The sequence below is a fragment of the Caretta caretta genome, chromosome 9, assembly GCF_965140235.1.
Source record: "Caretta caretta isolate rCarCar2 chromosome 9, rCarCar1.hap1, whole genome shotgun sequence".
NCBI lineage: Eukaryota > Metazoa > Chordata > Testudines > Cheloniidae > Caretta > Caretta caretta.
The window spans coordinates 3,259,771-3,394,944 of record NC_134214.1 but is presented as its reverse complement, the minus strand read 5'-3'; the positions used below and the strand labels follow the sequence as shown (position 1 = coordinate 3,394,944).

At 48.4% G+C, this 135,174-nt stretch overlaps 2 protein-coding genes across 3 annotated transcripts in view; one reads left to right on the top strand and one right to left on the bottom strand.

Moving 5' to 3' along the window:
- UTS2B (urotensin 2B) overlaps positions 1-4,294 on the bottom strand; it is a 10,358-nt gene extending 6,064 nt beyond the window's left edge. The window contains exons 1-2 of the mRNA XM_048864313.2: positions 3,837-4,294; positions 1,492-1,593 (exon numbers count right to left, since the gene is read on the bottom strand). Coding sequence (XP_048720270.1) covers positions 1,492-1,593; positions 3,837-3,939 — 205 coding nt within the window. The 5' untranslated portion in view covers positions 3,940-4,294. The remainder of the gene's footprint in view (positions 1-1,491; positions 1,594-3,836) is intronic.
- A 13,429-nt stretch (positions 4,295-17,723) lies between these two features.
- On the top strand, positions 17,724-83,111 carry CCDC50 (coiled-coil domain containing 50). Of its 2 annotated transcripts, XM_048863526.2 has the most exons (11): positions 17,768-18,221; positions 50,911-50,973; positions 51,565-51,694; positions 57,131-57,221; positions 63,398-63,515; positions 72,179-72,294; positions 73,006-73,050; positions 73,893-73,997; positions 74,594-74,673; positions 76,011-76,120; positions 77,295-83,111. In XM_048863526.2, exons 1-11 carry the CDS (start codon positions 18,173-18,175, stop codon positions 77,312-77,314), a joined length of 927 nt encoding a protein of 308 aa, XP_048719483.1. In that variant the 5' UTR covers positions 17,768-18,172; the 3' UTR covers positions 77,315-83,111. The 2 variants fall into 2 exon arrangements, with proteins under 2 accessions (XP_048719481.1, XP_048719483.1); XM_048863524.2 differs by lacking the exons at positions 72,179-72,294; positions 73,006-73,050; positions 73,893-73,997; ... (1 more) ...; positions 76,011-76,120; positions 77,295-83,111 and adding an exon at positions 68,414-72,149 and having other exon boundaries at positions 17,724-18,221.
- The last annotated feature ends 52,063 nt before the right edge of the window (positions 83,112-135,174 follow it).

Here is a 135,174-nt window from a genome sequence, read left to right as displayed (position 1 = left end):
ATTGGAACAGACGGTCTCGGGGGAGAAAAAAGGCTAATTTACTGATGACACTTTGCCTGGGTGGAAAGCCTCTGCCTATGCTTCCCTCGGAGATTAATTGTTGGCAGTTGCCCGGCATAAAATGAAGTCTGCCACTAGGAGTAATAAATACACTGACCCATAACCCTGCTCATTTTTGAATGCATCCCATTTGTAAGCTGAATTCCTTCATTAGCAGAAGAACTTAATCGGTTTGCTTTGCAGGATCATTCAGCCATTCAGAACTACGTCTGCCTCACTGAGTTTAGCAGAGGTAAGGTTGGAGACCATTGCAGTCCTTGGGGCATGTTGTCCCTGCTTATCCCTGTGCTTTCCTGTTTTCATCTGAATTGTCACTGTGTAGAGAACACAGCACAGTCCTGCTCTGAAGACCTACGCTGCCGGTGAGAACCCATCCATTGACTTCAATGGGCTTTGGACGGGGCCCTCAGTGAGCAAATGTTATCTCATAAGTTTGAATGATGCTCCCTCCTTTTATGCCATGAGAAGTCTCACGATACCCTGCCGCATTCTGGGGTTGGGATCCTGCCGAAATCGACAGGAAGGCCTGGAGCCCTTAGAATTACGCTCTCTGGTTTTTGGTCACGTCAGATCTCGCGGGTGGGATAACGCCCCACGTGATAGCTCAGTGCCTCCAGTCCCTGCCAAACCAGAACTGCAAAGGGACGGATCAGCAAGAAAAATCCCATTGGCTGAACTTTTCCCAACTTTAACAATGTCAGGTTCTGATAGGCATTCCCCCTGGTTCTTAGCTCATCCAGAGAAACCTTACTAAGCGTGGACTCCGGCTGAGCCCGATCACCTCTTTGCTCTCTGTAAAGCAACTACCCTGGATATAAATGATGATCAACTATTTGTGTGAGCTCCTGGTGAAGATCTTGCCGAAGTTTTAACATTCCAGCCAGACCCTGAGCTGCATCCGAGGGCTGCTAGTTGCGGCATGGGGGAGGGGCTGTCAAAAGTGGCTTCCCTCCCCTCGACCCGGGGCTTGCTCTGAGCGGGACCAATCTGCTGGCACAGGACAGAACTCTTTCTAGCAGCCAGGGATCGCTGGGGTGCAGGGACACTTCCGTCAGGCTTCCTGGTCACTAGCCATGCCACTTGTGCTTGCTACGGGGGCGTGGGGGGCTGTAGAAGCGTCTACGGCAATTCAGAGCCACCTGAGAATCCCCCTGTGCTGCAGGAGCCTCCGGGGGCCAGCTAAGATGGCTTCAGGTCAGACTTGCAATGGAAAAACAGCATCAAGTAACCCCAGTGTACCAGACGGTCTGATCCACTGCATGTAGGTGCCAATCCTACGGGGTGCTGAGTAGGCTCCACTCCCATAGCAAGCCTTGGTAATTCGGGTGCTCAGCCCTGAAGGATCAGGCCCTTAGTATTCAAATAAACAAAGCTCCCTCCAGGGAGCTGGGAGATGGGATTGATGAGCGTGTCGCCCGCCCCCTCACTTACTGCTGTCCGCTGGTTGCCTCCAGCCAAGGTTTTGGTTAAGCAGCAGAGTCATCAGCGCATCTTGGTGGTTGGTGTCTCCTCTCTCCAGAAACCCTGGGCTTTCTGCAGCACATAAAACACCTCTCTCAGGCTGGGATGCCGGGACGAATGGGTTCCCCAGCACAAGACAGGAGGGAAAGAAATCGCTGCTGCATAATGGCAGGTTGGGAGGGATGGGGGGCAGGGAGAGGGAGATGTACTGGGGGGGGGTGTCTCCCATGGGTGGGTGGGGGTTGCAATCCTCACCCCCAGCCCCAGCAGAGCTGCTTCATGGCTGCTACTGCTTCTAACAGGTCCTGGTCAACGTGGTCCCTCCCTGTTACGCGGAGGGGAGTCAGACAGTGGCATTGCCCAGTCCGTCACCACTCACTGGGGACTCCCTCCCCCCTGGCCTCCCCCAGCTGTCCCCCCAGAATCGCACTGGAGCTGGGGAGAAGCTGGGACTCCATCCAGCCTGTCTCCCCGAGACCAATACAGGGGTGATCCCTGGCGCACACTTACTGGAGTTCCCTCCAGCCTAGACGTAAGAGCCCCACCTCTGTGCTTGAGATACACACAGCACAGGTGACAAAAAGCCTTTGTGTTCGCCCAGTCTAGGGCCAGCCACGGGGCAGCCTGGCCTCAGAGCTACTCCTGGCCGCCCATGGGGCCAGGGACTGTTCCAGGTGCCAGGCAGGGCCAGCCGGTATGGATGTCCAAGACATACCTTCATTTTCCTCGGAAAGCCTCCTGGGCTGACTCTAGGCCACCGGGGGATTCCCTGTGCACAAGGGGAATCCTCCCAGAGCCTGTTAAATCAACTGCCTGCTGCCAGAAAGGGGACAAGGCCCTCTGTGAAACCCCCAGGCAGAGCGTTTTCTGTATTGCTCCCTTAGCGAGGGTGGGGAGTCGCTGCTCCCTGGAAAGATTCTCTCCAAACCCCACGGATCCACCAATATCTGATCACTGGACAGTCACCATAGACCAGGGCCGTATGCACCGAGACCCTGTAGTACTGCAGAGACCAGGACCTCCCAGCGCGGCCCAGCGGGTCTCGTTTATAGCCTGAAGCGAGGAGTCGGGCGCACAGTCAGCGTTAACTTTTGCGAGGCAAGCAGTGGGGACAATGCATGGAGCGTGCCCAGGCTCCAAACCCATTTCAGATCCCAAAGCTATGGAGGGGCTCATGTAGAGACCACAGATAGGCAAAAATGGTGCCAGAGGAACAGCACTCTTCTCTTCCTGATCCTCCAGGCTCCCGTTCCCTCCGCACATGGAGATGAGGGGCAATCATTTTACCAAAGTGGCTTCACCCTTATCTAACCGTGATGGTCTTAAAGCAAAACATACACACAGGGGCCAACCCATTATTATTATAGCTGATCTCATGGAGCCTAGTGGAGGCTTAGGAGGTGTGGGACGTCTGTTTAGACACAGCTGCATAAATCTGGGGGAGCTGAGGAGCTGTGTCTACTCTGATGATCATAAATGCTGGCCAAATTCGTCCCTGGCATGGTACCTTGACCGGTGTCACTGGGCCTGATCCTCATCTCAGTTGCAAGCTGGAATTAACCCCCTGAAATTTAGCGGAGTCACAAGGGGGATGTGTTTATCATGGTGAGTTTAAAGAGGATTTGGGTTATGATGATTTTGAGGCATGTTGGAGTTTGCTTTAGAAAAAAAATACAGATGCACAATCAAAATAAAAGGCATTATTACAAAACCAACCAGGCAGTAGAGGAGGAAAAATCAATTTAAAAGCAATGTTATTTTCCAGTTGATATTTGGCTGCTCGTTTCCCCCTCACAGGCTCTGTAACAAAGAAGATGAACGACACCATTTCCCTGCAGAATAAGTGCAAGCCAAGACGCACTTAAGTTACTAAAAAAAGAACAGGTGAAAAAGAAGCCACCTTGGCTAAAACGTCTAGTGCTGACGCCTAGGACCTGGCAGGTCTTGTACGTTCTGTGTCAGGACCATCACTGGGTAATGTCAGGGCATTTTTTTCCCTAAGAGATTTTCTTTATGAATAGCAAGAGACATTCTCATCAGATGCATCCCTTCCGATCTGACACGATCACTGTTCAATGTGATGTATTATACAGCCAGAAACGGACATAGGGATCATTATAGGTCACACAAATAGAATGAGGCCTCTCAGTCGCTCACATGTGTAGTAGAGTGAGGTAGCAATGGGTTACCTTATGTCCTTCCCAAGTGAAAATCAATGCTGTAGGGTTGTGTCAAGCAGAAAGGAAAATCCCCCAACCAACCAACCAGCAGAGATAAGTACCTACCTGCGTCATCTAGGCTGAGTTTCAGCTTACCTTGTAGTGCAAGAGGTTTTCCATGTGCAGACGGTATCGACAGCATTATGGAGAAAACAGTTAGGACCCCAAGGCAGTGCTGGACCGAACAGATTTTGTCCATGTTCCCGCCACCCAAAAGAACTCTTCCTTCACGCTCGATGGAGGACTTCAGTGCAACCCGGCTCCAGAGGAGCTCACTTTTAAAAGCCAGTGAATGTGCAAGGATTACAAATGGTCTTTGGAGGAGGGGGAGAAAAAAAATCTTCTGAAATATAATTCAACCTGTCAATATGATTCACTCCTTGGATAATGGACAGATCAACCCAGGAACAGACGTCATAAGGAACACGGTCAATATGTCTCTTATCTGACCAATCCAATGAATGTTCCCTCTCACACACACACGCGCGCATCCATATACAGGTTCTGTGACTCTATTACAGAAATGTATTCCGTGAGCTGGCTCGAAGGGAGCTTTGCAATTTATTATTGTACTCTCCCGCGCCTGTGCTAATTAACCTGAGATGTAGAAAGTGCCAGAATGGTGGAGGGGAAGACAGGGCTGTTCATTTAATTTAACTGATTGCTGGCACTCAGGTGCATTGCTCCATCACAATAACTTTGTTGAGCATTGGCTTTATCATCAACTGACAAAACGCTGCATTTGATTGCAGGGTAGAGTTTAGGCTGGGGGTAACATTTGACATCAGATATGAAATTCAACTAAGAGGAGCCAGATCCCTTCAGTTTTGTCCATTCGGGAGAAGGAAGGGTGTTTGGATGATCCATTTTGTTGGGCAAATGCCTATATTTTATTAAGATAAAATGTGGTATGATGCACTGTGCAACCTTTCAGTGTCTGTTTTAGGGGTCTGGCTCCATCTTGTTTGGCTTGTATGTATTGCCTTCCAAGCTCTCTCAGTGACCTGTTAGTAATTTTCTACTACAACTTTATGATACCAAGAAAGATGCTGCAAGAACAACCGTCCCGGTAAAACTCTGTTCTCAGCCCCTGCTACGTCCGCCGAGTGACGCTGCAAAGATGAGCTGCAGAACTGAGTCACTCACAGCCTGCGCTCGCAACAAGCTGATGTGGACGCACAGTGCCACTGACTCACCTGATCTTCTTGGCTGCCGCACACTGTCCCGAATTGCCCATCTCACTCCGCCTCATGCTGCCTGCAATTAGCATTCACTGGAAGGCAATATTGACTTGGAGTTGGGATTTCTGGGTTTTGTTTCCCAGCTCTGCCAACGACTTGTTACGTGACCTTGAACAAGTCACTTGTGATGCCCCAGCTTACCCAGCTATACAACGAGGACTAAACCAATTAAAGCTGGTGAAGCCCTTTGAGATCTTTAAGTGCAAGGTGCTATTTAAGTGCAGAAAATGACAGCGGTTGCTCATGAGAATGAGTGACAAATAGCACTGGCTTCTGCTAGACATATAGGCCTGACCCCACAAGATGCTCTTTTGCAAGGTGCCAGTGGGCTTCAGCTCCCACTGAAGTCAGTGGAAGTTGCATTGACAATGTTCAATGCGTCCTTGCAGAATTGGGACAATAGCACACGAAGGTCGTGTAGTGCACATTCCCCTCTTGATCTTGATGTGCTGCACCCCTGCTTGCTATACCACTGCCCAGGCTCACCTGAGCAGACGTGGGCAATCGTGCTGGATTGCACTGAAGTTCTGTGATGGGAAGGGCACGACTATAGCTGGGATGACAGCATCTTTATTTTCAGCTGTGTCCTGTCCCAATGCAATCGGTCTTCCAGGGCATGTGCAAACCATTATCCTCTAGCCAAATGAGGTGCAACACGGAGGGGAAGGATAGCTCAGTGGTTTGAGCATTGGCCTGCTAAACCCAGGGTTGTGAGTTCAGCCCTTGAGGGGACCATTTAGGGATCTGGGGCAAAAATTGGGGATTGGTTTGGGGGTTGGACTAGATGACCTCCTGAGGTCCCTTCCAACCCTATGATTCTCTGGCTTTGACAGGACTATAAAGCTAGAGGGAAAATAAATCTGTCTTTTGGGGTGCTAACAGAAGGTAGTGACTAGGCTGATTCCCAGGACCAGAGAAGCTGAAAGTTATCCTGCAACTCAATTATGATATGAGTGTGTTTAGCATCTTATTAACTGGCCACCTGGAGGCCTAGATTTCAAACAAGGACAATGTCAATTACAGCTGGTTAAATTTATTTTATTTTATTTTGGTCAAAAAGTAATGTAAATGAAAATGACTTCTGGTCAAAATGGAGATACTTCATTTTTGATGAAATTTTCTGAGTTTGTTTAAATGAAAATTACCAAAAGCTGAAAAAAATGTAGGTTTTCAATTTGGAGTTTTCAATAACAAACAAACAAAGAAAAACAACCTGCACAAACCTGAAAAATTCCTGCAAGAAAATTTTTCAAAACTTCCTGCAAAATATTGGTATTTTCCCACTAGCTCTAATTCTGAGCTTTCAGAGACCAAACAAACCAGGACTTCCTCCATCATCAGAAGTTAGTGCACCAGCTGAGTATGATATCTATCCCCTCACTGCCTCTGAAGCTATTATTCCATTCAGACATGAGAAATCCCACATTATCCTGGGAGCACGTCCCCTGATAACACACAAGTTAGCATATGTCACCAGTTTGCCCAAGATCAGTTTAATATATAACAAGTGATTCTCAGGCTGAAATAGTACCACCTTAAGCAGGAACTCACTGTGGATGTTACAACCTTATCAATTATAGTTCAGACTCAAACCACCCTTTTAGAGGGAAGGGTCAGCTACAGAAACACTTGCGGCAACTGGTTTCCTGGCCCCCTCTCCAGCTTGTCTCCAGACCTGGGGTAGAACTGAGTCTTGTGTTGATATCAATGGTGGCTGCTGCTCTCCTGGTGATAGGTCTGAGTAAGGTGTCTCTGCTGAATCCATTTGTCAGCAGCCCTTGGTACCAATGAGGCTTTGCTGACGTTTTGTAGTATCTTGTAGAAGGATGCTGGAAAAGCTCCTCGCTGGGGTTTGCTTTTTCATTGCAGAGAATTCCAGGGAGGTAGCACTGGGCTGCTACGACTGTTTAGTTGCCCAAAGTGTCCTCGCATCTATGGTGCCACCTCTCCAACATTGGGCATGTGGGGTCTGGTGCTGCAGTGTGATCACAGTACGGAGCATGATCATTCTGCCGGGCTCGGATCCTACAATGTCAGGTGTCTGGCCAAATGAAGGACCTGGGTGAAGGTGAATGGGCAGCCAGATATGATGAGACAGATATGAGACTGGCTGGTAAGGAATGAGGAGGTATCTAGAGGAGTGGGAGGGATCTGTACATGCCAGCCTGTTACCAAAGGTCCTATTGGGTTCATTGCTGCTGTGGGATTATGGGATGGCAGTGACTGGCCTTAATGAGAGGTTTCCCTGAATGAGGGCTGAATAAAAGGGACTCTGTGTTTGGCTCATTCATCCAGCTGGGAGAAGCTTTGTCAAGTTGCAAAATGTTGACAAAAAAATGTCATTGACATTTCAATTAAATGGAAACAAATTTGGATGAAATATTTGCGATATTTTTCTTGTTTTCAAAATCAGCTTCAGTCATCAATAATGTCTTGCACGTCATCTGTTGAAGGACTGCCTCCTGTACTTGCAGGCAGCTGGCGCCTAACATAAGAGTTCGCCAACTTTAATCTTCATGGTCCTAATCTGTCATGGCCACTTCTCATGGGCACAAGCTTGTGAAGCTGTTGCTAGCACAGCATAATGTATCTGGGGTCAAAAGGGAAATGAACAACAATGGACAAAACCCACCAGTCCATATTGTTGGGAATATGCAGACCAGGGGCAAGCTGGCTGGATGCCACTAACCTCAGAGGAGCTGCTTCCACATGCACCAGCTCTGTGTATGGACACAGGAGGTTAAGCTCCTCAGTGTAATCCCACCTCCATGTCTTTATGCGTTCGGCTCGTCTCTCTCCGCCCCTTGTGCAGACCCTCTTGGTTCTTGTGTGATAAACCATTCAGTCATGATAAGTGCCATCAATGGAGCTTTGCCATTATCTTCAGCGGAGCCAGAATTTCACCCTGTAGCTACCGGCTGCAGGATTGAGTCTCCAAGTAGCCTAACCTCGGATTCATCCCAAAGCAGCATTCGCACCTTTGGGACAAGCATCAGTCAAAGAGAATTCAACACATTCCTCAGATAACTGCTAAGACATGCCACCAGCCTTGGACTGATGAGAGGGAGAGAACGTGGAGGGGCCGCTTCACACAGCAGAGGTGGGGTTTGGAGAGAGAAATCCTGTCTTCACTGGCACTCGGGAGGCTCTGAAACGCTTCAAAGCTCTGCGTGGGTTCCAGGTGAGCCGGAGCGGCGTGGGCTGGGCTTGCTCCGGCTCCTGTGTTCTCCACTGAGCCGCCGCACGCTGGATCCTGGTGAAAACACCCTGCTGAATGTGCACCTCCCGAAAGAGTCTTCCCGTCCGGGACATGTCATCGCTGCCTCCCCCAGGCCATAGCTAATGACAGTGGTCGGCTGGCGTCACTGGCCAGGGGAGAAGGACGCTTCAGAGAGACATTGGCCTCATGCCCACATTGGCCTCATGCCCACAGTTCCTCTGTTCATAGAGGCGGGGGTGGGGGTATGGGGAACGGTGCCCCGGAGCAGGGCCACTGTCAGCTTCACTCATTCTTTCCACTGGACAGGGTCGTTCATGCAGCTTTCTCCTCCCGTAGGGCCAGACTGCCCCCTCTGGACCCCAGTACTCCTCCTTCTCCCCGCTCAACCGCTCAGGTCCTTCCTCCCCCCACTCACTCCAGTGCACCCTCCCCTTCCCCCCTGGACTCCTCTTCCCACGTGCCTCGCTCCATGCAGGCGTCTCCCCCAGTCCTCCTTCCCCAACTCCCTTTCCTCCAGACGGGTTCCCTCCTCCCTGCTTGGCCTGGCTCCTCCCACCATGCCAGGACTTTGCCCTCTCCCTGCCCAGGCTGCCTCCCCACCCCACCCCACCCAGCCCCACGTCCTCACCCGTAGCTATCCAGTCAGAGTCAAAGGGGAAACGATGGAAAATCCCCTTCCCCCTCCCAGCTGGACAAAGTGTCTCCTCCTTTCACACACATTCACCCCCCGCAGGCACGGTGTCCCCCGCCCCGTGGAAGGGGGCGAGTCTCTGAGTGAGGGAATGAATGGACCATGCCTATAGAACACCCCTCCGCACACACACGCTCCCTCCTGGGAGCAGCCCTCAGTGGGGCAGGAGCTGTAGTTATTAGATAATTAGACTTTCTGTTCCCCGGGGGCCGGTTAAAGCCAGTCAATATTTATGAAGCTTTTAATCTGACTGATGCAATTTGTTCCTCCACTACGTGCTTGTTGCTCAGCCCAAAATGACTATAAAATTAGACACTCTGGGTTAACTGTCTCCTGGCAAGCTCTGCTAAGAGAGGTGGAGGGGAGGGGTCCAGGCTGCCCACACGCTGTGGGTCTTGTTCACCGAGGTAACTAACAACAACTAACACTGAGGGAAGGACCTGCCGGCTCCGCACAGGGGTGAGGCATACTGGAGAGGAGCAATGCCTAGTGGTTAGCACAAAGGAGTGGGACTGAGAGGAGCTGGGTTCTCATCCTTGCTTTCTCCCTGACTTGCTGTGCATTCTTGGGCAAGCTACTTAACCTCTGCCTCTGCTTATAATGGTCATAGTGATGCACACCTATGCCCTGGAGGGTAATTACCGTTGATTAAGTGCTTTTAGATCCTCAGCTGCAGGAGACAATACAATGATACAAACGCACTGGAATTTCAAGAAGGCCACCCTGGTTACAGGCAGAGCAGCTGTGCCAGCTACCCCATCAATGTCCTGGAGGCATCTCCTCTATGGGGCAGAAGGGGCATGGGCATCTCTATTGAGACTGACAACAGGGAGACAGGTGTGCCGCTCCCTCCCACTATGACCTAGGCGGTAACACCCCCACCCCAGCCCATTTCACAGGGCGCTGAACACAGCATTCCCCAGTCATGACTCAGAATGACCAACGTGGGGTCTAGGTAGCACTTCCATGAACCCCATCACGGGGCTCTGAAAAGGGGCCATCTTCTGCTCTCGTTTACACCAGTGTAAATCTGGATTGATTCTGCTAAAGTCAGTGAAACTATTTTCTACTGTCAGGCTGATACCCACTTGGATCAATCTCCGTTGTGACAAGACTCCTATCTGCCCTGGGCCCAACCCCAGTCCGTGGAGCAGCTGCCGTATCCGACCTCTGAATACAGCCGATTAGACCAGCAGGATGCCATGGAAGTCACGGGAGTGACACCAGATGTAACAAACGTGCATGCTGCTGGCACCAGAGACAGCATCACTACAAATCAGACCCCAGGAACATCCCCGCCACAAACGTAGGCACCAGCTGCTTGAGCAATGGGCGATCTCCCCTAAGCGATGGTAGCTGTAGGCCTCATCATCCTTTCTGTGGGCCAGCCCCCATGGGGCAGCGTCACCCGCTCTGCCATGCATATGAAGCCAGTAGGTCACACAGTGCTAAACCCAGCCGTGGATCTTCCAAGGAGTTTTCCATAGGGCAAGCTAAAACGGAGGCCAAGGGAAATAAAGGCATTTTAGGATCCTCATGGGCTTTCTAGCCCTCAGGATGTTGCTGGTTTCAGAGCACAGTGTCCTCCTAAAGGCATCCTTTAGTTTTAAATCCTTTTCATCTAAAAATGCATGCCTCTCACTCTCTCTTGCTCTCGCTCTCCCACTCCTATTCCTCTCCCCACCCATCGCTCTGACCGTCGGGATTATTGAGAGTTTTTAGCTGATTGGCTGAACATTATAGCATCAGCGTCTGCTCCGAATGGACACTGAATAAACCGATTCTGGAGGCAAATCTGGGTCGCTCCCCTGTGTAAACGCTGCACGCTGCTTTCCCACTGTGCCCTCTGCACTTCAGCTCCGTCAGCCCTTGGTGCTTCTTGTCGTCTGACAACGCTCTTCTGTTTGGGCTTTTATGCCACACCTATCGGGCATCCAAGCACCCCTCCCTTTGGCCCGTTCGCCGTGGGGAAGCTGTGTCTGTATCCCACGGCAGGGACGAGGTTTCCAGACTGCCCAACGTGATTTCTACTCCCCAGGTGTCGGGGCCAGCCCGGGGCAGGGAGGGCAACAGAGGGGTTCAGGACCTCAGTGCCTTCACAGACCCTGCAGCCTGTTGATGGTAATAGATATTTGTGTCCCTTAAAAGTGTGCCTGGCCCACGTTATATCTGGGGGGCGCTACCTCTAACTCCGTCCTGGAGCTCAAAGGATCGTCAGCCTCAGCCTTCAACCTCAAGGCCACAGCTACAGCATCACAAACCCTGCTGCCTGAGCTCCCCCATCCCCGGCTCTGAACAGATACTGCAGCAGGGGCTGCCAGTCAGCCCTCCACTTTGTGAGGGGAGGTTTCTCTCCCCAGTCAGCCTCACGCTGGAATCTCCCGCACATTGGGGACAGGATTTGGGCCTCCCCTGGGACCTGGAAAGTGCCCCGCAGCGTTCAGGTTCTCAGCCCAACCTGCTCTCCGGCTTGAATATCTTTGTTGATCGGTGGAGACGGGCCAGGCTGAACGAGCAGAAAAGAAAGGGCTGCAGGTGAAATGCAAACCTGAGTGAAAAGTCTCAGGCTGTATGACTGGGTTCCACTTGATCATTAATGACAATAGCCGTGAACAGAGAGAGGCCCAAACCAAAACCCGGATCTGAGCACCCTGAACTTTGGAAATGTGGATCTGGATCCAATGCCGAATGTGACAAAGGGCCACCGCTTCCCTCATGGGATCAACGGGTCTCCTAGCTGGAGCTGGGTCTGTATTCTGAACTCACCGGTCCACGGACATAGCACTTCTCAAGCTGAATTCACAGCACTTTACAAACTGGTATAAGTGGCGTGGGTGTCAGGGATGGGCCTTTTCCTGTTCCCATGAAAAAACACCACATTTGAGAAAGTTGACTGAAAAAGCCTCCAGAAACATCTCAGTTCACCCATGCTCAGTCGAGACTTCCTAGAATGGGGCAACTGAATTCTCCACGATTTCGTGCACTGAACATGGTCCAGCCCAGGGCTGCAGGAGCTGAGCAGAAGCTGCAATTGTTCCTCCCCTGTGCTGTGGGTCATTCTGGTGCTAAGGCACCAGAACTGAGAGCAGGGAGACTGTCTCTCCTGTGCCCTCAAGGCTCCCTTTGAGGGGGAAGCATGGCTGGACTGCAGTGGGAACAAGAGCTAGACCTGTAGGGGGGGCTGGGGGAGAAGGAGTAGATTCAGTCTAGGAGCCTGGGAGAGGAGACTGGGCCTGGCTGAGCAATCAGCCCGGAGGGGAGACCGAGGTGAGGAACCTGAGGAGGGAGACTGGGAGTCAAGGTGGGGAGAATACTGACTCTCTCGTGGGGATCCTGGAGGGAGACACTGGGACTAGTGGAGCAAGCAGCCTGGTCCTGGGTGGAGGAGGACTGGGAGGAAGAGCTGTGATTGAGGGAAGAGAGAGGACTGGGACAGGAACAAACTAGAAGGGCCAGGGCCCGGAGTCAGGGGTAGGAAGATGTGTTCCTCGTTTTCTGAGTGCCTGACTTCAGATCCTGGGTTCTGATGTGCAGAAGTGCTGAGCGCTCACAGCTGCACCTGAAGTCAATGGGAGCTGGGAGCTGTGCTTTGGAGTGCTAGATCAAGGTGAGTACTCTGAAAAATCAGGCCCTAATCTCACATTAGTCGCCCAAAATTAGTGGACATGCTTGACCTTTATCTCTTTGAGCCTCAGTTCTGCCCTGGAAAGTGGGGCTAATCACACCCATTTATCTCACAGGGCTGTTGTGAGATAATTAACTAATGATTGTGGAGCATTCAGCTCCTATAGCAGTGAGCACCATAGAAAAGCCAAATTAGTCGTTCTCTATGTAGAACAGGGTTTGAAGAGTGAGCAGTAAATAAGGCCTCGGTTCATACATTGAACCGTGAGGATAAAACCATTTATTGAATAGCTGCTCATTATGTGAGCATCATCCATCCAGTGCACTGAATGAGGCAGGGTCCTGTGGAAAAATAGTATGTGACCATATAATTAAAGACTATCATAATGCTTATGCAAAAGAGGGCTGAGTTCGGGTTGCATGGGCAACCTTCATTTTGGCATTTCCTCACTTGTAAATGTTTGACTTTGCAACCTTAATAATGTTCTTTGAATACAGTGTGTGTGTGTGTGTGTGTGAGAGAGAGAGAGAGAGAGAGAGAGAGAGAGCGTACTAGACATGGAAAAGGGAAACAGGGCTTCTTAAATCCGGGGAAAATTTTTGCAGGCACAAAACTTTGAGTTTGTGTCAACTGGAATTTTTGTATGTGCAAAAACTTGGGCACCCAAACCTGGGATCTAGAGACTACTGTGGACAAAACTGCCCATTCGCCACCACTGCAAAGCAGTCACTTCTGGGTGGTGGTGGTGTAGGCATGGGGTAGGGGGAACATATCTGCCAGCCATACTGCGCAGTGGGAGATGGGTCTAGGAGGAGAAGTGAAAATAACTTTCTCAGCTGAAAATACCAGTGGGATTTTAAGAGGGTTGAATAATTATTCAGGCTGGAATATGGTGAGAGCCCCTCCATAAATTGAATTGACCCCATTGCCTGGTGTCCAGTGCACTGATTTCAGCCCCGTTGAACTTTCTTTAAATGTATCTACAGTTTATTAAAATTTTGTCCAGAACCAGGCAGTGTTTGCAACAGTCTGGGTGCAAACTGTGGACCCCTCTCCACCACCTACTATCACAAAATTCTGTTCTCTACAGGTTCCAATACTGTGACATCTAAAGTCCAGATCCTGAAGGATATTTAGGCTCCTAACTTCTGCTGGGCCTAAGTGCCTTCTAGGTGCATTAAATGATGCGGCTAACATCCATCTGTGACACAGAGGCCCATTGGTGCTGATGGGCAAAGGGTTCATTGTTCTTTACAAGCAAGTTCTGTTTGAGACCGGGCAAACTCAATACCCCTAATATACCACGTTCATATATTTATCTGCAAAGGGTAGTATGTGAGGCCTCTACTGAAAGCTTGTAACTTATCAATACTCATAATCATTGTGAGATAAGTGTGCGGGTAATGTTTTCAATAGTCACAAATTATGCCTTATGGCCTTGGAGTAAGTCACCAGGGATGCATCTGTCTCATGATGAGCCATCCAAGTGGGAGGGAGTTGTCACCCCTCCCTGGTCAGCCGGTGATGTAATGCAAGGTTCAATTGTCTTGCCCCATCCCAGAACAGTCAATGGAAAACTGTCAAAAACAGTTGCAAACAATCAAAACCACTTGGAGGTAAAAAGGAGCATTACAGGAGACGGGGATCTCCCTGCCAGTGGATGAAGACAAAAGATGGGTTCAGTACATCACAGGGTGGAGAAAGACTCTCTGCACCCATTCACTGAGGTGACATCTTGTTCTGCGGGTGTTTTGTGAAAGACAGATCCTGATTCCTGGGAATCCAGCCAGCTCTGTAACAGACTGAACTCGGCGGGAGGGTGGGAGATCTGCCTTATAAGATAGGAAAGGTTGCTGCTGATAAGTGTGGGCCATAGTTCACATTTTTTATGATTTCATTTTGTATTGTAACCATTTGTTTCCATCCCTCCGGGGAGTAACTGCAGCGCTCCACCCAGAAGCAACCAAGGCCAGGTCTACACTACGGACATACGGGTAGAACTATGTCGCTCAGGGGTCTGGATTTTCCACACTCCTGAGCGATGTACTTATACCGACCTAACCTAACCTCCCGTGTAGACAGGGCTATGCTGGCAGGAGGACTACGTCCATCGACACAGCTCCTGCCTCTCAGGGAGGTGGATTAACTACGCTGGCGGGAGAAGCTCTCCCATCAGCTCAGGAGCGTCTTGGCTAGAGGACTGCAGTAGTGCTGTACACGAAGACAAACCCTAATACTGAACAGGGGACCAGCGCTTCCACTATTTCGCTTGTAAGGCGCTTTGGGATCCTGCAGGACGAAAAGCACGACAGAGCCATAAGTTGTTATTACAATGCTGCTGGCAGTCTGTAGCAAACTCTGAACATCAACCTGTTTCCTTGGTACTATTCAATTCATCCCCACCTGGAGGCCCTCTGAGGTCATGTTCTCTTCATTATCTCTTAGATTTCCTGCGCATTCCAGATGATTAGTTCCCTTTTCCTTTCTCAGAGGTCTTATCTAAATATATATTTCAGCATCCAGCGCAAAGAAGGAGGACACTGATGGAGCAGTTGCAAAGGAAATGCTTTGTTTTGCCTGCCGGATGCAGCCTGAGAGCATATTATTTCCCGCTGTCTTTTGCAGTGCCTTGTGTCACCATATCGGGTCTCTGGGGGTCTCCGCAGATATTATATCCTTGCTACAGCAAGACTTGTGGGATCCAGGCTGTTGGGAGTGGATGTAAAGAGTGCACCAAGGAAGCTAGGCCCAGTGCATAAATTATATGGGTTCTGCCCACCCCAGAACTATGCTACATATCTTTGAGCTCCATCTACCGGCACTTTATCGATTACTTATTTACATATATACAGGCACAGAGCACTCTTGTAACAGGCCTAAGTCACTTCAGGGCCCAGTGGCACCAATATGGCAGCTGCTGACAACAGTTAAGTTAGCTTTTGATTCTTTCATGTTTGATGGTTTGATATTGGTATTTTGGGCCCTAATCCAGCAACTGGCTGGCCCCTTGGCCTCATGTGGCCCTAGGAAATCAGTGAAGACTATGGCAGGAGAGTGTCTCCATGGAACAAGTGGCAGAACTGTGGACTTAAAACAGTGCTGTCCTTTTTGACATGAGCAGCTGGTCAAAGTTCAGGGCCTGCGGGTGTTCCAGTTGGCTGCAGGAACTGATGGAGTCTGGTGTGCTCTTTGGTGCAATCTTGCTATTGACAAGGAACGGACTGAATTCTGCTTCTCTGAACACAGAAGGAACCAAGAACAACAAGAGCAGTTTCTTAGCTTATAGCCCTCAAGCTTCTTTAGCTACCATCACACCCCAAAGCTCTCTCTCTAGCTTCTTCGAGGGTCACACTGTGCTTACAGGCTCCGGCTTGGTTGTCTTGCCTCTCCCTCTCCCTCTGGTCTTGTCTGGTCTGATCTTAGGCTTGGTCTGCGCTAGCAATTCATGTCGGTATAACGCCGTCATTCGGGTGTGTGGAAAATCCATGCCCCTGAGCGACACAGTTATACCGACCTACCTCCCAGCGTGGAAATGACTAAGGCTTCTCCCGCCAACAAGGCTGCTGCCTCTCGGGGCAGGGGATTACCAACGGCAACAGAAGCTCCCCCGTCAGCGTAGGTAGTGTCTTCACTGAAGCACGACAGCTGCACCATCGCTGCCTTTTAAGTGTAGACAAGCCCTGAGTCCTTGTGGGATCTCTCCTCCCACACACACACACCCAAACCAGCGCGTAGGTAAATGCTCCTGGATGGGTTCGCAGAGAGGCTGCACTAGCTATATGCAAGCTAGGAAGCTGCCTAGGGCCATAGATTTCACGGCAGCTGGTTTGGGCCACAGATTTGAATGGCATTGTGACCCAGTGCTCCAGGTGACAATTCCATTCACTCAACTTTGGCCTAGTTCTCTGTCTGTCATGGCAGATGAGCGGTTGAGCCAAACCGGGGTGGCGTGGCACCTCAGTGAACCGGATCACATTGCCACTTACTTAAATTTGGCCCAGCTGCTTCTCTGTCATCATAGATGGGCGGCCAGGCCCAATTTGAATGGTGGGTGTGTCGGGGGGGGCGGGGCGGTACACTGAAGTATTGTCTAGGATGGCAGATTGTCTTGAGTGGCCTCTGGGTTCACACACCCTTTGTTTTAGGTGGGAGCTTATGCTCACAGTTATGTTAACTGAAGGCTGAGTTCACACCTTTCAGTCTCAATGGGGTTTTAACTCACCCCATAACAAGCTCATAACAATAGCAACAACCTAAGCACCATGTTTGCAGGTATCCAGTTGTGGAACATTATGCAATTATGCAAAATTATGTCAGACAGTTATTTAATGACAATAGATGCTGAGATTCAAAAAGTTAAAGCTTTATAAACTGGTAAAAGCAAATTGACAACATCAGGATGTCAAAATATACAAGGTATATATAACTATCCTTAACCTAACAAATCACACCTGGTTTTACCATTCATTCACTAGTCCATTTGTAACAAGCATTATTTCAAAAGTCTAAGTCACTGGATTTTGACTCTAATAAGTTCTCAAGTAGCATTTTGCTTCCTTTGCCTATCTGTACATTTTGATTCTAATCAATGGAAATGTTTTGTCATCAGTTTGTGTGTGTGTGTGTACGGTGAAACTGATGACAAACCCACGTTTACTGATAAAAATCCAAGCTTAAATATAAACTTCAAGCTCTTTGCATTAGTGGCTGTACAAATGCAAAAAAAAAAAAAAACCCTTCAATTTTCTAGTTGTGCTGTGGTTCTGAATTAACTACATTACATTTAGACAGGATGGGGACAAAAACACACTCAGACTGGGGTTGGTCCTGCTTTGGGAAGGGGGCTGGACTAGATGACCTCCTGAGGTCTCTTCCAGCCCTCATCTCCTGTGATTCTATGAAATGGTGGCAGCGTTTGGATCCACATCAGAGCTTTGTTGCCGCTTGTGTTCCTTATGTCTCCGGTTGACCTTTCTGGTCGCTTGCCCCTCCCGTCTTTCCTCCCAGCTTTGTTCAAAATAATAATAATAATAATAATAAAAAAATAAGAAAACTAATCTAAAGCTGCAAACCCAGAAATCCAGCCCATTCTGGTGCCGGCCGATTGCAAACCAGACGTGACCGTGGGGGTGTCATTTCCAGCCCCCTCTCTACCCAAAGGCTCATGTATAGGATCAAATATCCAGGCTCCCCCCCACAGTCCTGGTCTGCGCCGCCGGGCAAGCGGGCCGCGGAGGGAGCCGCGTGCTGCTCTCCTGGGGGGTATAACTCGGACGGGCGAAGGGAACCTGCCGCGCCGCGCTGCTTTCTGTCCCGTTTCTCTCTCCGTACAGAACGCTCCGTGTCCGGCTCCCGGCTCCGGTTACGGGGGAGCGCGGGCCGGAGGGGGGGTGTTAATCGCCCCGCGGCGGTTGGGGCGGTTGGGCTGGAGGAGGGGGAGGGGGAGCTGCGCGGCTGTGCTTTGCCTCCCCTCCCCCCTCCCCCACCCCTCCCGCCGGGGCCGAGCGCGGCAGCCCCAGCCAGAGCTGCGCGGGATCGATCCCCGCGGCCTGCCGCTCCCCGCGCCGGGCGGAGCGCCCCGCTCCCGGGCCCCGCTCCCGGGCCCCGCCGCCGCCGGAGCCGGAGCCGGAGCCGGAGGAGGGGAGAGCTCCCAACATGGCTGAGATCGGCATCGACCAGTCCAAGCTGCCGGGCGTCAAGGAAGGTAAGGCCGCCCCCCCCCCCCGAGCCGAGCCGAGCCGAGCCGAGCCGGCAGGCGGGGTGGGGGGTTCTCCCCGCCTCGGGGAGCGAGCCAGGGGTCAGCCGCAGGTTTGATCCCCCCCCACCCCACCCGCTGTGCGGGGCTCGGACGTCCCTGGGAAGTGGTGGAGTTTCTGTGTGTGTGTGTACACAAACTACACACACATTTCGGGGGGGGGGTGTGTGTACACACAAACTACACACACATTTCGGGGGGTGTGTGTGTGTGTGTACACAAACTACACACACATTTCGGGGTGTGTGTGTGTGTGTGTACACAAACTACACACACATTTCGGGGGGTGTGTGTGTGTGTGTACACAAACTACACACACATTTCGGGGGGTGTGTGTGTGTGTGTACACAAACTACACACACATTTCGGGGGGTGTGTGTGTGTGTGTACACAAACTACACACACATTTCGGGGTGTGTGTGTGTGTGTACACAAACTACACACACATTTCGGGGGGGGGTGTGTGTGTGTACACAAACTACACACACATTTCGGGGGGGGGGTGTGTGTGTGTACACAAACTACACACACATTTCGGGGGGGGGGGGTGTGTGTGTACACAAACTACACACACATTTCGGGGGGGGGGGTGTGTGTGTACACAAACTACACACACATTTCGGGGGGGGGTGTGTGTGTACACAAACTACACACACATTTCGGGGGTGTGTGTGTGTGTGTACACAAACTACACACACATTTCGGGGGGGGGTGTGTGTGTGTGTACACAAACTACACACACATTTCGGGGGGGGGTGTGTGTGTGTGTGTACACAAACTACACACACATTTCGGGGGGTGTGTGTGTGTGTGTGTACACAAACTACACACACATTTCGGGGGTGTGTGTGTGTGTGTACACAAACTACACACACATTTCGGGGGGTGTGTGTGTGTGTGTGTACACAAACTACACACACATTTCGGGGGGGGGGGTGTGACTATTTCTGCGGGCGAAAAGAGGAGCGGCCAGGGATGAATGGGGAGAGAGAGTGTGTGTGTGGGTCAGTGTGTGTCTTGTGCTGTTGTGAAATGTGACTCCCCCCCTTCTTGTGCTGGCGGCCCCTGAACCAAGCTGCACACCCCGCCTGTGATGGAAACCACTTCGCCCAGCCTCCCGGCGCCGATCCGGGGGGGCGGCTGGCCATGAACGCCTCCCCCCGGTTTGGTTCAGGGTGCCTGTGGCTGGCGAACAGAAACCCAGCCCCAGCTCCCCCCGTCCGTGGGATCCGATGTGGCTTTGCGGAACCCCTTTGGGCTACCAGGACTGGGGGGGGGGGGTCACAAGCTGGTGAAGATCGGACGCTCCAGAGATGGAGGGAGCCCGTGGGGAGATCCGGCTTTTTGTTCAGAGCCCTTTTTACCTGTGTTGGTTTAAACTTAGGTCGGATGTTTTTTGTTTGTTTGTTTGTTTTTACCGGCCCTAAAACGGGGATGGGACTCGGCAGAGGCAAACCAGGCGCTGCTTTCAGCTTCCTCGGGATCTGCGGGTCACTTCCAATTCCGCTGGCCTGAACGTGCGCCTGGCCGCAGACCGGACCAGCCGCGCTTCTCCGGAGCGGCCCCGGATTAATTAGTGTCCCTGTGGAAGGGGGGTGTGTGGAGAGAGGGCAGCGGGGGGCTTCAGCACACCCGTAAGCATGGCAGACAATAAGCCTGGCTATGCAGTAGCTGGGAGCCCGTTCATGCTATTGATATGCAAATCTGCTCTTCACAGCCCTTGCCCCCAGCAAGTTAAGGGCCCAGCCTTGGGAACAGGGGAAAGGCAGAACTGTGGAGGGCGAAGAGGTTAATTCTTCCTCTTTTGGGGCAAAGCACGTTGTCAAATGAATGGTGCCCAGGATCTAGTTAAAACACGCTGTGGTCCCATGCATGCTGTGAGATTTAACCACGTTTTAAGGGTGCCCCGTGTGTCACGGTTCAAAGACGTGGGTCAGTCCTGCCCCTGCTGCAAGGCCAAATGTGTTTTTGCCTGTGTCTGGACTAGCCATGTGGTAACCCAGTCCTCTAGCATCACAGATCTTATCTGTGCCCAGCTGCAGCGGTTAGCTCACGAAAGCTAATGCTCAAATAAATTTGTTAGTCTCTAAGGTGCCACAAGTACTCCTTTCCTTTTAACTAGACTGCAGTGTAGCTGGGATTTTACCTCTCAGGGCTTTCTTGGGTTTGCATTGTTCTAGAAGCAAAACAACCACATTTTTTGTTTTTTTGTTGAAAATTAGTTTAACTCTTACTCAGAGTGAGTGTGATCTAGTAACTTTAGCAAAGGCCTGGGAACTGGGAGCTCTGGGTTCAGTGCCCAGCTCAGACAGTCAGTGACTCAGTTTCTCCAGCTGGAAAGCAGGGATAACAATACCTGCCTACTTCAAAAGGGTGCTGTTGGGCATTATTAAAAATGCTCTGAGGTCTTCAGATGAAAAGTACTGTTTACGGGGAAGATATTGTTCCTGCTTACAACAGAGCAAATCTTTAGTAACGTCACCAGTCGAAGGAGTTACTCTGGATTTACACCAGTGTTACTGAAAGTGGTGAATGTTGTAATTACTGTCTACATCCATTCAAAACATCTTAGACATGTTTCCAAGTCTGTAGCCAATAGTATTTGTTTCATAGTTAATACAAAATAGCAAGCATACACTTGAAGATCCAGTTTAGTCTTAAAAACTTGAGTAGATGGAGGGGAAACAGGCCAAACCCTAAGAATTTTGTGTTAAAGCTTCTGTTTATTGCCAATAGAGAATGGTAGCATTCAGGGTGAAATCTTGGCCCACTTAAGTTAATGGCAAAACTCCCACTGATTTCAGTAGAGCCAATATTTCACCCTTAGTGCCAAATAACAATTTGATTATGGAGTGTTACAACATGGCTAAAATGTGCAGGGTAGGTGGAGCCTTTGTGTTCTGTAAAAAGAAAAGGAGTACTTGTGGCACCTTAGAGACTAACCAATTTATATGAGCATAAGCTTTTGTGAGCTACAGCTCACTTCATCGGATGCAAAAAATACCTCCCCCCACCCCACTCTCCTGCTGGTAATAGCTTATCTAAAGTGATCACTCTCTTTACAATGTGTATGATAATCAAGGTGGGCCATTTCCAGCACAGATCCACCAATTTTTTCATGCTTTGTGTGTATAAAAAGATCTTCTACACTTTCCACAGTATGCATCCGATGAAGTGAGCTGTAGCTCACGAAAGCTTATGCTCAAATAAATTGGTTAGTCTCTAAGGTGCCACAAGTCCTCCTTTTCTATTTGCGAATACAGACTACAGAACACAGGTTTCAGAGTAACAGCCGTGTTAAAGTCTCAGTCAAATACCTTTAATTTACTGGGAACATAATTCATCAGGTTTTATTCTGATGGAAAGCGCTGAACCCCAGTTGCGCTCTGTTTAGAATAGATTGCTTCATTACTGACCTCGCTGTTTCTAGCATCTGCTTATGATACCAGACAAAGGGAAGAAACAGAACAGCTTCCATAACCAGGGAAATATTTGTTCCAGAGGCAGAAAATCACTGTCCGTCCTTTTGGAGAAATGTCCACTCTGTTTATTTTGGACACAGGTCAGTGTGGTGATTCATTAACGGTTTGGAAGACCATTTTGCTACTCTGTTTGCTTTGGTTTCTTTATTTCTTAACTCTCCCCCAGATGAGAACTATCTCTGAGGGTCTAGTCATTGTGACAATAAGATGCCCTGGTACTGCTTGGAAGAATAAGGGTATCGTCACTGTTTTAGTGCTGCGGTCATATAAAATCTCTTCTAAGCTAAAAAATGTTAAGCTGATTCTGTCCTCGGATGGATAATCTAGCTAGATGCTGCAGGAAGTGGTGCTGGTTATTCAAATCTGCAGATGACTTCTTACTAAAGCCAGGTCACTTTTGCCGACACTTAAAAAGAGTAAATGGGATGATCTGGGTAATTAGAGGCTTGTCTGTCTGACATTGATCCTGGGCAAGATAAGGGAGTGGCTTACATAGGGCAGAATTAAAGGAGGGTAATATAATTAATACCAATCAACATGGGTTTATGGAAAATAGGAAGCAAGTTTGACAGGGTCTACTTTTTTTTTAAATGAGACCACAAATTTGGTTGATGAAGGTTATAGCATTGGTGAAATATACTTAGACTTCTGCAAGGCATTTTGACTTGGTACCCCACAACATTTTGATTGATAAAACTAATTTGGCACACACTAAATGAATGAAAAGTTCTCTCAAAATACAATTGTAAATGGGGAATTATCATCGAGTGGGTGTGTTTCTACTGGGGTCCCGCAAGGATCTGTTCATGGCATTCATCAGTGACCTGAAGGAAAACAAAATCAGCACTGATAAAGTTTGCAAATGACACAAAAATTGGATGAGTGGCAAATAACAAAGAGGACAAGTCACTGATAGACTGATCTGGATTGCTCGGTAAGCTGGATGCAAGCAAACAATATGTATTTTAACACAGCTAAATGTAAATGTGTGCTTTTGGGAACAAAAAATGTAGGCCACGCTTACAGGATGGGTGATGCTTTCTGAAAAAGATTTGGGAGTTCTGGGTAATCAGTTGAACATGAGTTCCCAGTGTGATGTTGTGGCCAAAAGGGCTAATGTGAACCTGGGATATGTAAACTGGGGAATCTTGAGTAGGAGTCGCTGGAATACTGTGTCCAGTTCTTGTGCCCACAATTCAAGAAGGATGTTCTAAATCAGAGAGGGTTCAGAGAAAAGCCATGAGACTGATTTAAAAAATGAGAAACCATGCCTTATAGCGACAGACTGCGACCAAGTCACCCTTAACCTTCTCTTTGTTAAGCTAAATAGATTGAGCTCCTCGTGTCTAGCAGTACATAGATGGGGGAACAAATATTTAGTAACAGGTTCTTTGATCTAGCAGACAGAGGTATAACAAGATCCAATGGCTTGAAGTTGAAGGTAGGATACAAGGTGTACGGTTTGAACAGCGATGGTAACTAACCACTAGAACAGTTCAAGGGTCATGGTGGATTCTCCATCACTGGCAATTTTAAAATCAAGATTGGATGTTTTTTCTACAAGATTTGCTCTGGGAATAACTTTGGGGGTGCTCTCTGGCCTCTGCTCTGCAGGAGGTCAGACTAGGTCAGGGGTGGGCAAACTTTTTGACCCGAGGGCCACATCGGGGTTCCAAAACTGTATGGAGGGCCAGGTAGGGAAGGCTGTGCCTCCCCAAACAGCCTAGCCCCCACCCTGTCCCACTTCCCGCCTCCTGACTGCCCCCCTCAGAGCCCCCGACCCATCCAACCCCCCCTGCTCCTTGTCTCCTGACAGGCCACCCGGGACCCCACCCCCCATCCAACCAGCCCCTGTTCCCTGTCCCCTGACTGCCTCCTGGAACTCCCTGTCCCTTATCCAAGCGCCTCCCCCCTCCCCCTTACCATGCCACTCAGAGCACAAGGACTGGCATAAACGCCTCCCGGCCAGAGCCAGCCACGCCACTGTGCTGCCCGGCAGGAGCTTGCGGCCCCGCCGCCCAGAGCGCTGGCAGCACGGCGAGCTGAGGCTGTTGGGGAGGGGGGGACAGCAGGGGAGGGGCTGGGGGCTAGCCTCCCCGGCCAGGAGCTCAAGGACTTGGCAGGACGGTCCCGCAGCCCGTATTTCGCCCACCTCTGAACTAGATTATGACTGAGGTCCCTTCTGGTCTTAGAATCTGTGAATCAGTAGTAATATCAGTTCAGGGTTTGATTTTTTTTTTTCATTGATATTAAAAGCCGTAACAGCCCTAAATGCAGCTATACCAGCAAAATCACTTTTGTGGCGGTATAACTTATTTCTTTTGGGGAGCTGGTATAGGCTACACCAGAATGCTTTTGTCGGTAGAAGCTGCCTCTACCTAGCTATCCTGGCAAGCCTCTTCCAGTGTAGACTAGGCCTCAGTGCTTCAGCCCGGTATTAGAAGCCACTTTGTTGTTGGAGTTGCCATCTTTTAGACGAGATGCAAAGTGCAGTTTCTGACCATTGTGGTCACTAAAGAAACCATAATAATATTTATCCAAAGTAGTCATGTTAGATGTGGTGCCTGGCCAAGTTTCGTCTTGAGCTATTTCTTGCCTGGGTTCATATTTGCTGTTTTAAGAGGAAACAGTCTTTTTCCTTCCCAGCCCTGAGCTGCTGGGCAATGTTACTGTGCGCTGTTTGACCGCTGTCAGTTTCCATCCCAGAGGTGCTGCACCGTGGCAGTGAAAAGATCCATATGCATACTTCATGAGGCCTTTTTGACAACCTCTGGGACAAAAGCACGCTGGAGATAGACAATTATTCCTAATCAGTTACTTATGAAACTGACTTGTGATGCAAGTAGTTGCATGCCAGACTGATCCCCATCCCCTAGCATAATACCAGAGGTTAAAGCAAGGGAATTGTGTGTAGGGAAAAACACATTTCCCTGGCTTAAGTAACCAGCCCTTCTCCACAGCTCCCCACCTTGTTTCAATCTGCTTTAGCCACTTCATATCAACTCATGGATGCAGTACACACGTGTATCCTAAGGGGCGCAGGTGGGCTGGAGCCAGGGTGTCACTGGCAGGATCCAAACTGTTATCTCTTAGGGCACGTCTACATTGTAGTGTAAGCCCTGGGTTTGAGCTCAGGCTCAAGCTTAACCCTCCTTCTGCCTACACACAAATCCAGTTAAGTCAGGGATTGGTCCAAGGACCCAGGACCCTACAGGAATGGAGAGTCTGACCCTGAGTCAGTCTGGGATCTATGGTTCAAGCAGTGTAGATGCTGCCTTGTTGGATTTGTGCTCTAGGAGTCTGCCAAAAGTATCGCATGGGCTGACTTTGTTTGTCCTCTGGACAGCCAAGCTAGGTGGTTGCACCATGAACAGAGGGCTAGAATGACCACATTTTGGGAGGGCGCTAGGAAGTCTGGGATATGGGTGGTTGGACTTAGCAAATGCAATGCAGATGCTGGGACCCAGGGTTCAGGAATTCCTGCCCTGGGGTTGCAGATGAGTGTAGATGCTCAAGCCCTAGGCTAACAAACCCAGGGTCTGCTAACTCGAGTTCCCCTAACCCTTGGCTTACTTTGCAGCGTAGACAGACCCACAGGGATCCCCCAGAGCTGCAAAGATGCCACCTCTCTTTCCAGGATAGTCGAGTCCCTGTGGTCCATTTGGTTGCTGCTGCCTCTGCCAGGCTGCGAGTTGTGCCACTGGCTTTGTGACGCAGACACCTGCCGTCTGGGACAGAGACCCAGGCCGCTGACCAGGCAGCAAGGAGAACGCAGCATAGATTCCAAGGCCAGAAGGCACCACTGTGATCCTCTGGTCTGACCTCCTGTACAACGCAGGCCACAGAACTGCCCCGGAATAACGCCTAGAGCAGATCTTTTGAAAAAACCTCCCTGCTTGATTTAAAATGTTCATGCGCTGCCTTATGATGCCAAGTGGATCTGAACCGGTGAACAGCTCTGGAGCCTACTTCCAATCCCCTGTGCCAGCTCTGGTCATTTGTTTCCCCCTCCTGTTTCCAACAGGTACCTGCCCTCTGACATAAACCACCCTTGCTGGGCCCCAGGCTTGTCGCCAGCTGTGTCCCCTAATTTGGAACTGGGTTAAGCTGTCCTGGGTCAAGTGCTATTTAGTAGCAGTGTAGCACATGTGTGCTCTGCCGCTAAGCCCCCAGTGTAGACAAGGCCTGACTGTTTCAGTGCGGCTCTTCAGGGCGGGTGGCCATGACAATGGCTGCATTACAAATTCCGCTCTCATTGAAGACTCTCATTTGACTTTTTTTTACAAACACTGAGCTGTAGTTTCAAAAGCTGCTCTTTGTGCCGATGCCAGCTTGACTGGCTTCTCCACACGTGTCCCTGGCAGGCACAGCTGCTGCCGTGGGGGAACAGGAAGGGCTTGTATGGCTATGTTCTGTCTTGGCCAGGGTTTTCTCGGTGCAGGCAGGCTGCCTGGCTCCCGGCGCAAAGCTCTTTTATATGATTGAATAGAAGTTTGTTCTGAGCATCAGCCCCGTCTTCCCCTTTCTCCTCCCCCTCCACCGCCTGCCCTCTGACCGCTGCAGCTTCCCCGACCTTCACGGAGACCCTCGCTAGTAGATCCGCATAGCTGCTGACTTTGAAGGTGGCAGATGCCGGGTCACGGAGCAGAGGTTCTGTGTTTCTCAGTCTCTCTTGGAATCTGCCCAGATTTACTGATGCTATTGGCTTATGTCAGGCTTTTCAGTGACTGTCTGTGGCAGAGGTGCTCAGACAACGGCCCGTGGGCCACATCCGGCCTGCGGGACCCTCCTGCCCAGCCCCTGAGCTCCTGACCTGGGAGGCTCGCCCCGGCCCCTCTCCCACTCTCCCCGCTCCCCTGCAGCCTCAGCTCACTGTGCCGCCGCGCAATGCTCTGGGTGGCGGGGCTGCGAGCTCCTGACCCGGTGCTCTGTGCCGCGCGGCGGCGTGGCTGGCTCCAGCCGGGCGGCGTGGCTGGCTCCAGCCGGGCGGCGTGGCTGGCTCCAGCCGGGCGGCGTGGCTGGCTCCAGCCGGGCGGCGTGGCTGGCTCCAGCCGGGCGGCGTGGCTGGCTCCAGCCGGGCGGCGTGGCTGGCTCCAGCCGGGCGGCGTGGCTGGCTCCAGCCGGGCGGCGTGGCTGGCTCCAGCCGGGCGGCGTGGCTGGCTCCAGCCGGGCGGCGTGGCTGGCTCCAGCCGGGCGGCGTGGCTGGCTCCAGCCGGGCGGCGTGGCTGGCTCCAGCCGGGCGGCGTGGCTGGCTCCAGCCGGGCGGCGTGGCTGGCTCCAGCCGGGCGGCGTGGCTGGCTCCAGCCGGGCGGCGTGGCTGGCTCCAGCCGGGCGGCGTGGCTGGCTCCAGCCGGGCGGCGTGGCTGGCTCCAGCCGGGCGGCGTGGCTGGCTCCAGCCGGGCGGCGTGGCTGGCTCCAGCCGGGCGGCGTGGCTGGCTCCAGCCGGGCGGCGTGGCTGGCTCCAGCCGGGCGGCGTGGCTGGCTCCAGCCGGGCGGCGTGGCTGGCTCCAGCCGGGCGGCGTGGCTGGCTCCAGCCGGGCGGCGTGGCTGGCTCCAGCCGGGCGGCGTGGCTGGCTCCAGCCGGGCGGCGTGGCTGGCTCCAGCCGGGCGGCGTGGCTGGCTCCAGCCGGGCGGCGTGGCTGGCTCCAGCCGGGCGGCGTGGCTGGCTCCAGCCGGGCGGCGTGGCTGGCTCCAGCCGGGCGGCGTGGCTGGCTCCAGCCGGGCGGCGTGGCTGGCTCCAGCCGGGCGGCGTGGCTGGCTCCAGCCGGGCGGCGTGGCTGGCTCCAGCCGGGCGGCGTGGCTGGCTCCAGCCGGGCGGCGTGGCTGGCTCCAGCCGGGCGGCGTGGCTGGCTCCAGCCGGGCGGCGTGGCTGGCTCCAGCCGGGCGGCGTGGCTGGCTCCAGCCGGGCGGCGTGGCTGGCTCCAGCCGGGCGGCGTGGCTGGCTCCAGCCGGGCGGCGTGGCTGGCTCCAGCCGGGCGGCGTGGCTGGCTCCAGCCGGGCGGCGTGGCTGGCTCCAGCCGGGCGGCGTGGCTGGCTCCAGCCGGGCGGCGTGGCTGGCTCCAGCCGGGCGGCGTGGCTGGCTCCAGCCGGGCGGCGTGGCTGGCTCCAGCCGGGCGGCGTGGCTGGCTCCAGCCGGGCGGCGTGGCTGGCTCCAGCCGGGCGGCGTGGCTGGCTCCAGCCGGGCGGCGTGGCTGGCTGTCCCGGTGCTCTGGCCACTGGTGCTCCAGGCAGTGCGGTAAGGGAGATGCGGGGAGGGTGGATAGAAGGCAGGGGAGTTTGGGGGATGAGCAGGGGTCGGGGGCATGGATGGGGTCAGGGCGGTCAGCGGGCGGGGAACAGGGGGGTTGAATGGGGGCAGTGTCGGGGGGGGCAGTCAGGAAGGAGAGGAGGAGTTGGATGGGGCGGCGGGGTGCAGTCAGGGGCAGGGGTTCCGGGGGCAGTCAGGAGACAGGGAGAAGGGGTGGTTGGATGGGGCAGGGGTCCCGGGCTGGGAGGGCAGTCAGGAGTGAGAGGCGGGGTTGGATGGGGTGGAGGGGGGCAGTCAGGGGCGAGGGTTCTGGGGGCGGCCAGGGGACAGGGAGGTGTGGATGGGGCAGGGGTCGGGGGGGGGGGGGGCGTTAGAGGACAGGGAAAAGGGGTGTTGGGTGGGCAGGAGTCCGGGAGGGGCCATCAGGGGTGAGAAGCGGGTGGGGGGTTGGTTAGGGGGCGGGGGCCAGGCCACACCACACCTGGCTGTTTGGGGAGGCACAGCCTCCCCTAACCGGCCCACCATACAATTTCAGAAACCCAGTGTGGCCCTCATGCCAGAAAGTTTGCCCACCCCTGGCCTATGGCCTGTGTTGTGTGTCTGCAGGTAAATGGGGGTAGAGGGAAAACAACTTGGTGTCTTTCAGGACTGGAAATAGGTTCAGAATTTTAGATTATTGGTATGGGAGCGGGGAATCTCCTTAGGATTTCTCAGAGGTTCAGTATGGAAACCCAAACACCTTGCTCATTAAGGTTTCACTTTGGTCTCTCTGAAGCCAGAGCAAGCAGGCTTTGGCCTGTCAGTTTTAGTGTCATCAGGACAGCAGTTGTTCAAGCGGTTGAAGATCTGCAAGGTCATTGCTAAAGCACCTGCTGCTGGGGTCCGGGTGACTGACTTCTAGCGTTCGCTGTGCAGGGTCGTGGTTTTCTGCTTCGTGGCTTCTTCTTGGAAATCACTCTAGGCCGGCGCTTGGGGACTGGATGGCTCGGGGGGATATGTTCTGGGTTATATAGGGCCTTCCATATCCGGGGCACTGTTTCACATCGGACCCTGGTGAACAGTAATTGGTTTTCTGAAGTGCACAGATTCCGTAGGGGCTTGGCTGGGACTCATCACGCCTGTGACTAGAGCTGTGGGGAAGTTGCCGTGTGAAGCCGTTCATGTGCGTTGCTGGCCTGGGTGTGAGATTTGCATGAGCCTTGTAGAGGGTTTGGTCTGGGCTAGAAACAACTGGTTCCTTACTCCAAAAACTTTTCCCTGAGCAAACAGGCTCGAGTGTCTTCTCCCATCCCCCCTTTTCACATCTGACAGTGCTACGGATTGTCTGTAGCTAGCCAGGGACATTGCGCAAGGAAGAACAGTGTTTGGCTGAGGGCTGTCTGTACGCTCACCCCTGGCTCCAATGTTTTCTGCAGGCAGCAGCCAGTTGATTCCTTTGCTTCTGCATGGTATAATAGGGGTAAGCCCCATCGTTTTCAGTTTAAACTGATTTCTACCCAAAAAATCCCAGGTTTTACAAAACGTTTTATTTGTTTTTTTTCTAATTTTCACCCTACGTTTGTATCATTCAAATATATAAAAATAACTTGTTTTATTGTGAAAATACAATACGTTGCATGAGAGAGCTGTATTACGATAATACATTAGTCTGTGTGTATAGGCAAAGCTGCCTGTTGAGTAAGGCTAGGTATTAGTCTAGACTCAGGATACACACAATAAACAAACAGGGATGCACACAAACTCTAAAGGGTGTGCACCTCTGAAGCTACTGATGAATCTCCCGCCCACCACGTACACATTTCGACCTGTTAGCAGATAACGATTTAAAGATCTGACATACTAAAATGGGAAGAAAAAAATTTAAAATAATAAAAACAGGAGAAAAGGACGAAGTTGAGTGTATGCGCTGCAAATGGTGTGGCCCAGGTATCAAATGTTAATATTTATAGCCTAATACTTCTAAGTCTACAGTAAACTGTTTATTCAAATAAAAGTTTTCATTTGTGATTTAGGGATATATTGTTTTCTTAAACTCAGAGGTGGCGTTGTGTTTTTGAATTCTGTTTTAGTTCTGCAGCAAACCACATTGAATTCCATTCATCAAAGCATTAATCTAATCATTACTTCCCCCCCATCCTTCCCTCCACCAAAATAACCCAGATATTTTCCTAGACAAATTATTAATAGTTTTTTCCCACTGATTTCCATCTATTTTTGTTGTTTCAGGAATAAACACGGTAAATTCCTGGGAAAAATAAAATAAAATAATAACCAAATCGAAGGGCCCTAAGTATGAGGTATGTGAGGCCTCAGGTTCAGGGAAGCAGTCTCTCTCCTGCCCTGATCCTGAAAGGAGAGCAGGGAAGACTCAGGTGCCCCCTCTCCTCCTGGACTGTAATAGGCTACTTCAGGAAAAGCAGGGCCATGGGGCCTGCAGGGAGGCGGGCGACCGTGATACTTTTCAGTTTAGGAGGAAATGGCCCTGTTTTGCAAGGGTTTGCCTCTTGTTGTCTCGGAGACTTCTGAGTTGAGCCTGTTTGTTCAGAGAAAAGTATCTGGCATAAGGAACAAGGTGTTTCTAGCCCAGGTCAAATCCTCTGCAAGGCTCACGTGACTCTCACACCCAGGCCAGCAACGCTCCGATGAACCGCTTCACGCAGCATCTTCCCCACAGCGCTAGTCCCCAGCGCGTGAACTTGACAATCCATTTGCCAGACAGCTGGTCAGTTTCACACCAGCCTACTTGCTTCCTCATCTAGATTTAGCTCAAGCTCAAAACATGAAAGCCTCTGGGGGAAGGGAGGCGGCTCTTATGCTTAAAACATTGAACTAGTACCTAGGAGATTTGGGTTCAGAGACTCCCTGTGTGCCCTTGGATAGATCGTGCAGACTCTTTGTGCCAGGTCCATGTCTGTCATCCCTTTTATCTGGCGTGTCTGTTTGGATCATAATAGAGAGTCACCATGTGTTTGTGTGGTGCCTCGCACAATGGGGCCCCGATACGGCTATTATGGTTGTAATAACTTACATTCTGATCCCAGTGTCTGCGCCCCCGATGCACTGTCTGACCTCACGGATCTCTCTGTGAATCAGTTACTCTGCCTTTTAAAAAAGAAAAGGAGTACTTGTGGCACCTTAGAGACTAACCAATTTATTTGAGCATGAGCTTTCGTGAGCTACAGCTCACTTCATCAGATGTATACCGTGGAAACTGCAGCAAACTTTATATACACACAGAGAATATGAAACAATACCTCCTCCCACCCCACTGTCCAGACATGAAGGTCGCTATCTTACAACAAAAAAACTTCAAATCCAGACTCCAGCGAGAAACTGCTGAATTGGAATTCATTTGCAAATTGGATACTATTAATTTAGGCTTAAATAGAGACAGGGAGTGGCTAAGTCATTATGCAAGGTAGCCTGTTTCCTCTTGTTTCCCCCCCCCCCGATGTTCTGGTTTAACTTGGATTTAAACTTGGAGAGTGGTCAGTTTAGATGAGCTATTACCAGCAGGAGAGTGAGTTTGTGTGTGTATGGGGGTGGGGGGGAAGTGAGAAAACCTGGATCTATGCAGGAAATAGCCCGACTTGATTATGTAAAGAGTTGTCACTTTGGATGGGCTAGCACCAGCAGGAGAGTGAATTTGTGTGGGGGGGTGGAGGGTGAGAAAACCTGGATTTGTGCTGGAAATGGCCCACCTGTTGATCACTTTAGATAAGCTATTACCAGCAGGACAGTGGGGTGGGAGGAGGTATTGTTTCATATTCTCTGTGTGTATATAAAGTCTGCTGCAGTTTCCACGGTATACATCTGATGAAGTGAGCTGTAGCTCACGAAAGCTCATGCTCAAATAAATTGGTTAGTCTCTAAGGTGCCACAAGTACTCCTTTTCTTTTTGCGAATACAGACTAACACGGCTGTTCCTCTGAAATCTGCCTTTTAAATGCACCGTGCCTCACATGGTATTGTGGGGATTAACTAGTTAGTGTTTGTAATGAGCTTTGAGATCTCTGAAGGCAGGTATTGAAGGAGCCTGATCCAAAGACTCTCAGCAGTGTTCCACTGACCTCAGTGAACTTTGCATCGGGCCCTGATGATGATTTCATTTGTGTGCTAACCCACGGTGCAACCAATTAACCCAACAACTCTTTGCCGTCCAAATAAAATAGTCTAACTTGAACTTTTTTGGCTTGAGCTGGTGATGGTGGTAGATTTAGTCTGTGCACTGCTGACAGCTTTCCCTGTGGTCACCACTATGTGGGATAAAGCTGAAAGTGTGGTAGGAGTGAGTCACTTTCCATTAACTTCCGTTTTACAGGCTGTTTCGAAAACCGTGTGTGGTAAAGTGTGGAGCCCACATGTGCGTGGGTGCAATGTTTATCTCCTTCTTCCCCTGCACCAAGCAACCTCTTTGAACCAAACTAATATTCTCGGGGGACGGATTGACTTATGAGAAACTGTTGAGACATAATTATGTGGAGTTCAGCTAAGTGATGACTAAGGGGGAAGGGGACATAAGTCTACAGATATTTGAAGCATATTAGCACCACTGAGAGATGGGAATTACTCAGTGTGCTACAACAGGCCAGAACAAGAGTTAATGAGAGACAATTAAGAAAAGAAGCATTTGGTCTGAATATTAAGAAGTTTCTTGACAGTGAGATGTGGTCTCCTGCAGAATCCACTCCTAAAGGACATGATGGATGTTGCTTTCACAGCTAGACTGGACGAGACACTAGAGCGTGTCCCCATCGGAAATGCTCCTAGAGAGATGGGCTGAGATGGCCACATGTGACATGCGTGACTCCTAGAAAGTGCTCCACGGGTTCTGCGGCAGCCTCTCCCACCGCTTTGAATGGAAACCTCTCTTCTATGCTCCTCAGTTTTCCCCTTAACCTTTCACTAGAGTGTGGCTCTTTCTCCTCACAATACAATAATGCTATAGCCTCTCCCATCGTAGAAAACCCACACACCCTTGACCCCTCTTGCTCTCCACCTATTGCCCCATCTTCCTTTTATCTCCAAGCTGACTGGACATGCTGTTTAGTCATTGTCTGGAGTTTCTCTCCTCCAGTTCCATCCTAGACCTTCTGTAGTCTGGCTGCTGCCCCTTGCACTCAGCTGAAGCCACTCTTGCCAAAGCCTCGAATGATATCTTCCCAGCCACATCTCAGGACCAGCACTCCATGCTCATCCTCCTTGACCTGTCAGCTGCATTCAACATCACCAGCTGAGCTCTTCTTCTTGTAATCTTGTCTGAGCTTCTGTGACTCTTTCCTCTCCTGGTTCTCCTCCTACCTCTCCCTTTGCTCCTGCGGCATGTCCTTTGGGGATCTTACCCGTCCCCTCTCCAGATTTCTGTGCGGGTTCCTTAGAGCTCTGTCCTTGGTCCCCTTCTCTTCTCTTGCTACATCTTATCTCTGGGTAATCTCATCTGCAAACACACATTCAACTACCATCTCTGTGCTGACGACTCCCAGAACTACCCCTGTCAAGGTTCCTCCCCCACTCTGAACTCTAGGGTACAGATGTGGGGACCTGCATGAAAAACCTCCTAAGCTTATCTTTACCAGCTTAGGTCAAAACTTCCCCAAGGTATAAAATATTACACCCGTTATCCTTGGAATGGCCGCTACCACCACCAAACTAATACTGGTTACTGGGGAAGAGCTGTTTGGACGCGTCTTTCCCCCCAAAATACTTCCCAAAACCTTGCACCCCACTTCCTGGACAAGGTTTGGTAAAAAGCCTCACCAATTTGCATAGGTGACCACAGACCCAAACCCTTGGATCTGAGAACAATGAAAAAAGCATTCAGTTTTTTACAAGAAGACTTTTAATAAAAAATAGAAGTAAATAGAAATAAAGAAATCCCCCCTGTAAAATCAGGATGGTAGATATCTTACAGGGTAATTAGATTCAAAAACATAGAGAACCCCTCTAGGCAAAACCTTAAGTTACAAAAAAGATACACAGACAGAAATAGTTATTCTATTCAGCACAATTCTTTTCTCAGCCATTTAAAGAAATCATAATCTAACACATACCTAGCTAGATTACTTACTAAAAGTTCTAAGACTCCATTCCTGTTCTGTCCCTGGCAAGAACCAGCATACCGACAGACACAGACCCTTTGTTTCTCTCCCTCCTCCCAGCTTTTGAAAGTATCTTGTCTCCTCATTGGTCATTTTGGTCAGGTGCCAGCGAGGTTACCTTTAGCTTCTTAACCCTTTACAGGTGAGAGGAGCTTTCCCCTGGCCAGGAGGGATTTCAAAGGGGTTTACCCTTCCCTTTATATTTATGACACGCCCCCCAAATCTCAGCTAGGGTGAAACACTGGCTGGGATTTCTTCCTGGAGCTCTAGGAAAACAGAGTTAATAAGACACATGCATCTCTAAATATACTACCAAGTACATAAAGACTAACAATATTTTCCACATCTCAAGGACGATTTTAACCAGTTGATTCTGGGAAACTTTCACGGGAGAGTGCATCAGCCACTTTGTTAGAAGCTCCTGAGATGTGTTGGATGTCGAAATCAAAATCTTGGAGAGCTAAACTCCACCGAAGAAGTTTTTTGTTAGTTTCTTTGACGGTGTGAAACCACTTTAGTGCAGCATGGTCGGTTCGCAGGTGGAAACGCCGTCCCCAAACATATGGGCGTAGCTTTTCCAGAGCGTAGACAATGGCATAACATTCTTTTTCAGTGACTGACCAGTTGCTTTCCCTCTCAGACAGTTATTTGCTGAGAAACACTACAGGGTGGAATTCTTGATCAGGTCCTTTCTGCATTAAAACTGCTCCCACACTACGCTCGGATGCATCTGTGGTTACTAGGAACGGTTTGTCAAAGTCTGGGGCCCTTAGTACAGGGTCAGACATGAGTGTCGCTTTAAGCTTGTTAAAGGCCTTCTGACACTTTCCGGTCCACTGAACAGCATTTGGCTGTTTCTTTTTGGTTAGGTCTGTCAGTGGGGCAGCGATTTGGCTGTAGTGCGGTACAAATCGTCTGTAATAACCAGCCAAGCCTAAGAAGGATTGAACCTGTTTCTTTGACTTTGGGACAGGCCACTTTTGGATAGCATCCACTTTGGCCTGTAGGGGGCTGATAGTTCCTTGACCCACCTGGTGTCCAAGGTAAGTCACTCTGTTTAGGCCTATTTGACACTTCTTAGCCTTAACAGTTAGTCCTGCCTCCCTTATGCGCTCAAGGACTTTTTGTAGATGTTCCAGGTGGTCTGCCCAGGAATCCGAAAATATGGCCACATCGTCAAGGTAGGCGACTGCATATTCTCCTAATCCCGCTAGGAGACCATCTACAAGTCTTTGGAAAGTGGCGGGTGCATTTCGCAGCCCAAAAGGGAGTACATTAAATTCATACAGCCCGAGATGTGTGATGAAGGCTGACCTTTCCTTGGCAAATTCATCTAGCGGTACCTGCCAGTACCCCTTGGTTAAGTCCAAGGTAGAGATGAACTGGGCCCGTCCCAGTTTCTCTAATAGTTCATCTGTGCGTGGCATTGGATAGTTGTCTGGGCGAGTTACAGCATTTAGCTTACGGTAGTCCACGCAAAAACGTATTTCCCCATCTGGTTTGGGAACTAGAACCACTGGAGATGCCCATGCACTTTCAGAGGGGCGGATTACACCCATCTGTAACATATCCTGGATCTCCCGTTCTATAGCAGTTTTAGCTTGAGGAGACACCCGGTAAGGTTGGACCCTAATTGGGTGAGCATTACCTGTGTCAATGGAGTGGTATGCCCGCTTAGTCAGTCCTGGGTTGCTGAGAACGTTGGCGCGTAGCTAGTGCACAGCTCCTGGATCTGCTGTCGCTGCATACGCCCAAGGGTCATGGAGAGGTTCACCTCTTCCACACCACCAGCACATTTCCCTTCGTAGTAAACACCTTCAGGCCACTCAGCGTCGTCTCCTCCCTGGGCTGTAAACTGACAAACCTTTAATTCTCTGGAATAAAAGGGCTTTAGAGAATTAATATGGTACACCTTAGGCTTTCGGTTGGAGGTGGGGAATGCTATGAGATAATTAACAGCTCCCAGGCGCTCCTGGACCGTGAATGGCCCTTCCCACGATGCTTCCATTTTATGGGCCTGGAGCGCCTTTAAGACCATGACCTGGTCTCCTACTTTGAAGGAACGCTCTCTGGCATGTTTATCATACCAGGCTTTTTGCTCTTTTTGAGCATCCTGTAAGTTTTCTCTAGCAAGGGCTAAAGAGGTTCGGAGGGTGTTTTGTAGGTTGGTTACAAAGTCCAGAATGTTAGTTCCTGGAGAAGGTGTAAATCCCTCCCATTGCTGCTTCACCAACTGCAATGGCCCCTTAACCTCACGGCCATATACAAGTTCAAATGGGGAAAACCCTAAACTGGGATGTGGTACAGCTCTGTAGGCAAAGAGCAACTGCTGCAATACTAGGTCCCAATCATTGGAGTGCTCATTTACGAATTTACGTATCATGGCCCCCAAAGTTCCATTAAACTTCTCCACCATGCCATTTGTTTGATGGTGGTAAGGAGTGGCAACCAAGTGATTTACCCCATGAGCTTCCCAAAGGTTTTTCATAGTTCCTGCATCTGTGAGGATGTCGGAGGGCCAACCTACCCTGGCAAAAATGTCTGCTAGTGCCTGACACACACTTTTAGCCCTGGTGTTGCTTAGAGCTACTGCTTCCGGCCATCGGGTGGCAAAATCCATGAAAGTCAGTATGTACTGCTTTCCTCTGGGTGTCTTTTTCGGAAAAGGACCCAGAATATCCACAGCTACTCGCTGAAATGGAACTTCAATGATGGGGAGTGGCTGGAGAGGGGCTTTGACCTGGTCTTGGGGTTTTCCCACTCTTTGGCACACCTCACAAGACTGGACATAGGTAGAAACATCCTTGCCCATTCCCTCCCAGTGGAATGATCCCCCCAAACGGTCTTTGGTCCTGTTCACCCCAGCATGGCCACTAGGGTGATCGTGGGCTAAGCTCAAGAGCTTGGCCTGGTATTTAGTTGGAACTACCAACTGTTTCTGAGGATGCCAGTCTTCCTGGTGTCCACCAGAAAGAGTTTCCTTGTATAAAAGTCCTCTTTCTATAACAAACCTGGATCGATTAGAAGAGCTGAGAGGCGGTGGGTTGCTCCGTGCCGCCGTCCAAGCTCTCTGGAGGCTTTCATCTGCTTCCTGTTCGGTCTGGAACTGTTCCCTTGATGCTGGGGACATCAGTTCCTCAGTATCATCACCTGCCTTGTAGGTGGGGAACTTTCTGGGATGGGAAGTGGTACCTGGAGAAGGATTGCTAGGGTTTGTTGGTATATTCTGCTGGGCCTTTATCCTCTCCATCTCCTCCACATGCTTCCTCTCTTTTTCCTTCTCCTCCTCCACATGCTTCCTCTCTTTTTCCCTCTCCTCCTCCACATGCTTCCTTGCCTCCATTTCCCTCTTGTGGGCAGCCTCTTGGTGTTGTTCTGCCTCCCTTTCTTGTTCCTTCTTCAGCTGCATGAGTTCTATCTGTCTTTCATGTTCCCTTTGTCTTTCCTCAGCCTGAAATTTGGCTAATTCGAGCTGTAGTCGAGCCGCGGATTTTGCCATTCTAACCTCTCTGTTTTTACTAACTTTACACCCGAGGTTTAGAAATAAACAAACAAAACTTGGCTGTAAAATTTTGCTGTGCTGGAATAGAATACCTATTCTCTGATAGTGATTGTCAGCCTACAGAAAAAGACAATTCCCTTGTCTCTGCTCTGGGCCCAAATTAAAGCAAAAAACCTCCAACTACTTGGAAACCTGCTTACCCAGCCCAAAGGAAAAAAAAAAATTTCTTTTCAAATCTGTGCTCCTTGTAAAACAAAACAAAAAAAAATCAAAATCCTAAAAAAAACCCTGCCACTTTTGTCTCCAGGCAAATGGGTAGAGCACACCCCCCCTATTTACTTTTAGGAAGAAAAGAAAAAAAAAACCTCTGGGTTGGAAGACTGTGAATTTCCCTGCAGGAGTTAAGTACCCTGCCTCCAGGCAAAGAAAACCTGCAATTCACAAGATAATCCCCTTTTGTCTCTGCTTGGCCACAAAGCAGAGAGAAACCAAGCTGCTTTCAGTTTCAAAGCTGCTTTCTGGACTTTCTTTCCAAAGGAAAAAAAATTTCCTTTTTAAAATCTGTATTTCTAGTTCAAAAAATCTCAACTGGATCTCAAATGATTTCAGGTTAATCTCACCACTGTGCCACCATGTCAAGGTTCCTCCCCCACTCTGAACTCTAGGGTACAGATGTGGGGACCTGCATGAAAAACCTCCTAAGCTTATCTTTACCAGCTTAGGTCAAAACTTCCCCAAGGTATAAAATATTACACCCGTTATCCTTGGAATGGCCGCTACCACCACCAAACTAATACTGGTTACTGGGGAAGAGCTGTTTGGACGCGTCTTTCCCCCCAAAATACTTCCCAAAACCTTGCACCCCACTTCCTGGACAAGGTTTGGTAAAAAGCCTCACCAATTTGCATAGGTGACCACAGACCCAAACCCTTGGATCTGAGAACAATGAAAAAAGCATTCAGTTTTTTACAAGAAGACTTTTAATAAAAAATAGAAGTAAATAGAAATAAAGAAATCCCCCCTGTAAAATCAGGATGGTAGATATCTTACAGGGTAATTAGATTCAAAAACATAGAGAACCCCTCTAGGCAAAACCTTAAGTTACAAAAAAGATACACAGACAGAAATAGTTATTCTATTCAGCACAATTCTTTTCTCAGCCATTTAAAGAAATCATAATCTAACACATACCTAGCTAGATTACTTACTAAAAGTTCTAAGACTCCATTCCTGTTCTGTCCCTGGCAAGAACCAGCATACCGACAGACACAGACCCTTTGTTTCTCTCCCTCCTCCCAGCTTTTGAAAGTATCTTGTCTCCTCATTGGTCATTTTGGTCAGGTGCCAGCGAGGTTACCTTTAGCTTCTTAACCCTTTACAGGTGAGAGGAGCTTTCCCCTGGCCAGGAGGGATTTCAAAGGGGTTTACCCTTCCCTTTATATTTATGACAACCCCTCTACTCCAGACCCGTCTCCTTCTGTCCAAAGTAAAATCTTTGCTTGTATCTCTGACACCTCTTCCTTGTGAATGTCTAGCCGTCAGCTCAAGCTCGAAGTGGCTGAACCAGAGCTCCTAATTCTCCCTCTGCCCCAAGCCCTGCCTGCTACGTCCTTTCTCCAACCATGTAGACAATAGCACCATTCTGCCTGTCACTCTGTCCCGGAACCTGGGTGTCATCTTCGACTCTGACCTCACGCTAGGTCCTCACTCCAGGGTATGTCTAAATCTTGCCAATTCTGTTTGCATAATATCTCGAACATATGGGCTTATGTGTACATCCACACATCTAAAACTCTTGTCCATACTCGCTAGAGCGGGGTCTGTATAATCTGTAATGACGTTACTGAAGTCAGTGAAGAAGCTCTATAATCTTTCCCAGAGGAGCATAGAGAGCTCTCTCGTTCATTCAATCCTGTCCTCCTTATATTTTTTTCTAAGTTTTACCTCTAAGGATTGAGCCAGTGGTGACATGTTGGGAGAGCTGACACTTCATGTTATCCAGCGAACTCTTTACCATCCCCCTTTCCATCTGTCTGTGCATCTCTCTCCTGAGTGGCCATGTGAGCCCCTTCACCAGGCTGCATGGGCGAGGGCTTAAAAATGCTGGCGAAGCATCCAAGATGCATGACCCTGTCTCTTCAGAGCGCTGCCAAGCGTTGCACTGGAGCCTGACAGGCCTGCAGATTAGAAGAGAAAGCAGCAATTTGAGTGAGGAATTTATTTTTGGATGTAGCAGAAATGAGAAGCGCAGCCCGTCGGGGAAGTCCAGCATGTCCCTTGCGTGGCACAACGTCACTTGGAAATGCTGAAGAGAAAGCGAGTTAATGTAGGAAAGCAAATGCACCAGAGTACAACATATTCAGAGGAAGTAAATGCCCCAAAGAGTGCAAATACTGAGTGAGATATTAGCTCTGTGGCTGTCAAACCTTCAGGCATGCAGCTGTTCCTAGTGCTCTGGGTAAGATATACTGGGGTGCATACAGAAGTGCCCTGATTCTCTTTGTGAAGGGCCTGATTCTGCACTCACAGGTTAAATGAAAGCCTAAAGGTAGGCAGTGGGCACCAAGTCGTACAGAGCTAATCCACTGAAGACACAAAATGCTGCTTAATCATCTCCATGTGACATTTTTGGGGGACCGTTTTGTGCACGTGATGAGCCGCAGGCTATTTGGCGTTCAGCATCCTCAACTCCTGTTGCTTTCCTTCGGAACTGAGTGGGGGCTCTTGGATTTCCTAGGACTGGGGTCAGTACACGCGGTGCCCAATTCACTCCTCCCTGCTCCTCACGTAGACTGCAAAGGGGATGTAAAATGTTACCAATTCTGATCGGCACTGGGGTGCTGGGCAACGATAACCTGGACTCCTCGGAGAACGTCTCTGTGCTCTGCTGTATCACTGATCGGTTTAGTATAATGCTTGGGGGGCCTGATCCTGAGTCACTGACGTGAATGGGGGTTTGGTCATTGAGTTTCGTGTGGGCTGGATCAGGCCCTGGTGAGAATATTAAAAAAATCCAACCTTGCAAAAGGCCTGCTGCAGTTAGTGATGGGGGCAGGTTTCTTCCGGTATAAGCCAAAACGATGACTCCTCAAAACCTTTCTCCTGGGTGGGCTGGCTGGGGTCTCCCACCCTACCATGCAGGAGGTACCAGTGTTTCCTGAGTAATTATAATCTTGTTCCTGTATCCTCCTTCGCCACCCACCTGCGTTCTTCCCGGCCCCTCCCCCCCGCATTGCATTTTGGGTGAAGTTATGTTGTAAGCTCTTAGGGGTTGGAACCATTTCCCATTTGTGCTAAGAGGCACTCTTCAGGATTTTCAAGAGGGTCTAGTGACTTTTTGGCAGCCCAATTTGACTGCCCTTAAGGGGGACTGATTTTTCAGCCAGCACTGAGCACCTAGCCTGGAAAATCTGGCTCCTTTTAAGTGCCTCAGATTGGGCATCCCAAAACAGAAGTACCCCAAGTCACTAGTCATTTTCAAAAACCTGAGCAGCTCGGGTCTTTAAATTCTGTGGCCCAGGGCCAGAAGGGAAAGAGGAGAAAGTATTAAAGTCTTATTTCAAAGCCATTCTCCCCTCCCCTCCCCTTCCCTCCCCACCCACCCCACTCCTCCTTCCAGGAACCGGTTTTTCTGACTCCAGAGGATAAAAAAGGCTGATCTCTCTTTCCAGGATCCAAGCGTTGTTATTCCAGAGAACCCTAGGGATTGTCAGTCTCCTGTTTTGACCATGGAAAAACTCATCTCCTTGAGCTTTGGGTGTGTGCAACAGACGCGCACTGAGCTGTGGGAAGTTTTGTAAGACTTGGTGTGCAGGTCACATTGACAGAAGTGAGTGTTCACAAGCAGGCTCAGAGAGAGCATTTCACAGAGGGAGGAGGGCTGGTGGGTTTAAAAAGAAATACTGTTACTCTGATGCTTTGACTTCAAAATATGCATTTTGTGTCCAGTCTGGTGCTGGTGAAAGGTGCCGGACTGACACTGGCCTAGGAAGAGCATGATCCTGGCCACTTAACCCTGACCTGAAGACACTAACTCTAGGGCAGAGAACATAATTCATGCTCCGTAGCCCAGTCCACGTCTGCTGAGACTGGCAGTAAGGAGGCCAGTCTCTGCAGAGGTACTTTTCCTAATGGACGTTTGTCCACTAGGCACTGGGCTGAGACTGGGGTGGCCAGGTGTCTGGTGTTCAACCGGGAAGTCTGGTCAAAAAGGGGACCTGACAGTGTCTGGTCAGATCTATTGACCGGACACCCAAAGTCCGCTGACTGCAGGTGCGGGAGGCAGGCAGGGAGGTGCTGAGTCATCACCCGCGCCAGCCCCTGCCCAGCCAGGACCACCTCTTACCTGCATCGGCAGCTGCCGCTCCTAACCCTGGCTCTGCAGGCAAGTCCCTCCTGACCCATGTAGGGCAGGGGGAGTGGGGGAAAGCCGTGAGCGAAGGAGGGAGAGGGAAAGAGGAGCGAACGGGGGCAGGACCTCAGGGGGAAGGGGCAGGGCAGGAGCAGGACCAGGACCTGGGGGGAAGGGGCAGGGCAGGGGCAGGTCCTCAGGGGAAAGGGCAGGGCAGGGGCTGGCCCTCAGGGGAAAGGGGCAGGAGAAAGGGAGGTTCCGACACTCCCGCTGGGGTGTCTGGTTTTTAGATATTACAAAACTGACAACCCTAACTGAGACCCTAAACTCAGTTTGCCCCGGGGCCAGCAAACAGCCTCAGATGGCCACGCTGCTCAGTTACCATTAACATGGGCTGCATTTGAGACTGTGGCTTAGAAGCAAAAGGCTCCAAGGACTGATGTCCTCCACTTGAGCCGCCCAACCCTGTTTTCCACACTTTACCTGGCTCCTGCCAAAGCCGAATTCCTCTCTCGGCAGCAGTTTCCTGATTTCACGCCCCTGCATGGACTGCGTGAAACAAAAAAAGGTCTTAACGTCATCTGTAGAACCCAAGTTCAAGCTGTCTAGGGTTGTTATGGGCAACATAAAGAGGTGCTTGTTCGTACCATGCATGAGCGTGCCAGCCCCAGGATCTTATCTTTGCAACAGGGGAGAGAGGGAGGGAGGATGTGAGATCAGTGCAAGTGCCTTGCAGAGCGGTTTCACTCATTATTTGGGGGTGAATGTTTCCTCTGGAAACTGCCTTCTGGCTCTTTCTCGGTTATCTCCAATCCGGTGTCGCCTGAGTCACATTTACCTCCGTGATTCAAGGAAGTATTTTGCAGCCTTCAGAGAAGTCACCCAAATTGGAAAAGAGACTTTCAGGAGAGTTTTTTAACAACTCAGCGTCTTTCCAAATCCGTTGGGCTGGAGCTGAATGCACCTGCCGCTTTCAGCCTAACTTGTCAACAATTTGACAGTTCTGGGTTTTTTTTAGCTGACTAAACTGCTTTGTCTTGTCCCTTCTCTACTCCCTGCTCAGGCTTTGAGATTCTAGAAATGCAGATGTTCCCCACCAAGTGTGACTCTGACTTGCTAGCAGCTCCCATGTTTTGTAAACAGAGTTTGTTTTGTGAATGGAACAGCTGATGGAAAATAGTAGGAAAAAGAGAGCTAGATTTTGGTACATACAAAAAGAAATCATAGAATCTTAGAATATCAGGGTTGGAAGGGACCTCAGGAGGTCATCTAGTCCAACCCCCTGCTCAAAGCAGGACCAATCCCCAATTAAATCATCCCAGCCAGGGCTTTGTCAAGCCTGACCTTAAAAACTTCTAAGGAAGGAGATTCTACCACCTCCCTAGGTAATGCATTCCAGTGTTTCACCACCCTCCTAGTGAAAAACTTTTTCCTAATATCCAACCTAAACCTCCCCCACTGCAACTTGAGACCATTACGCCTTGTCCTGTCCTCTTCTACCACTGAGAATGGTCTAGAACCATCCTCTCTGGAACCACCTCTCAGGTAGTTGAAAGCAGCTATCAAATCCCCCCTCATTCTTCTCTTCTGCAGACTAAACAATCCCAGTTCCCTCAGCCTCTCCGCATAAGTCATGTGTTCCAGACCCCTAACCATTTTTATTGCCCTTCGCTGGACTCTCTCCAATTTATCCACATCCTTCTTGTAGTGTGGGGCCCAAAACTGGACACAGTACTCCAGATGAGGCCTCACCAATGTCGAATAGAGGGGAATGATCACGTCCCTCGATCTGCTCGCTATGCCCCTACTTATACATCTCAAAATGCCATTGGCCTTCTTGGCAACAAGGGCACACCGTTGACTCGTATCCAGCTTCTCGTCCACTGTCACCCCTAGGTCCTTTTCCGCAGAACTGCTGCCTAGCCATTCGGTCCCTAGTCTGTAGCTGTGCATTGGGTTCTTCCGTCCTAAGTGAAGGACCCTGCACTTATCCTTATTGAACCTCATCAGATTTCTTTTGGCCCAATCCTCCACTTTGTCTAGGTCCCTCTGTATCCTATCCCTGCCCTCCAGCGTATCTACCACTCCTCCCAGTTTAGTATCATCCGCAGATTTGCTGAGAGTGCAATCCACACCATCCTCCAGATCATTTATGAAGAAATGTCTGGGAGGGAGGCTGATCAATTCCTTGGCTGTAGAAATGGGCATTAACTGGGAACACAGCAGAAAGGCCACGTAAGCTACTGGACTCGATCAGATGGACGTAGGTGTAGGGTTTGAGACTTCATGGCATTTGTGTGGCATGTGAAACTCTGTGTAACAACACAGGGAGCTGATCTTGTTGTCAGTGTATTGGACCTGTTAAGGCAGCTGCCATTTGGTGCAGCATGGTACAGAGGGGACAAACGCACACTGTGCTCTCCCCTGTACTTTACTTTTGCTCTTTCTTTGTTGTGTTTATATAAATAAATAATCAGTAGACCTAAATTTGCCTCTGCCCCCTGCTGACTCTGTGGTTATCTCACTTTCTCTGCTGCAAACTAGCATTGGAAATGCTGACTTAAGATGATGAGGTAATAGGGAAAGCTAAGAAAGCTGAAGTGTCGTTTAAATTAGTATGTATTTCATGCCTTTGGTTTGTCTCTGCCCTTTGGCAGGTTGAGATCTCAGCAGTGACCCCAGGGACTCTGTAATAAACCACAGAGGCTGTGCAATGCTGTGCAGTTTCCTGAGGGTCTCAGCATTTTGGGTTTCATTCACTCCGCTACAGCAGACCTGTACATGGGGCCTAGGTGGCAATCAGTCCATTGTGTGACCCCTGCAGCAGGGCGGATTCATCCTGAACGCCATTGCTTTGCTTTGTCCTTTGTGGAGGTGGCATCCAGCTGCCTGTTCCAGCAGCGTCTCTGGAGGCCTCTCCCATGAAGGCACTTCCTGCAGCTGTGGGAGCTAGAAAGAGCGTCTGGGATTCCTAGACTGACAGCTCTGCCCCTCCCAGCTGGGTGGGAAGTGTTTAGCATGGCCTAGCCCCTTGCTGTTGCAAGGCCGGCTTATTTGGAGGAGAGTAAACCTGTTGTCCGACAAAGCATAACGCAAACTTGCCCGTTAGAGCATCTCTGTTTGTGTCCCTGCTGCTTCTACGACTGTCTGATAGCCCCCAGTGTGGGCCTACAGAGGTGAAGTCCAGTTAATTTGTGATATGGAATGTGCATTAATCTGTTTTCTTTCTTAATGCATGTAACTTAAGGACATGGAATTTCTTTGGTTTAGGTTTGTTTGCGGAGATGGAAGGGTGAGCTTCTCCATTACTCTTTGGGCCATGCCGTCTCTCAGCTAGAACTCTGTGCCCAGCAAATCCCATGTAACTAGAGGGTATTGCATATAGATTTAATTGTGCAGGCTGAGGTTGGGGAGCTTAATTTCAAAGGGCCAGGCATGGACTGAGAATGGTACAGGGAACTAGTCACTTGTATTTGCCCCCAAAACATGACGCATGCCCATAGCGAAGGCTGTGCGGGTTTTCTTGAGCTTGTTGGCCGTTGCTGTCATATTGACTTCTTTCCAGTATCACAGGGCCAAATCCTGGCAGGTGCTGTGCACCTGCAATTGTTCCTAGCTTCAGCGGGAGTCACAGCTGTTTGGTGTCTGGCCCATCGGAAGTACTTGCCCTTCTGTCTTACTTTCAGTGTCGTTCTCAGAACAACGGGACCTTGGCCATAAAGCACACAGCTGAGTTACAGCGGCCTCCAACCCAGGCTGGTGTCTGATGATGGCAAAAGGCTTCCTCAGGCAGCTTTAGCAGCCCGGAGGGAGAGCTGTACTTGAGCGGTCAGAGAGCGGATTTAGAAGAGCAGATGAGCACGTTGCATCTATGGCCAAGTGGATTCTTCAGCGCTGCAAGCATGAGTCCAAATGCTTGCTTGAGCAAATACAAGGCTAGCCTCTGTCGCTCTCCTCCTGGGATACCTGGCTTACTGAGTAAAGCTGTGGTCGGTGACCAGCTCCTAACACTTTGGAGGTACTCCAAGAGATGCAGAGAGCTGCAGTGCATCTCCTCAGCAACAAAGGGAAAACACGCCAATATTACAGCACTGTTGCCAGCCCCAAATGTTCAAAAATCAGGAGTCAGGCTCACCTCAAATCGTGAGATTACAGTATGTAGTAATAGTAGATTTGATGTTCTTGTTATTTGCCTTCTGCTTTTTGATCCTTTAGGGTGCACTGGGGTCACATTTTGAAGCTTTCTCCACAGCCACCAGGGCTAGAAACTTACTTGTTCTTTAAGAAACAAGGCTGAAATCCTCACGTATCCACTTGGCTCCAGGAGCTGGGGCTTTAAGGAAAATACTAATTATCATGAGAGTTGGCAACACTGCTTACGGCGATGAGTGTGGTATAAGGATCTATAGAGAATAGGACTAAAGACTTGTGCCTGTTGTTTAATGGTTCTGTCTCTCCATTTACCCAATTGTGTAATGGATAGACTAGAGTTATGTGGCTTATTTCTCTAGTGTTTGTGAAGTGCTTGGAAATCCTCTGATAGATGGTTCACTGCTGCAGTAAGTGCAAAGCAGGATTGCTGCTTTGCAAAGATTTGTGTGAATTTAGTGTATATTTAGTGCATATGAAAATGAGGGACTGAGTTGACAGATTTATGCAGGGTTCGCTTCCTCCTCTCACACACAGCCCCTGCTATTCCAGTCCTGGGCCTCCCATGCGCATCCGTTGCTAGTCGAGATTGTACTGTGTTTTTTGCAGTCAGCTGGCCAAATGGGAAGCTAGAGAAAGATTTTGTTTGTTTATACATGACTTGTTTCCTATGAGCAGTTAACATTAGTCAGTGGTTTGTATCATCTTCCTTAATTTTGTTATTGCTATAGAAAAAACCATAAGAGAACCATCCAGAGTGGTATACGCTGAAAGTGAGTCACAGTGGGATCTTACTGCTGTAACCCTCGTCCTCTTCTCCATCTGACTCTCACTCTTATTCAGGGCCTGATCCAAAGCCCACTCTGTATTTGATGTTTGTTATTACTACTTCAAGCCAGGGGTGCGGAAGCACCCCTAGTTCTAGCTCCCCGGCTGGATTTGTCTTACAGATGAAGTGAGCTGTAGCTCACGGAAGCTCATGCTCAAATAAATTGGTTAGTCTCTAAGGTGCCACAAGTCCTCCTGTTCTTTTTGCGAATACAGACTAACACGGCTGTTACTCTGAAATCTTACAGATGAAACATCCAGCCACACTATTCCTGTCCCCTTGTGGTATTAGGTGTGTACCACTTCCTCTTCAAAACTATTCTGAACTGTTGGTATGCTCCGTGAAGCAGCGGCCACTTCTACCCGGGAAATGACAGCATTTCAGTGTCGGGCGAAGTGGTTCATACATATAAGTTCAGAAAGTTTGCTGTGATTATTGTTGCGTGAATAATTGACTTTTTTCAGTTCAGGGGATGAAATGAAAAATAATTCGGTTAAACCAAAACTGATTTTTCTGGGGGGGCTATCTCACCCTTTTGAGTCTAACAAAATGCTTTGTTCAACCCAAAATGACGCGCTTCCCCCCCCATTTTTACATTTTCTGTTAGCTCAATTTAAAGGATGCAAAATACCCTAAGTTTCAAAATGAAAATCAAAACTTTTCATCTCTAAATGGCTGAAACAAACCATTTTAATATTTTTTGTTCTTTTTTTCATCTGAAACTTTCTCATAAATTTGGATAGAATTCTTCAGTTTCAGTGCCCTGAAAAATGCATCTTATGGAAAATTTACTATTCACTGAAATTTTTTTACCCAGCTATAGTTATGATTCCTTGGAATGGTAGCACTCTATAAACATAAGAGATTCCTCTTTTGTGTCTTATTGTCCATCACATTGGCCTGTCAGAAAAATCAAAGTACTATAATTCTCTAGTCTTGATTTTGCAAGCTGTCCTGTGTGGAACTCCCCCTAAACTGGATAGATACCCAGTGCATGGAAGACCTGCAGGATTGGGCCCATGTTTTGCATGGTTGGGGGTACAAGTCATAGTTTATTTTCAAAAAGAAAAGGAGGACTTGTGGCACCTTAGAGACTAACCAATTTATTTGAGCGTAAGCTTTCGTGAGCTACAGCTCACTTCATCGGATGCATTTTCCACTGAATGCATCCGATGAAGTGAGCTGTAGCTCACGAAAGCTTACGCTCAAATAAATTGGTTAGTCTCTAAGGTGCCACAAGTCCTCCTTTTCTTTTTGCGGATACAGACTAACACAGCTGCTACTCTGAAACCAGTTTATTTTCAGTTCATACAGATGTTGGCACATACATACTATGGAGAGACTGAAGTGTGTGTGTGTGTGTGTGTGAGAGAGAGAGAGAGAAAGAGAGTGTGTTACTACTCTGCTGGCTATCATAACAAGTTAAAAATAAACCGTAGTGTTTTCCCATGGTGTGGAAATAGCATCCCTTTGAAATTCGAAGTGTGAAGGTGTCAGGCATTTCCAGAGCTGTGACATGCAAAACATGTTCCTCCCAGACTGGAGCCAGAGGGAGGCCGGAGTGAACCTCTTCCTGTCTAATTTGTCTCCAGGCCATTCTCAATTTCTTTTTTAAGAATTTATACTGATAGCTCCCTTATTCTTATGCTAAGGACCTGATTCTGCACTTACTGAAAGTTTTGCTGTTGTTTTCCATGGGAGCCCACACTTGTAGTAGGCCTGATCCTTCAGGGTGCTGAGTACTGCTGGTTGGAAAATGGGTTATTTTTTTTCCTACTGAAATCTTAAAAAGCCCTCCCCACTCTCTCGCCCCCCCCCCCCCAATGTTTTCTGTCAATTTTTTCCACAGAAAATGTTGACTTTTTGTAAGCAAACCAACAAACGTCCTCACAGTTTTGGGTGAAAACTAAAAGGTTACCATGGAAAATCTTGTTTTATTGGAAACCCAGTTTTCCGATGAAAGACTGTTTTGATGGACAACATTCGACTAGCCCTGGGGCTGAGCCCCCGGTGAGCTTTGCTTTCTCCTGATGCCAGCCTCGCTGCTCCCTTCACATCCTTCGTCTGCTCTCAGCTCTGCACCTTCTTCGGTACTCCTGGCTCCCTGGGGAAATGGCACCCTGGGCGAACTTGTATTTTGGCGCTCCTAGCCCCTGTGTGCTCCTCCAGCTCCCCGCATCCCCAACCCTTCATCCCTAACCCCTGCACCCCTAGGGGGGCATGGAGAAACTTTGGGGTGGGGGGGTGAGCAGTAAGTGTGCGTCACTGCTTGCCTCCCCCTCCCCCATGTTCCTCGGCTGGGAGGGAGCCGGGAGAAATCTGGCTGCTGCCCTGCCAGCCAGGAGCAGTTTCTGATTCAACGCTGGCAGCGTGCACCTCTACGCTGCTGCACCCCCCCTCCCCCTAGATTACCGGTGCCCTGGGCAGTCACCCAGGTGGCCCACCCCTAAGGCCGGCCCTGCCTGGCTCCAACCCTTTCAGTATAAATCCGCCATATCATGTAGGTGCACATGTGGTCTGAGATGTCTGTGCAATGGAAATGAGTGTGCAAAGGGGATTAGATACTCCGATTATGGGGATTCTTGCCCACGGGCAGAGGGATCAGCTGGGTGCTACAATAGGAAAGGTCTACTGACACTGCGTGTGCATGAAGAGCATATTCTTGCTGACTTGGAGAGGGCTGTTTATTATTACTGCCCTCCTCTGGGGCACTGAGTGAAAATAATCCATTAATGCCACAAGGTTGGACCCCACCCAGCCAGTTCCAAGGAGTCACCACCGATGGACACTAGCCTGACCTAACTCCTTGTTCATTTGAAAGGCAATCACGCACATGCCACACACAGGAGAGCTGAAATGCAGCTTCCGTAAGAGAGAGGCTTAAACAAAAACGAAAATGTACTTGTATTTTCATTCTAGTTTTCAAATCAAATCATTTGACGCTATCCCAAAAAAGCAAAAAAAAAGTCCCAAGGACTTGAGTTGGGGGGAATTGAGAAAAAATTCTTACCCTGGACCAAGTCCCACCCTACTCAGCTTGGTCGGACTCCCCAGTTCAGGGTGCCCAGGGTGGCAAAGCAGGGAGGGTCCCGAGTAATAGAATCCTAGAATCTCAGGCTTGGAAGGGACCTCAGGAGGTCATCTAGTCCCACCCCCTGCTCAAAGCGGGACCAACCCCTAGCTAAATCAAGTCCATATTGCTAACCCCAAATGTTCAGAAACCAGAAATCAGGCTGACAAAAATCATGAGATTGGCTTTAAAAATCACAAGATGGTGTAAAAATAATAGATTTGGTGTTTGTTGGCCTCCTGCTTTTTGAGCCTTTCGGGTGCACGAGGGTCACGTTCTGAAGCTTTTTTTTTCTAGCCCTTGTTTCTGTAAGAAACCAGGCTGAAATCACCACCTACCCACTTGACTCCAAGAGCTGGGGCTTTAAAGAAAACACTAATTATCATGAGACTCGTGGCAAAACCCTCTCGTGATTGTATGGCAAGTCTTGTGTGTTCATGGTTTGTCGTAAGCCTTTGGACGCTGAAGTCAGGTGAGCAGAACACTCGGCTTTTAGCACATGGTTGCAGAGAACAAGTTTGCACGTGACCCCCAAAAGGTGCAAAAGCCAGAGGACAATACAAAGAGCATGATGAATCTCACTTTTTTTGCATCTGTCTCGTGGGTCTCGAATGCTTGGAACCGGCTGTGTTGAAAGCATGGGCAGGGCAGGATGTCATAAGAAACATGAGCAGAGATGCAGGCACTGTGGAATGGCTCGGGGCTGAAGGTGAGGACAAGGGAAGGAAGTGCATGCTAAAACTACTCACTTAGGGGGAAAGGAAAAAGCTCACCCTAGAGCCCAGCAGAAGGTCGGGTGGGGAGGGGGGAGATTGTGTCTGATTTATTTGCAACTGTTTGTCTTCCCCATGCTCCTGGACCCTTTGTGTTCCTGGGATTGACCCTCTGCCCCTCTCCTCCCCCCACACAGTGTGCCGAGACTTCGCCGTGCTGGAGGATCACACCCTCGCGCACAGCCTGCAGGAGCAGGAGAGTAAGTGTCTGGTGTCTGTCCCTTGCGCTCGGTTTGCATTGAGTCTGTCCCAGCAGGGTCCAAAGTGCAGAGACAGGGGAGCAAAGAAGGCAGAATTGTCGCTGGAGCAACGGTGGGTTTTCTATATGGGATTTAAATGTTTTGCTCTTGGATTCTGTCCCCTTACGATGTCAGTGTTGCTAGCAAAACCTCTGCTTTTAATTGGAATCAGATTTTTCTTCCCAATTTAATTGTTCAGATTATTCTTCCTACCTTTCACAGTGGCTGCACACTGTTAAACAGCTGCTGTGCTACACCCCAGCGATGGCTGCATTTGAGTGGTGGGTGAAGTGATCTCTTTGGGCCTAAATCTCTTTGAGGTGGTTTTGGTAAAACGTTACACTGGTGGTGTGTTTTTGTTTTTAATATATTGGCCCAGGTTTTCAAAAGTGCCTAATGATTTCAGAAGCCTCAAGTTTTAGGTGCCCAGCCTGAGGCACCTTAAAGGTGCTGCCTGGCATTTCCCTGACGCAAAGCGCACCCTCTTTGAAGCCCGCCTGCCCATTTATGTACCTATATTGATTCTGACGTTCCTCTTCCATTTCTTTCCAGTTGAACATCACTTGGCAACAAACGTTCAGCGCAACCGCCTGGTGCAACATGACCTGCAAGTGGCCAAGCAGCTGCAGGAAGAGGAGGATCTGAAAGCAAGAGCCCAAATCCAGAAGCGCTACAAAGACATGTGAGTGGGGGATGGAGTCTCACAAGCGCTTGTTTCACAGGGTCGCTGCCCTCCGAGCTGCTGCTGTGCTTTCAGCTGATCACTAGCAGAATCTGTGCCAAGGCCAGTCAACCTTTTGCTCTTCTTATGCTCCTGTTTCTCTCTCCCCTGTACGGAATACAAATAAACGTCCGTAAACTCTATCTGGATCAACCGCTTATGTCAGGCAGCATGGTTAGTCGGCTCGGTTCTGCTTTTTATGGTTGAAAAACGTTTTCTGGCTGACAAGTTTCACCCAGCTCGGGTTGTGGGTTCTAATCTTGGCTCTGCCAACTCATTCGCCTCCTGGCCTTGGGCAGGTCATTTCTCCTTTGTCTCGTTTGGCCTCTCTGTGAAGTGGGGAAGACTTAGCCACTGCCGTCACAGCTGGAGAATGTTTGACATAGCTTTGAGCATATAAAGTGCTACAAAAATGCCAGGTATTGTGATGAATCCCCCTGTTATAAGAGGTGCAGATATCGGCATGTTCCCATTGTGAGTGTTTTGTGCTACTGAGTCGCGTAGGTAGCTGTGTATCTTCTGACATTGCTTCCTGTGTACTACACCTTCAGGTTTTCAGGAGTTTGTGGAGGCAGGCACTGTTTTGTGATGCAGCGTGTTTCAGAGGCAACTTGCGCTCTCCCATGGAGACTTGATTTTTTTTTTTTTGTCTTGTTGTTTTCCTTAATCTTAGATCAAAATCTCTCAGACAAAAGAAGGGTTTCACTTTGTGCTTGGACAAACATAAATCACTCTCTGACCTAATCGTTTAACTCCCTGTTCACCCTATCGGTTTTGATGTCCCTAAAACACTTTGGCTGAATAGAGGTGAAGGAAGAGTGAATGTATGTGTGTATAAAATACATACTTACTTTTTCTAGCTGCTGTCTGCTCTGAACGTGTGAACTGCACCAGCGTGTGTGTACACAAGGTTCACATTCCAGTCTACAGCGAACATCACTGTTTGCCGACTAGCCCCATTTCTCAGCAGGTTTTGATGCTGCTGGGGCCCTGCAAATGGGAATTTCCAACCCAGCAAGCTGCTGGGCTGGCAGAAAGGCTGAAGCTTCCTGCTAAAGGTTGGAAAAGCATCATGTCAGCAGCACTCCTGTGTCCTCTAGCCTCTCAGCAAGAAGCGATGTGCAAGCCTGGGGATGTTACGGGGTGTGCAACTGGATCTCTGTTTCTTAATCCTCTGTTGGCTCCTGCTGCCTCTTTCCTGAATCATAGAATATCAGGGTTGGAAGGGACCTCAGGAGGTCATCTAGTCCAACCCCCTGCTCAAAGCAGGACCAATCCCCAAGCAGGACCAATCCTGCCTGTGAGCATTAAGCCCCGTTAGAGAATGACTTCACCGCCACAGCTAAACCAGGAGGATTTCCCATTGGAAGGGGATTGGTGAGTAAGGAAGCAGGAACAGACAATCCCTTAAGAAATCAATATCTTAATATCCTAGCTTTCTGAGGCTTTTTTAAATCCTAGATTTCCAAAGTTAGGAAGCACTGGGGAAGATAAATGCAAGGACAGAAACACTTGGAAACGGATTTTTTTTTTTTGTTTCAAGTTTTTAATGAGGTATCAGGTCATCTTTTACATTAAGTCTAAGAGCTCTTCCTAAATGTGGTTGAATAACCTGCTCATCCTGCCTGTCCTAATAGCACCAAAGCTTACAGGTTATTGTGTGTATATATACATGCAGACACGCACAACCTGAGCTGGTATGTAATTTTGCTTTTCACGGCACTGCTCCAAATTCCACAAAGCATCTATTAAAGGGACCATTTTAAATTTAATTTATCTCTTCCCCTACCCTTTCTCTTTGTGCCACTCTACCCCACTCCAATTATTTGCCAAAGCTCATATGAACAGAAGTATTTTCAGCCTCACTTCAGTCCCTGGAAAAATCATGGAGCAGGTCCTCAAAGAATCAATCCTGAAGCACTTGCATGAGAGGAAAGTGATCAGGAACAGCCAGCATGGATTCACCAAGGGAAGGTCATGCCTGACTAATCTAATCGCCTTTTATGATGAGTTTACTGGTTCTGTGGATGAAGGGAAAGCAGTGGATGTATTGTTTCTTGACTTTAGCAAAGCTTTTGACACAGTCTCCCACAGTCTTCTTGTCAGCAAGTTAAGGAAGTATGGGCTGGATGAATGCACTACAAGGTGGGTAGAAAGCTGGCTAGATTGTAGGGCTCAACGGGTAGTGATCAATGGCTCCATATCTAGTTGGCAGCCGGTATCAAGTGGAGTACCCCAAGGGTCAGTCCTGGGGCCGGTTTTGTTCAATATCTTCATAAATGATCTGGAGGATGGTGTGGATTGCACTCTCAGCAAATTTGCGGATGATACTAAACTGGGAGGAGTGGTAGATACGCTGGAGGGGAGGGATAGGATACAGAAAGACCTAGACAAATTGGAGGATTGGGCCAAAAGAAATCTGATGAGGTTCAATAAGGATAAGTGCAGGGTCCTGCACTTAGGACGGAAGAACCCAATGCACAGCTACAGACTAGGGACCGAATGGCTAGGCAGCAGTTCTGCGGAAAAGGACCTAGGGGTGACAGTGGACGAGAAGCTGGATATGAGTCAGCAGTGTGCCCTTGTTGCCAAGAAGGCCAATGGCATTTTGGGATGTATAAGTAGGGGCATAGCGAGCAGATCGAGGGACGTGATCGTTCCCCTCTATTCGACATTGGTGAGGCCTCATCTGGAGTACTGTGTCCAGTTTTGGGCCCCACACTTCAAGAAGGATGTGGATAAATTGGAGAGAGTCCAGCGAAGGGCAACAAAAATGATTAGGGGACTGGAACACATGAGTTATGAGGAGAGGCTGAGGGAGCTGGGATTGTTTAGCCTGCAGAAGAGAAGAATGAGGGGGGATTTGATAGCTGCTTTCAACTACCTAAAAGGGGGTTCCAAAGAGGATGGCTCTAGACTGTTCTCAATTGTAGCAGATGACTGAACGAGGAGTAATGGTCTCAAGTTGCAGTGGGGGAGGTTTAGATTGGATATTAGGAAAAACTTTTTCACTAAGAGGGTGGTGAAACACTGGAATGCGTTACCTAGGGAGGTGGTAGAATCTCCTTCCTTAGAGGTTTTTAAGGTCAGGCTTGACAAAGCCCTGGCTGGGATGATTTAACTGGGAATTGGGCCTGCTTTGAGCAGGGGGTTGGACTAGATGACCTTCTGGGGTCCCTTCCAACCCTGATATTCTATGATTCTATGATTCTATGATTTTCATGAAACAGATTTCTAAAAGTAATGCAGTAAAAATGGAGCATAAACCTATGAAGCATTTTTCAGAACAAAGCCCAGTGGGTTCTGGCTATCCGGGGATGAAGGACAGTTGAAGTCCGGAGGTGCTGGCACCTGCTCCTTCCATTTGACTTGTAGGGCCTGAAGTTCGCTTAAATAAAAATGGAAAGTTCTTCACTACACTCTGTCAAGTGATTAAACCAAGTTTCCAGTTATTACCGGCCAAACAGTGAAAGAGAAAGTATAACCCATCGGTGCAATTCAGTGGTTAAAAAACAGCTTAGTATATTGCATTCCAAGAGACTCATCAGGAGCAAGAAAATGTTTTTGCTTTTGTGTAATTTTTTTTTTTTCCATTCCCACACAGCCAAGCACACTAGAAAGTGCTGTGAGTAGAGAGGAAGTGACTTTGGCTCCCATGCTCGGGGAAATGATTAGCTGTGTCTCTTAGCCATCTGCTGGAAGTGGTGTTTTTTACATTGAGCAGACTGTCTGGCACTGGTGAATGGAGCTCCTCAGCTCTGCTTGCAGACGTCAAGGGGGATTGCAGGCACTCGGTACCTCTCAGGATCTGACTCTTTAGGTTTACTCTTCCTGGATCTGTGCCATGTCCTCTGAGGTTTCGCTGAGTTTCTGGTCCTAAAGGACCCAGAATGTTAGAGAGAGACAGACAGACAGACAGACACTCCCCCCTCCCCTGCTGTAGCCTGTTGGACAGCAGGTTTGCATGGGATTCACTTGACACAGTAAATCCCTGCTTAGATCAGGTTTGCCCAAGACCAAACCATGGTCCATGCTTGGAGCTGGGTGAGTTCACCTGCATTTGAGGGCTCCAGAAGGAAAGTTTCACACCCATCCAGTTGTAAATTCAAATGTTGCTAGTGCAGGAGAACTGGAAAGTGAAGGTGACCAGACACACAAGTGCATCGTATCAGGCTAGTCTCACTGCCTGAGCTGAGTGAAATGCAAAGAGATGCAAACCTCAGTAACAATGGAAAATCGATGAGAGGTTTAAAATTCTTTCTGAGTGATGTAGGTTCTGTCCTTCATCTCCTCTTCTCCCTCTACACCATATCTCTGGATAACCTCATCTGTAAACACAAATTCAACTACCATCTCTGGGCTGATAACTTGCAGATCTACCTGTCTACTGCAGACTTGTCTCCTTCAGTCCAAACTGAAATCTCAGCCTGTCTCTCTCTGACTTCTTTTGGGGGATGTCTAGCTGCCAGCTCAAGTTGAACATGGCTAAAACACAGCCCCAATCTCAGTGCCCCTCTGCCAAACCCTTTCTGCTGCCTCCTTTCTCAGTCACTGTGGCCAGCACCACCACCCCACTTGTCACTAAGCCCAGAACCACAATGTCCTCGCGTCCACGCTCTATTCAAATCACAGAGAAAGAATCGGCAAAAACGTCTCTAAGATGTGACCTTTTCTAGCCATCCGTTCAGCTAAAACTCTTGTCCAGGCTCTCGTCATCTCGCACCTCCGCTACTGCAACGTCCTTCTCTCTGGCCTGGACAAATGGAGTCTAGTCCCACTCGCATCCATTCAGAATGCTTCCTACCCTGCAACTTTCACCCGGTCACCTCTCCACAGCCTATCCCTGCCCTGCCTATCCTCTCTCTTTCGCTGTCAAGCTGTCGATGCTCTCCTCTGATCGCCCTGTGCTGCCCGACTCTACTGCCCAGCTGTTAAACTTTCAGACACCTTCATGCTTTCTTCTGTGCTGCCCCTCCTGCTTGGGAGGAGCCCCCCCAAAACATCCACAAAGCAACCTCCTCCTCCTCCTCCTCCCTCAAAACTCTCCTTCACCATGATGCCTGCAAAAAAACTTGAGTGGTTGGACCATTGGTGTGCTGGGACCACTGCCTCTCATGCTGACCAATACTGTCCCTTGTTTCCTGGTACTCCCCCGTCTGTCTGTCTGTCTCCATCTCTTGTCTTTTGTCGTCCACTTAGTCCCTGCCGCAAAGAGCCGACTTCCTGTATCTTTGTTCTGTGTTTGTACAGCACCTTGCACGATAGGAGCCCCAGTCGCTACAGTAATACAAAGAATAAATAATGCTGGTCCTGGAGTCCGTTGTGCTCTGTCTCTGCAGTCTGGCTGATGTCCATGTTGTTTGGCGCGTGTAACCTCTTCCTCCTTCTGCCTTCCAGAGAACGGCAGGACTGCGAGATAGCTCAGGAAATTCAGGTGAAATTGGTGATTGAAGCAGAGCAACGGCGCAGACAAGAGGAGAAAGACGAGGTAACCCTTCAAGATGTGGGGAAAGCAGGGCTATTTTTATTAAAGCGGTGCAGGCATATTCCAGCCATTGGCCAAACCAACCCTGAAGATTGTGTTTGCCCGGTGGGGGTTGGATTATGCCCAACTCCGTGTGGATGTGCAAGATGGGAGATGCCATGCAAGGGGAATTCATGCAGCCCCTTATGTCCCTGTGCAAGAATGGGGCATAATCAGTCCTTGTGCTGAAGGTGTGCGAGAGCTGTGTCAATCCCCTTGCACTCTAGGCGGTGCTGTGCCTGCCTGACACACAATGCCGTAAGGAGAACCTCCTGGGGTGGTGTGACAACGCACTGCTTCCAGGGCAGCCAATGGATGAGAAAACACAGTCTGGCCATAAGTGTCCATGTTCTCTGAAGGGTTTGGACTGAAATCGTTTTGCTGAGCCCAACTTCCAGGCTATATATCCGGGGAAGCCACAGAGCGAGGGAAAAGCTGCATCACCAACCAGGGAGCAGCACCCTTATTTAGGAAAAGGATTCTCTGAGGCCCAACTTCTCCTCTGCAGAGTAACAGATGTGCTGTCTCTCTCCTAACTCGGGGAAATAGAAATAGGAATTAAGACTCTAAAGAGAGGCCATGATAGCAAGCGGCGCTTGCTCTTTGGGGAGTTGTTACACAGCAGAGGGCATTGACCACTGTATGGTTTCTAGGAGAACTTCAAAGAGCAGAATTTCTCCCTTTCATTTGATGGTCAGCTTGCTGGGAATATGATTTTGTAGCTTTCTTGGACTCCAAAGCATCATCCCCGCTCATGACACTAAACAGGTGATCGACAGTTGACCAGACAAGCACTTAAAAGCTAAGAGGGTGTGAACATGCCCTCAGGAAATAAGCGAGTGATATTAACAAACCAAAGGGTGTGTGCAGTAAACTTGCCTAGCTGGACAATGGGTGGGGCATTGCAGAGCCTTCCCTTGGCTTTCCCAGAGCAGTGTGTTCTGCTCTCTCTGAGACCACATCCTTCCTAGCTGCTGCACAAATAGAACTGAGGTAAACGCAACAGGTGCATCCTGGGCCATAGTCAGGGCAGCAGTTAACAATCTGATGAAATGATCGTAAGTGGAATAATAGCACTGGCCTCCTTGGTACAGCAAACAGAGGCCCTTATGGATGAAAAGTGCTCGATAAGAGCTACGGGGTCGTGGTATTATTGTAGTCTTCTTCTAGTCAGTCGTTTTCCCTCCACCCCTCTCCCCGGCACATGGGAGGTAGCTGAACTTAGGTGAAATTAACTAAACACTGGATTGGCCTGTACCTATGGCGGCAGATCACTCCTATCCTTGAGCCTGGGTTTCTTGCCTTTTTTCCGGGTAAAGGGACGGAGAGAGACCCGAGCCCTATTTAGATGATCTGGATACGCGGTGCGCTTGCATGTATTTATGTTGGTGTATTTTTGGTACTCAGCCCCGTAGTATGGATTGGGCGGAGTTCAGAATGCCACACTCTGGATTCTGGCTCCACCGGAATCCCTTCAGGGTCACTGGGGCTCCTTATGGAGAAAGGGGCTTCTCAGCAGGAGTCAGAGTTGGGCCCTTTGTGATGGGACTGCATAACCCCTTGTGCAAAGGAAGAACAGACACGGACCACGTAGTGGAATTCTTTCGCCTGTGCAGATTTGGGCCCTGATCCTGAAAGCTGGCCAACATAGGTAGAGCCCCAGTGACATTTTGGATCAGGATTATATGGTGGTACTGCCCGTGTTAGCAGGGGACTGGACTCAGTGGCCCAGGAGATCCCTTAAAATTCTGTGTCCTATGTCCCTAAGTAAAAGGGGTCTATTCCTGGAGATCAGCTTGCAGGATGGGGACTTCATTAGTAGTTCTGTTGTAGCCTGTACTATGACTTTGTGAATAAAATCCCTGGAGCCGTGCCAAACTATTTATGCTCATACTGTACACGAGGGTGTATTGTTTACTGAGCATATCTGGTAACTCCTGTCACGCTGATAGCATCCCATGACTGCAGATTGCAGTGGCTCTGTGCTAAGGGCATTGCCGCTGTCTGTCGCACAGGGTTTTGCAATGAAGCGCTTGGCCTACCTGGTCAATGATCCACTTTCTAAGAACCAGCTGATACGGATTTACAAGTCCAGAACTGTCCCAGTCCAATAGGTAATATGCTTAAGTTGATCTATTTATAGACTTGCTGTACTCAATAGAGATGGGGTTGTCATTAACTCAGTCAGGCAAAAGGATGTTTTTGTAAATGCCACTTGGTGCCCCCACCTGCCCTACAATGCAGATTACCGTAAACAGCTGATTTAAACCCTGAAATAATGGAAATCCCATATCTGAATTTAAATCCCAGCAGTAAGTCCTTCAATGCCACAGCAGAAATAGAAGTGTATCTGGCGTGTTTTCAGTAACAGTATTTATCACCACAATACTTTGCATTTTTGTAGCGCCTTTCTTGCTAGCACTTCAAAATCCTCACAGCACCTTTGGGAAGAAGGTGTTGTCCTCAGTTTCTTCATCTGCAAAATGGGGACAGAGAGGAGAAGGGATTTTCCCTAGTATCTCAGTGAGTCAGTAGTAGCCAGGTCCTCTGACTTGCTGTGTCCTCTCCCTGACTGGCATTTCTAAAATCCTCCAGCTGCTTCATAGTTCCAGTCTAGGGCATGGAGAAAACCTAGGGAGTTTAGACTAGCACAGTGCTAATGTAGTTCCTATGCTCACTTGCACGAGGGAACTTCTATTGCACACCGGCAGGGTCCACAGGCCAGTTGGTGCACAACAAGCTGGTGTGGACTGAAATTTCCATCCCTCTGGTGTAGACTAACGCATTGTGCAGACAGCTGGCATTCTCTCCTCAGCTCTCCCATTGGGTTCACTCCAGGTGCAGGGGGTGTCTCCTAACGAGGATGGGGTATTTAGAGAAGAGGCCAGGAAGACTGTGGTCTACGGTGCTGTATCAGCGTCTTTGCCCACTGACGTGGAATGGGGAGAGAGTAGGACTTTGGTGCTTCGCTCCTGAGGAATCCTTCCTTGTCTGTGCTGGCTCTGAACCATTGTGTGTCCCAGGTGCCATTGGGCGGCTGCGTTCAAGGCAGACTCACCTGAAGCTGTCTTCAAATCACATGAAACATGGCCTCAGACCCTGGGGATAGAGGGCCAAAATGGCCGCTCACTGTCTGCAGACTTGGCCCACGTCCCAGGGATGTTGGGACTTCTCTCTGCGGTTCCAAAATGGGGGGTGTTGGATCCCACTATAAGGCCTGCCTGCCTGGCCACGTTCACTCTCAGCCCTTCTGGATTCCAGGGGGACCTCATGACGTATTCCTCATGTTCTTTTTCTTTAGCTTTCTCTCTCTCTAGACATGGTTTAGCTGGCGACAGCTGAGTTCATTCCCTCTGCTTTTCTATCAGCCTTGGTGCACCACGTTCTGGCCTTCACTTTACAGTGCCCCAAGACAGCATCTTCTCCCACCAATTCTGCTGCCAGAATCTAGTGTTGAGTTTCTCCTCCTCCTCTTCTTCCAGCCCTGATCCCTCTGCTGCAAATCAGGCTGCCCTGGGAGTTGCAGAACATGGGGTCCCACAAAGAAGAGTCCCCCAAGCAGCCGGTTGCTTTGTAGGCACTACAGTCTCGCCCTCCCAATAATCACGAAGGAAAACCAATTAGGAAAGTGGCACACTCTGTGGTCTTAGTGCACCTCAGTGGACAAGCAGTGACCGCACTGGCTGCAACACCTCTCCACCAGGCACTGTTCCTTTCTTATAAAGATCCCTCTCGAGTTTCTTTCCCTCCAGTCCTTGGCCGTTACATTGATGCATTTCTGTGCTTGACGTACCACAGTCCCTGTAATTAGCACCCAGTTTGAAGCAAGTTCATACCTGACTTTGGAAACCCCGGCGCTAATAAACAACTCGCATTTGGCAGTGACGCAACCCAGAACTATGCTAGTGGGAGGAAAAACAGTGGGGTAAAGAGGAAGGTGCTTTGCAGTGCCGCGTGGGTGGGCATGCGAAAGGGTTTTATTTTTAATAGCCTAGCTGTGGATCCTGAAAGCCTGGAGCTTTAAAATTCAGTCTCACCTTCCTTGCTTTGGATATTCTGGCTTTCAGAGCTGGACTATGCATGTGATCGCCTTCAAACATCAGAACGGGCACCTCACACCTTCCGCATACAATTGTAGAAACATAGGACTGGAAGGGACCTCAGTAGCTTATCTAGTCCAGTCCCCTGCACTGAGGCAGAACTAAATATTATCTAGACCATCCCTGACAGGAGTTTGTCTAACCTGCTCTTAAAAACCTCCAGTGAGGGAGGTGCCATGGTCATAACCAAAGTGATGGGGGCATGACAAATGGCTATAAAATGATGAAGGCTATAGGGATGGGAATTCTCATCCTACTATTCCCAACCCGTTTCCTTCCACCCCTCTCCCCCCCTCCCCCACCCCAAGAAAGAAAAGAGAGAAAAAATCCAACTAGCTACGAAAGCAGAGCTTTGACCCTGGAAAGGGAGAAGGGTCAGACAGGGATTTTGGTATTGCTTTCTTGATATTTTTTGTTTGGTGGAAGGCTCTCAGATACTATATTGTTGGGTGGAAGTATATACAACCCAAAGTAGATAGAGAAAGTGAATTGGGTGCTCCTAATGAGCCATTCTTATAACACAAAATAATGGGGGTTCAGTGAAATGGAAAGGCACCACATTTAAACCCAATAAAAGAAATAGTTGTTTACACGACTCATAATTTACTTATGGAACTCGCTGCCACAAGAAGATACTGAACTAAGAGCTTAGTGTAGGATTCAAAAAAGGATCATTCATTCAGATAGTTATTGAGAAGATCTCCAGACATATTTGATATGAGGATTTAAAAGAAAATGTGTTTTGATTGGATGTGGAAACCCTCTTGCTTCAAGGTATAAGGCAACCAGTAACTAACAGGTTAGGGAGAAACTTCCCCTCTGGGCTGGTTACTCCATGAGTGACTATTTCAGAGTTTCTTGCACCAACCCTGAAGCATCAGGCAGTGGCCACTGTTCAAGCAGCATAGTGGAATTGATGGACCACAGTATGGCAGTATGTGGTCCAGTATGGCAATTCTAATCCTCCTATAGCCATTTCAAGCTCTGCTCGTGTTGGGTATTTGAGGAGCAGCTGCAAGATCTGTATGTAGCTAAGGCTGGAGACCTGCTGATTTGAATGTGAGGGAGGTGGGCCTACCTTTTACAGACAGGAAAAGTGAGACCCCGGTGACTTGTCTGACCCTATCGAGGGAGTTTGCATCAGGGCTGGGAATAGGACTCAAGAACTCCTGGCTCCCAGCCCAGTGCTCAGACCTACGACAGTCAAAGCTCCCTGAGCCAATGGCTCATCAGACTGATTGGTTAAGGCACATCAGTTTCAGAGCTGACTATCCACAAGGGAGCGATGTGGCCAGTGTCAGGTCCGGCTGCCTTTGATTGCCGTAACCCCATGGAGCACCCGGTGCCCATTTTGTAATTGGAGGTAGCCGTTTGGTGTCAGAACGAGCGAGACTTGAGCCCACGGCCTCCAGGATTGCAGCTGAACTTCTTAACCACTCCGCCAGCGCACCTACAATTGGCCTCACTTAAAATAAAATCAATACTTACTGCCTGCAGTAGCTAAAATTAACCCATTCAGATATTCACAACTTCAAAGGAGAGTAGAACACCACAGCACAGTCAGTGCCGATTCACTCCCTGGCGCCCCTTGCATGCTGATTTGTGCACTGGGGGGTTGGTGGGCAGGAGGCTGTCCTGCAGGATCCCTTGTCCCCAAAGTACAGGAGGACAGAGCCATGTAGTCCCCTAATTCATTCCCTTTGGTAAACAGAGAACTGGGGAGTGTACTAGCCAGCATGTGGGTCAGGTTATCGCTTGGTCTCCTTGTGCCTTTGTCTTCCCTTGTGTAAACTGAGGGTAATGAACTAAATCCCTGGGATGTTGCGAGGGTGAATTCACGGTCTGTGATGCTCATTGGGATGTTTAGATAGGGGGCCTTCAGAAATGCGAAGGATTGTTACTTACAGCATATCGCAGGAGAGGCATCCACAGCTGTTACAGGTACAACTTAGCGTCTCCTTGGTGATAATAAGTGAAGGAGAGAGAGAATTCCCAGTGCTCTCTGGAAATGTCCTGACTCTGTCTCTCCTCCACCTCTAGGACATTGCCCGCATCCTACAGCAGAAGGAACTGCAGGAAGAAAAGAAGAGTAAAAAGCACTACCCAGAACCCCAGGGACACACCGATCATGAGGACAGTTACTACCCAGAGAACGGAGGTAACCTTTCCTCTCTAGCGCAAGGATCACACGCTCTGTAGTACTGGTGATCCTGAGCTATACAGTTTGACCTTCTGCCGGAGGGCTGGGCTTTTGGTTTAAGTTCATTTCTTCTGCTCTGCTTAAGGACCCAGTGACATCTATTGGGGTTTTGTCATTGACTTATTGGGCCCTAGGCTAGAATCAGGAGATTAGATAAAACTCTTGTCCCCATTTTTATTTTAATGTTCCGTTAAAATGGGTTATAGGGTGGGGATGGTATGTGTGTAAAACCTGCTTGTGGTTAAAGATGATATGTGGCAGACAGTATATGTGTCTAATTTATTAACATGGAGTGTACTAACAAGAAAGCTTAAGGTAATTGAGGCACTACAATTTTAAGGACAGTGTTTCCATTTTTGATTTGTGTGGTCATCTGAAATACCCACAGTGGTCTAAGTGAGTAATGAATAACTGGTCTATGGAGTGGCCTTTCAAACAAAATTCCTATCAGGTATGTATCCAGCATTAGAACCAGTATATTCAACTGGTATGACTTACTGGAAAACAGGAGGGTCTCCAAAGAACAGCTTCACCAAGATTATCACTCTGGTCTGTTAATCATGGAAAGAATATAATCTGCAGGGCTGTTTTTCCTTGGGGACCTGCTTTTATGATCAAACACAACCTCCCTCCAGGTCAGGGGAGAATCAGGGTGTTTAATTATTGAACAGCCTGAAAATTGCTCTATTTGTTGGTGGCGGTTCTTTCTGACGTTCTTCCTCCTGAAAAATGTGTGTTGGGAAAGGATTTGCCATTTTTTGATTCAGGAATTGCACAGTTGAAGAGCAGACCTCTGATTTCTGACCTTAAGATCTGTGTCTGATTATTACATATTTCATCTGCCCTCCCAAGTAAAATGTTTAACTAAAGTTCAGTCAGAAATAAGCTTTAGGATGGCCAGAAAGTTCATACCACAAACTGTGGAGCAGCAACTAGATGGAAACATCAGAATGATGAGATCTACCATACACAGAATGTTCTCCCAGTGAAAGTGGTGACGGACTCCCTGCTGGAATCTTTTAGAATGCGACTTGGGAAGTCAGTGGGGGACATGCTGTAGGGGAATAATCTTGCTCTTGCTGGGGTGTGAGGATTGGCTAGATTTTGCAGCAGAAGTTAGAGATGGAAAAGATCTATGATCCTCTGAACCTGTATGCTAAGAAGATATGCAGCACCATGCGTGATGCACCTGGAGAGCAGGAGATCCTAAGAGAGGCTGCAAACTGGCATGGTGACATTTCCTCCCACCAGACTTCTTCCACCTGTCATGATCTAGTCCGGAAACATGATCCAATCATGGGAGGGGCAGGGTAGAAGGTCCTTAATCAGCCAGTAATAGTGGCCTTTTTTTCTCCTTGCATTTAGCAACTAGATAGCTAACTGTAGTGGGTTCTCTAGAAGCACCGAGAGCATCTAGCATGTTGCTCTGGCACCTGTGAAGTACCTGAGCGCAAGGTGATAAGGACCCAGCATTATTGGTTTGCATTATCCTCACTTGATGTGGGTTCTAGCTGGAAAGTGTTGTGATCTGCATCCAAGCTTCCCCCATATTCAGAGTGGGTGTGGATCTGAGATTCTAGTTCAGAACCATCCCTATTTTTAAAAGGAAAAATAAATACAAAAGAAGAAAGATTCTGTCCTGGAAGAATCTGTCCCTTGGAAAATATTGTCCTATTCACCCTGTCTCCTATTGTTTGATAAAGTGGCACCAACCCCTAAGAGTGCTTATGTTGCAACTGCTGCGGGGCACCACGGTTACTGCAGGTTGGGTGGAAGCTAACTGTCCTGAGATTCACTGACACCAAATCTCCTGCTCAGGTTGTCTGGCATGGTAGAGTTACCCACACAGAAACAGTCCTTTCCCAACCGAGCTTCAGCATTTCACGCCATCCTTCCCTTTCTTTTCCCTGTCAGAGGTGGTTGCTTGGCTTGTTTTTGCTTTTTTCTTGAGCTGTGCAGACAAGATTAAACGAATCACAGGTGATGCTGGGTTATAGGCACTTGTTTGTGTTGTGCAGAAACTGACTCCTTGCTTTCCGACTTTCCTTTCATTTCTAACCACTGTTCAGTAAATCATCCAGATAGTGGTGGTGTTTTTTTTTTAAAAAAAAAAAGCACTATTCATCATCTGCAGATAACAGTTGCCATTTGAAATTGTCCAGGAAAACCCACCATTTAACAGACACTGCCATACTTATCCTTTCAGCTCTTGGTTTTTTGTTTGTTGTTTTTAAAATATATATCTATCTTGCATAAAAGTCATGCAGATTTGCTTTCAAGATTGGTTTGCAGTAGGCTGCATTTCTTATAGCTTTGAAGAGATTTTTCTAAACAGTATGATTTAAAGGGACCCAGTTGTTTTGATCCCCAAGTCTGGCTTCTTGTTTCAAAGGATAGTAACAGTTTAACTGTGCTTTCCTTAAAACAGAACACAAACAATGTGCAACAGAACATCCTTAAAATGAGCATTGCTATTATATGCAATGTTGTAGCCATGTTGGCTGCAGGATATTAGAGAGACAAGGTGTGTGAGGTGGTATTTTTTTTTTTTTTTTTTTTATTGGACCAAGTGCTGTCGATGAGAGAGACAAGCTTTTGATCTTACATAGAGCTCTGTTTCAGGTCTGGGAAAGGTACTCAGGCTATGTCTACACTACAAATTACTTTGGTACAATTTACGATGCTCAGGGGTGTGAATAATCCACACCCCTGAGCGACCTCTGTTATACCAACCTAAGCACTGGAGTGGACAGCGCTGTGTCAATCGCAGAGCTTCTCCTGCCGACATAGGTACTACCTGTCGTGGAGGTGGCGTTATTAACCCAGCAGAGCTCTCTCCCGTCACTTAGAGCAGGGGTTCTCAGGAAAAAAACTTTGGTGTTGCTGGTGTCCGCTCTCTCACTTTTTCCTGAAATACTTAATTAGCTTTAGGAAAACCAAATATGCACATAGACACCTCCAAATCATTGAGGTTTGTTTATTGCTCGATAGTAAGTCTGTTGTGAAAAGTGATCTTAACAAACATGCAGCTGTCACTTTTCAGAGCAGGCTTAATCAGCCCTGGCAAGCCTGGGCTTTCTATTTACCTGTGAGACACTGGTTACGTCTACCCTGGAATAAAAGACCCAGGGCATGGCTGTGGCTGGCCCAGGTATGGTTTGGGCTGTGGGGCTAAAAATTGCTTTGTAGATATTCAGTGCAGGTGGCCGGGCTTGGCTCTGGGACCCCAAGCCTGGGCTCCGAACATCCACACAGCCATTTTACAGCTCCCTGGCCCAAGCCCTGGAAGCTCAAGTCAGCTGACCCAGGTCAGCCACAGGTGTTTGATTGCAGTGTAGACATACCCTCTGAGTACACTTCCCATACCTGAAGAAGAGCTCTGCGTAGCTTGAAATCTTGTCTCTCTCACCAACAGAAGTTGGCCCAACAAAAGAGATTCCCTCACCCACCTTGTCTCTCTTAGCTATTATGAAACTGTGTCCAAAATGGAGAAGGAAAGTCCCTTGCTGTTTCATTGTGCTGCAATCCTGCTTACAGTTATCTCTGCTTAGTGTGAATTCTTTCTCATGGCTGTACTCTGAGTTCTTCACTGTACTGCTGTATGTAGCACTTCATTCTGCCCCATGACTTTTCTTAGAAATTAAGTCGAACAGAAGATTGGGGGGTGGCACATTTCCAACTCCCCCACGGTTAAATATTTGTATTTAGTTGTCACTGTGAAAGCAAAACCAAAGAGGATTTCCACCCGCTTCGTGGAAAGCTCAGATGAAACAAATCTGCGAAACAACCAAGGGAAATTTTTTTTTTTTTTTAAACTACATTGCTTAGGTCAGGAACCATTTTCTGAACTTAGTGTGTAAGTTTTGTCAAGTACCATCCGGCCCTTAAATTTCCACAGTGATACTTAGAGTCTAGACTTGAGTTCTCTAATGTGGGAACTAGGGCCCTCAGCCCTCCTGCTTTCTGATTCACAGAAGGGAGGGTTGTTAGTCTCGGGTTACTTTTCGAGCAAGGTGCTCAGATACCATGGTAATGGGTGAGCTTATAAAAAGGTAGAATTGGCCTGTCTCCAAGCTGCCTTAATTTCACAGCATGGAGCTTTATTCCTTCCCCCATGAAAACACATGGCGGTGATCTTCTCTCCCCACCCCTCCCCCCTTCAGAACAGGTTTCAGAGTAACAGCCATGTTAGTCTGTATTTGCAAAAAGAAAAGGAGTACTTGTGGCACCTTAGAGACTATAAATTGGTTAGTCTCTAAGGTGCCACAAGTACTCCTTTTCTCTTCAGAACGGAGACCGAAACATTTCTGGAGGGCTGAGTACATCTCTCCTCTCCCCCACCCTTCCACCCCTCTCCACTGAGCTGCCCTTTGCGAACCTGGTTCTGGTTGGGTCCAGGAGCAATCGGAAGTAAGGCAACCCTGTGCAATGGGCTTGTCCCGTGCTCTTTGTCAGCCCAGCCGGCAGCGAGAGGTCCCCCCATCTCTCGAGTTATCCAGCCTTGTTTTTTCAGGCGCTCAGGCTTTAGATGAGGATCCAGATGGCTGGGTGCTTAGCAAACCAAAGCTGCCCCACGTCAGTCCCTCCTCCACCACTTGCTCCTCCTAGTTCAGCTGCTTAATTAAGTCCCCATTGTGTTGTGTAACTCTCAGCTGCCCCCCTGTACCTCAGCCTCCCGTTCTGACCCTGCATGTTCGTGCTGCCCATCTTACCTGTTTCCATGTGGAGCTGCCTTTTCCGCTAGTCCTGCGTCACGCTTGTGCCATCACATGCTGCGTGAGCTCGCCCCTATTCGTTGGCATTAACTTGTGTGTCACTAACCTGCTTCGTTGTTTGTCCCATCCCTCGTTGCTCAGACTACCTGAAGGGTAGCTCCAGGGAGCAGGTTTCTGAGTACTCGCGGCCCCGCCGAGCCCGGAGTGGTGACAGGCACGCGCGTCAGCGGAGAGAACCCCAAAGAGCCTCCCTGGCTCTTTCTGACAACGCCACTGAATGCGAGCACCCTGCCGCCGAGGCATCTCGGAGCTCTCCTCCGCTGAGCAAGACCAGGGACGGCCAGCAACGTAGCAGGGAGCGGCGGAAACCAGCCAGCCGGGAGAGGCCTCGGAGACCTCCCAGCCTTGACCTGGACAGGACAGCTGACTATGAGCCCTGGGACTGCAGCAGCAGCTTGGAAAGGAAGTCACTGAGCCGTGAGAGATCCAGGAGACCTCCCAGCCTTGACCTGGACAGGACAGCTGACTATGAGCCCTGGGACTGCAGCAGCAGCTTGGAAAGGAAGCCACTGAGCCGTGAGAAATCCAGGAGACCTCCCAGCCTTGACCTGGACAGACCAGTTGAATACAATGCCTGGGACCACAGCAGCAGCTGGGAGCGGCGGGAAAGGAAACCAACTAGCCAGGAGAGGCCTCTGAGACCTCCCAGCCTTGATCTGGGCACGGAGGTGGGACGTGCCAGCTGGGAGCAAAAAGAAAGAAGGCCATTGAGCCAGGAAAGGCCTCGGAGGCCACCTGCTCTTAAACTGGACCTGGAGACTGACCAGGCAGCCTGGGGCCACAGCAAAAGCCAGCAGCAGAGAGACAGAAAGCCGCAGAGCAAGGAGAGAGCAAGACGACCTCCCAGTCTTGATCTGGAAGCAGCTCAGGAGCACAGCAGCAGCTGTTTATCATACCCGGAAAACCACAGGTCCCACCGCCAAGACCGCCTGTCCCCTAGGGGGTCTTGTGAAGTGAGGCTCCGTGACACAGAGGAATTTCACAGGCAAGATCATAGGAGGGGTCAGGAGAGCGATTATAAAAGAGCAGGACACGGGCCAAGAACGTCTCCCTCCCCCCACACTGAGAACTGGGAAAGGGACAGAGACCGCCATCGAGACCCAGGTAACACAGAAAGGTGGGTGGGGGAAGGATCCAGGGTATGAGGCTGATTTGTCAGGTTGTCCTGGTTCTTCTCAAGGTCCCTGTCTAGAATATCTGTCTGGGCCCCATCTGTCTAGACCGCCAGTTTGTTTCCTAGGCTTGCGTTAGAAGTGCCATTGGAAAGTTCCCGGGTCTCCCCTGCTCCAGTGTGATAAAGATAGTTCTGCTTCGACTCTTTGGACACGACGGTGATCGGAGCTGCCCAAGTACCTAGAGAGACAGAAAATGGTCTTGGCTCTTGTTCTCTGTACCAGGACGGCCCCCTTCCTTAATAAGACCCTCCTTATTCGTATTCAGACTCTTTCTGGTATATGCTAGTGGGCGGGTGAAAAGGAATTGCTATGAACTCTATTCCCGCTGTCTAATGGAAACAGCCTTTTACTAATAGCGATAATTACCGTATCTGCTGTCTCCTGGCATCAAAACAAAAACAGTGAAGGCCAGGGCCTGAATGAGCCAGATTCTGCTCTCAGCCACGCTCTTGCCACCCTATTCTGTTTACTGGGATTGTAAATGAGGGCAGAATCTGGCCCCCCGAGTGAGGGGTATGCTCTCTTTGGGGACAGCTTTTCAAAAGCGCTCAGCACCTAGCTGTTTCCACTGTCCTCAGTGGCTCCTAGCCACCTCCCTTAGGAGCTCTTGTTTTTGAAAGTCCAGCTGTGTGTTTAGATGCCTTAGTGGGAGCCACGGAGTTCGGAGCGGCTGTACAAGATCTTAGCTTTTTGCCAGAGAGAGAGAATTTCTGTTTTGTTTTTGGTTTTTTATAGAGAAGCGTTTCCTGGTTCATTGTGTGGTGTGTTGCTGTACATGCTTGTAGAGCACATGGATTAAGCGCACTTTAAAAATCCAAATATGCCATTAGAATTTAAACACCTCTAACACCTCTGCTATCAGCGAAGCGACAATGGTCTCGTTGCTAAAGAAAAAAAGCCAGGAGTTTGGAGACTTGGGGTCTAGCTTCAGCTCTGCCCCAGACTTAGTGGGAGCTTGCACTCGTCACCTAACTGATCGGCACTGCAGCTTCCCTCTCCGTAAGGTGGAGATGATCCTGCATATCCACCTTGCAGGGTGTTGAGTCTTGTGCTCTTAGAAGCTTTTAGAAGTTTGTTTTTTGGAAATGCAAGTTATTGATAAGGTGTGTGTATCAATAAGGGTCACAGTCATTCCTCTGGGAGACCACGGCATAGCATCCCACTGGATGTATAGCGACTGTACAGTGATGAAAATAGCCAAGCTATACAAGTAGCAGCTCATCTCCTCTTCCTGTGGGTCTTAATTATAGCTGGTGCTTTGTGCCAGAGGTTCCTCCTTCATGTGGGCAGGAGTCATATGGAAATTACCGCTGTATTTCTATATTCGGTCTGTTTAGCTTAACAAACAATTTATTTAGCTTAACAAAGAGAAGCTTAAGGGGCAACTTGGTAACAGTCTGTAAGTACCTACATGGGGAACAAATATTTGATAATGGGCTCTTCAGTCCAGCAGAGAAAGGGATAACGTCATCCAATGGCTAGAAGTTAAAGCTAGACAAATTCAGACTGAAAATAAGGTGTACATTTTTAACAGTCAGAGTAATTAACAGTTGAACTACTTAGCAAGGGTCATGGTGGATTTTCCATCACTGATCATTTTAAAATCAGGATTGGGTGTTTTTTCTAAAAGCTCTGCTCTACGAATGATGTCTCTGACCTGTGTTATCGAGGAGGTCAGACTAGATGATCACAGTGGACCCTTCTGGGCCTTGGAAGCTATGAAATAAACGTTTCTCTTTGTATTCTGAGGAAAAAAGACTAGCTAAGCCCTGGTCTACCCTTAAAATTTAGACTGGCCGAGCAACATTGCTCAGGGGTATGTACAATTCACACCCTTGAGTGCTGTAACTACGCCGACCTAACCCCTGGTGTAGATGTGGCTGGGTTAATGGAAGAATCCTCCCATTGACCTAGCTACTGCCACTTGAAGAGGTGGATTTACCTACATGGAAAGAAAAACCTCTTCCCTCCTTGTAGGAAGAGTCTGCGCTACGGCGGTAGGTAAAGATTATTAATTTTGGAGCAGATCGTAATTGCTGAATTGAGGGTAGAGAGAGAGGATCTGATATTCAGAGAGAGGCACTTGCTGGATGATCCTGAGATCAGAGTATTGTAGCCCAGCATCTGAAGATGCGAGCTAGATAGGGCTCTCATTGATTGATTAAGTGCAGCATCCTTGTATCTGGTCCAACAGGAATGAGGACAGCCCCTGAGCTTCCTCCGACTCTCTCTCCAACTCCTGGTCCAAAGGGAGTTTGGACTGGCTCTAAAAATGTATACTTGTGGAAACCGTCTAAAATAGGGGTGGTTTGACCCCACTTTCTGCCCAGAACAAGAACTGAACCTTGTACGAGCTTCAGAAAAGTATTTGTTTAATTATTTTCTCTCCCAAAGAATTTGCTCCTTGCTGAATTTGTGAACCAGTCGGGGGCAGTAATGACCAGACATCTCACGCGAGCCTGTCCCAGGCTGGTTCTGCAGAGCCCAGCATTTCAGAGAGGCTTTTTCTACATCGCTGTCTCCAGTACTGGATCTCTGGACCTTCTGAGCGGAGCCCGTTTGGGCTTCTGGGAAAGTAGCCGATTGCAGTTGGGTGGATGAGGGTGTGGGGGTGGTCCCATTCCAAGCTGCGTGGGAGCTGAGGGATTTGATTTCTCTCCTGGTTTTGCAGGATTGAAGTCGAGGGGGATGAAAGAAGCTGTTCATGCCAAACCCCGAGTGGCCCGTAGGGACCTGGAGCTTCATGATGCAGAGATCGCTAGGAAACTGCAAGAGGAAGAGCTTCTGGTGAGCAGAGATGGCAACAATTAACTAACGAGTGACTGGGGAATTAACCCCTTGGCCAGTGTCAGCTGCTGTTGAGAGCTAATGTGCAGCTGTCTTGTAAGGGGCCAGATTTTTAAAGGTATTTAGGTGCAACGGGAGTTAGGTGTTTAAATATCTTTAAAAACCCATCCCTAAATGCTTTGGATCCTATTCCATGCATTGTGACGGTGACCTCGTGTAGTTTTCAGTAAATGCAACTTGATTTTTATCATTTCTTTCACGCACACTCAGTCTTTCCCAGAGCACTGGGTAGAGTCTGGTAAGGACAGAGGCAGACACACCTTAGGCGGCTCAGGCAGGTGGAGAGCTGAGGTGTGATCAGCAACAGGGCCAAGGAAGGAGACAGATGCAAGAAGGGCAGCATGGGAAGATGGGAGGTGCAGTGGAGGAGTCTGTCTCGCTGATGCTGGGAAAAGCTATGCAGGAGACTGGATTGGACAGGGAGGGGAGCAGGATGAGTTGTGGTTGGGGGAGGGCCGGGGGTGGGGTAGTCTGGAGGGTTTTAAAAACAAAGCTGGTCACTTTAACCTGGCTCGTGAGACAAACGCGGAGAGGGTTGATGTGCTTGGGGAGCAGAGAGCAGTGTGCGTCTAGGCAGGCCCCGAGCAGCATGGTTTTGCTATTGTTTGATTGACTCGAGATGTCTCAAATGTACTGCTTTCCGTTCTCTAGGCCAACCAGGTTGATAAGCGGGCAGCACAAGTAGCCCAGGATGAGGTGAGCCCCTGTCCCTCTAAGAGTTTAATCATTTGAACCAAACTGCTGAGAATCATGGTTCATGAGAAATGTCGGCCTGCCTCTGGCACTTTCCCCCCGTCCCTCCATCCTTGCAGGGCTCCGCCTGCTTGTCACCTCTTTTCACTCTCTCGCGACTTCAGGGCAGTCCTTTTCTTCCTTTGCCAGCTCCTGATGGTGGCCACGTAAGAGTGACTCTAGTAGCCCTGAGGGGGACTGTCCGAGAAACCCCACCCGGTGGAGAGAAAGAAACAAAGGGCAGAAAGGGGGTGTCCCGATCCAGACTGGTCTGCCACCAAGTCAGAAACAAACAGTGATGGGCGATACGTGCAGTGTCTCATCTGCCCCATCCCTGCAGTGTGGCCTCTTCTCTGGGCAAGTCCTGGCCCCTTCAAAGTCAATGGAACCTTTGCCATGGACGTCAGCGGGGTCGGGGTTTCACCCTTCATTGGTTGTTAACTTTGCTGACGCTTTGCATCATGGCGTGCCCATAAAGCAAATGGAATCGAAGGGCAGGTTTGGCCGTTTTGTCCAGCTTCCCGCTCAGTCTGGCCATTTGAAGAATGTGGCCACGGTGAGGTCAGCTAATAAGATGTGCCATGAATTCCAAACCCAGGGGCTTTGCCGCTATCTCATTCTGCAGCCAGCCGGATGGGGGATCAAAGTGCCTGTGATGGCAAGTGGGCAAAAAGCACCATCCCTAGCTCCTCTGATAACAGTGGTAATTGTAAAGCACAGTGGGAAAGCATTGAAAATTCAATTGGCTTGAAATCAAAATAAAGCCAGAGCTCTCTCTGCGTGGGTCTTGTATTTTTTCCTGGTAGGAGATAGCTCGCCTGTTGATGGCGGAGGAAAAGAAGGCTTACAAGAAAACGAAGGAACGAGAGAAGTCCTCTCTTGAAAAGAAAAGGCAGGACCAAGACTGGAAGGTATGCCTGGCTTCAGAACACCTCTACAAAGCGAGTGGTGGTGGTCCCATTTTCCAGATGGGGTAGCTGATGCACAGGTGAAGTGGGGTATCTAGAAGTGGTGTCAGTCCAGATTGCAAGAGGGGCTGTAGATGCCAGCACTTGGAGGGTTAAAACAGGAGAGTAGCTAGGATGGAAAATGTTAAAGGGCTTGATCCTGAAAGGTGCTGAGCACCATGACCTGCTGCACCTGTTTAAGCCCTCTCACGTTGTGAGTTCTCAGCATCTCATCTTGGCCCCAAGCCCCTGAAGAAATTCTGCAGATTGTGTCTGAAACCCTGCAGATTTCCTCTGGCTTAATGGATATAGTTGTGTCCCCTGCTAGTAACAAGCCCCAACAGCATAACAACCTGCCTCGTATTTACAGCAAAAGGAGCTTGGCTCACGAAGTTGGTGCTTTTAGTTTTGGAGTTCCCAGGTTTGCTCCCTGCTGAACGGGTGTGGTCACGGCTTCTTTCATGCAGTCGTAGGGGGCTACTTTGGACAATCTGGCCCATGTTTTGTAAGGAAAGTATATGGCTCCCCAGTGACCTGCCCTCTTCTCTTCTCCCCCTCAGCGTGACACAAGTGAATTTGCGCGTCCAAGGCCAAGAGAGAGGCTTGAACCTCAGAGACTCAAGAGTGACAAACCTGCGCGGTGAGCTGCACTCCCAGTCTGTGAAACTGGGCAGATCTGCCGAGGGAACCATCAAATGGTTGAGTCTCAGGGAGCAGACGCTGGAAGATGACATGGAGGCGGGGAAGTCCAGGGGCTTGAACACTGAACAGGGATGGAAGGTGCAGGGTCCTGTGAGGCGCTCCTTGAGGCCTGGTGTTTGCTTATATGGGTCCGTGGCATTTAGCCACTGCAGGGTCCCCATCTTATCGTGGCAAAGACAGCTGAGTTTGGGCAGCAACACTGGATAAGTGGACAGTCGGCTCTGAGCGGGTTAAGTATGCCCAGGAGTTGGAATGGCTGCTTTTGAATGCCTGAAATCAAGTGGATGCCACAGTTGTCTCTGTGCAGCGTTAATAAATGGAGACATGTGCCCGGCCCCCCCCCCGGCCCCGACTCATAGACACGCTCAAGTCAGACAGCTGCCTGAGTACAGGCAATCCATTGCAACTGGGTGAATCTTACTGATTCACCACATTGCACTTCAGTGGTGGAGGCCCATATTACACCCTTCCCACGCACTGATACAGTACCCGCAAGACCAGGTCAAACGCTGGGGTTGAACGTGGTGGGTTTAAGCCCTGTTACTGGGACGAGACTAATAAAGACTTTTTAAAAATGAATAAAAGGTAAGGCTGGTCGGGGTGGGGGGAGGAATCAATAAAAATATTCGACTTTCAGAACTTTGCAAGGTTCAAAATGTACCTATTTTCACTGCAGAATTTATCCTGGTATGTTTTTATCGAATTTCCCAATTGAAATGTTTTGTTTACTGAAAACACATTGAAACCATTATCCAATGAAAATTTTCAGTTACATAAAAGCGACATATTTGGAGAACCTTGAGGAATGTTTGTGAGAAAAGGCCTATTTTTAGATGGCACAATTTTTCATTCAATAAATTCTGACCACATCTATTAAAAGGCGACTATTTAAAAGCCTTAAAGGCTGGAAATAATGCCTAAATTAACAATGGTAGTAATTAACCATTGGAAACAACTTACCAAGGGTTGTGGTGGATTCTCCATCGCTGGCCATTTTAGAATCGGGACTGGATGCTTTTCTAAAAGCTCTGCTCTGGGACTTATTGTGGGGCAGGTCTCTGGCCTGGGCTATGCAGGGGATGATCACAATGGTCCTTTCTGGCCTTGGAATCTGTGAATGAAATCTCTGAATAAAAGGCAAAAGTTCAGCCAGGATAGCAAACAACACAGACGCCTTTGCTGCAAAATTGCAGGATTGTGCTCCGGGGTATTATTTTCGGTGCTTCATCGTTGCTGTAATTTTTTCCCTGACTGTCTCCTTTCTGTTCTTGGCAGGCCGCCACCACCTCCAGTCACAGAACTGGCTGACTTTGATCACAGTCGTGGTTTTACAAGCCAGCCTAGCTCCGTGCGTCAGTTTTCTAAACCGGAGTCTTCTCCGAAAGGTAAGAAGAGAAGCCCATTACTGCTTCAGCACTTTGTTTACTTCGGTGACGCAGTTCAAAGAATCAGCCTGAAAAGTATTACTCTCTGGTGGCTGCTGGGTGTGGATAGATAGAGAATATCACATTACACCTTGCAGACACATGATTCTGCTCAATAAGCCATCTATTCTCAAGTCCCTGCCGCAAAGAGCTTACATCTAAGAGCTAAATTCTGCCTCTTGAGAACACGCAAGAAAGAACAAGAACAGAATGGTCTGGCAACTTCATTTTCACGCGTGACTAACTCAAGGCACAGGATGAGACTGAATGGTGTGAAGGCAGTAAAGCAATTTGGGCTTCAGCTGACTCATCCTGCTACATAGAACAATCCTACATACTAGGAAACCTTCCAAGAGTTGTCTGGCTGGTGGATGACAAGGCTGAGGCTTTTCTGTACAGCGCTAGACTTGCCGTGTTCATCAGTCTGTTTGTGGTTTTTCCATAGCCCTTGTTACTAGAGCATCTAAGCACGGTGCTTTCTGAAATTGCTGGGGACTGGGGTCCCTCAGTTCTCCAGCTTCCATAGCTAGGTGCACAAGACAATGGAGAGGAAGGGTTGCGGGGGCTAGCGTATGTGAAAGAGAGGGGAATGTTGGGGGCGCTTGGTATAGGTTACTAGATGTTGAATCAGTACCTAGTGCCATTCTCACAGGTGGGCCGTAGGGGGCCATTCACAGACCGAGCAATTGAAGGGTTTGCCTTCTCTGTGGACCTATCCAGGTGTTTCCCAAACCTTTTACTGACCCTAATAGTACACGTTCCCCACTTCTGAATGTTTGAATGCACCAACGCTCAGACAGTTAAACAAACCTCGGGGCTGCTAAGAACTAGAAGAAAGCTTTAGATCCGGCAATCCTCACTGTGCTATATGCCAGTGGTTCTCAAACGTTTGTACTGATGACCCCTTTCATGCCCAAGCCCCTGAGTGTGACACCCCTGCCCCCATGCAAATTAAAAACGCATTTTTTCATATTTAACACTGTTATAAATGCTGGAGGCGAAGCGGGGTTTGGGGGGTGGAGGCTGACCGCTCGCAAACCTCATGTTATAACCTTGCGGCCCCCTGAGGGGTCACGACCCCCCAGTTTGAGAACCCCTGCTCTGTGCTAACTGATTTTTCCCTTTTGTTTTATAGGTTTCCATTCCAAGCAGTAAAAAGCTAGACTTTGCATTGATACTGACGCTCTTCTGTAGCAGACATTACTGGAATTCCCAGGAGAGCTTCTCATTTCCTTTACCCAACTCGAGTTCCATCCTCAGGACTTCTTCCTTTTTAAATATCATGCCAATAAGTAGTATATGTTCATTCTGGTTTCCTGGTTGTTTGTGATCACTTTAGTAGTGCAGTAAAATCTAGCCACTGTGTAGCTGGCCAGCTGTACCCAGCTAGCTGACCTGACAACACCTTTACAGCCCTCTAAATCCCATTTTAGCTACAGCTGCATCTTTGACAATTAGTGGCTTGATCTTTGGGAGAGAGAGAGAGAGAGACAGACAACGGGGGGAAACGTCTGAGGTGTGAGGTGGATTATGGCAATGCAGAAATCCAAGGAATAGGATGGAGATTAACACGTGACTCAGATGACACACAGCTTTCTGTTGTAACCAGGATTGCACATCTCCCCGAGTCCTGAGTGAGAAACCAGAATCAAATCAACACAGAGCAACTGCTGTTTTCCATGGTAGTTGGCATGAAGGTGAACGCGTCTTCGTACATCTACCAGCAGGCTGCTCGGACGTCACGCCCTTTGGAGAACCCCCTGTTCTGTCTACCAAGTCTCTGCTGTGCTGTCGCTTCTTAGGAAACACCTTTTGAATGACCCATGTAACATGCTTCTGTGTCCGAGTGAGGCCTCTGAATAAGGGGTTATAAAACTTCAGCTCATGCAGTACGTCTTGTATGTATTGCTTTTGAGAAGTTCTCAGTTTCTTGATGCAGCTGTCTGGTGGAGCCAGAGGGGAATATAAATTCGTGGGCCATAGGGCCAAAAGGGACCATTATGATCATCTGGGGTGACTTCATGCATGGCATGGGTCACAGAACCTCACCCAGGAAAAATGTGGGGAGCTAGTATTCTTTACACCATTGAGCCCAATCACTTGTGGCTGAACTAGAGTGGGTCTTCTAGAAAAGCATTCAGTCTCTGTTTAAGATGCCATGTGAGGATGAAGTAATCACTTCCCAGAGTGCAGGAATCCTCCCTCAATTGAAGATACCCACTTAGGTTCTCTCCTGTACTGATCCTTGTGCTCCCCGCCCCATGGGAGATGAGTACCTCTTGAACCACCTCCCAGTGCTTTCAACCTCAGCGTTTTTGTCAATCTCTATGCAAATACACTTGAATTGCAAAGCTGACCGTAGATGTACAGTAAGTTCTTAAGCCTATCCAGCCAATAAGGGCTAGATGGCCAGTCCGCAAGTCAGTGGTAGGAATCAGAGGCAGTGGACTGGTGAGCAGCCTGGGAGGGAAATTCCTTGATTTGCTGCTACTCCAGAGAGGTAGTAAACTGCACCGAGTCTGTACTTGGTGCATCACCTCCCAGGGTCAAGATGCTGTGGGGCGCACGGAGAGGTAGGGAACGCAGCAGCTCTCCAGAGCCTGCTTGCATGAAGCGATGGTGCACTTCACTGGCACAAGGGAGTAAGGAATGCTTCTGCCCCCTCTGCTCCTTTGTAGCAGTCTGCAGGAAGGGCTACAATCCAGCCCCAAGGCCACATCTTCGCTAGGAGGAAACAATGTGTTCTTAACTCCAGCTAAGACAGGGCTGTCTGTAGCTGTCCCACGAGTTAAAGGCTATGGAACAGCCTAGGGTTTACCCTGACTTTCTAACTTATGTGAAAACTACAAATTGCCCTGGTCCTCACTAGGATTTTACCTCTGATTAGTTACCCTGTGTTATAACAACAATACCTGCCATGCAGCACCTTTCATCAGTAGATCTCAAAGCAATTTACAAATCATTTTACAGATGGGGAAACTGAAGCATAGAGAGGGGAGGTGACTTGCCTAAGGGCACCCAACCGGCCCGTGGCTAAGCTGGGACTGGAACCCAGTTTTCTGAATCCCAGTCCAGTGCTCTATGTGTCAGGCCACACTGCCTCTGTTAGCTAGCATGAGTCAAGAACACACCTTTGTTCTGAATGAAAAGAAGGCTTCGGTGAGTTAGAAATAACGTGAGGGTTTTCTGCATTGTTGGTATCCCCCGCTGTCGAATGGACTCACACCGACATCTCCAGACTGCAGACGAGCGTGCCTGCTTTCCCCTCTGCCTCTCTCCAGGGGATTCTGAAGCTGTCTCTTCCTCTTCTCAGGAAACAGCCCAGGCCGTGGCTAGATTTGACTGCTCTTGTCTCCTGCCCTTTTAATTGCCCCACATCCATCTCGTCAGGAGCGTTAATGGAGTTTTAAAGGAAACAGTCCCAAAATGCACAGTATGTTTTTTATTTGATAATCTTGGCATTTGGAAGGTTTTTATGTTATGAATGTTTATTTTTATATTTCATGGAACAGTCAGTGTTTCTACTGCTGAGAATGTCACTTCCTTTCCTGCATCCCCCCAACCTGTATGTATTGTGAAACGGAACAGGGGCCGGGGTGACAATTCTCAGATGGTCCAAGACCAGGTCCTGCCCCTCGGGTCATCCGGTAGTTGCCAAATCAGAATATGGTTGCGTTTTACACTGGCTTTGTGCAAGTATAAATGATGTCACAAGGTGGGGAGGAGAATCCAACCCCTGGAGCTCAGCTACTGTCGGGGTTTGGCAGTTTATGATGATTTCCCCTCCCACGCCCTGACTGGAGGCTGCAGTTTCCATCTTATCCCCATTAGGAAAGTCTTTAGGAGCCCCATCCTGCTCCTGTTTCCGGGCCTGATTCTGGAAAACATCCCTATTCAAGAAGGGTGCTCAAGTCCCATTGAAGTCAATGGGACATAACATGCTTAGTTAGGTGGCAAAGCTCCCATTGACTTGAATGGGAACTGGATCAGGCCCTAAGAATCCATCCCTGCTCCTGTTGAAGTCAATAGGCATCTTTTGTTGAGCAAGGATCAGGTCCTAAATAGGTGGAAGATCGAGGACCTGATTCACCACAGGCCTAAGCAGCCATGAATGACTCTGCTGATATCAGTACAGTGGCCGCTGCTTACGCCAGGCATAACATTGGCCCTTAGAGCCAGAGCTTCAGCTGCTTGGTTGGTGTCCGTGATGATTCTAATAAGACCCAACCAAGGCTATGTGCTCTTTCCCTGATGGAAAGCCAGGGAACCAACCTTTCTGTTGCCCCGTTTAAGTAGCTTGGCCTATTGCCTTGCTCTGAATTAAAACGTATATGGCAAAAGGCCGGGGAAACCTGCCGGTGTCGTTCCCACCTCTGTTGCATTTCTTCCTGTGTGCTTTATGACAAGTAACAGAAAGTCCATGGTAGTGAAGCACGTTGCTTCCCGAGTTTCCATAGCCGGCAGGCACACGTTACTAATGCTTCCCAAAGCTTTGATTTACACAGCTCACTTCGTACAACAAGAGTGGGAAGCAAACGAATTTCCATACCCAGTCTTGGTTGATGCTCTTGCCACCACTTGGTCTTCCGTCCAAAGCACAACAGTTGTAGCCATCTTTGAGGAGTGCGGTTAGGCAAACGGAGTGATCGTGCCTTAATCCCGGGGTAGTTGACACCATAGCCATTCTGATCAGAGTCAGTGTGCTATAAAATAAACCCAGCCTGCCATCTTAAGACACGTACTGTACAATGAGGAGAATGGAGGATGCCAATGGGAGACAGAGGCAGCAGGTTAACCTCATGGTTTTTAAAGGACTTTCTTGAGTGAAAAATCGTGTTTTAATTGGTAGGTTATTTTTTATCATTTGGCTTCCCTCATGGGGAGGGAGGGTAGAATCTACAACAGCTGAAGCTGCTTAGCTCCACAAAGGGATCTTGTATGTACAGTATTTTTATATTGCAGCAAGGCAGGCTTTTAAGATGGGAATTGGGACAATTCATCTTTAATACAGGAAAAAATGGATTTTTTTTAATAGCCCTCAACTTTGTGATTTTCATTTTGTGCCAAATTAGACCAGCTGTTCCAGCGTAGGGTATTCATTCAACTTGCCACACTGGATTGATGTATGTACGTATTTTTATTTTTTTTTCGGGATTTAATGTTTGATTAAGATTAGCCTGTATGCAAGCTAACTGTGGATTTCAAATTGATGATTTCCGTGCGTGGGAATGTTTTGGAGGCAGTACAGATACAGTGATTTTATTTTAAGGCTGCAGAATGCCCAGCCTTACCGTGTCCTCTTGTATCCCAGCATGGCCAATCAGTAAAATAATCAAAAGTGGCCTTCTTATGCAGCATATCCTCCCGGGCATCTGCCGCCCTGAGCAGGTTCTCAGTGCTGTGAGCCTTGGAGAGCCAGTGTGGCTGTGCTGAGATACGACAGGGATGGGCACAATATTTAGGCCTAGATAGAAGTGGGTTGTCCCACAGGCCTTGCCCCCTGGGAAGCTCGATCCAAGCAGAGTTGTTGTTATGGAAGGGATCCTGCAGCACCGGGGAACAACCTTTGATTTTGCACTTGCCCCATCGTTGCCCAGACCTGCAGTTGAATTTTTCCCATCTGCCAGTGCAGGGGACAGTTCTTGGCCCTTGTCTCCCGGGTTCCAAAGCTCTCTTGACTTCCCCTAATGTTGTTGGTTTGAGAGACCTCTATGGGGCAGCACTGATTCTGATGGGAGGTTTGGCAGTGCAGCTTGGAGCTGTATATATCACTCGATAGCTGGTTGCTTCTGTGGAGAAGATATTTTTAATCACTATAAGTAGCAGTTGCACAGTTTATTTTTTAAGATGATGCTGTAACAGACCTTGTGGTTCTCTAATAATTTCACGGTCGTTGTCACTATGCTGCACACAATGGCTACAGCAGGCCTAGAACTCAGCACCTCCTGCGCTGAAAGCACAGGGCCTTGCCTCTTGAGCTAGAAATGTCTCTCCATTACCTTTTAGCAGCACAGGGTCTATAATAAGACGCAGTTCAGACTCTATCCAGCAAAGGGCAGTGGTGGAGACAAACCCTGCCCCCTTAACTACAGTCCTGTCTCTGTCCCAATAAGCCGTTTCACTGTATCAGTGTTCTCCTTAAGTCGATTCTGCTGCGTCTCCAACTGTGTTTATGCACTGCAATACAGCTAACCACCTCAAAGAAGTAACTAATGTAGCTCTTCAGGGTAAACTTTCAGCATGGGGCAAGGAGATATTAGCCATAGAGTAAAATTAATTAGTCAAGTGGCTAAATCCCTCAGAGCTGCAAATATACCCTGTGCTCTAACAGCTAGCCCATAAATGTAAATTGGACACTGACAATAATCCATCTATGCAACCCTGTTATTTTTTGACTGTTCGTCCTCTAGTTTTATCAGGTTTAACATAGAACTTCTGAATGATATTTAACCAAAGTATCACGTTTGTGTGTATAGCATGATTTGCTTCTTTTTTCCTGAACTCATTGAATGTAAAGAGAATATCGCCTTGTCCATCTTGTTCAATAAACCGTAGTCTTTTGTTATCCACCTGCATCCATCTGTGTTCTTCTCCAGCGATGCATAAGGCTATTGAACTTAATTATTTTTCTTGATGTGAGTCAAAAGACTTGCTAAGTACATTTTCCTTGTCAAGTGTCCACTTTTTGTTGCTTCTGTAAGAGCTGGAAGGTGTGAGATTTCACATTTCAGTTCGTTCCATCCTTGGCTTCTTTTGGTGCTTAGCTTATAATAGCAATGATTATGTTCTTCCAACTTAATAGAAGTAGCAAAATATTAGTTTATATTTTGACTCGATTGTATTGTGTCCAGAGGGATTGAGAAGGGGTGGGTAATGTCATGGAAGGAATCTGGCCTGTGTCACTTATTGAGACTGTGATACTGGAAAAATAAAGCAGTGGATTCATTTGCAAGGTGTTTTTTTTTTTTTTAAAGTGTGGTTTATAATTTGCAAATAGTCCAATTGAAACTTCCCGAGTCTACCTAATCATAGTATCATAGAATATCAGGGTTGGAAGGGACCTCTGGAGGTCTAGTCCAACCCCCTGCTCAAAGCAGGACCAATCCCCAATTAAATCATCCCAGCCAGGGCTTTGTCAAGCCTGACCTTAAAAACTTCTAAGGAAGAAGATTCCACCACCTCCCTAGGTAACGCATTCCAGCGCTTCACCACCCTCCTAGTGAAAAAGTTTTTCCTAATATCCAACCTAAACCTCCCCCACTGCAACTTGAAACCATTACTCCTTGTCCTGTCATCTTCTACCACTGAGAATAGTCTAGAACCATCCTCTTTGGAACCACCTCTCAGGTAGTTGAAAGCAGCTAACAAATCCCCCTTCATTCTTCTCTTCTGCAGACTAAACAATCCCAGTTCCCTCAGCCTCTCCTCATAAGTCATGTGTTCCAGACCCCTAATCATTTTTGTTGCCCTTCGCTGGACTCTCTCCAATTTATCCACATCCTTCTTGTAGTGTAGGGCCCAAAACTGGACACAGTACTCCAGATGAGGCCTCACCAATGTTGAATAGAGGGGAACGATCACGTCCCTCAATCTGCTGGCAATGCCCCTACTTATACATCCCAAAATGCCATTGGCCTTCTTGGCAACAAGGGCACACTGTTGACTCATATCCAGCTTCTCGTCCACTGTCACCCCAAGTCCTTTTTCGCATAACTGCCTAAATAAGCCTAAAATGGGATTAGGGAAGCAGAAAAGGGGAGGAAACCTGACAAATGCGATGTGATCAACCACCTTAGAGGCGCCAAAGACTGCTTTCCAAATGTGTGCAACTGAAACATGCAATCAGACACGAAGCTGCTCCCAAGTCACAACTTAATTTGTAGCTGAACAAGCTAAAATAATGTGAGGGTCCTAAAGACAGGATCAAGGTTTGGAGTTCAAACTGTAGACTTTCCTTAATCATTTGTTCATTCATCTCCCGCCTGTTTGCTAAGTGAATTCACGGTGCTGCTGCAGAAAAGAGTAGCCAGAGGATGTGGGGTCACTGCCAGGGTCATCAGAGGCAGAATCCTTGTCCGCAAGAGACCACCTTTCATATCAGGCCCTTTCATAATGAGTCTGCCTAACTTCCATCCTTAAAGGGTCTTTGTGAGTTTAGGGGCCTGGTCTTCCGCAGTGCTGAGTGCACTAAACTTCCATTGATTTCAGGTGGCTTCATGCCGCAAGCCTGGTATGACATCCTCTCCTGGTATGACATCATGCTGATTTACCATTCCCACCATCCTGTCCCCTGTCTTAGTTAAATACTCTGGAGCCTTGTGGACTGCTCCACCGTGTGCACCTTCGCCATTTCCCAGCTTCAACCTCTTGCCCTCGGGTCAGGTTTCCCTTCTAAAGCCAATTCCCATGGGGGACGGCAGAAGAAAAATTACCAACGTGTTGAGAAAATGAAAATATATGGAGCAGTTAAAAGCCGGAAGGAAGCTGGCTATAAATAAATGGCATTAAGTTAAAAATAGCACGTGTGTTTCAATGTGCTTGCAAATTATTGTCAGCATCGTGCTGGTCCGTGAAATGCCTCTTTCTTTTCTCCGGGCACTTGTCTATAAACAGCCCTGTGCTAGGAGATCAGGGGACATATGCTGGGGACTGGTAAACTGGGGGCTCTGAGGGGTAAGTAGCGTACCGCAGAGGCAGTATTCGTTGCCTGCTGGGAGAAAGACGTATGTGAGAGAAGGGGTTTGTGACGGGTTCTACCCAGGGCGCTGCTTGAAACTGGGGTCCTACTGAGCCCACCTAACCCACCAGCCTGTGCTCCCTTTACACTGCACTGCTGTGACAGGCTCTCAAGCCCCCTCCAGCGCGCGCACACACACACAGCTAGGGACACACCCAGCTGCAGCTTCACACACATGCTGAGATCAGCTCTGTATGGGAAGGCTCAGCTAATGAATTGCCCAATACTCAAGTGCACACCCCCCTCTAGAGGGTAAACCCAAAATTGTAACGTCTTGCGTTGCACAGAGAACTATACAGTGCAAGCTCATGAAATTCGCCCCGTCCCTCAATGTGGAGAGGGATATGCACAGTTTTCTGCCCCAGGGTATAATTTCCATACACACTGGTTTTAGACCAAACAAAACAAGTTTATTAACTACAAAAGATAAATTTTAAGTGATTATAAGGGATATCAAATAGATCAAAGCAGACTACTCAGCAAATGAAACAAACTACTTACGCAGTCTAAGCTTAAGATACTAAAGAATCTAGTTACAAGTAGTACTTTCTCACCCTAAATGTTGTTTTAGGCAAATTACAGAGATTCTTGAAGGCCAGCTGCACTTACTGGCAGCTTACACCTTCAGATACTCCATTCACTAGCTGGACAACCTTCCAGCCTGGGCTCAATCCTTCTCCCCTCATTCAGTCTTTGACTGCTGTAAACATCTAAGAAACATCTGAGGCGGGGATTCAGTTAAGAACAAGCCATGATTATGTCCCTCCTCTGCCTTAAATAGGTTTTACATATGGCAGGAATTCTTTGTCTTCCATTGTGGTTCCTAACCCTGCTCAGTGGAAAAATACTAATATTATCATGGAGTCCAGCATCAGGTGACTTGATCACATGACCTTGCAGCCATACTTCCGAGGCTGTTTGTAGTGTCCCCAGGAAGGCTCCCCGGTGAGAGATTAGCATCTTCTAAGACCTATTGTTCTTCCGAATGGCCCTTTCCAGCCAGCAATCTAGACTGATTGTATTCTGTCTAGTGGGAATTCCCCAGGGGTAAACACATTTGTTATAGATGCATAGACAATATTCCTGACTTCAGATACAAAATGATACATGCATACAAATATGATAATCATATTCACTAAATTAGAACCTTTCCAGTGATATCTCACATGCCTTATCTTGCACAAAATACATCATAATTATGCCATACTCACATCATAAAAATTTTACTATGAAGAATATTGGGCGTAATGAACATGGAAACCAAGAGAGAGAAGCCAGTCGGGACTCCGCAATTGCTACCACTTTATTGTGGAAAGTGCTCAGATATTATGGTGCTTGTTGGTACTATAAAGCCCTAAAGATGTAAAGATAGTGGGTGGGGGAGGTATAGGTGGGCCAGACTGGGTGGATGAGACAGCTTCAAATTGGCTTGTCCCACCGGCTCCAATCAGGCATTCTGCCACATGCCTTGTCTTGAGATCAGGCACAGGAAGGGGGAAGCTCTTTTGGGACATCATAAAAATAGAGTGGAAGGAAAATGGGAGAGACATGGTAGCTGCCACTGGGGGATGCAGGGGCTACATTGGAAAGCAAATAAACAGCAGGAAATAACTCCACCCGGAACTATGTTTGTTGTATTAGCAACCTTTCATACGAATGTCTGCCATTGGCTTGGTACTGAGCCTCTAGTAGAAAATGTCCAGTTGTTCAAATTTCCATCTTGCCAAATACATTCTGTGCTTTAAAACCCCTTCTAAATTAGAGCTGGGGCATGTCCCACTGTACACACGGGTGCAGAATTCGCCAGCTGTATTACCTACAGAATAAGATTCCACTCGTGCAGTCAGTGTGAAGCAGCTACAAGCATGGGTGAGAGCTTTTTCTGTGCAGAATATCAGCAGGTTGAGTCATAGCTGAGATACATGGTCTGTTACCATCTAATTTTTAAATTCTCGGCCATTTTGACTTCATGAGTGACATGCCATGCTGTTGCATGAATGTATCTATGCTATGCCAAGAGTCCTAGATCTTTGGGATATCAGAAGTAACTCAACCAATGACCACCCTGGCTGTACAGCTAATTTGGATGCAGCGATTTAATTGGTTGTACGAGGGAGACTGCACAGATGTTGGATTACTTGGCCCAATTGCTACAGTTCTTTAAAAACTCAGACCACAACCAGTGCACAAGATTGTCGCAAATGCACGAAGCTCCTCCCTGCAGCAAAAGCCTCTCAATTTGCCACCCACGCAAATCAACACAAATGTCCCAGCACAACTCACCTAGACACAAATCACCACAACTGAAATAATGCCAAACAAGCATAGGTCCCCCACTGCAGCACGCCCACCTCCTTTGCCACCTGCACAAATCAACACACATCTTCCAGGACTGTCACTGTGTCATTCTGAAGCCTAGGATGTCTGCTGCATTGCAGTGAAGCGATGGAAACAGCTACAGGTGTGGTTAAGAGCTCCTTTTGTTCAGAATATCCCCAGGTTCAGACAACACCAGGCTTCATGAGAACCAAACGGGATGGTGGAGTCCAAAGGCGGTGGGAATCATAGAATCATAGAATATCAGAGTTGGAAGGGACCTCTGGAGGTCATCCAGTCCAACCCCCTGCCCAGAGCAGGACCAATCCCCAACTAAATCATCCCAGCCAGGGCTTTGTCAAGCCTGACCTTAAAAACTTCTAAGGAAGGGGATTCCACCACCTCCCTAGGTAACGCGTTCCAGTGTTTCACCACCCTCCTAGTGAAAAAACTTTTTCCTAATATCCAACCTAAATCTCTCCCACTGCAACTTGGGACCATTACTCCTCGTTCTGTCATCTGCTACCACTGAGAACAGTCTAGAGCCATCCTCTTTGGAACCCCCTTTCAGGTAGTTAAAAGCAGCTATCAAATCCCCCCTCATTCTTCTCTGAATGTGACAGCTGCTCAGAGAAGGATGGAGTCACGGCTCTGTGGAAACAAAGAGATGTCTGTGCCTCCAGCCAGGGGTCAGCTCTGTGTACAAACTTTGGGGAACATGTTCAAACAGCATCACTGCTCTCTGCAGTGCAGTGCGTGGAAGAGCAAAGGACAAGGAGTAATGGTGTCAAGTTGCAGTGGGGGAGGTTTAGGTTGGATATTAGGAAAAAATTTTTCACTAGGAGGGTGGTGAAACACTGGAATGCGTTGCCTAGGGAGGTGGTGGAATCTCCTTCCTTAGAAGTTTTTAAGGTCAGGCTTGACAAAGCCCTGGCTGGGATGATTTAATTGGGGATTGGTCCTGCTTTTGAGCAGGAGGTTGGACTAGATGACCTCCTGAGGTCCCTTCCAACCCTGATATTCTATGATTCTGTGATTCTATGAAACAAGTGCTTTTGGTTTGGGCTTTTACACACACATAACTTTATGAACTATATCTGTGGACCAGCATGGGCTTTCAGCTCAATATACTATGTATCAGGAGGAGGGAGATCCATGTGATAAAATGCAACCACCATAATAAATAAATTTATCACGCCCATTTGACCACCAGCCCGTCTGTGGGACTTGTTTAGTGGCTTGGGATGTTAGAATGATGTCAGAGAGCTGCTAGTTACTTCTTTTTTTTTTTTTTTAATCAACCTGTCTGAGAAATGTTTGCTCTTTCTCCTCCAAAGTGTGAAATTTCTCAGTCATAAAAGGAAGCAAATACTATGAGGGATGGCTGAAAAGATCATTTGATTGGAAAAGGGATTTTTAAGCTGTACCAGCATTTTTGTGAAAGAAAATCCTTATCGGTTGAAATTTTCCAGGTTTTTGATTAAATGATTTGCAATGAAATTTTTGTGATGCAACTTTCATGTTTTTACTAGAATGGAGCCTAAATGAAAATATTTCAGTGTTTAGTTTTTTAAACTGAAAAATTCTCTATGCAAATTGTTCTGTTGAGACCCTGGAAAAATCTGTGAAATTTAGAATAAATTTAAAGTTGTTCATTATGTTCAAATTATCACAGAAAAGCAGTCTCGTTTTCTCCATCAGCTAGATAACACTTCAGTATCCATTCTCTGCGCGATAATACTTCCCTGCCTCCCAGAGCGGCTGTGAAGACTGAAATGCTAGAGTGAGACATGAAGTTAACTGAAAAAGCAAAGGGTAGGATGATCGCCCATTTGACAATTTTTCCTGGATATTTTGGGTTTAGTTTTGGTTTTTATTAAGGCCTGGTTTCCACGCAGTGAATGAACTGGTATCACTATGAGATGCAGAATTGTGATTTTTAAAACAAATCTATGTAGATTATACCCTTTCAACCCCTTACCCGGATGCAGTCATGCTGGTATAAAGATGCCATATACCAGAATAGTTCAGTCCGGTCCCTGTACAGCTATACCAGCATAAGCAGCTTTATGCCAAGATAACTGCATTCATGCTGAAGGGGTTGTAAGCTACACCAGTGTAAAGTGGTGCTTATTCTGTGCGCTGACAAGGACGCTAACTATTGCCAGGGTTATATCTTCTGCCGGCCACTAGAGGTCTCTCCAATATACAGGTTTCAGAGTAGCAACCATGTTAGTCTGTATCCGCAAAAAGAACAGGAGGACTTGTGGCACCTTAGAGACTAACCAATTTATTTGAGCATAAGCTTTCGTAATATACAGAGAGACCAAGAGCCCTGCTTTCAGTTCCAGCTATCACTTCCCTGCCCTGTTTTGGGACAGTCTCTTAGAGGGGATGAGATAGGAACTGAAAGCTTCCTACTGCTCTGAAATAATTATAGATTAGAAGATGAGGTTTAAAAATTTAACCCAGCCCAAGCGTTGTCATCCCCATGCCCAAGAATAAAAGAAGCCGGAAGAAAAACCCAGGGGATCTGCAGTACCATTGGATTCAGCTGGACTTTTCTTGTTGAGGGCGAATGGGCCAATTGAATCGCTGGTGTAGCTCAGCTGATCTCAGTGGAGATACATGAGGGCTGAATTTTTTGGCATCTTGTCTGCAAACCAAGAAAAGAGTAGATGAAAGCAGGGCAGGGCACGTGCTGAGTGTGAGCTGAGGGGCTCTAGACCGTGGCTTCAATCCAGACAACCTCTGACTTTAATGGCAAGGCCAGGCTTGTATTGCTCATAAACTGAAATGAAAAGCAAGTTCTGCTCCTCTATGGAGGAGAACCAAATACAAGCAGCTACTGAGACAGCATGGTCATTTGCCACTAGCCCTTGGCCAGCATCTGAGCAGGAGGTTCTCTCCCCAGGCCAGACAAGAGCCCGGCTAGGATGGGCAGAGCAGCAAAAGGCAACCGTGTTGCTTGCACTGTACCTGCTACATTCAGCAAGGGATGCTGCAGCTGCTGGAAGCCAGGTTTCTACTAGTGGTGGCCAGAGGCAGGGCATCACCAGGGAAGGCCTCCATTTACGGATGACTGCGATTAGACTGAGCCTAAATCTCAATGCCGGTGGGAGCCCCTCTGACACCTGTCCATCCCCACCCACCCACCTTTTGAACCACCGCGGAAGAAGACACCCGATGCAGATGGCAGCAGCTTGCTGGAGAAATGAGCTGAAAAGAGAGTTTGAGAGATCTTCAATCCATCTCTAATCCTGCAGGACACTCACCTAGGGCTGCCAGGTGTCCCCCGCTCATGTGACAGCCATGCATTTGGCTGCCCTGGCACCTATTCCTGCACACTGGTGGGATCCTCATGCGTTTAGCTGGCCTACAAGCAGAGCTGCAATTCCTCCCAGGGCTGCGTGATAGGTCCTGGTTTGAGGCAGCCCGTCTGACACTCGCCTGGCTGTTCCACTGCTGGATCTGAGGGGAGATGGCTACAGCAGTGGTAGCCAGAGGCTGGGAAGGTGGGGGCAGCAGGTGGCCAGATGGCTACTGAGAACAGAAGCTGATGGAGCTCAGTAAAAGCCCCAGGCTCCCCGCAGGGAGCTGCCTCTACCTAGGCAGGCTCCCAAACCCCCAGGCTGAGAGAGAGAGAGACACACACCCCCACCCCGACCAGACCCCAACCCTCTTCCAAAAGACACCCACTTACCCTAGCACAGTCCTAGCTAGGGGCCTGTCTGAGCTGAAATGGCAGCTGTAGCTAGTGCGACTCTGAGCTTTACCAAGGGGCTGGGCTGCCCGCATGAGACGGAGCCAACAGGGGAGGGCGGGCAGCGTGTGGGAGGGGAGGGGATTTTCGGCTGAGGAATGAAGACGGTTGCATTGCTCCATGAAAGAAAGCGGCCAGTGGTTTGTATTGGGTCTGGACCTCATCCATGAAGGTTGCCGAGGGATGTGTTTTACCTGCACCAGGCCTGCTGTATGTTTTCTCCCCAGCTGCTCAGACCCTCACCTGCCATGGTGCTTAAGAGACGTGACTCTTTGGCTCTCACAACATCTGAAGACTCCTGCCTGATATCTACATCATGGGGAGATGCTGAATAGCTCTCCAGGGAGGAAAGCGTTGATATACGTCCATCGCTGGACCCGTAGGTGGGGCATCACAAGGGCAGATACCCCTCAAGGAGGGCACTTCATGGACAAGAACCATGTGCCCAGTGTTGTACCAGCCACAGAGAGCACCACACAGTGTCTGCCAGATTTTCCACTGAATGCATCCGATGAAGTGAGCTGTAGCTCACGAAAGCTTATGCTCAAATAAATTTGTTAGTCTCTAAGGTGCCACAAGTCCTCCTTTTCTTTTTGCTCTCCATTAGTCAGGCAGTTCGCGGCTGGCCAGAAGATGGGGTAGCCTCAATGGGACGCAGAGGGAGGAATTTTGTTGTTGCTGACAAGCAGTTCTTAGCAGGGGGGCTGTGCAGAGCTTTGCAGGGGGAAGGACAGGCAGGTTCACTGTATGTGACGCGCACAAGTGAGGAGCACGAGACCTGCACAATGCAAACTGCTTACACCACAGCTCAGGTGTAAACACAGGGGGCAGCTGAAGTGTGTCTTGAAAATTGTGCGTTGGCTAGAGGAGTTCATGGGGCCTGGTTCTCTCCTGCCTTGCACCTTGCCTAGCTCGTTACACATTAGTTAAGAGGGCAGCAAGCGTTAGGAGCGGTGTAAAGTGAGTGCAGAGTTCTGATCTGGCAGCATCGAACTCCTGCTTAGCACAGAGGACAGTGATGACCCAGGCTGGGGAGAATCGCTCAGCATGGTTCTAGCTTGGGCGGGGGCTTGGCAAGGACCTTGCTTTTTCCTCTTCCAAGCCAAAGGGAGGGAGCTGGGTGGATAAGGGTAACTCGGGGCAATCTCTTTGCTGAGCCCGCACCAGCCACAGCAGCGGTCAGACCAGCCCTGCAGAAAGGGCCTGACACACAGGAGTGCTGGCCAGGAACCAAGACTTTGCTCTTCATGCGGGGGGGGGGGGGGGGCAGGGGTAGGGTAAAGTGTCTCTGGGGGAAGTGGATGAATAATTACAGCACCTGGGACACAGGGCGGAACAGCAGCTGTTGTGGGTCTTTGGGAGGGAGGCAGGGACTGGGGGTCTGGCCTTCCAAAGACAGGAGCCCAGAGGGCAGCAGTGTCCCAGGGGTGAGCTGGGCCCAGCAGCAGCATGGGGTAGCTAGGACAATGTAGTGCAGAATCTGGCTCGAAGCCTTCAAGAGGAACAGGCGCAAAAGCAGCTGATGGAAGGTGGCCTGTCCTTGTGCAGCTCCTTGAAATGTCTGCTGTGCTTTTACATGAAGGAGACAGCAGAATTCTAATAATTCCTGGTGAAAAGGACACGGTTGCCATCGACATCACACAGACAAATGAAGCAAATGTTTTCTTCTCTCTGGCTTGCCTAGCCTGGGAAATAAGCTGCTTTCTTCACAGAATCAGAAAATATCCGGGTTGGACAGGACCTCAGGAGGTCATCTAGTCCCACCCCTTGCTCAAAGCAGGACTGACCCCAACTAAATCATCCCAGCCAGGGCTTTGTCAAGCCGGACCTTAAAAACCTCAAAGGAAGGAGATTCCACCACATCCCTAGGTAACCCATTCCAGTGTTTCACCACCCTCCTAGTGAAATAGTGTTTCCTAATATCCAACCTAGACCTTCCCCGGCTGCAACTTGAGACCGTTGCTCCATGTCCTGTTCATTACACTTAGATCAATCAAGCTAAGGTGCTTTTTTAATTCAATTTAGATCAATTGAGCTAGCGAGCTTAAGTCAGTTGAAAACCCAGTTTGACAGCAGTGTAGATGCAGTGTTGACACCTTCAACTGGATTTTAGCAGGGCAAGTGGTTGCATTAGGGGCTTTGCCTGAGCGGATAGCCCAGCACAAGTTTAAAAAGGAAGTCACTTTTTTTTCTGCACTCATATCTTTTGCTTTTTGTAAACATTCTGGCAATTCACTGGCCAGCGCATTCACAGACACAGCAAATACTCACAGGAAGTGAATTTCGAATTTAAAAAAATCACAAGGATTGACACCAGAAACCTGAGTTGAAGAGTTACACTCACCCAGTCAGGGAAGGGAATCCAAGGTGACCTACCTAGCCAGTCAAAATAGCTGGAATTCTGAATACTGAACATTAGCAACAAAACTGCTCACAAATGAGCCATAGCACAGGAAGTATTTGCAGAAATGAGAACCGCAGCCAATGGGAGCTGCAGGGGCGGTGCCTGCGGATGGGGCAGTGTGCAGAGCCGCCTGGCTGCGCCTCCGCATAGGAGCTGGAGAAGGGACATGCTGCTGCTCCCTGGAGCCACTTGAGGTAAGTGCCACCCAGAGCCTGAACCCCTGAGCCTCTCCCCACTCCCCAACCCCCAGCCCTGATCCTCCTCCAACCCTCCAAACCCCTCGATCCCAGCCCAGAGCACCCTCCTGCACCCAAAACCCCTCATCCCCAGCCCACGCCCAGAGCCTGCACCCCTTCCCGTGCCCCAGCCCTGATCCACCCCCTGCCCTCCGAACCCATCAGTCGCAGCCCGGAGCACCCTTCTACATCCCAGTCTCCTCATCCCCATCTCCACCCCAGAGCCCACACACCCAACCAGAGCCCTCACCCCACCCCCTGCACCCCACTCCTCTGCCCCAGCCCGGAGCCCCCTCCCACACCGTGAACTCCTCATTTCTGGCCCCACCCCAGAGCCCGCACCCCCAACCAGAGCCCTCACCCCCTCCCACACCCCAACCCCAATTTCGTGAGCATTCATGGCCCACCACACAATTTCCGTACCCAGATGTGGCCCTTGGGCCAAAAAGTTTGCCCACCCCTGATCTAGACCATCCCTGGCCGGTGTTTGTCTAACCTGCTCTTAAAAATCCCCAACGATGGAGATTCCACAACCTCCCTAGGCAATTTATTCCAGTGCTTAACCACCCTGACAGGAAGTTTTTTTCCCGTCGTGGGCTTTTTTCCCCATGGCAGGCTTTCCCCATGGTGGGCTTTTTTCCCCATGTCAGGCTTTCTCCCATAAACAGGCTTCCCACCTGGTCTGGTTGAACTCATTGTCAGGTGACAGCAGAGTAGCTCTGTCTGGTCCTTTCAGTTTTTAGGCTCTCTGCTGAGCTTGCCAAGGAAGAGATTCAGCAAATGTGCCAAATGTGGTGACCTCAATCCTTCAAGGTCTCAGCGAAGTTAGGGGACTGCACGTGCTTTGCTGGACTGGGTCAGAGTTTATAACACCCTGTAGAGTTAAGCCCCATCTGGGAACTGGACTGAGACCACTGGCTCATTTTATGTAGGCCACTTAACATCTATCCAAGGGAAATAGCTTATGGTCACCTCCTGGTAACTGTAATGGAACCAGTTAGTCTCTAAGGAGCCACAAGTACTCCTTTTCTTTTTGTAATTGCACCAGTCACCTGTAGGCAGAAGGCTCCATATCTCATTTCCAAAATAATGTACTTATTTCTACAGGCCTATGGCTGGAAACCAGCAACTGTGACAATTCATCCTCTGGGGGTCCGGGAGCCCCATATTGGAATGTGATGGTGCACTGGTATTTCCCATACACGTTGTTGATGTGGGTTTATAGGGGAGTGGGTAGGAACACCTATAGTTAGTTCTTAACACTTTTAATTGCTAGGGATTCTTGCCACCTTTCTTTTTAATGATACTGCACCAAAGATCTGTGCATATGTTCTTTTCTTTATACAATTACACACCAAAGACCTATGCTAAACAAACTTTATGTAGGTGGCAAAGCCAAGCACTCAACATTTAGGAAATGCCAGAATTCAGGTTTCCTGTGCAACCTTAATTCAGCTCCCCTTGTGCGTATGCATCATGCTACAGTCTTTAATGACATGATCACATACTATTTTCCCCCAGGACACCTGAGTCATTCAGTGCACAGGTTGAGTGTTCAGGGGGAAGAATTAAAGCTGCCCGAGCTTGCTCAGAGCCTCTGTGCTGGGACTCTGAGTAGAGATTTTTGGGGAACACTGTTCCACTGCTGTGTTGTCAATTATGAGTTTCCCATACCAGATAAAACCTTGATGTGTGGTGACAATTAAATCTCATGTAAGGGAATCAATTAATGTCCACAAGTAATCTGGCTATTTAATATACAAACACAGGGCTGCAATTCCTGAAAACCCCAGGTTATCTTTCATCCAACTCCCTAACCCTCACACAGGCAGGAACACAGCCTGCTTTCACTAAGAGCTTCCTGCTTTCTGAGTCCCACACTTTGGGTTTACTGCTTATAAGAGCCCTTCCCAACATGCTCTCCTGGCTGCTGGCCCTTTAAATCTGGGGGAGAGAGCTGGCTCCAGCCCTAGGATGGCTGCTGGGTCTCTGATTACTGCAGGCTGCAACTCCCTCTCTCTCAGCTAGTATGTGAGTATTTTGCTTCTTGTATGTTGCTCAGTTTTTTTCTTCTCCCTGGGGAGGTGACAGGTGCTCGAGGATGCCAAAAGCATCAGACCATCTCCTAGTCTGTTATTGTCTGTCATCAACACCACAGTCGTTAATCCAGAGCACCTGCGTGTGCTGCTGCGTCCTTGGGAAGGGAGCGACCAAGGGCTTCTCTGGCTTATTTCGTTGCTGTGCTCCGGGGAGGCCTGGCCTGCTCTGCTGCAGCCTCAGGCAGTGTCCTGTCCTATATACAATGTACCACTTACAGTCTGCAAGCTTGGCAACTTGGTTCTCTGGGAATATGCCTGGGAGAACAATGTGCTGGTCCAAACGGTCGCTGAAGGGGAACGTCCTCTGCTGGAGCTCAATGGGTTTGCAATGGGAGAGGGTGCTCATGAGGAATTGTTTGCAGCTCTCATCTGGTTGGGTTTGTTACACATGAAGCAGTAAAACCAAATCACTGTATTGCAAGGTGTGCTTTGTTCTTTGTTTGACTCCGTTCACTGTTCAGAGAAGAAGCCCGGGATTGGTATGGTCCTGTCACTGCTGCTTGAGAGATGATGGATGCCTTGGTGTTCAAAAGCGCTAGAGAATATCCTGTAGAGAAAAGCTCTGCCCATGGCTGTGCAGATAGACAAGCCACTAGAGCAAAAGTATTTTATCTGCTGCGCGGGAAAGCGGGCTCAGTGCATGCAGAGCAGAGAATGGACCAACGACCTGCCCCAAGCAGTCTAACACAGAGAGTTGGTCTGTTCCAGCTCTGTTTTCTACAATCAGATGTCCCCCACACTTGGCATTAACTGCTCACTATTATCCTATTACGAACCTTTATTCTTACTGTGTATTACTGTGTCCTCTACTAGTCATACCGTGAGCTTTCTCTCAGCTGGTTCTTGCACTGGTGTGTTCAGGTAACTGGAGCTACCTCAGTACCTAGAGAGAGAAAGATGAGAACTCAGTGTCACTCCATATTCCTACCTAGACTGTTAAGGTTGCTATGCCCCTCCCATAGTCATTCCCACCCTTGGGGAGTGAATATAAAAGGCTACTAAACTCTACCAAGGTCTTGTCTACACTTAAAAGATTTGCTGCTTTCACGGTGCTGGCATAGTGAGAAGAACAAAACTTTCCCAGTGTAGATGCAGCTGTGTTAGTACAAAAATGCCTATGCTGGCATAGTGCGCTTTGCTCTGGAGCAGAATAAGCTATACCAGGCTAAAGGATCTTGTACCAGGATAATGTGCCAACATGAAGACTGTTCCCAGCACAGCTGTGCTGGTAAGAAATCACCCCCTTTACTGACACACTTATGGCAATAAAACTTGTGAAGTGTAGATCAAGCCTGACACTGGGAGGAGTTCACATCCATGCTGCACGCCCTTCTGGCTACAGAAGGTGCAAGACTGTGGACAATAGCCTTCCACGGGAAGCAGTGGGGGCAAAAGATCTATCTGGCTTTAAGATTAAACTCGATAAGTTTATGGAGGAGATGGTATGATGGGATAACATGATTTTGGTAATTAATTGATCTTTAAATATTCATGGTAAATAGGCCTAATGGCCTGTGATGGGATGTTAGATGGGGTGGGATCTGAGTTACCCAGGAAAGAATTTTCTGTAGTATCTGGCTGGTGAATCTTGCCCATATGCTCAGGGTTTAGCTGATCGCCATATTTGGGGTCGGGAAGGAATTTTCCTCCAGGGCAGATTGGAAGAGGCCCTGGAGGTTTTTCGCCTTCCTCTGCAGCACGGGGCACGGGTCACTTGCTGGAGGATTCTCTGCTCCTTGAAGTCTTTAAACCACGATTTGAGGACTTCAATAGCTCAGACATAGGTGAGAGGTTTTTCGCAGGAGTGGGTGGGTGAGATTCTGTGGCCTGCATTGTGCAGGAGGTCGGACTAGACGATCATAATGGTCCCTCCTGACGTCCCTGAAAGACGTCAGGGAAATGAACAGCTGCCGAATGGTGGGAGAGTGACTGGCACACGGCACCTTGGACGGCAGGCCCAGTGTTGACTCTGCTTAGACCTGGGTAAAACACTAGTCCATGAGAGATTTACCTGAGCTGGGGCGGCTGCAAGGTTGGACGCTGCCAAACCTATGGGGCTGGCTCTCCCCATGTCTTTCACCTGGCATTGTTATTTACAAAGTAATTGTGAGTTCTCACGTAGTCGCATTTACCTCTCTCTGGATATCTGATGCAGTCACTGGACAATCAAGCTGCTGCCTCATTACACATACTTCTTTCTCTGCCTTCCACCTTTCCAGCAAGTTAGAGGCCTGGTTTCCCCCGGCACCAGCTTCACACCCAGGCCCCTCCATTGACTTCTCTGAGTTATTCCTGAGAGCAGAGTTAGGGCCCAGTCCCTGCTCTCGGCCTGCCAGTCCTACAGCCTCGCTCAGCCGTTCTAGAATGAGTCCCCTTGCTGAGCTCGCAATCTGTGGAGAACAGGAAAAATCAGCTGGAAAGGGACATGGCAATTTGCTTTAGTCTCCAGATAGCGCTGGAGACTAAAGCTCTCTAACCATGGAATAGGGGCAGCAGTATAAGCTTCCTCCACAACATTCTCTGCCAATATGCCTCTACCCTTACTTAGAAAGACCTCGTGGCTACCGTGACCATTCAGTTCTTGGCCTCACAACTGACACTGACAGTTGTGACGGTGGGTTTTGTTGTATGGATATTTACCCACCTGGAAATGGGCAGAGTCAGACAGATGTATTGCATGGGGACCACCCGTCAGTCATCAGATGATAGCGTTTAGATTGGGCCAGATTCCAGTGGGCTGGCATACTTACTGTGAAATTTGGGGAGTGCAATTCGGGGAGTGCAACATACAATATCTCAAGCAAGTATAGTTTGGCTCACACTCTAATGATTGGCTTGGTCCTTCGTAATCTGGTAAGAAAGCAAGTTTACTGAGTGGGGGTGTGTTAGGAGAGCCACCAGGCACAGCACGTTGTAGGTGATGCAGTGGACTACCCACTCCACCAGAAACAGTGACTGAAATTGGTTGATGTCATTCCAGGCACGGTTTCAGGTGAGGTGGATGCACAACCTCAGATCACAGAGAGAGAATCAGGTAGCGTCTATCACACCAAGAGGCAGGGTCTGTATCTTGGCTCCTCACTGCTGTTTCATCTCCAGAGATTTTGGGTGCTGTGCAGCAAACGCACTCCACCTGCAAAAGAAACAGTGTGTTGAGAAGACAACGTGCTGTTCAAATAATACCGTAAGGCCTGCAAGTAAGGGCTCCTGCTGGATTCGTGCAGCACCCTGCTGTCCGGTGTGGCTGGAAGTGTGCTGCACGCCATGGCTGTTGGGAACCTCCCAGAGACAGCTGGGTAGAGAAAGCGGCCACTCCTGCTCCAAATGCGCACGCCGCTACCGTCTGCGCGGATGGGGAGCTGCTGTTAGCAGCATAGGGCTTATCGGGGCACCGTTGAGCAGTCCGCCCAGGAGAGTGGCACGTGCGCTTTAACCAGTTGTCGCCGTGACAATTGAGCAGCTGGGAAAAGGTGCTGAGTGGCCACCCGGGAGTGTGAAGTCCTCTGTCGATCCACAGAGCAGACAAAGCGTGAGCGGTGACAGTGCAACCTTCCCCCCTGCTCGGACCCGAGCCTGCCTCACCCCCAGCCTGGAGGGGTGGGAAGGGAGTCCAGTCTCCACGTCCGCTCAACTCGTGGCTTCTCCACTGAGGCGGCCAGAGACACGGTGTTTTGTTTGCTATGTATTGTTATCACTCCGAACCCCGGATGGCCTTATTCAGCTTCTCTCTGTGTTACGCAGGCAAAACGTGGCTGGGAGTTTGCCTGTGTGAAACCTGGGGATCTGTTCTCCCCTCCACATGGGATCCTGGGGAGGAGCCTGCCTGGGTGGAACAGGCAGTGATAGGGTCTTGCATCTCACCTTGCCCGATATCCGCTCTGGAGGGTCCCCGTGCTGCAGAGCACAGCTCCTACAAGCCTGAAGCGGGTCGGCTGCCCCCTCCAGACGGGGTTTCCTTCACGCACTGGGAGAATGGGGCCCTGGGTGGGGATTTCAGAATCATCCCCTCCTTGTTATCAAAGGCCACATTTCCTCCCCCCCGCCCTCCCATCCAGCGATTTGGCTTCGGTTTACACTGGCTGTAGGGCAGACCTAATGTGTTGCCCTGTGCTGGGATCAGCTGCCGATTGCTTTGAGACTAAGTTCCACCCTTTCCCCCTTAATCCAGACTGAAGTAAGGACCATTCCAGAGATCCCTCTGTGCCCTCCAGCGGCTGTGCATTGCAGCTCACCATCCCAGACGCTCTTGGTGAGCTACAGCCTACCTGTTACCCCTCCCCAGGCTACACCCCACAGCAAAGCTACAACCAGCTGCCGTAGATTGATGAGAAATGGCAGCAGTGTCTCAAATGAGCCTTCCGCTAAACAGTGCCCGCTGGGAAGGAGTCTCACTATTTTAAAGACAGAACGCAGCATTCTTGCTATTTGTTGTTTACTGGCATTGCAGTAGTGCCTTGCTGCCCTGGCTCAGGGCTCCGTTGTGCTAGGTGCTGTACAAACACAGGACAGAAAAATGCTCATGGCCCCAAATTTTTAACCATCTAAGACAAGAAACAGCCAGCTGGGGAGCAAGGAAACAATGAGCCGAGAGCAGAGAGGACACATCTTTCTGAACTTCTACTGGAGCTGCATGTTTCTCTGCTTAACGGCTGGCGAGACCCAGGCCTATGAAAGCGACTGTCACAGAGCTGAGGGGCTGTGTGGGCTCTGCTCCTGGCTCTGCAATGCGGGTGGTGGAGCAGGCCACTGTGACGGTTCAGAATTACCCTGTTCCTTGTGCACTGGGGAGCTGCTGAGCACCATAGCTTCCACTTCTCCCTCTTGCACGTATATTCACCCAGTATGGATTATGTCAGCATCATATTACCGAGGCTGCCTGCTGCTTAGAAGGTCAGCAGAGTGTCTCATTGAAATATTTATGTCCAGTGCCATTACTTCACCGAGGCAGTGAGCTGAAATGAATGAGCATTGAATTATGCCCTAAATGCACATAAAACATGCCTCAACCTAATGAGTCTCTCAGCACATGACACATTTGTGGCCCGTGGTATCCTTAATTTTTCATGGACCACACTGTGGCTTATAGATGTGGCTAAAGGGATTTCCTTGTAACAGAACTGGTTTTGCATCAAATTACTATGTGTATTTCTTATTTATAACTTGAGGTACATGAGAACATAACTGGGGTCATATTTTCATCTCAGTGCAGGGAACTAAACACAATGCACAATACGCCTTCCCAGCCCAGGCGAGATCTTCTGCTTCATTTCCATTTGACTGGGTAAAATATGCATCATGTCTGTAAAATATACCAGGATAGGGTAAAGGGCTGCTCTTGTGGTTGAAGCTCTAAAGAGCTTAAAACCACTGGTATCCATTTGGTGAAATACTTAATAGAAGAAAATTGACACCAGTAGACACTGGGTTGGTGTGCCAGAGCTCTTTAGCCAGCTAACTTGAATTGTTTGCTACACGATAGTATGTGTAGTTACACGGGACCACCACTGGGTGACAGCATCAAGGCGAAAACGTCGCAAAGACACAAAACTAAAGTGGGCATATCAGACATTAATACCCTGGTTTTCAAACATGTTTTATAATCTTTCAGTTTTTTTTTTCCAGCAGACCCTACACTCTTTCATAGTGGATGAAATTCCCCCGTGTGCAGGTCAGTACAAGGTCCATGCACTGCCTAAGTCCCATGTAAGTCCTGCTTTGAGGACATAATGGAGACTCAGTGGTACACAGACATTATTAGTCTAGCCTGCTCCCTAGGAATTTCACCCAGTGAGACTAAATGAGAGAGAACTTCATGGGTCCTTTGGTTTTGCCTGCCTTGCCACCCATGTTCTTCTGAGGCTGTATCTACGGCCATTGTCATTAGGAGAAAACAACAAGGAGTCCGGTGACAACTTAAAGACTAACAGATTTATTTGGGCATAAGCTTTTGTGGGTAAAAAACCCACTTCTTCAGCTGCAAGTGGTTTTTTACCCATGCAAGCCTCTGCCCAAATAAATCTGTTAGTCTTTAACAGATTCCACCGGACTCCTCGTTGTTTTTGTGGATACAGACTAACACGGCTACCCCCTGATTAGAAGAAAAGTTATTCAGCTGTAGGAAAAGTTTATTCTTCACTTTTTGTTAAAGGAAGAAGAAAGGAACATTCACAAAAAACATAATTTTTTGTAATAGCTTTTTCCTAAAGCTGCAACACCACAGAATTCATTCCAGCAGGACAAAAAAGAAATGGACTGTTCTTGGAGATATTTAGAGCACAGGGGAAACCACAGTATTATGAGGATTTGCTTCTCAAAGCAATGACTGCAGTGGTGTTTTAACACGCAAGGTAACCTCACTTAGTGAAACCTACTGGTTGGACAGTAACACACGCAGAGATTCCCTGTTAAATGAGGAGTTGGGGCCAGACTCTGTTAATCCAGAAGAACTCCAGGGAAGCCAGTGGAGTTACTTGGGAATTGCACTGGGTAACTGAGATCAGTAGCTGCTGGCTCACAGACTTATCCCCTTACTTAAAACTGTTTTAAAAGATCTTAACATCTACTTGAACCTTAATATCCCTGGGCGGCTATAGTGTGCCAGGCAGCAAGGAAAACCCATTTCATGCAAAGAGGAATTTATTAACCTAGTTTTACTGGATTATGTGGAAATCAGATGAGCATCAGTTGGGTTGACTGGAAGATAAATAGCCTACAGGGACTTTGCAGCTGTCCAGCTCAGGAGATTCCTTTAGCTTGCTGGAAATAGTTCCAGCAGCATCTTTGTGTCACTGAGACGTCAAGAATTTCTCCCCTTTAGGACGTGAGTGGCAGGATGGTCCAGTGGTTAAATGCCCAGGCCAGGGATTCAGAAGGGCCAAGTTCAACTCCCACCTATGCCACAGACTTTCTGGGTGACATTGGACAAGTCACTTAGTGCACCTACCTCAGCTTCAAGCAGCAAATTGAGAACAAGGATATTTGTCCTGTCAAACAACTCCATTGACTTCAGTGAGGTTTTTGCTTCATTAAGGGCATTTTGGATTTGACACAGTAAATAAGCAGGATCCATTGGTACACAAGGCATAAAAAGACACACGGTTAGTAGCAAAGTTATTAAGATAAACCACAGCAGGCGAGGCCTAATCAGAGGTCACGTAGTCAGACACCACTTAACAGTGCAGCACCATCATTTCTGACAACTGAAATTTAGCCTCATGACGATCAATTGATCTTGAAGATTAATTGTCCCCAATAACACAGTTTTATTCCAAGCTGAAATACACAAAGGACAATTGTCCTTTGAGTTTAATGGATCTGTCTCGCTTTGGTATTCACGAAGGTAAAGCTGCTCCCCGCATCTGCTGTTTGTCTCAAACCAAAGGAAGGCAAATGCAAGCAGCAGGGAACTGGCGCAATCAAAGGGATGGGTTTTGTTCGTAATGGGATTCCCCAGCCCTGACCTGGAGGGAGCACATGGTAGGGTAGGAGGGTCGCTGAGTCCCCATGGCCTGTTCACTCATTGTCTCAGTGCTGAGATGGCTGACAAGGGGTCCGTTCCTGCCGTGGTTTTTGTGGAGCAGAAGCTCCTGCCCTGGGAATGTTCTCAGGGAGCACAGTGAGAACCCTTTGCCGGTTTGTCTCACGTATTTTGGCCCTTTATAGAACCGTGGGCTCCATTGGCTCTCTGACGGCAGTGCAGCGAGTGCTCTGACCTTGCTCTGTGTAAGCGTGTTCTACGCACAGAACAGGGGAAAGTGTGCTCTGATGGGTGAACTGGAAAAAGAAGGCCCGGTTCAGGAGCGGGACTGAGTTTGGTATCGCACCAGGGTCTCAGGAATATAAAGGTTGCGACCATTCAGACTCTAGAGCCTCAGCATAGAACACTGTCCTCTTGGCCTGTCCAAAGTGACTGGCCTCTGTACAGAGGCCTCAGTCACGCCAGGTGTCCAGTTTTCGGTCAGAATGTCTGGTCGAAAAGGGAAACTGGCAGCGTCCGGTCAGCACAGCTGACTGGACACTTAAAAGTCCAGTTACCTGCAGTGACCAGCCTCTTCCACCGGGGGTGGAGCCTGGGGGGAGCGGAGCTGCTTAGCAGTTGCTGCTCTTCCCACCCCCCCGCCTGACGGAGAGAACTGGCGGGCCCCCGAACTGGGCTCCAGAGTAGGTACTAGTCCCATTCGGCGGGGAGGAGGGGAGGGAGGGGGACGGACAGGACCTGTCTGCCCCCCCACCCCCTGCTGTGCCCTGATTTCCCTGGCCCCTCACTCTGGGGACCCCCCTGCCCTATTGTGCCCGGATTTCCCCAGCCCCTCGCTCCGGGTACTGACCCTTGCCGTGCCCCGCTGGGCCCCAACTGGGCGGGCAGGCTCCACGTCAGCTCCTCCCAGCCTGGCTCTGCAGGTGGCAGTTGAGTCCCAGGGTGAGCGACAGGGGTAGGGGTGGAGAGCGAGTGATGGGGTGGGGGGGGAAGGTGGGGCAGGGCCTCGGGGAAGGGCAGGGGTGTTCGGTTTTCAGGGATTAGAAAGTTGGCAACCCTAGAGGCGATGCATGGGGGGGGGGGGCAGTATGTAGGGTCACATGCTCCCCCGTCCCAGATTTGCTGCTTGGCTTGTATTGAGCATGCTCAGTAACACTGCGGAAGCCGGCTGTCCTCACTCTCCCCCTGCACTGTCGGCAGGCGGGGGTCGTCTTTGCTTCTGTATCTCAAAAAAAGCTTATTTCGGTTTCCTGTCCAAGACGGGAGGAGCCCCACAGAGGTGTGGGAAGCCAGGGCCATTAGCCTGGAGACTGCACACTTCCACCCCGGCATTCCCCTCTGCAGCCAAGTCCAATGGCCACAGGGCCCTTGGCAGAAGACTCTGAGCTGAATTTATCTCTACCAGGCATTTTCTGTGGGCCCCAGAAGAGGGGCGGATGGTGCTGCAGAAGCAGCCGAGCCCTGGGAGTGCAGGCTTCAACCTCAGAAGAGCTCCTTGGGTTAATTGATCTAGTGAGAATAGGCGGAGCCAATGTTTGTCTTCATCAGAGTGGATTGCATGAAGTGAGGGAGAACACTGTTGTGTCCTGCTGGATAGGGCACACCTCAGCTTTCCCCTTCCCCGCAGCCTGTTGTGGAGTGCTGCTGTTACGGCTGCCATATTCCACCTCAGAGGTGGCTGCATATCAGTGATGGGCAAAGCGATTTGTAAATTCATATGCCAGCTGAGCTGAGATACTTAGGTTTGTAAAAAAATAACTTGACACTTTTTAATGCTCACATCTCAAAGTGTTTCACAAGAGTGTACAAGTATTATTATCCCCATTTTCAACGTGGGGAAACCAAGGCACAGAGTGATTAAAATGACTTACCCAACGATGCAAAGGGGAGTTCAGAGAACAGAACACAGATGTCCTGATTCCCTCACAGAGCCAAGCTCCTTTCTGATGCCTCTTCTTCTGCAGTATATTCACAGTCACTGTCTGACACTGTCTTTGGCCCCTTCTCTGTTGTCTCGCTGGTTGTTCTTTTGAGGCAGTAGAGGGTAAGGGGGGACTACTGTCCCCATGCATGTGGGGCTGTGAGTGCTGAGCTCCCCAGGAACCTTTGTGAATCTAATATCTAGGGACAATATCAGATTTCAAGATGTTAATCTCCCTTTTTCCCCTTCGCTGCATTTCTCAGATCATGCGAATGCAGCTAAATCCAGAGCCATCGAGTTCTGCCTTTAACATGGGTGTCGTCAGGCTGCAGTTTGTGTGTTTCATTTGCCCTCTAAAGTCCCTTCCTTTCTTTTGGAAACCGTCTCCCAGAACATGGTAAATCTCTGCATGACACACAGGCATGGGGAAGCATTAGCCGCTGTCCGATTACTCTGGGCTTCTGCCTCTTTAGGGTTAGAGAAGGGAGCTGCTTTTGAATTCACTTGGTACTGATCCAATGTGGCAAATATGGGGCCAGATTCTGGCCAGCCACTGTGTGGACGTGCAAAGGGTTAGCGGACACAGGGGGGGTGTGCCTGCTCATCCCTATGGCCTGGGTGGGTCAGTCCCTACTCCCTCTGGAACCGCTGTAGCACTAGCTGCCCAGAAGAGGGCAGCAGACAGGAGAGCAGGGCCATGAGTGCCACCCTTTTGAGGCAGCCCACACTGCTATCTAGACACTGCGCCTCTCGGGTGGTAGAGGACAGCTCTAACATGTGTGCCCTACAATTCTGGCTCAAGTTGGGGGACATCCTCACAGGCACTCCAGCTGCTTTGCAGCCCCAAACCTACCTGCCTTGGCCCCAGTAGCTTGCAGGGTAACATCTCATCCATTATGTCCAAGTCAGAAAGAGTCCAAGAAGACTTGGCTCAGGCTGGTTTTGGTTTATCCCTTCTCCTAGCCTCCATTGGCACAATGTCTGCTCAGCGAATTAGCTCTGCAGGCCAGGGACCGTGTCTTCACACCTGCTTGTAAAGCGCCTGGTGCACTGTAGGTGTTATAGTAATCATATACAATGACAGTGAATAACGTTTCAGAGCCACAAGGGCTTTAAGGCTTGGAAAACGAATGTGCTAGACTTAAAACTAACGTTAATGCCAGAGCCCTGGCATTTCTTCCTTCTAATATTTAATCTGCCAAGACATTAAATATTTTAACTTTAATGTAATTAACTGAATTAAATTGAACCTGCTGGAGTTAGACATTGAAAAAGCCCTAGCCCCCACCGCCAAGTCTTGCCTCATATATCCTAACCTTGCTTAACACAGGGCTGGTGAAAATCCCACTGGGCCAGCTCATTAGGTAGAAGGTTTTACTTGAGTAAGCGGAGTCCAACAGAGCTATATGAGGCTCCCACAACTGGTACATTTCTTCCCAGGATCTCACATTCAGCGCACACAACTACCAGAGTTCAGACCTACCAGCATCTACGGGTCCCATGGCTTTTCCACTGAGGTCAATAGCTGAACTCCTCTATGGTTAGAAGCTGGACGCTCATGAAGAGGCAGTCGCTGAGGAGAGCTTTGCTGAGAAAGGCCTTCAGATTTCCAGAAGAAAAAGAGGGCTTCTTCCCAAGATCACAACAATAGCAAACGACTTTCATGTTTCCTAGGGTTTTCTTCTGGTTTGTTTTGTGTTGCTGATAACAGTGTAGCAAGGGCTCAGGAAAAACTGGTTTACTTCCTGAGGGAGGGAGGAGCGGGGAGAGAAGAGGACAAATACAAGGGAACAAAGTCACACAGTCAGTTTTTTAGTTAAGTAAGATCTTCCTTGAATGAACCATACAACAGCCTTGGTCCTGCAATTGGATCCATGCAGGTAGCCCCTACACCAGTGCAGAGCTCCAGTGAGGTGCAGAGGTTTGTTGTAATGGGCCCAATTGCAGGATCAGGGCCAGCGTGTGTGGAAAGTCCTCGCTCTATTCACAGCAGGGGTGTAAATTCATCAGGACTCCTGTAGAGCTATGTAAATATCGGATTATTTGGTTTGTTGGCAGTACTGAAAAACAACTGTTTCTTGTTGACCCTAAATAATTTTTTTTGGAATTTTTCAGTGAACCAAAAAGTAAAAAAAACAAACGTTTTTTTTTGTTTGGGTTGAACCCCAAACAAGAGGTGTTATTTTGCTTTTGAGCTTTTTGAAAGATTTTAAAATTTTTAAAATAAAATGGAAGTACATTTTAAAAGGAAAAGTCATTTTGAATTGAAAAATTGAAACATTTTGTTTTGAAAATGATGAAATGAAACGTTTTGCTACTTTGGGGATTTTTTTCCCGCACTGAAACAATTCAGTGAATGCTATACAAATCTGTGAAAGGTTTCAGTTGTCCCAAACCTGCATTTTTTGGCTAAAAAAAAAAAAGTTCTGGTCAAAATTTTTTGCCCAGCTGTCTAATGGATTTTTTAATATGAGCTCAGATTCAGCAATGGAAATGAGGAAAAGAAAAGATTTACAGAGCTAGTTGAGATCAGGTCAAGTCTAGCTGCAATAAAGATGTGGGGAGGGGTGGGAGGGTAGAATCTGATCTTTTGCTGTGTCATACTGAATTGTGAGCTATTTTTTCTCCACACCTGAACATAGCCATTGTATGGACAGCATACCCCCATAGCTCAGTGTCTGTACTTTGACCGGTTAAACTTTTACCCGCAATCGGGGAGACTGCAGATTATGTATTCCTTACGCCACCAGTTCCTAAACCGAATTTCGCACCCCTTGATAATCTGTACCTTATCCCCTGATAACCAGAAACCTCTATGCTTGAACTCTGTACCGTTTTCTTTTTATTTCAACATTATCTTAATAAAATTATTAAATCTGTTCAAGCACCTCGGGAACTCTGAGAATGAGTCAGGAGTGAGGAATGCAGTGAACCAGGAAACAAGGGGCCGTAATAAAACAGCTCCATTGAGCAGGTGCCACATAGCCTCAGGGCGACTTGAGCAAGAGCTTTGTGACAAAAGCCTCACACTGAGCTTTCGCAAAAAGAAAAGGAGTACTTGTGGCACCTTAGAGACTAACCCATTTATTTGAGCATGAGCTTTCGTGAGCTACAGCTCACTTCATCGGATGCATACCGTGGAAACTGCAGCAGACATTATATACACAGAGACCATGAAACAATACCTCCTCCCACCCCACTGTCCTGCTGGTAATAGCTTATCTAAAGTGATCATCAAGTTGGGCCATTTCCAGCACAAATCCAGGTTTTCTCACCCTCCACCCCCCCCCCCCCCACAAATTCACTCTCCTGCTGAAAAAAGGGGGGGGGGGTGAGAAAACCTGGATTTGTGCTGGAAATGGCCCACCTTGATTATCATGCACATTGTAGGGAGAGTGGTCACTTTGGATGGGCTATTACCAGCAGGAGAATGAGTTGGGGGGGGGGGGGGCGGAGGGTGAGAAAACCTGGATTTGTGCTGGAAATGGCCCAACTTGATTATCATACACATTGTAAGGAGAGTGATCGCTTTAGATAAGCTATTACCAGCAGGAGAGTGGGGTGGGAGGAGGTATTGTTTCATGGTCTCTGTGTATATAATGTCTTCTGCAGTTTCTATGGTATGCATCCGATGAAGTGAGCTGTAGCTCACGAAAGCTTATACTCAAATAAATTGGTTAGTCTCTAAGGTGCCACAAGTACTCCTTTTCTTTTTGCAAATACAGACTAACACAGCTGTTACTCTGAAAACTGAGCTTTCTGGGTACCTGCAATTTCCCCCTAGGCACCAATAAACTCTATTAAAGATGACACTATCTCCTGCCCCCCCGTCCCCCGTCCCCCCCATCCCCCGTCCTCCAAGTCATTTGCAGCCCATCACAGACAGAAAGTAGTAACTGGCTTGAAACAAAATTCTACATCTAAACCTCTGGTGCCATATCCTCAATGGTGTAAACTGGTGGAATTCCATTGACTTCAACAGAACAAAGCTGATTGACACCGGCCGAGGAAGACGGAAGCCATACCAGGTGATCTCTGCATCTTCTCAAACCCGCTCACCTTTCAGGTATGCCATGAAATGCTTGCAAAGGAGCCCAGGGGGGCAAGGAATACATGAAAAAATGATCTGGCAAATAATTCTGAATAACAAATGTGTTTGAGAGAATCGTGCTCCATCCATGGACAAGTCTCCAGGAGAAAGCGGTGGGATGGGTTCAATACATTATCTGCTGTGAAAATTAGCTCCTCTCTGTCTGGGGACATAGCAGGTCCCTCCAAGGCTGTGCCTGTGCTTCTGACCTTTTGGCTTCTTTTAGAAGCCAAGCCAGCTCTTGTCCTCTTAAAACACCTGCAGACCTGTACAATACCCATCTTGCATCAACCGATTTCTGATGAAGGGACCTGTCTGATTACAAACAGGCTGATCTCAGGGAATGGAAGCTATCAAAGATCTCCAGGATCAGTGTTATGTCCCAGTTTTTAAATAGCCCCTTGGAGGAGCCCCTTCAGCGTGTCAGACCCCCAAGCAGTCCCACTCTTCTTTACGGTAGACCATGAGACCCCAATGCCTCCGAGACTGAACCCCTAGGCTCCAGTCTTCCTGTTACTAACCTCGAGTTCTGCCCGGTGAGTCCACCTGGGACAGACTCTTGGTCAGAGGCTTTTTGCCCTCTTCAGGGACCAGTGCACCTTGGTGAGTATTTGCAGGGACACCAGGCAGCCTTTCAATAGCGAGTAGGGTTTATTAGTCCAGGGGAACCCAGCGTCAGCAGCCCTCAGGTTAGCGCAGAGGAGCAAGGGTTCAAACAGCTAGTCAGTGTCAGGCTCCACCCAGCCAAGCTGCTTATCCTGCCCTCCTGTCACCTCTTAGTCCACTGTCTTCCTCCTGCAGAGCCATGCTGAGTTGACATGTTCGACCTGCCCAGAGGGGATAGGTGTCAATGCTTCAGTCTTTGTGTTCCCATTGCCTTTCTGGATCCTCCATTGATATGGGGCAGTTTAACAACCTAGTCATAGCACCCCCCAGACAGTTTTGTGACTAACATCTCCTGTCTCCGTCTCTGCCTCAAGAACAGCCTCTAAACCCTTTACACTCCATGTGCATCAATGCAAAGCAAGAGGGAAAGTGAAGCGCACACAGGAATGGTAAAAGTATTACAGAACATCGGCCAGCCCAGAGAGTCAGAATAGCTGTTCGGTTTATCAATTTAAATGATCTGGGTCATTTAGAGGGAAGATAATTTCCAACGAAATGAACAGATAAAAGATTTCAATGGAATTTGGTCCCGCTCTTTAGAGCTGATGTGCCGTGTGACTGAGCTGTGTTATGATACGTACAGTGTCTTGCTGGGAATCTTAAAGAGCAAGCAGTGAGCAGTCATTCATAACAATATCTTACTGAATGCAAATCTGCATGTGATGCTCACTGCTCTCTTGATAGGGAGTGTGGTCTGGTGGGAAAAAGCCTGATTTAAAGCCCATTTAAGTGATTGGAAAGACTTCCATTGACTGCACTGGGCTTTGGATCAGACCCTGGGGCACAGGACTCCTGGGTCCTATTCCTGCCTCTGGCTGCTATGGGACCTTGGCTAAGTCTCTTGTAGGTATGCTTTGTCAGACTTTTTCCAGTTAAACTGCCCCAGCAAGCTGAGTTTTCTCGTTGGTGAATTTCTTTTGCACTGAATTCTTACCAGCCTGCCAATGTGCTCAGACACAGAGGAGAAAGCATATTTGGTAAATCCAGCGGAGTGAATTGCCACACCTCACTTTTCCCATTGGTAACTACAATGCTTGTCTATGGTCCCTTACAGGTTTGTGGTAAGGCTTTCATTGGTTGTGAAGTGGTTTGAGATCTTTAGTAGTAAGATGCCATTTATGATTCCGATCGAGCCCGTGTTTTGTCAGTGGTGATCACTTTTAATTATAAACAGCAAATAAAATACTGAAAACTGAGCCATCTAATGCTAGATAACAGAACAGGGATCCAACTTTTATTCGTGTTCAATAAAATCACACACTAACACCCCAGACCAGCAGCCTGCCCTGTGCAAATTCCAGTTGTACTGCTCATGCTCGTTCCATCGAGCTGAAACCAGGCGAAGTAGTAGCCCCCATCACTGCTACACATGCTCACAGCCCACTGGCCAAGGCTGGTTCACTCCCATTTGTTTGTGACACAAGGAAAAATATATACCATATCTGTATTTATGTTGCCCGTTGGCATGACATATTCAAAAGGTCTAAACTGATGGAGCATCCATCTCTAAATGAGCATTCTCCAGTCAGCAAAGAGAACGTTGTCCTCCATTGCAACCCGTTAGGTATCTTGGAGGGGGCAGGAAGATTCGGCAGAAAGGTGCAGTAGCTTAGTAAATCATTGAGTGATCCTTTATTAACTGGTTTCAGAGTAACAGCCGTGTTAGTCTGTATTCGCAAAAAGAAAAGGAGCACTTGTGGCACCTTAGAGACTAACCAATTTATTTGAGCATAAGCTTTCATGAGCTGTACGAAAGCTTATGCTCAAATAAATTGGTTAGTCTCTAAGGTGCCACAAGTCCTCCTTTTCTTTTTATTAACTGGGATTATGTCAAATGTGTTGGGCACCTGGGGAACGTCAGATGAGATGTGCACATCTTGCTGGCTGCAAACCAGCTGCATCCAGCGTAGTTGCTCTGGGGAGTTGAGTTTTCTCTTCAGAAACTCTGGGCTTCAGAGTCAGACACATTCAGGGTGCAACTTGTGTGCAGATGCCACAATTGTGCAGGCAGGTCATGATCCCCGAGAGGAACCATGAACTCTATTTGCAAACACAGTTGCCTGAGTTAAGTGCACAATCAGAGTAAATGCACTTACAAATGAGGTATGCCACGATATCGCTTGCCTTTCTGAAAACCAGGCCGATTGGCTCTAGCGGAGCCGGATCAGGCCCTTGAAGACCTTGGTTCACTGCCACACGACTGCTTCTCTCTTTCTCCCAGTGCAACAGCACTGCAACAACCCAGCATGCAGACAGACTGAAATACCATCCTACCATTTATTAGCCTGCACTGGCCTGCCTGCTGTTGAGAGTAAATAGGACCTCAGGCCCGCCTAGTTACAAAAGAATAAAATACCTTGTTTTGCTTTTACAGCAGATAGTAGCCACACAAACTGCAGACAGGTTATTCTTAGGACTACATGGTCTTAAGTTGTAGCTGTCTGACCTGCCTAATAATAATAACCATTATTATTATGAGCAATTAATGATTAATATAGTACTTTCGGGGCTGTGCAGTCCTGCAGCTGGGCTTTCCAGCTGGCACCTAGCCATTCAGATGCCTGTTGGAAGTGCTGACTGGAGAACCCACATGCAGAACTGGGCTCCCTGATGGAGGCAGCTAAGGTTCTGTGCATTGCAGAATGGGCTCCAGACCCCACATACACAAAAAACAAACACTGGAGGCAGGGGGCATTTGTCTGACCCGGTTGCAAGAAATTGGAACAAATCAGCATCCAGCTCTGGCCAGACTTGCTATAACCCTTTTAAACCCTGGCTATAATTGGCTGACAATGAGTGGCAGCAGCCTGCATATGTCTCAGCACAGGCTCAAATTCTTTTGCCATCAGTCAGAGTTGCAAGTATCCCCCTCTGATGTCATTGAAAATCAACCCTGGAAATAACACTGTATCCTCCATCCTTCACACTGGTGCAATGCATGGACTCTGCCACAAGGTGGCACTTAGCCATTAGTAGATTGTTTGCATTACAGGCGATCCACCCCAGAGCGTGATTTGTGTCAATTAAACTTAGTTCAGAGTCTGATGGAGTGGTGGAGGTTTCCGTGCTTTTCTCCCTCCCAGGCTTTTGCTTCGTGACCTGAAAAGTGCGTCTGACTTAAGCACTGAACCTTTTAAATACCTGTCCCCCACATTCCTGTAGTTTGGTTCGTATCGAGTGAGGAATGGGATAGAGGTCCAGGACGGTCTGTCTTCATTGTGCAGCGGATTTCTCTCTAGTACATCTGCTTCCTCTTATCCAGCCCTGGTGCATGAAAGGCAGAGGTGGGACACATACAGCTGTGCAGCCAGATGTGTCTGTTGTCATTTCCTAGCTGACGAGGACAGTCTGTGGGCAAAGGGGTATTTTTGAGGGCCGGTCTAACTGCGTGTTAGACCACTAGGGGCTGGTCCTGGCACAGTTCTGTCCCTCACAGACTACGTATCACGGCATCCCTGGCCGCTGGCAAAGAGTTGAGAGAGACAACCCACAGAGCAGGACGAGATGTGCCAAGCTGCTATGCCAAGGTTATATTGATAATAGCAGGATTGTGACCCAGTACGACCATGATGGTTACAGAACAAAAGAAGCAGCAGAGTTAACACTGATCAAGCAGATTCTTGTTTCCCTGGACAGACTTGGCTAGAAAGCTCCCTCGCCCCTTCACAGCAGTTATTCTTCATTGGCTCTGCCAGGCAGCTTTCCAAAACCATGGGATTTAAAGGACTGGCGGTAAGAGAAGCAGAAGAACGGGGTTGGGGAACTCTGCTTTTCAGAACAAATGCAGCCCCGGCTACATGGCAGAGAATTCCATTCCCCGCATGGCAGCGAGGCGCGTGCCAGACACAGCCAGGGAAAAGGCAGAACAGGGCTCCTTGATGTGGTGTTCTCTGCCGGTGGGGCATTCAGACGCTGCACCAGGCCTTGATCCCGCAACGCTCTTAGGCATATGCTTAACTCTCAGCACGTGAATAATCTCACTGACTTCCCAGAGGATTTGTTAGGTCCTCGGCGTGCTGCTTTCCTGACCTGGGGTAAAGATTCCCTGCACCCTCGTTCAGCCTGATCCCGCACAGGGATACACCCACCCTCACCCCTGACTGGCCCCACACTTGCCCTCCCTTCCCACCCCCCAACACCCCCATGCAGTCTGTGCTGCTACTTCTCAGCATCCCAGTGATGTCACTTGGGCGGAAAGGGCTCGGGTGACTGTCGGGGGGGGGGGGGGGGGAATGTGACTGACTGCTCCCGGGCCTGGCCCCCGTGGAAGGGCAGTGCTGGGATTGGATACCGACGGTGTTTGGGGGCCACCTGTGAGGAAGGGTGATAATATCACCTAGCTGTTCTCATCAGCAGATCTCAAAGCACTTCACAAAGGACACCCCCATTGTTCAGATGGGGAAACCACGTCTCAGAGCTGGGAGGTGACCCAGCCGGCCAGTGGCAGAGCTGAGAATAAAACCCAGGTCTCCCAAGTCCCAGTCCAGTGCTCTGTACTTTCTGCTATTTCACTTACCAGATCATGAAATAACAAAACATAGGAATTACGGGTATGTACAGGGCTCCTCAAAGTCAGAGGCTTTTAAGAATACCAATGAACCACCCTGGGAGGTAAGGACGTTTCAGTAGCTTCATTTCACAGATGGGAAGACTGAGGCACGGTGTAGCTGAGGCCCCTTCTCCATTAATTAATGCCTCAGGTTTTGGATCCTTCACCTGAGATATGTGGGGCCTGAATTCCGAGGTGCTGAGCACTCAGTGCTCTGGGCTGACGTGCATCAGAGCTTCAGGGTGCTCACACCTCTGACCATCGGGCCCTAGGTGTCTCAGGCAGGACACACAAACACTGAGTCACCTCCAACCTGTGGTTACATTAGGTATTTGGCCTCCTTGCCTGAGGCCCCGCAGTAAACCTGCGGCCTAGATGGCATTAGAACACAAGGAATCCTCCCTCCCAGCCCAGGTGCAAGCCATTTGAGCACGCTGCCTCTCTCAGCTAAGTTATCCTTTACCTACTGGGCCAAATTCTGAGGCCCTGAGTCAACTTTTGCTCTGTCTTAGCCCAGCTAAACTGCCATGTAAAATTACTTAATGCTTCATGATTTAGCCCATTAAGAATGAATAGCAACTAACAGCTGAGAAACCAGGTGTTCAAATGACCTGAACTTAATGTCTTATTACACCTAACCCTTTAGACACCACAAAGGTGATCATATGAGAGACTGACTGATTAAAGATTAACAGCTATGTGATAGACTGTATCTCTTCATTTGAACTCAATACTATTAATAATAAAAAACTTAGGTGCATATATTTGTCAGAGCACTTTGCAAATATTGACTAATTCATCCTCACAATCCTCTCTATATATGCTTTAATTAAGCAGCTCTCATTTGCTTAACTCATGCTAACTGTCTCATTCAATATAAATTAAATGTGTATTTAGGAACCTTAGATGGAAGCATGACCAGGAATTTATACGAAGAATGAATGCGACCTGTGTTACTGGTCGTGGGAGGCAGCAAAACTCAAACTGTGAGACATTGAGCAGACCTGTGCTGGTGTGCGTTAAGCAGCGAGCTAGGTGGGTAGGTGCTTCTGTAAAATGCATACATTGCCCTGGCCCTGAAAAAATCAAAGTCCCGGTGTGATGTTGCCATGGCAATGCTGGTAGATTGCTTCCCGTAACATCTGCCTACAGACTTGGCACCCTGTAGTTTAATTTTTCAGACCTATTGCAAGGCTACAGCCTGGAAGTTCATTACATTTCTGCACGGTGGGTTGGCATCTTGACATGAATTACATAGACAGGGGATGTCGTGATAGCTAAGATGGAGTTACCCATAACATGCACATCCAAGAGTCTTCCATTTCATCAGTTCTCCATCACTGCCATGAATATGTTTAGTAACTAGCCTGGGTATCTCTTAGCAGACGACGATATTTCTCTGGTTGCCGAGGTGCTTGCTTTGGGATGAGCTGTAAAGCTGAGACCTTCCCAACTTTAGGGGCATTAAAGACCGCCTGGCACTTTCCCCAAGAATAAGATGTGCACTGGACATATTCCAGTGGAGTTTATTATATTCTGCCTAGCTCAAATTCTGTCTTTACTTTCAGTTAAGTGTTGTTTCTGTTCTTCATGTTGTGTCCTAAAAAGTGTAGTGCCATGTTGTTGTAAGCTGTTTAACAGCTGCTATGTGCCACCCTAGAGACAGCTGCAATTCATCAATGAGTGAAGTGATTCCCTGTGACTACATTTGTAAGTCAGTGTATAAAGTGCTGAGAGATCGCCCATGTAAGTGTAAGTTTCATTCACATTACAAAATGTGTAGATAGGCCAAAAATACAATGGAGCTGGACAACGGGGGAGGTCTAGGTTGGATATTAGGAAACCCTATTTCACTAGAAGGGTGGTGAAGCACTGGAATGGGTTACCTAGGGAGGTGGTGGAATCTCCTTCCTTAGAGGTTTTTAAGGCCTGGCTTGACAAAGCCCTGGCTGGGATGATTTAGTTGGGGATTGGTCCTGCTTTGAGCAGGGGGTTGGACTAGATGACCTCCTGAGGTCCCTTCCAACTCTGATATTCTAGGATTCGATGAACTTGGGGATTTGGAGAGCTTGACCCAAACCTTTGCACTGCGTAACATTTTTGAATTTTCTCAAAAGAACTCAGCTTTTCTTTCCCCTGGGAAAAAGGGTGACTAAGAAGCTCAGAATTTCCCAGCTGTTGTCACTGTGCAGGCAGGTGGCATTTCACAGATTTAAATTCACACCCTATTTTTATAGTGTGATAGGTCCCCAAGCTTCCCCCAAGCGTGGAAAATGTCCCTTTCCCCCTTTTCCATTGCTTTGCCTGGCCTACGTGAAGGCAAATGAGTATCTGATCACCTGTATAAATGGCAATGTGGGATTCCATGTTTATTATGGCTCATTGGGTCCAGATCACGTGTGCTCAATTTGTAGGTAAAATTATTTTTTTCTAACTACCTGCACTGCATACTGAACCTGGGAGTCAAGCCGGGTCCTTTCCTTCTCCTGCATCATCACCAGCAAGAAAGGTTCTGCAGACCAAATTCTGCTCTCAGAACACCTGTGCAACTCGATTGTCTTCATCTTATGCCCTCTCTGCACACCCTCCCACCCACACCTGTGCAACCCCAATCATCTTCAGTAAGGTTCTAGGCTCTACGTCTGTATCCATCTATTTCTTGAGGTAAATTGTAAGGTCTTTGAGGCAGGGACTGTCTTTCTGTTCTGTGTTGTACAGTGCCAAGTCCTGAAGATGGTTATCTGTGTGAGAGTGAACGATTGTCTTGTGCAATGCCATCTGTGTTTTCTAGCCGTTTCCCTTACATATCGTAAGATTTGTGTTTTTACCATTGATGCATGTTATGCTGTCGACAGTGATGCTGGGGCCTTTTCTTGAGTTGAAAGTTACTTTAGAACCCAAGTACAGTGTAGGAGTAGATCAAATCAGTCCATGCAAGGTGTATTACTTTGCTTATAACATCGAATGCTTAATTGAACACTTAAGGAACTAGCTGAAGCAATCTTGGAGCTGGAAGCAATTAACTTTGAGAACTCATGGAGAATGGGTGAACTCCCAGAGGACTGGAGAAGGGTTAGTACTGATCTCTAAAAAGGGGAACAAAGAGGACCCAGGGAATTATAGACCAGTCAATCTAACTTGATACCTGGAAAGATACTGGAACAAATTATTAAACCATCAGTTTGTAAGCACCTAGAGGATGATACAGTTATAAGGAGCAGCCAGCATGGATTTGTCAAGAACAAATCATGCTGAACCAACCCAATTTCCTTCTTTGACAGGGTTAATGGCCTAGTGCATAGGGGGAAGCTGTAACCGTGATAGATCTTGATTTTGGTAAGGCTTTTGGACACAGTTCCACATGACAATCTTACAAGCAAACTAGAGAAATGTGGTCTAGAGCAGTGGTTCTCAAAGCCGGTTCACTGCTTGTTCAGGGAAAGCCCCTGGGGCACCGGATCGGTTTGTTTACCTGCCGCGTCTGCAGGTGTGGCCGATCGCAGCTCCCACTGGCTGCGGTTTGCCACTCCAGGCCAATGGGGGCTGCAGGAAGGGCAGCCAGCACATTCCTCGGCCCGCACCACTTCCCGCAGCCTCCATTGGCCTGGAGCAGTGAACCGCGGCCAGTGGGAGCCACGATCGGCTGAACCTGTGGACGCTGCAGGTAAACAAACTGGTCTGGCACGCCAGGGGCTTTCCCTGAACAAGCGACAGACCGGCTTTGAGAACCACTGGTCTAGAGGAAATTACTATAAGGTGGGTGCACAATTGGTTGAAAGTCTGTACTCAAAGAGTCATTATCAATTGTTTGCTGTCAAACTGTGTGATGTATCTAGTAGGGTCCCACAGGGGTCAGTCCTGGGTCCAATGCTATTCAATATTGTCTTTAATGATTTGGATAATGGAGTGGAGCTTATGCATATAAAATTTGCAGATGATGACAAGCTGGGACTCGTTGCAAGCACTTTGTGGGACAGGATTAGAGTTCAAAACAATATTGACAAATTGGAGAATTGGTTTGAAATCAACAAGATGAAATTCAATGAAGACAAATGCAAAGTTCTTCACTAAGGCAAGAAAAATCAAATGCACAAATACAAAATGGGGAATAACTAGCTTGGCGGTAGTACTGCCAAAAAGGATCTGGGGGTTATAGTGGAGCAAAAATTGAATGTGAGCCAACAATGTGATGCAGTTGAGATAAAAGTGAATATCACTCTGAGGCGTGTTAATAGAAGTGCATGTAAGACACGGGAGGGAATAGTCCGGCTCCACTTGGCACTGGTGAGGCCTCAGCTGGAGTTCTGCATCCAGATCTGGGTGTCACAATTTAAAAAAGATGTGGACAAATTGGTTAGAGTCCAGCGGGCAGCAAGAAATATTATAAAAGGTTTAGCAAACCTGGCCTATGAGGAATGGTTAAAAGCTGGACTTATGTAGTCTTGAGAAAAACAGACTGAGGGGGGACCTGATAACAGTTTTCAAATATGTTAAGGGCTGTTCTAAAAAGGACAGTGATCAATTGTTCTCCAGGCCCACTGAAAGTAGGACAAGAAGTAACTAGCTTAATCTGCAACAAGGGAGATTTAGATTACATATTAGGAAAATTTTTCTACCTATAAGGGTGGTTAAGCTCTAGAACAGGCTTCCAAGGGAGACTGTGGAATCCGTATCACTGCAGGTTTTTGAGAACAGGTTGGACCAAACCCCTGTCAGGGATGGTCTAAATGTACTTGGTTCCTACCTTAGCACAGGGGAATGCTCTTGATGACCTCTCGAGGTCCCTTCCAGCCCGACATTTCTATGATTCTTGGTTTGCACAGATGCAACTGACTGGATCTCAGTTTACAATGCTGTTGATGAGGTACAAGGAGGATAGAATCCAGCTCAATCTTTCTGGGCTGTCTGCAGGAGTAGAAATATATTTAGTCACTAATGTCAGCACATCTGACATTGGTCAGTTTGTAGGAACCAATCCCTGTACAGCATGTTCTGTCCTTACATGGTCCATGTTCAACCTAAGCTTTAGTTTTACATTCCTGGCTTATTTTGTCCATTGCCATCTTGTTCTTTGCGAATGGGTATTCCCTTCCCGTGTCTTAGCTAGTTCATTCTGTCTTTTAGCTCGCTGACCCACCTTAGTTAACACAAACATTTGGTTTTCAGCCTGCTGATCTATTTACCTCCCTAATCCTGTCTTCCAAAACATAAGGCCTCCCACATGTTTAATGTCAGTCCAGGCCTACAAAACAATGACTTCAAGATGAAGGGCTGAGTGGAGCCTGCCAAGGTGCAGAACTGTGATTCCAAGTAGTTCTCCTGCAGGTGTTACTCACAGGTATGGACCCATTACTCAATGGGGCACTCGAAGGTTAGACTGCTGATGCTACCCTCAACATGCTCTAGTTGTAATGGCTTTGCTGACGTGTAGTTACACTTAAAAAAAGAAGAGGCAGCTGAAGGAGGAGGAGGAGACACAAAGGTAGGGGAAATTCTGTGGGGGTTAATTTTCACTCTGAGCACTAGGCATGATTAATTTTGCTCCGGCTTGGAGTGTGTGGTTAATGAAAAGAACTTGGTCAAAGAGCTGAATTAAAAGCTCCTAGACAATGACACACCATCACAAGCAGCAAATGCATCCCTGCTGACTCTTGGAAGATGTATGTTGTTTACAGATTATAAATCAATAGTGGCTTGTCCCCTTCTCCTATAATATTTCAAATTTATTCCTTGTGATTCATTGACGTACTATCAAATTTCCTATATTAGACAGATTATTCCATTTTCTTGGATAAAGCTGCTGCTACAGTTTTATCTCTAGATATCAGTGTCTCTGTTTCGATGGTATGGCATTCATAATAGACGGCTCGCGAGGTACACACACCTATAGGGAGCCTGCATATAGATTTCTCAGGCTCTTCACTATTGTTAACCTATTCTGTGGTCCTTGTTAGAAAACCATGGTAGGGGAATACACTCGTGGTTAGAGCACCAAACAGGTTCTTGGTAGTCCTAGGTTCTGTTCTCTGCCCTGCCACTAGCTTACTGAGTGATCTTGAGTAAGCCATTTAGGGTGAAATTTGCCTTTGTGTACAATGGGCCAGTGTAAAGGCCCAAGTCGATTCCAAGGCCAGAAAGGACAACTGTGATCATCTAGTGTGACCTCCTGTATAACACAGACCAGAGAATTTTCCAAAATAATTCCTAGACTAGAGCTTTTAGAAAGACAGCCCATCTTGATTTAAAAATTGTCGGTTATGGAGAATCCATCACACCCCTTGGTAAATTGTCCGACTGGTTAATTATCCTCCCTGTTAAAAATTTACACCTTATTTCCAATCTGAATTTGTCTAGCTTCAACTTTCCAGCCATTGGGTCTGGTTAGACCTTTGTGTCCTAGACTGAAGAGTCCATTATTAAATATTTGTTCCCCATGCAGATACTTATAGACTGTGATCAAGTCACCCCTTAACTTTCTGTTTGGTAGACTCAAGGAGCTCAATCTATTTAGCTTATCACTAAAAGTCAAGTTTTCTAATCCTTTAATCGTTCTCATGGCTTTTCTCTGAACCTTTTGAATTTATCAAGATCTTCCTTGAATCGTGGGCACCAGAACTGGACACAGGATTCCAGCAGCAGTCGCACCAGTGCCAAATACAGAGGTAAAATAACCTCTCTACTCCTACTCAGATTCCCTTATTTATGCATCCAATGATCACATTCACATTTTTGCCACAGCTTCGCACCAGGAACCAATATTCATCTGATTACACACACACACACACACACACACACACCCCTACCTTTTTCAGAGTCCCTGCTTCCAGTGATAGAGTCCCTCATCCTGTACGTCTGCCCTACATTCCTTGTTCCTAGATGCATCCATTTACATTTTGCTGTATTAAAATGCATGTTTGTGTGAGCCCAGATTACCATGTGATCCAGATCCCTCTGAAGTCAATGGACGTCGCAGGCCCTCGGTGCCAGAATTTGGTGTGGTGGGGCTGGGGAGAAGCAGAAACTTGAAAGCCTCCACAGGCATAAGTGACAGCATCACGATGCATCTCCAGAGAAGATGGGGAAGGGAGGCTGCAATAAGCAGCCTGTAACTTTAAGGATTAATTTTCTTAGGCATACCAAAAATTCTCAGTTGCACCTGTTCTTAAAACTCTTCTGAGTTGGGAGGCAAAATATTTGCTAATAAGCTTAAGGTATGTGCAATAAATTCTTCTTTCTGGATGAAGGAGAAGATGCCTAGAGTTTTGATCTTTGCCCTGCAAGGAAGTTCTCTGGCTGACAGAATTTGTGGACAATTAATTAGACTATGGAGTTTATCACCTAGTAATACAGAGGCGGCCTTTTAAAGACATCTCCTCAATACACAGTATTGTGGTAACGGGCTTATTTCTTTCTCAGACATTAATGTCAGGCAATTTCACAGAATGGAGTGCTGCCAATATAATAGACATTTGCACCAAGCAGCATTGTTCATGTATCAGATACACTCTTTTTGCAAAGCTGATGGCTGTCATATTTTACCATGGTTGAGCCTTATTTTTACTCATTTAATGGGCTTGTCAGGCACTTCATTTACAAGGCATGTGCAATAAAATAAGATCCATGCAGACTTGGGTATTGTAAACATGTTTTTAAAGGTTATATATGTAATTCCTTGTATCAGGTTTAGTATTTCATCAGATGGGCTGCTCTGCAGTCTTGTCCGAACAGTCACAAAATCATTATGAGTCAGACTAGTAAAGAAAAGCGTGGCACTGTTTTCACAGAAGAGCCATGCAATTGCACACCTAATATGTGCACACAATTACTGTGGCTTTTCATGCAAATCAGGTATCTGGACACCCCATTATCAAGGGAATGAGTAGTTGCATGCATGATTCACCTAGCATGGCTGTGAGATGGTTTGGTCTGGTCTATCTGCAGAAGCAAACTGTTTTGTAACATGGCCAAGACACTATCATCATGTTGTAATGGGGTTCTCTGACATGTTTGTAGCTGAAGTGCCAGACCCTCAGCTGGTGTACCTGGGTGTAGCCCATTGACTTCCCTGGAGTATTTGCACTGGCTAAGAAATTGTCCTGTAGCATAGACAAAGTCTCAGAGGGAAAAGTGCCACCAACCCTCTTCTGAAAGAACCTGGGTTTTCTTTAGAGGTTGGCTATCCGTGCAACGGTCTGGACAGACCTGGTTCTCCGTAAGGTGGCTGATGGGAATACAGCAGGAAATTGCATGACTGTGGGGCACAAATAGCCTAATATCTGTGAGTCTGTGGTCCTGTATGTATGTGCAAGCGGCAAGGAGGGCTAGACGAATGAGCACATGGTTGGGAAGAGATCAGAGTTTTGCCTCAATTTCCCCATGTGTAAAATGGAGATACTTTCCCCACCTCAGGGGGTGGGCTGGGGATCAGTGAGTGTTTGTAAAGCACCGGGCACATAGAGCTATGAGCTATTGTTTTAATAATCAATTATCGTGGAGAGGCCCATGATGAGAAGACAAAGAACTAGCCAGTTCTCTTCTGAAGACACTGTCGCTGAAGGTCGGAGAGGATGTTTGGCGATTGGGCCGTCTGTGTAGCCAAGGCAGCATGGCTGAGAAAAGGTAGCTGCAGTACAAAATACAGGTGGTTGTTGTGACATAGGGTTTCCAGGCCCAGTATGTCCCATATTGTACAGGACCAATTACCCAAAGTGGTGAATGAGAGAATCATAGAATCATAGAATCATAGAATATAAGGGTTGGAAGGGACCCCAGAAGGTCATCTAGTCCAACCCCCTGCTCGAAGCAGGACCAATTCCCAGTTAAATCATCCCAGCCAGGGCTTTGTCAAGCCTGACCTTAAAAACCTCTAAGGAAGGAGATTCTACCACCTCCCTAGGTAACGCATTCCAGTGTTTCACCACCCTCTTAGTGAAAAAGTTTTTCCTAATATCCAATCTAAACCTCCCCCACTGCAGCTTGAGAACATTACTCCTCGTTCTGTCATCTGCTACCATTGAGAACAGTCTAGAGCCATCCTCTTTGGAACCCCCTTTCAGGTAGTTGAAAGCAGCTATCAAATCCCCCCTCATTCTTCTCTTCTGCAGGCTAAACAATCCCAGCTCCCTCAGCCTCTCCTCATAACTCATGTGTTCCAGACCCCTAATCATTTTTGTTGCCCTTCGCTGGACTCTCTCCAATTTATCCACATCCTTCTTGAAGTGTGGGGCCCAAAAGTGTGGGGCAGAGGGTACCTATGCCATGGGGCTACAACAGCAAGCCCGGCTGCCCCCAGGGAGAAGTGGCTGAGCTAGGCATAGAACCAAGGTCTCCTGATTCCCAGACCAGTCTCCACACTAGGAGACAGGGGGCTTTGTCTCCCTTCAGTAGCTTATGCACTTACGAGGCTAGTAAGTCTCATGCAGCTGGTGGTGAAGGGAACTCGTCCTTCAGCTCAAGATGGAGTGGTTCATACTGTCACTCTGCAGATCCTGCTGTCAGCCCACATGGGGTCCATTACAAACACAGCAGAGGGTGCTCCTTGTCCAGTAGCCACATGAACATATACAGGGGAGCCTGGGATGCACTGCCTGGGACCCTCTGTTCCTAGAGCTCTGTGCTCAATGACATTCCCTCTACTGGTGTATTGGAATGACAATGCCAGCTCAGATCCATCCCCTCTACTTAGATGGTAAGTTCCCTGGGGCAGGGACCATCTCTCTGATCTGTGTTTGTACAGCACTCAGTGCCATGGGGTCCTCCTCGATGACTGGGGCTCCGAGGTGCTGCAGTCCTATAAATAAATAGCAAGAATAATATAAATATTAGGCATTCTAAAAAGACTTCTGGGGGTACTGTTATGCTCAATAAGTGCCTAATCTAAACCCCATCAAAGTCAATGGAAAGATTCCCATTGGCTTGAGTGGGATTTGGATCGGGCCCTCAGCATGCATGTATCTGTGTGCTTGGGTTAAAAAACAAATCCTCCTCTCGCCACAATTGTATTTAGTAGGACAGGCCGTTAATAACAACATCTACGTTGATAGGAACCTAACCATATCAATGCATCCCACTGCTTTTCTTTGCTTCCTGCATATAATATTTGCATTATCACAGTTGTATATAATTTTCTTCTGAGGATATTTATTTTATTTTATTTTATAGTTTGTTTTTGTATTTGGCCAACAGTTGGAAAGTCTGTTCCCATCCGGACTCAGGCCCCTATTTAGCCTGAGCTGTCTATGATACGTACCTCTGTTCTCTCTCGAATGCAATCCCTGCCTGGTGCAATGCAGTATTATTGTATGTTCTGTGTTCTCAAGACTGAATTGCTGCACTACTGAGCCCTGCTCTTGTTGTGCAAATTAGCAGACTTTCACTTTCACTGTGCGGCAGCCCCTCTATTCCCCTCCCACCACCCCCACTCAGAACAGAAACCTCCCTCCGTGGGGAAAAGAAATAGGATTGTGTCAAATCCACTCCCTTTCCCCTCTAGTTTGTTCGGCTTTTCCTTGTCAGAAGGTGGCAGGATTTTTCAGGACACTCTCTTCATTTGGAAACATCAGCCTCTCCTGCAAATTAAAGGGTTCTGTAAATCTCCCTGTGTGGGTTATGCCCCTGGAATTTCAGCTCTGCAGGGTTTACATTTGAGGGTTTGCTGTGGCATGCAGAAGACAACAGTAAATGGATGCGTCCAGCCCACCTTCAGCATGGGAAATGTTCTCAGACTGTACACTAATTACTTTGTGCATGTAGCTACTCAAATTGCAAGTTGAAAACGTGTCAAGTTTCTGAGCAACACCCAGCATAACTTCTTCCTGTGCAATGAGCTACACATTAGTTAACAGACACGGCCCATATACAGTTAGAAAACTGTACGAGTACTTATGGACGGCAGGGCTTTCTAAAAAACTCTGGGGACAGACTAATTCTCCCCCCAATCCATTGCTGACGTGTCCCTGAACTGTCGGAAAAGCAGTGGCTGCCTCATAATTTGGAATGGGATCCTTCTCTTTTTCAGGCAGCAGTTATTGCTAATATGTATATAACTCCTCTGAGGTTATGATCTCAAAGCAATCCACAAACGTTTAATGGAGCTATACTCGTACAGACAGGTAAACGGAGTCAAAGACAGATCAAGACCTCAACCCAGCAAAGCATGTGTTTTTTAAAGCACAACTGCTTTGCTGTTTTGGGGCTCAAGGTCACAGAGAATGAGTGGGAACAGAACCCAGGATTCCAGACTTCACATCCTCTAGGCTAAAATAGGAAGTCAACTGGAGCATTATACACTGGGAGAGTTTCAATCAGATTGGAGGACAGATTAGAATTCAAAGCAACCTTGGAAAACTGGAGAACAGGTCTGAAATCAAGAAGATGAAGTTTGATAAAGACAAGTGCAAAGTACTCCAGTTAGGAAGGAAAAATCAAGTGCACAGCTCCAAAATGGGGAATAACTGGCCATGCAATAGTGCTACTAGCTAGTGTCTGGGGGTTGTAGTGGATCACAAATTGAATATGAGTCAACAATGCGATGCAGTTGCAAAAGAGACTAATATCATTCTGGGGCGTATGAACAGGAGAGCCATGTGAGACACGAGAGGTAATTGTCCCTCTCAGCACTTCTGAGGCCTCAGCTGGAGTGCTGTGTCGAGTTTTTGGCGCTGCACTTTTGGAAAGATGTGGACAAATTGGAGAGAGTCCAGAGGAGAGCAACAAAAATGATCAAAGGTTTAGAAAACCTGACTTATTAGGAAAGCTTAAAAAAAATTATTCTTGAGAAAAGCAGACTGAGGGGGGAACCTGATAACAGTCTTCAATTATGTGAAGGGCTGTTCTAAAGAGGACAGTGATCAATTGTTCTCCATGACCACTGAAAGTAGGACAAGAAGTAATTGGCTTAATCAGCAGCAAGGGAGATTTAGGTTAGGTATTAGGAAAAACTAACTACTGTATAATGATAGTTAACCTGGACCAGGCTTCCAAGGGAGGTTGTGGAATCTCCATCACTGGTTTTAAAGAACAGGTTGGACAAACACCTGTCAGGGCTGATCTATGCAGTGTTGTGTAGCCATGTCGGTCCCGAGATATTGGAGAGACAAGGTGGGTGAGGTCATATCTTTTATTGGACCAACTTCTGTTGGTGAGAAAGGTGCTCAGAATGCCACAGCTCAATACAAGGTGGAACAGATTGTTTAGCATAAGTAATTAGCACATATTCTAAGGGACCATTCAAAGTGAAGTGGCCCACTAACACCCCCGTAATCAAGGGACAAAAAGAGGGGGTTAGTGGGTTATAGATTGTTGTAATAAGCCATAAATCTAGCTTCTCTGTTCAGTCCATGCTTTTTAGTATGTAGCAGAGTAATTAATTTAAGCTCACAGGCTTGTCTCTTAAAGGTGTTGTGCAGTTTTCCTTTGAGGCTGAGGACTGATAGGCCAGATAGGGAGTGATGGCTTTGGGAAAAGTGTTCCCCCATGGGTGACAGGGTGTTCTCTTTTATCATTTTCCTGTGTGAGTTCATTCGAGAGAACAGTGATTGTCTGGTTTCACCCACGTTGTTGTTATTGGGGTATTTAGTGCACTTTTGTTAAAACAAACAAAAGGAAGTATTTTTTCACACAACGCACAGTCAACTTGTGGAACTCTTTGCCAGAGGATGTTGCGAAGGCCAAGACTATAATAGGGTTAAAAAAAGAACTGGATAAATTCATGGAGGATAGCTCCATCGATGGCTACTAGCCAGGATGGGCAGGGATGGTGTCCCTAGCCTCTGTTTTGCCAGAGGCTGGGAATGAGCAACAGGGCATGGATCATTTGATGATTACCCGTTCTGTTTGTTCCTTCTGGGGCACCTGGCATTGGCCACTGTCGGAAGACAGGACACTGGGCTAGATGGACCTTTGGTCTGACCCAATATGGCCATTCCTATGTTCTTATAAGATACAGCATGTGTTGTGATAGGCACATGTAGGACCCATGAATCTTGAAAGGTGTGTTGTGGGGGGTGTAGGTCATTGTAGCCATGGAGGTATGTTTGCAGGTTTTGCTTCTATTGTTCTGGTGGGGTCTGGTGCCGCTTAGGGATGGTCTAGGTCTACTTGTTCCTGGCTCAGCGCAGAGGCCTGGACTTGATGATCTCTTGAGTTCCCTCCCAGCCCTACGTTTCTGTGGTTCTGTTTAGCATGACTAGTTAAGGAGAGATTGATAAGCCCTATCTCTGAATGTGCGGCAGGTCCATATGCATGCATGTCAATGTGCACGTGTTTGCATGTGCACACACAAAGGAGGTTTAAAACCTTTTCACTTTTCTGATCCTGGTGCTGCAGGCTGATCACCCTGGCCAAGCTGTAGCAGCCTTGTGGTTGCTATGATTGCTAATGCCTCAAACCCCAGATCTAAACTTTGCAAAATTTTGAATCGGGTTCTGACTTTGTGGTTTGGAAAATATCTAATTTCACAGCCAAACTATGTCATTGCCAAACTAGTGGGTAGTTATCTTTTTCTGAGATGGCCAATAGGTGATACTGCACTGTTCTGATATTGGACTGTGGTTCTTGTCCAGGTTTCTATTCCTGAAAGTGGAGAGTAAGAGCTACGGTCTATTTTATGTCTCTCTTTTGCCTGTTCTAATCTTAGCTGACTTGTTCAGTCAGACAATTACAGCAGTTAGTTGTCTTTTTCCTCCTTTCTGATTTTTCCTTTGGCTTTTTGGGGAGGCGACAAGATGCTACAGAAAAAGAAAATTTCCCTATTTTTTTAACATGCACTATTAAAAGAAGCAGACCAGTTGTATGGGACTGCAAGGAAGGCCTGGTTGTGAAAAACTATTTCATCTGTTTCCTTTGGGTGGGGAGCTCCTACCAATGGAGTCCTTTTACCATTTTTACCATAGACTGCATATGTCTTGCTATGCAATTGACTTGCGAATCTCCCTAATTTCTGTTCTCTGCCTTTTCTCTCCACATCCTGTGTACATGTCACATGCTGGGAGATGCAGCTCCAGCTTCAAGCCTTTGGGAAAGAGGGAGTTCTCATGGAGGAAAGACAGAGGATATTTTGACTTCCTAACAACAAGAGAAGGAAAGCATCCCAATCCTTGACAAAGACCGTTAAAAACCAGAAGGTCCTGTCAACTTCTGTGAAGCACTCTGCCATTTGATGAGGTATCTTTCTGCCTTTCTTGGGTTTTCTGTTAGGGGCCAAATTAAAGTAATAAGACAGATAAAGAAAAACTCCTTTCATGCTTATTCCATTTGAACTCCTCATTCATCGCAAAGGCGTCTCTCTCTGAGCTTGTCTTGTCATTCGTGCTGTTATGAGGAAAGGGCAGGTGGGGTGGGGGGTTGCAAGAGAATATATTTCTTGTTATGCTTTTAAAATTAAAACTCGCCTGTCAGAAACTGTCTCACTTTGCCTTGAACTCTCTGGAAGAATAGGCCTTTCTCTACCTGAGGCTGTGGTTACTGAACTCGCCACATCGTTCAGGGCAGTGGGTACTTGTCCAGGATCCCAAATTATATACTTCCTTTATAATGGACTTTGTTTAGTTTAGTGCAGGTGAGAGATTCTGGAGTGACAGCTCATCACACTCGCGGTGACAGGCATCACGGTCGCCATCCAGTTACCAAGTTAAATGTTGCCTCCAAGTCTTCAAAATACAACAGCTCCATGAGATCTTAGCTAGTCAGGTGCAAGGACAGGGCACTGGACTGGCCATGAGGAGACCTGGGCTATAGTCCCAGTTTCTGCTGCTTGGTCTTGGCCAAGTCACTTAGCATGCTGCGTGTCTGTGTTCCCCTTGGTCTGTCCTGTATTTAGGCTGTGAGTGTCTCAGGTCAGTGGCTGTTTCGCACTGTGGGTCTCTACAGCCCATAGTACAATGGGGCTCTGGGCTGAGCTGAGACTTCCAAGTGCTACTGTAATAAAAATAAATAATAATGACTTGAGGCCACTAGAGACCATGGGGGATGGGAGGTCCAGTGTGAACCACAATAGCCTGCAGGAACAGGACCAGTATGGCCCCAGTCCTGCACTGACCTCCACGCAGGCATAGGTGCCTGTCTGTGCAGAGCTCACTGTAGGACAGGCTTCTGGATCATTCCAGCGAGCGTCCTCCCTCCTGGTCCATATTTGCAGTGATGGCACCTTGGCCACCTGCCCTGGGATGCTGAGCCACATCCCAGTCCCGCCAGCTGCTCAGAACTTTCCCTCACCGGTGCACTTCTCTGCCATATCTCCAGGCACTCTTCACTTCCCTCCCGCTATTCATGTAGTAATCGAGACATCAGGCACTCCGGTCCTGCCTGATCACAGAAGGTTTAGAAGAGTACATTATGGACCATGCACAGCATGAGGCTGCGGCTCAGTTTGAGAATACCTCCCTCAAGCATAGGGCCTGGTCCCCACCCTGCCATGATCTCCAGTTCTCTTCCCCAACCAACCAGCTTCTCCCCCCAATTTGGGAGGCCCACCACCGAGGTCTCTCTGATTGTTTGTGGCTGCAGCTGCTGCCCTAGTGCGACAGTTATTGCTGTCTCCTCACGACAGATTGTGCTGCAAAATTGACCTTGTCCAGTGACGTGCCGTGTTCTCCGGCAGACGGAGGTAAGGGATGCAGAGAAGGAAGAGGGGAGCGACGCAACACTTCATTGGCTTTATTGATCAGTGCTTGCAGCACCTTGGAAAGATTGTTTTCCAGGCCTGTCCTTGGAAGGTGAGTAAGGCAGCATTGCTGGTTGCCAGCACCTGTTGTCAGACATCTCCCCGATTCCGAGTCAGTCGATGGCTACGAGCCATGTGATGACTTTTTGGCAGGGTTACTGCAGCTGGTGCTTCCATCTTTCACATCTGTTCTCATTGGCTCCAGGGAGAGGTGCTGATGACAGCTCAGTGGCATCTCATAGTTAAGAGGTCCAACCCCTGGATAAGCAAACTTGGCCACTAGCTGTTTTCACAGCAGGTCTCAGAAAGGAAAGAAAATACCTGGCTTCTTGTAATTGCCTGTGTCACCCTGCAGCTGATTCCGGGCGCTGACTGTCAGAAGAATATTTTTCATGCAGGTGATGGTAGGGAAGGGGCAGGATGAACAGTCCTTATTGAGGGAGGGGAAGGGAATCAACCCACGCTGGCTCCTGGGCCCCATGGCCCTCTTCTCAGCCCCATTGGATCCACCATGTCAGCGATTTCCCCAGCTGACCCCCAGTGCTGAGATGGATCATACACACCCTAGCCCAGTCCTGCCAGCCACCCCTCCACTCTCATCCCATCACCTCTCCCTTCGTAGAGCCAAGGCAGAAGGGTGAGGCTGGTGCCAAAGAGTGGGTTTTCCCCATTCTGCGCGGTCAGGAGCACGCTCCCCACAACGGGGGTCTCTCCAAGAGACGTTCTAGGAGGGATGGCCACCCTCCAAGGTGAGCAGAGGCAGACGAGGACAAACTGGGTAGCTGACCTTGCTGTCTTTGGGTGTCCTGCCTTGAATTCTAGGGGGAATCTGGGGTGTGTACAGAATGGAGGCCCTGCAAGTGGGAGAAATACCCGGGAGGCAGAGGCAGAAGGTGGCTTTCTCAGCTTGGAAAGAGCTGTTCCTTTGTGTGGCGTGGGTGGATTCTCAGTCTGATTTTCCTCTCACCAACACCGGTGTAAATCGGCATAGCTACACCAGCCCAAAACGACGAGTAAGGGAAGAATGTGGCTGTTGTCTGAGCCCGAATGGGGCTCCAGTCTTGAGGGTTTGGCTCCTCAGCTGCATTTACTTTTCAGCCGCCATACCCCTATTAGTAACCGCCCTCCCTCCCTTGGTAGAGCTCTGGGGGTCACACTTCCAGGCGTGTCTCCGAGTCAGAATTTCTGATAGATTTCCATGAGCAAGCCCATTCTCCTGTTCCTTTCACCATCTAATGGGCTCTGGCAGCTCGGCACCGGGGAAGGAGTTTGTTGGCTGACTTAATTTGCTCAAGATTTCATCAGGGTAGCTGCAAGAATGGCTCTGGGATTGCTGTTGTGTCACTCCAGCAGCTGCTCTGCCCCAGCCCCAGAGAGCTTATAACTCAAAAGAAAAATGACAAACTCATTTACGTTCAGTTTCTTTTTGGGGGACGGGGGGTTAACTGGAAAATAAATGCATTAAAAATAGGGGGCTAATTCTCCCCATCACAGACCCACGGAAACAGCTGCCCTGGATAGAAGAGAAAGAAATGTGCAGGCTATTGTAAAATGACCTGCTGGCCCCTGCCAGTGAGTATTTCCATGTATTAAACAGGGCAAAGCCAGGATCCTTTAAAAGCAATGGGTCAGCTTATGCTGTTAGTTATACCGGGCTGAGCCATCATATGCTGGTGCAACTGGGAGCAGAGCTTAATGCTATGGGCCCAGTTCTCCCTTTCCACGGGACACACCAGCACGCACGCACAGAGCACCACTCCGGCCCAAATTTTGTCCTCCCTTTACACCCACACAACCTGGACGTTGGGTTTGCAAAACACAGCTACAGGCAGAACTCAGTCCAGGGTCCTTCACGGGCGAGGCGTGGAGGGCAGGACCCCACTTTGGCTCCTCTCAGCCACCTGGGGGACTCACCTGGATCTCAATGGGAGGAGCACCTGGATGGAAGAGTGGAGAAAACAGCTACAGGAGGGAGGGTTGCTAAGACTCTGCCTCTTTGCTTACAGTGACCAATTCCCAGTGGCCAGCAGCGGGCATCAGAAGATGAATGACTTTAGCTCATGGGTTAAAGGACATTATCAGTGTGGAGCAAAGTGGAGCCAGAAAGGAAGACCATCCAAAAACCGGACAACATAATTTAGTTTTCAGGCCTTGCTTAACGCTTTCCACTCCCTCTTCAGCAATAGCTGCTGTGTATTGAAAATGAAGCCTACCCCCATCTATTAGTTTGACCCTTTATAGTAGATGTTATTGCTATTTATATATAATTTCACCAAGAGACGCTCAGCATCTGGGTTACAGTGAAGTCCTCTTTCAGAGTAGCAGCCGTGTTAGTCTGTATCCGCAAAAAGAAAAGGAGGACTTGTGGCACCTTAGAGACTAACAAATTTGTTTACACAGATTTATATACACAGAGAACATGAAACAATGTGTGTTACCATACACACTGTAACCAGAGTGATCACTTAAGGTGAGCTATTACCAGCAGGAGAGCACGTGGCGGGAGGGGGGAACCGTTTTGTAGCGATAAATCAAGGTGGGCCATTTCCAGCAGTTGACAAGAACGTCTGAGGAACAGTGGGGGGGGGTGGTGGTGGGGAATAAACATGGGGAAATAGTTTTACTTTGCGTAATGACCCATCCACTCCCAGTCTTTATTCAAGCCTAAGTTAATTGTATCCAGTTTGCAAATTAATTCCAATTCAGCAGTCTCTCGTTGGAGTCTGTTTTTGAAGTTTTTTTGTTGAAGAATTGCCACTTTTAGGTGTGTAATCGAGTGACCAAAGAGATTGAAGTGTTCTCCGACTGGTTTTTGAATGTTATAGTTCTTGACCTCTGATTTGTGTCCATTTATTCTTTTACGTACTCTCGTTACAGTGTGTATGGTAACACCCATTGTTTCATGTTCTCTGTGTATATAAATCTCCCCCTGTATTTTCCAATGAATGCATCTGATGAAGTGAGCTGTAGCTCACGAAAGCTTATGCTCAGATACATTTGTTAGTCTCTAAGGTGCCACAAGTCCTCCTTTTTTTAGTGAAGTCCTTTTAATTCCTGCTGAGCCTTAATGAGAAACTCAAGTGATTCATCCAGTCATTCGTCACATAATAAGCAATGACTCAACCAGGATAGCCAAAGGTTTTCTGCCCTTTCCCACTGACTATCACAGCCTAGCTGTTCAAGATGTAAAGTCAGCAGCATTGTTCTATACTTTCTTCTCTGAGCTTCTCTGAGTTTGTCAGTCACTTCTCAAGCAACTGCTCGGCCACAAGAACTCTCGTATGGTGGGATGGAAATGATGTAAGGCTGCCTCTGAGGCTAAGCTGCTCGCCTTGCTCATGCATACAGTTCTTGTACAGGTGAGCAGTAAGTACCCCGTTGAATTTAGTGCCACTCCTCAGGGGAATGAAGGCAACTTGTGTTGCAGGATCACCTCTCTTGTTCATAAATAGAGATTTGAGACAAATTAAAAAGTTGGGCTCTAGATTTCAAACACTCCAAAGTATGTAAGTCACAGGAAGCGAGGGCTCTGGATTCATTTCTGTTAGGAAAGGGATGAATCAGAAGAGGTTTCCTTTTTGGAAGAGGCTACAAATTAGTTTGAGCATCATGTTAATTCCACCGCCTCCCAGCCCTCCCACATATACCCGTACTCCTGTTTCTCTGCTTGGTTAGTGTGGTTGCAGGAGACATAAATATCCTAACACTTAGCTTCAGACTGTATGAGAAACAGTGAGAGAAACCATTTGTGCTAAAGGTAATAGTCTTCACAGAGACAGACAATGCTGTGAAAAGCTGATGAGCTGCTTATTTACATGCTCCGATGCACTGAAATTTAACAACTCTCTAACCCTTCTTAGCAGTCAATGACATTGCTAGGGAGGATGGCAAAGGTGGTGAAGCAGGGCAGGGAGAGGTGAGACCTACATGGCATGATCCCAGCATGTGTGGGAGTGACTCAGACACATCAAGGTTGACACATTGGAACAGGCAGCTTGAGCTATGGCGTTCCAGTGGCTTGTCTTAACCAGTGAGACCCTAAGCAAACTGTGCGCAGGGAGGAGTATTGGGTCCTTGGACCCAGCAGACTTTTGACGGACAAAAGCAACCCCTTCCAGTCCCCCACCCTGTCCCACACCCAACCCCGTATTTTATTCTGCTGGCTTTTCCTTTCTGTGAACTGCTGCTAAACTGAAACTTGGTGAGGGCTGAGGTAGGTTGGCAGCCACTGTAAAGCTGCTTCCCCAAGCCTCGCAGGAGAACGAAGGACAAATTCTGAGACTGTATGTTGGAAACATGTCCGAGTGCAGAGTTTCTGCCAGAGTAACTGAGCTCCCAGGACGCTCCAGTATTGGGAGGGGTGAGCTTGGCTGCATCTTGGAGGCTGGTTTTCTTTGAGTGCACCTCAATTTGCCTCACAAGCTGCCCTATAGAGGCTCTGAACCCAGCTAATACAGCCCATGCAAGTGCAGAGGTGATGAAACAAGCTCCGTTGCTCCCCCTTGCCTTTTGTACCTCACCTCGACTGCAGGGGTTTGCCTGCCTGTCTGCATAAAGGAAGGAAAGCTGCACTGACAGTCGGCTAATCAGCTGGCACACAGCAGAGAGGAGGGCTGCGGCTGTGCCGTTCTCAGCAGGGTGAGGCCTGATCAGTGGATGCTTGCCAAGAAATTCCTGGTGTTCTGCACAAAGGAGCAGTGACTCTGTAGGTGGCGATCTTCCCACTGAGTTGACGGGAGGGGTGCGCTGAGCTGTCAGAGATGCCTTCCTTCAGAGGAGACCTACCCTGAGGTCCTGGCCACCTGCAGTCATGAACTATTTCACGTCTTTGATGTAGCTGCGGCTTGACCCATTCATGACTTAGAAAATTAGGCCCAAGGGCATAAACTGGCATGGGGAGCTGACGGGGAGCCTGTGGAGAGACTTGAGGCTGATGTGTTCCACGTGGGAGGTGGGGAGCCACATTCTATACCAGCTGTGCATCATCTTCACATTCAGCTTCAAAGGCAACGAGTGACGGTAATGCAGCCCGGAGGTGACAGACGCAGGCTCTGCTGCGGCCAGGTCCTGCTCCAGGAGGAAGGGACCAAGTTTCC

Bases quoted from the DNA above. Each gene is read 5' to 3' on its own strand.
- CCDC50 (XM_048863524.2), top strand. From the start codon at position 18,173: ATGGCTGAGATCGGCATCGACCAGTCCAAGCTGCCGGGCGTCAAGGAA. The intron at 50,974-51,564 runs GTAAGTGTCTGG...ATTTCTTTCCAG, and splicing joins CAGCCTGCAGGAGCAGGAGA to TTGAACATCACTTGGCAACA. The intron at 63,516-68,413 runs GTAACCTTTCCT...CTCGTTGCTCAG, and splicing joins TTACTACCCAGAGAACGGAG to ACTACCTGAAGGGTAGCTCC.